At 40.9% G+C, this 110,044-nt stretch overlaps 6 protein-coding genes across 16 annotated transcripts; 3 read left to right on the top strand and 3 right to left on the bottom strand.

Annotated features, from left to right (window-relative positions):
- Positions 1-11,125: 11,125 nt before the first annotated feature.
- LOC104921057 (transmembrane protein 233) lies at positions 11,126-13,950 on the bottom strand. Its single transcript, XM_010733490.3, has 3 exons — positions 13,486-13,950; positions 12,806-12,940; positions 11,126-12,536 (listed from the first exon to the last, which is right to left on the bottom strand). Exons 1-3 carry the CDS (start codon positions 13,669-13,671, stop codon positions 12,525-12,527), a joined length of 333 nt encoding a protein of 110 aa, XP_010731792.1. The 5' UTR covers positions 13,672-13,950; the 3' UTR covers positions 11,126-12,524.
- Positions 13,951-14,589: 639 nt separating this feature from the next.
- On the bottom strand, positions 14,590-38,179 carry LOC104921056 (RNA-binding protein Musashi homolog 1). 2 transcript variants are annotated; one of them, XM_010733488.3, is made up of 14 exons: positions 38,002-38,179; positions 37,434-37,474; positions 36,593-36,674; positions 36,341-36,425; positions 27,895-27,936; positions 27,335-27,427; positions 21,656-21,704; positions 20,840-20,922; positions 20,607-20,724; positions 19,031-19,111; positions 18,494-18,550; positions 17,504-17,563; positions 17,116-17,270; positions 14,590-17,030 (listed from the first exon to the last, which is right to left on the bottom strand). In XM_010733488.3, exons 1-14 carry the CDS (start codon positions 38,064-38,066, stop codon positions 16,956-16,958), a joined length of 1,086 nt encoding a protein of 361 aa, XP_010731790.1. In that variant the 5' UTR covers positions 38,067-38,179; the 3' UTR covers positions 14,590-16,955. The 2 variants fall into 2 exon arrangements, with proteins under 2 accessions (XP_010731790.1, XP_010731791.1); XM_010733489.3 differs by having other exon boundaries at positions 14,590-16,997; positions 38,002-38,177.
- A 7,058-nt stretch (positions 38,180-45,237) lies between these two features.
- LOC104921055 (protein unc-119 homolog B) lies at positions 45,238-49,798 on the bottom strand. 3 transcript variants are annotated; one of them, XR_003462413.1, is made up of 6 exons: positions 49,227-49,798; positions 48,097-48,210; positions 47,778-47,877; positions 47,462-47,634; positions 46,388-46,478; positions 45,884-45,988 (listed from the first exon to the last, which is right to left on the bottom strand). XR_003462413.1 is itself a non-coding variant. In XM_027278834.1 (5 exons), exons 1-5 carry the CDS (start codon positions 49,456-49,458, stop codon positions 45,876-45,878), a joined length of 732 nt encoding a protein of 243 aa, XP_027134635.1. In that variant the 5' UTR covers positions 49,459-49,782; the 3' UTR covers positions 45,238-45,875. The 3 variants fall into 3 exon arrangements, 1 of the variants encoding a protein (XP_027134635.1); XR_003462414.1 differs by lacking the exon at positions 45,884-45,988 and adding an exon at positions 46,134-46,277; XM_027278834.1 differs by lacking the exon at positions 46,388-46,478 and having other exon boundaries at positions 45,238-45,988; positions 49,227-49,782.
- Positions 49,799-51,415: 1,617 nt separating this feature from the next.
- Positions 51,416-69,017, top strand: tnks1bp1 (tankyrase 1 binding protein 1). Of its 2 annotated transcripts, none has more exons than XM_027279375.1 (11): positions 51,416-51,692; positions 53,801-54,775; positions 55,776-57,234; positions 57,870-58,466; positions 65,292-65,404; positions 66,005-66,101; positions 66,294-66,438; positions 66,540-66,661; positions 66,753-66,949; positions 67,041-67,117; positions 68,088-69,017. In XM_027279375.1, the coding sequence occupies exons 2-10, from the start codon at positions 53,811-53,813 to the stop codon at positions 67,114-67,116; spliced, it is 3,771 nt and encodes a 1,256-aa protein (XP_027135176.1). In that variant the 5' UTR covers positions 51,416-51,692; positions 53,801-53,810; the 3' UTR covers position 67,117; positions 68,088-69,017. The 2 variants fall into 2 exon arrangements, with proteins under 2 accessions (XP_027135176.1, XP_027135177.1); XM_027279376.1 differs by having other exon boundaries at positions 68,085-69,017.
- A 475-nt stretch (positions 69,018-69,492) lies between these two features.
- On the top strand, positions 69,493-71,381 carry LOC104921054 (beta-crystallin B3). The gene is made up of 6 exons (XM_010733486.3): positions 69,493-69,630; positions 70,006-70,085; positions 70,177-70,292; positions 70,425-70,557; positions 70,634-70,776; positions 70,916-71,381. Exons 2-6 carry the CDS (start codon positions 70,011-70,013, stop codon positions 71,205-71,207), a joined length of 759 nt encoding a protein of 252 aa, XP_010731788.2. The 5' UTR covers positions 69,493-69,630; positions 70,006-70,010; the 3' UTR covers positions 71,208-71,381.
- A 1,373-nt stretch (positions 71,382-72,754) lies between these two features.
- Positions 72,755-109,548, top strand: cita (citron rho-interacting serine/threonine kinase a). 7 transcript variants are annotated; one of them, XM_027279277.1, is made up of 50 exons: positions 72,756-72,899; positions 73,141-73,263; positions 74,175-74,316; positions 74,814-74,989; positions 75,730-75,831; positions 78,219-78,361; positions 78,710-78,803; positions 78,886-79,092; positions 79,282-79,435; positions 80,791-80,980; positions 84,494-84,599; positions 85,141-85,284; positions 85,483-85,602; positions 87,048-87,218; positions 88,584-88,637; positions 88,734-88,787; positions 89,513-89,653; positions 89,787-89,912; positions 90,397-90,492; positions 90,827-90,943; positions 91,599-91,708; positions 92,360-92,534; positions 94,560-94,757; positions 94,975-95,028; positions 95,471-95,668; positions 95,929-96,122; positions 96,237-96,372; positions 96,469-96,573; positions 96,759-96,899; positions 97,124-97,231; positions 97,355-97,547; positions 97,954-98,115; positions 98,941-98,964; positions 99,462-99,599; positions 100,028-100,208; positions 100,316-100,407; positions 100,598-100,702; positions 100,904-101,073; positions 101,468-101,512; positions 103,601-103,681; positions 103,796-103,931; positions 104,183-104,322; positions 104,487-104,579; positions 104,702-104,810; positions 104,932-105,060; positions 105,151-105,231; positions 105,341-105,419; positions 105,665-105,847; positions 106,621-107,008; positions 107,479-109,548. In XM_027279277.1, the coding sequence occupies exons 2-50, from the start codon at positions 73,162-73,164 to the stop codon at positions 107,500-107,502; spliced, it is 6,411 nt and encodes a 2,136-aa protein (XP_027135078.1). In that variant the 5' UTR covers positions 72,756-72,899; positions 73,141-73,161; the 3' UTR covers positions 107,503-109,548. The 7 variants fall into 7 exon arrangements, with proteins under 7 accessions (XP_027135083.1, XP_027135078.1, XP_027135077.1 ...); XM_027279276.1 differs by having other exon boundaries at positions 89,784-89,912; XM_027279282.1 differs by lacking the exons at positions 106,621-107,008; positions 107,479-109,548 and adding an exon at positions 106,175-106,317 and having other exon boundaries at positions 72,755-72,899; positions 89,784-89,912.
- The last annotated feature ends 496 nt before the right edge of the window (positions 109,549-110,044 follow it).

Raw genomic sequence — 110,044 nt, 5'->3', positions numbered from 1 at the left:
TTTCATATGCTATTTGCAAGTTAAACATTAATACCATATATCAAATATATTTACCCCATAATATCACCAAAACTTACTTCACTTTATGTAGTACATGGGCTCAGATGTGTGGCTTCAGTAGTGCATGTAGGGGGTGTGGCCTCAAAAGCCCTGCAGTAAGCGGTGTGCTATGTGCATGTGATGGAGGAATATCAGAGATATTCAAATGTACTTGCATGAAATCTGTTTGTTTTAGTCAAAATAATGCTAAAATATATTTTCTCCAATTATATTTAATTTTGTAAAATTTCCAGTTTATTCCCATAAATTCCTATTAATTCCCACAGAAAGTTTCCAACTTTGAAAATTCCCAGAATTTTAATTTCAATTTTAATGAGTATTACTCTTATATCAGCTAAAAGCATGGAAGGAATTATACATTTTAAAATACACATCATAAACTCTTTTAACTCTACAACATGCCTTGTTGAGTCTTAAGTTGCAGCACAAGCGATACAGATCAAATGCATAAGCATTGATAATTCATGGTGGGAGCAGTTTATGTTTGCGACCTGTAGAGTTCCATGACACATCCCTCTGTACGTGAGCATCCTGTGATTTGGTCCAGGTTAAGTTGGCCATCATAGATGGCCACAAGCAGATGTCAGTATACAGGCCGTGTTGAAGAGGGTACAAATCTCGACTAAGCCTCTCTAGTCCTTATGTAACACCCTCAGCAAGGCGCAATGCCTCACAGATCGCTGGTATTCATGAGTGACAATGACACACGCTCTCCACACAGGCTCAAGTCCCTGTTCTCAGCAATAGATGTTTTGAAATAAGAGGATATATTTAGAAACCTCCAACTGCAGGCCAGCCGCTCTTTGTATAATGAACACTCCATTCTCCGTGGAACCTGCATCTATCCGTGTTGTCCTTTTTCTTGAGGCTGTGTGTGTTGGCATCCCTCCATGCGCTTTGTCAAACCAAGGACGAGCTCTGACAAATGATGTCTGCTTAAAAATAGTTTCATCACTCCACTGCTATTCATCCTTGCTATCTTTGTGAGGCACAGCTGTTTCTGCCATCAGATCGACAGCAGGCTTTAAAAACTACGAAGGGTGAGCCTGATTATTGCTTGCAGTCAGTCCCGGTGCTCGTTCAGTCCTCTCTCCCGTGGAGGAGCTCACCGAGGCCATCGCTCGTTGCTACATTTGACTCATCCTTCTGCAGTCAGGAGGTCAACAGGTACTTGTGCTCATTCATCTGCCGGATTTCTCCTTCACTCGGAGCCAGCACTGGCAGCCTCTCTGGGATAGAGGGGACCATGCAGGCTCGGTAGATGATTAAACAGAGAAGAAGGAGGAGGATGGCAACAAATGTGTTGCAGGCAATGGCCACCAATGCAGCTGTGGACAGTCCTGTCATGTTCTCCTCAGAATCCATGATGACGACTAGCCTGCAGTGTCCAGGGTTGGTCACCTCAAATATCAGATTTTAAGTTGGTTCCATGACGTCCTTATGTTCATTATTAGAGAATGTTTTGTCTTGACTTAACGCACAGTATTCTCATCATACAGCCTTAGGTATTGTGAGGTGAAAAAATGAATATGTATTATGACTGTAAAATGGGAGTGTTCCTTGGCGAGATGCACATTTTGTTTTGCTGAATGTTAAGATTCAACAACAGCAGGAAAGTGAGCCTGTACCTCTCACTGCAGAGATGAATGTTTACCCCTCAAGGCTCTGTTTTTTCTTTTTCGCTTCTTTAGGGTGACACACCACGACTCCACCATACATACATACAAGCCTCGCAGCCGTTCCTGGAGATGATTGTGACTGTGTTGATTTCACAGTAGTCTAGGTCAAAACACTGCTTGTGATTCCGGTAAATGCCTACCAGTGTCTGTAAGACAGAAACAAATAGAACAATTAGGAATAATTGAACACAATCATACTAGGAGATGGAACATAGGAACAAGCTTTGTGTCAGTCAGTGAACACATTAATCTTACATCCATAACTGCACTTATTTAAGTTGGTATTGTATTCACACGGTGCAAATTCCTAATAAAGTTGCGTTGAATCGAATAACCACAAACTAATGCAAATAAAACAATATTCCAGCGTAGGCTATATGAAGGATTTCCCTTTCAGTAGATTGATTATATAGCCATCTGAAGGCAGCAGATATTTGCTCCATCTGTAGTTTGTAACGGAAGTAATGTGCGTTTTCAAAGCAGATCACTACATCTCACACATCTGCCATTAGTTTGCTGTAAAAGAAGCACACAGCCTTCATAGCCTGCTGTATTTTCACACATACAACTGTCACACAGCCTTCCCCTTTTAAGATGCTGATCTGAACTCTCCACTCCATTACCACAACTGTCACTAGCACTGCATTTAAAGTGATAATATCGATGTTTGTGATTGTTACGAGCCTTAAACCAATTCCTAAGACACACCAGGTGTGATAATGGATTCCTCCTAATCTCATCTCCGTTTCCACCTGCACTGCTGGAGCCCTGCAAGCATTCAACTACTAAAACCTGATTCACCAAAATCAGCCCAAATTCTGCTCCAAACAGATGCTGCATGGCACCATCCCACTCTTCCACACACATCTACATACCCAGTGTGCGCATCTGTCTTCATAATGTTTCAAATTAACATCTGCAGTACAGACATACTACATGCTAATATAAATGCACAATATCAGAAACTAGATTGAAAATTCACTGCCATAGTTTCCCCATTTGGTAAATGAACATATTCATAAATTAACATTGGAATAGCACTCGTGTGAATAGTTACAACTTCAGAAAAAAGAACTGCTGATTACTCTGACTGGTTAGATTCAGTAGAAATGAAAGACTAAAAACTATCTCTATCTCTGAGAACTGATTAAATAAATTCTCAGGTGAATGATTTGAGATTTTGTTGCAATGCACTAAAGACACACAACAGCAAATCATGCTTGATGAAATTCAGTAAAATTAAGGATGTCATTTAGAAGAATTGATCATTTTAGCAAAGGCAGCAGTTTGTATTTAAGCAGCATTATATGAGAGGGTGTGAAGAAGCATCTCTGAAGTGATAATAATAAGCTTGATTGGGCTTTTGATGTGGAATCATAAAAACAACAGGGGTAAATCAAATCTGCAGCAGGGCAGTTGAGTATTAATTGGACTTCATGTGCGATAAGAAAAATCCTTAAAGCTCTCTCTCTCTCTCTCTCTTGTTCAGCGTTATGCACTGCTGTTACGCACAGCCATGTCTCGTGGAACTGTTCGGAAACTAAAAACAGTACTATCACACGTAGACTCCTAATCACCTGTGTTCAGTCAGTCTGATCGTGTTAATCTGATTCTTCTGCCTCAGTGAATTTCATATTAACACAGTGATGAGAAACCTGCCTGCCCACAGAGTGTGACAAGTGGATTTGATAAAGTGCTTGATCTGGCTTTGGTGCAGCCTTCACCCCTCAGGTGGAGTGGAGCCTCCTTTCTTTCACTCTTAAGAGTATTAAGGAGGGTTGTTATTCATTACAAACAATTTAAAACTTGGGATGCAGTAATCGCAACTAGAGATCTCATGATTTTATTTAGTGTCTAATTATGTCACACTTTAAGAGGTTGCCTCCCGTCCTGAGGTAAAACATCTTTCCTATTGTCTGGTAAGACTTCTGAATTGTGTGTGCTGTCACAAGCCAGAGCAAAGTCTTTAAGATTTATACTAGTTGCTCACTTACCCCACAGCCAACAGTTTGTCTTCTGAATAAATATCCCACTGTTTCATGGATAACAGTTCCCTCTTCAGCTGTCTGCCACACTCTTTTTCCCCTCCTCTCATCTCTGCCTCTGTCTCCCCCTCTTCCTTCCCTTCTCCATCTGCTCCGCTGCACCGCACACACAACTGAAGACGAGGCAGGACTGCACACTTGCTTGTGAGCGAGCTCCCCAGTAGCAGAGAGAGGGAGAGAGAGAGAGAGAGAGAGAGAGAGAGAGAGAGGGAGAGGAGGGGCCGTGCTAGTGGATGTCAGCAGTGATATCAAGCGTAGGGAAGAGAGAGGGGAACCGGTTGGATGTAATTACACAGGGCTGCTGCTACTGCTGCAGACAGGAGTGGTGGGGGGTTGTGGAGGTTGTTACGGAGAACAAGCAAAGCCGCCTGTCAGACAAAAACAATGACTCTGGCCTCACATCGCAGTGCAGAGTATGGCCAAACAAATTATTTCAGCTGTGAAACACAACAGAGGGAGGCATGCAGAGCTATTATGAGAGAGAGCCAAATTAAGCCTCAGTCAAGGGAGTTCTGTTTAATAAGAAAGGTACAAAGCAAGTTTATACAATTTCTAAAATTGGAACTTTTCCTTGTCTTCCATCCTGATGCTGCTCCCATTTCCTCCAGCCCCACCCTTCCTCCTTCTTCTGTTCTTCTAATGATGCACCCTTCATAGTGCTTCATGACTAGATAGTCCTGACACCCATGGGCAGTGTGTCAGAGTGTTTTATATGAGGTTTTAAGATGGTAATACATTTGCATTATTGCAGGCTCACAAATGGGAAATAAACTAGACTGCATGTTTAAACTCTGTAAAGTCACCACATACGCCTACCCTTAAGCTCTGATTGATGTAAGACATGTTTCATATCTAATATCACTGCAGAATCATCAGTGTGTCAGGGTTTCCAGTAAGTAATGTCCTCAAGACCGAAAAGCAGCTGACACAGCAGAGAGGGAAACAATTAGTACTGCAGCATTTGAGGAATGTACAGTATACCCACACAAACCCGTTCCACGGGGAGATCATGTTCTGTCACAAACGAAATAACTCGGGTTGTTTTCATCTGAGGTTTCTGCGGTAGATTGATGATCCTTCTTTGTCAGTCACAGGGATCTCTCTAGTGGGATCTTATTTTTGCTCTAGTTGCTCCGACTTATACGTTTTTTGAGAGAGAATATCTGACAAAACATGCTCTGTGTAAGGCCACAAAGATACATCTGGCTGGTGCACAAGAAGGAGGGCGGCGAAGAAATATTTGTTATGTAAATAAAAAAGTCAAAACTGTTCACATTTTTATCTACAGTTACTCTCTGTCAAGCCTGACACCAGCAAACATGAACAAGTTACTAAGTGAGGAACCTGAGAACTATTGCACTAAAATGCTTTCTTAATTTCCTCTTTCTATATCAGTTTATGAAGTTGTAATAAATTATTGGTGCGATGTAAATGTCTTAATACAACCTGCTTGTGTCTTTACACTCCATATAAATAGCTATGTATTCAATACAAACATAGTGCAGGTGTTGTATTTGTGCGTCTGATTTAACTTCTGATGACAGAAAACCATTAATATACAATCCGCTTATTTATACCCATAAATACATGTGTTTACTCTTAAACTCGGTGGAAAGCATCATCAGTACTAGGGCAAACATGGGACATTTAGTTTGAGGCCCCTCTACAGGCCAAAAATATTATTACTGGCAGGTGTAGACAGGTCCAGGCTCTAATTTTGAATTGACTTCGGAGAACAACTTTGTGGGCTAACAAGCGTCACAGGAAAAAAAACCACAAATATGCAGTTTTCCAGTGAGCCTTTGGGTGTGAAGCAAAGATAGAAATATCCATTGGTAATATACATCTCAAGGTCATCAATCGCATTACAAAGTGTTAATATAAACTGTGATTAATGACAAAACAACTTAATGTAATACCAGAAAAAAACACATAAGGCTATAATGTTGACATCCTGTGAAAGTGTCACCTTGGCTTTCTCTCACACACACAACTCAAAATGCCACGATATGGGATCAAACTCATTTATTACTTTGAGAGAGAGAATCTGTTATTGCTACCATGCCTGTGCGTCATACTGTGACTCTTTGTTAGCTCTCAAAATGTGACAGTGGACAGCTTCCCAGAAGCAAAGACAGAAGAAGAGAGAGAAAAAGAAACTGCACACGGCTGTAACAGAGCCGAAAATATGACTTTGATCTGTCATCTGGTAGCCATAAATCTAAATTCTGCACACCTGTGGAACGATTATTAAAATCACTGAAAATATGTGGGAGGGGAACTTGCCTTCACACTTATTTTGTTGCCAGATTTAGTCAGATGCTGAAACTTTAGTTTGCTGAGACTGCAGGAAACAACACACGCAGGGGTCTGTTTTGAAATATAAGCTCTTTATTCTTTTCTTCCAGTGCACCAGCGTCTTCATGTTTCTTTTAAAAATAACTTTCCAGGAGTAATTGACTGAATTCAAATCTGCTGAGGAATATTCTGCTCGCACATAAAGATTGACAATCTTAAATACCTCTATCCTTAAATTACATCTTTTCAGACTTTAGTCGTGTTGAGAGATGTGTCACTTATAGTTCAGCAACTGCAAATAAAATTCAAATGAGAACCCGGTGAAGCTCCATGTTTACCTGCACACAAAGAAATGTATTCCAGGTTCAAGCACAAGTCACTGTTTTATCTGTAGCCGTAATTGTTCCTAAAAACTCGACAAAATTGAATGTCTTTGCATAAACACATTTTGCAATCAATGTCATTGACCTCCCACCATGAACTGATGTGATCAAATATTCTCAAAAAATTGTATTTTGTTCATTATTGTGTAAAAGTTATCAGTCAACAAAACAGTAAAAAAATAAGTTCCAATATCAACTTGACCTTTATGAAATGAATTTAAAGATATCAGTCATGTTCATGTGGTTTCTCACCATCACATACTGTATATCAGTGGTTCTTAACCTGGGTTCGATCGAACCCTAGGGGTTCGGTGAGTCGGTCTCAGGGGTTCGGTGGAGCCTCCGCCCTGGAATTTTTTATACCATTTGTTACAACATATCTTTGTGAGCAATCGTTTTCGAGGATGCTGGACATAAAAACTAAGAAAAGGAACAGACTTTGCTGTGAAAATGACATGAGACTGGCACTTGCCAAGGTGAAGCCACGCATATCTGAACTGGTCTCTCAAAGGCAACAGCAGAAGTCACACTGAGGTAAGTTGTTGTGAGTTCATGCACTGTGTTGGTTTTGTTATTTGAACAAGGTGATGTTAATGCATGGTTCATTTTGTGCACCAGTAAAAAAAATCATATTTTATTTTTTACTAAAGAAGGGTTCGGTGAATGAGCATATGAAACTGGTGGGGTTCGGTACCTCTAACAAGGTTAAGAACCACTGCTGTATATGAATATACGCTGTACTTCCCATCGAACCCTTTAAAAAAATATTATTCACAGTCTTGACTATTTAAGTAAAGGGCTTTTTATCACTAAGTACAAAATTGTAACACGTAGGGATGTGCATATCAAACCTGTCTGCCCAATAATCCACTGCCTGACTAAATGTAAACATAAACCTTCACTAAGTATATCTGCCTTTTAAGAACAATTGTTGATTAATGTACAGCCAAAACAGCACACAGCACACAACTCAGTTATTTTGCACTCATCTCTCATTTCCTTTTACTTCCCACAGATAAGCCTGGTTGTCTTTACACTGCAGTGTTGGTAATCTCCCCCAGCACAGCACACACCACTGCAGATATCACCGGCTGTAGGGAACAACCCTTCCAACTGAATCACACCCACACAATTAAAGTTGATGAGAATAACGTCTCACCAAAGAACTGCAGGACATGTGATTCACAGGGGGAAAAAATCTGTTTCTAGAGTGGGTGCACTTTCAATAAAATCATTAAATTGAATTCAGTAAAGTCTCAGTAGAGCAGGAGTGTGTTGATGTTGGCATGTCCAGTCCATCTCATCTAGGTGTCCAGCATATACGAATTTAGCATATGATATCCAGTATAATACATCTCTGTACAGTATTAACAGCCATCATACTGCATGTGTGATGACTATATACTCTACAAGATGAATCATCCAGACTTTTCACATAATGTGTATATCATGACCCAGTTTGTGGAACAGATTTTTCTACCACGTTGTGTTTTCAAAGGTCATTTCTGTCATACAGAGGAGAAATTGCAGAACATGTCTCACAGTTTACACTTGATACAATGACTTCTAAATATAGACTGTGATTACAACAGGGTGAAACGTTTGAATTTAATGCAAAACCAACGAACAGGAAACACTGAGAAAAGAGAAAAATATGTGTATCTAATTAATTAAAGCTTTTCATTGTCTATTTGTTTTTTTATTAATCAGTGATTGAAAAGCTTGTTGGCCATGATTTATCACTGACTGGCTGTTCAGTGTGTGTACAGTAAATGCATGGCCCTTACTATAATTGTAAGCAGCAGTAAGTTATGTAATCAGTATAAAATCTTGTATTCCTCCTGACGTCAGGCCTAAAGACGAACCCAAAATACTTTGAAAAAGTTTAAAGGTTTAAGAATAATTCATTTGAACACAGCTAACTCCTCAGGTGTCCCTTTGTCTGGATGTAAAACCTCAATCAAAGGTCCATTGTGTTAGGAGTATTTATTGGCAGGAAGGGAATACAGAATTCATTAGCATGTTTTCATTAGTGTATAATCACCTGAATATAAGATGAGCCCTTTATGTATGTATGTACAGTGAGGGCGGGTCCACCATGTTGAACCACCATTTTTGTACAGTAGCTCAGAGGAGACTAACTAAAATCTAGATATGGCCTTTTGCTTTTTATGTGAATTTTGTCAGGCATAGTTTTTCCTACATGCTTGGAAGGAGAGGGTGAGGCATGGGGGAGTATTCATTTGGTTACAATCTGGAACTTCCCCGCTAGGTGACACTAAATCCTACACTCTGGACCTTAAAACTAAATCCATCTGATCGATAACATTTATTTGATTTATTAATCGTTTTAGTCCAAAAAATTCTGTTGGATCACACCAAAACTAATGAGATTCTTTTAAATAACATATCACATAAATCAGGTTTTTCTCGAACAGCTATTAGCATCCAAAACAATCAGTAGTGGGCATGACTTCAAGTGGATAAAGATGGGAGTTGACATAAGCAATAGACATCAGTGTCGAAATGCTGTGTTAAGACATTATGAATGCATGGAAAGAATCTCAACAGCAGACAGCTTCAAAATACATGATGACAGCCTATTAAATGACTGTCAGAGATATTCACTTACCCGCTGCAGCAACAAAAACAAACAGTGTCAGTATTCTTGAGAGTTTTCTTGGCCGTATTCATAGATGTCACACAGTATAACTGTAATGGCCATGTTGTACCTAGCACAACACTCCTAAGAAACTTAGTTGTTGGGTTTAAAGCTGCTATAATCAGTATTTTCATATCAACGATTGAGCACATAACTAAATTCATGTTAAGTAGATCACTTGCAGGGATGAGCCCATAGGTATTTGTCACCTAATTCTGCAATTCACACCAGCTCTTTGCTGTAATCGTTTTAGCATCTTTCAGCTTGTTGTTTTGGTTTTCAGGCCTGCCAAAGTCATTGTGTACTATCTGCTCCAGCACCAAGCAGCAAAGAAATTAAGCAGGGGTCTGTTTTGAAATATAAGCTCTTTATTCTTTTCTTCCATTGCACCAACGTCTTCATGTTTCTTTTAAAAACAACTTTCCAGGAGTAATTGACTGAATTCAAATCTGCTGAGGAATATTCTGCTCGCACATACAGATTGACCATCTTAAATACCTCTATCCTTAAATGACATCTTTTCAGACTTTAGTCGTGTTGAGAGATGTGTCACTTATAGTTTAGCAACTGCAAATAAAGTTCAAATGAGAACCCGGTGAAGCTCCATGTTTACCTGCACACAAAGAAATGTATTCCAGGTTCAAGCACAAGTCACTGTTTTTATCTGTAGCCGTAATTGTTCCTAAAAACTCGACAAAATTGAATGTCTTTGCATAAACACATTTTGCAATCAATGTCATTGACCTCTAGCTGGTGAACATTGTGGAGCATTCAGCTGCTAAACAGTCAGACATTTACCTCAGGAGGTGACCAAAAACAAGAGTAAATATTAGACTTTGTAAGATGGAGCCAAATACAACTCCAAATCAATGCTAATGCTAATGCAACAGCAATTCTATAAAGTAATATATCAATGTTTTGTCCACATCTTGTTCTAAATCAAGGGGCTAATTAATGTAGCTTGAATAAAACACAGTTTAGAAAAATAAAACGGGTCAAACAGAATGACATTAAAGAAAAGATGTTGTCACTATAGATAAGTGAATCCTTGGGGAGTCTTAATTTAATACCTCAATGCATGTGTGTGTTTCCTGCGTGCTCTCCATCATTCCCACAGTTATCCTCTTTCATTTATTCAAACTGGATCAACTGCGGCTCCCTGGGAGGAATGTGTCATGGGATATGTATGTATGGAGGCTCTATCTGGTGCTAATGAAAGCAGCTGGTTTGAGTGGCCTATTTATGAGCACTTCATGTGAGTCATGGAGTGCCCTGTGTATATATTGGCTACAGTGCAGCAAGCAACACAACAACACAGCTTCAGGTGAGTTAATGCTGTGAATGCAAGCTAGAAAAGAGCATTTATTATTCAGGTACAGAATTAAAAAAACAAATAAACCTAAAATCATTTCCTATAATGCAGCATGAATAACTTTAATTCATTTTGTTTGTGTGAATTTTCAATACAAAAGAGCTTCTTTATGTAGACGGAGGTAATCAGTCTCCTGTCATAAAGTCTCCTTGATCCCTCGATAATTTTACGAAGTGCTTTCAAGTCGCCTAATCCCTGCACTCATTTCATTTTTCATCTTGTTCTCTCAAGTTTTGCTTTGGTGTGACATCAAAGAGGTGGCACTACAAACACGCTGTATTTCTCTTTCAAGTAATGGGAAATAATAGTACAAGATTTTTGCCAAAGCTAATTTGTCCAAGTGCAATAGAATAACTGATTAAACTTGTCAGCAGGGCCTGTTACATCAGAGGCACTGCTTTGAATTACACCTGCATGCAGAAGACTGGTTTGACAGTACATTTTGTTTTATGTACAGCATGTATGTGTAATTTGTATGTCCTTAGGCTCTATGAAGCAGTTATAATATATATATATATATATATATATATATTATATATATATAATATATATATATATATATATATAATATATATATAGATATATATGTGTGTGTGAAAAACAGCATTGTTGAATAGCAACAATTTGAAAAGTGAGATGCCGCTTGAACCGGATCACTTTATTTCCTTCCACCTTTTATGACACTTTTTTCCATGTTTCGGTGAACTCACAACAGGGTCACGTCTGCATGACCATGTGACATGCTGGACAACCTGCAACAAGGAGGAGAAGTCTTCTATATTTAGCTGGGGGTATAGTATGACATATCAAACTCCAAGGAAATTTCCCAGCAAGCCGGGTTGTGATTCAGTGTTCAAAAAGGTTTCTGAGTCAACTCATTGAAAATATTTCAAATAAGCTGTCAGACAAGAGTCTGTTTCTGTAACTAATTGTAATAATTGTGCATTTAATCCTTGTGAACATTTAAAAAGAGTAGACAACAGGTGTCTTCTCAAAGGGTGCGTTTATGTCATAGCTTTGATGCCAGATTTGACAGTCTTCTGTGTCGTGACATGTTTAACCACACAGGAAACACTGTACTAGTCAGATAACATGACAGCAGGAATAACATATTTCTGACGGTAACAAGATAGAAATTGTGTGAACATGTTTAGCAGTTTGCAGTTTAAAAGACACTTCAACAATTTAGTTAGGAAGCTCACAAGAGACACATCTGAACAAAAAAGACTTAACAAAAACTAAATAACCATTAGAGGATGATACTAAATGATACTAAACTTTTGTAGCAACAGCACAAGTGGAGAAGAGTAACAATGTCAGTGAAAAGACTAATGCTGTACTCATGCACATTCAGGCAGACGGTAGACGGCAGATGGACAACATCTTCTGGTCGGCACAGGAAAAACAAAGGCTGACGTAATGCCCAGGACAGCCGAATGAAAACATGCATTATGATATGTTGCTATGGTGATATTATATTGCAAATAATATAATGAAATATACCAAATAGAATTATTTGTGTCTATTGTTTTATGTCATTAATGAATTAGAATTTTTTTTTTTTTTTGCACAGCAATCATCTACTGTACTGCGGTAGATGGCATTGCTGCTGCCATTGGTTTGCAATCCACCATCGAAGTTTGAGTTCTGATTAAGTTATAGGTCGTTTGTCGTTATGTTGGACTAGTAATGTTTTAAAGCTAAAATCGGGTTTATGTCCTAACAAAAAAACTTAGCTCTAAACCATGAATTCCCTGCACATTTGTAGAAAGCTGCCTTTTTTTTAGTGAAAGCATCATCGACATTAATCAGTGAAATGTACACATTCACAAGATTTTATAGTCCTTGATTGTTCATGTGAAGAAGACGAAGAGAAAGTGAAGTATTGACGTAAACATGAGTCAAACTGGAGTCCTTTCACTGGCAGATGGTGCAGTTTGAACCAACCACCTGAGCCCCCATCAGACATCATCACCCAGAGTTTTCTGTTCAAGTGTCTTATTTCACTCCTCCACTTTCACAGCACTAAAAATCCATCTGCAACACAAACAGACGTACATTAAACAAAAGACCTTCACTTAAAGAAAGTGGTTGATACCCACAAGAGAGAAATCTACCATAATCTCAAATTTACAATTTAAAGAAAAGAATGATACAATGTAATAATATATTTTGTTTTGTAAAATGATTCACTACAGATTATATATATGATTATACTTCCACACCGTGTATGTGTGCGTGTGTGTGTGTGTGTGTGTGTGTGTGTGTGTGTGTGTGTGTGTGTGTATCCTAGGTGTGTGTCTTACAGTAGTAAAATGAACGATGCAGGTGGTAGCGATGATGACAAGGCCAATGATGATGGAGGCAATAGCAACATAGAGAGCATTCCTGCCCAGCCGCCTCGATCCCTCGTAGTCACCTTGATAATAGCTGTTCCTGGACTGAGAATAAGAAATCACTGTTACACATCCATAAATTTGAGGATTATACTTTTAAAACTGTGACAGTTATAAACTCACTGAAAATACCTCCTTTGCTGTTAAGTGAGCTACTTAAACTCACCAAATTTTGGAAACTATCTCAGGTGTCACATGTAACTGTGTTCTTTAAAACTACACAGCAGGCCCGCATACAGATTACCAGTAGCTAAGTGGTAACACAATACAGTGTTTACAATCTGGTTTGAGGTCTGTTCACTAACTGAATGTTCAGATCATCAGTTTGCACCCTGGACATTTTGTTTCATTTTCCAAAATGGAACATGGGAAGTGGGTGTGTTTGATGGGCAGAGCAGGTGTTTGTGACTGGGTTACATCTTAGTGTCCAACACACTGACTCACAACGCAACATGTGAGGACACTGTGGCACTGAAAGACATCAAATACCCAGAAAAGAATGAATGATTCAAAGCAATACATCTGCATACTATAGGATGATATACATAGAAATATATATACATTATATTGCATGCTCAGTTCTTGCTTACCATGATAGTGAAGATCAGAGCCACAATGTTGACAGGGTATGCAGGACAAAAACAGGTAAAAATAGTCAAACAAAGGTAGCTACGGAGCGGAGGTGGAGTTCCCTGTTCCTCTATAGAACCGCGGTCAAAAAAAGCACTCCCACTGAGGGAACTTTTCACTTGTGGATTAAGCACTGCAAGAGCCATTGTACCTCACAGTAATGACACACAGTCAGGGGGTGAAAAACATCCAAATTAGAGAAGGTGAAAAGTTACAAGCAACATACAAATAAGCTTCAAAGAACAAAAGTCCAACTTTTAAGAAGTTCAAAAGAAAAGTCTGGTTGTAAGTTCTGATATGTTGTTGTGTTGGTTCTAGTCCTCTTTTCAAAGCCGGAAAAAATAAATATATGAGATTGTGAGGAGAGAGGGAGCAGGAGAGACGTCAGAGAGGATCACTGACCCTGCTGGCCTCCATCCAGGACCCTGCCCAGAGACTCTGTTTACAACCAGACACCTCACAGAAACACACAACATGCTGATGCACGTAAATTATCCTCAACAGTTCAGTGCTATGTAACGTGAATATTAACACAGTGAAGTATTCAAAGCATTCGAGGATCAGAGTCTGCGGTATCATCTCTTCTGGTCTCAAACTGTCACAGTTCAGATTAAAAGACACTTGAACCAGGGCAATTAGTTCCTCCTTGCACATCTATCTTGGTATATTTTGAATGTCTTGTCATTGTAGCTTTTCTCTACACTTGACAAAACCAGGGGCAACTGTACCTTTTTTTTCTGAAAGTCAAAGATTTATTCTATATGCTGGTGGCATGGACAATTTCAGAGCAGGTAAAACTAAATCATGGGCACCTCCCGAGTCTCAGAGTACAGTATTAACTCTGGGTATTCAGAGATTAATTAACTTTTACATTAGAATTGTCACTGCCTTCACTACTACCCCTGTCAGTGCTTGAATACTAATGCGTGTGTGTCTTTAATACTACCACTAACATATTGAGACGTTAAAATCCTTCACGTGGAGGCTTTAAGTTGGATTCATTTTGATAAAGACCATCTGTGAGAGAAATCATGTGATTAAAAAAAAAAGCAGTCAAAATCAAATGCTTTAGAATAATTTATTAGGATTTTAAAATTGAAATTATCAGAAAAATAAAACAAGGAAAACAGAAAAGCATTGCTGTAAAGCTTGGCGGGGGACAGCCCAAATCTTTAACTTTAACTCAGCTCATGTAGAGCTACAAGCTCCATCCAAAGCATTGGCCCTTTTCCTTACATCAATACAACAAAAGACATCATTAAAATCAATGTACAAGGGGAACAAGATCTCAAAACAGAAAAATAGAGTTTCTTTTTTTTTCTGAAAATAAGTCTTAATGCCGCAGAATTATCCACACGTCGTCTGCCATTACCAATAATAGTACTATTTTCATTTGTAAGGTAAAAAATAACTTATTGCTTTATTGTAAGTTAAAAAGTTACAGTGTTGGTGTCCAGCAGTAGTTTTATGTCGTGTCCCAGGCGGTCTGACAGAGGAACTACTGGCTGGATCAGGAAGTTTTCTGCTGTGCTGAACATCAAACAGGCTGCAGCAAGAAGGCTGAACAAACAGGCTTCTTGTTTTTGCAAAATGTTGAATTTGTTCCAGCTTTTTGACTTTTCCTGCCAGCCAGTGTCGTCTGTACTGAGGTCCCGCATCAGAGCCGACTGGGAGCGAGACCCTGTTCCATTTCTGGTTCCCTGCCCAAACCCCCTCTGTTCACTACACGGAGCAGCAACTGTATATAAACAATAATATGTCGGATCCAGAGGAGCACAAATTTATTCAAACTAAATATGCAATGGGAGGGAGGCAGGGGGGAGGAGCAGATGAGCCAAAATGGAACAGGGTGATCTTTTTTTTTCTTTTTTTTTCAGTACCAAAAAAAATGGCAATCGAAATGCTCCTTCGTTGCCAAAAGTAGTTCCATATTACACCTTGATGTATGCGCACAAACACTCACTCACACACACTCAGACGCAATCACATGCACCTTCAATAGTGATAAGAGGACAGAACATGATTGTGATGTTTTCTACAATTGCTTCTCTGAGAATGTCCTTCATTTTGTTTTTCACGGCGGAGAACACCGCATAAAAGAATTTTTAAAAAAGAAAACAATAAACAAAAAAAACATTAAGAAGTGAATCGCGCAAAAAAATATATATAACATTTTCAAAAAAGAGGAAGTCAAGTCAACCGCCGACCCCGTGAACCCCTGATTTCTCCTGTTTAAGGTTGTGAATCTTCCGTAGTCCATCATCTCAAATCTGTAGTAGTAGTTTTTCATGAAGATGCAAGAAATCTGGTTCATCGTGGTGTTAAAAATGATAGAGACAACGTTGCTTTTTCAAGAAGCAAAGCAAAAACAAAGTGATGACTTTGTAACAGAACTGTTGTTTGACTGAACGAATATGCCAAACAAACTCCTGGAAGTTTGATTTATTAACAGCTAATGACGACAGCGCTGCGCTGAAGCGCCGCTGGAGCGGACTGGCCAACAACGTACACATATACTATATGTGTACTGATAAAAGTAGTGAGATGACCGCACGTAGTAGTAGATGACATCCAGTCAAATTGCTGTTAACCCTTTCCAAACCAACCAATGACATGCCAGTCGGTTGAGTACCCCCCCTCCCCCCACCCCCGTTTACCCCAACATTTATGTACAATATCTTACAGGAAGACATAAAAACATTGCTTTAAAACCAATTACAGAATAAAATACCTTACAGATTATCATTATTATGTCAATATTAATAACAATATTACAAAGGTTTTGTTTTTAAAGACTACCAAAATATACATTTTAGTTGTTGTTTTTTTTTTTTCCATGTTTCCGTGATGCTCAAGTTAAAAAACAGACTTTGTTGAATTTGTTCTTCCTTTGTTAAAAATGGTTTTCAGACAAAGACCCAACTCGCACGCCTTTTCTCGCTCTGTTCACGTCGGTAACAGCTTTGAAGGATTTCATGATGAAATAACATATCACATTGAAATAAAATAATAATAAAAAAAAAAACTCAAAAGAGTCCTCTGTTTCTTTGTCAAAGATGACAAATGTTTCCTCAGAGTTGTTTTTTTTTTGTGGTTTTTTTTTTGTTTTGTTTTTTTTGCAGTTTTCTTTTCTCAGCTTCAAAAGAAAATAATGGATAACAGAGGGTGGGGAGGGGGGATCTAGTTATTAGACTACATGAGGACAAAAGAGGAGAGAGGGGGACGTTATGTTGAAGTGAGATTAGTACAGCAAAACAGAGTTCAGGATTTAAAAAGATATTCAGTCGGTGGGTGGAGCCACAGGGAGCCGGGAGAGCCCGGTAGAGCCTGTAGCGGGCCAATCAGGTTTGTGCCATCAGTGGGCAGCCAGCATTTTGATTGGCTCATCAGCAGAAGAGAAGCCCTCCCGTCTTCAGTGACCTGAGTCTTCTCAGTGGTAGCCATTAGTGAACGCAGTAGCAATCAGAGGGCCCTGAGGACACATAGACAACAGTGGATACGGACTCTATTAGGTTTGTGAGTAATGCATGCTTCCATGCATGTATTCAAATGTGTGTGTGTGTGTGTGTCAAAAGAAGGGTGTGACCTACCCCTAAACCATGGCCGAACCCTGTGCTGGGGGCGGGGCTAGCGGCGCTGATGTAGCTGCTGACTCCTGAGTCCTGATTGGCTGCAGCATACAGATCAGCCATTGGTCCAGGGCTGCTAGTTCCCAGGAAACCAGCTGTGCGTGAAGGGGTGGAGCCTGAGAGACAGAAGAGAGTCAGGATTCAGCACCAGAGGGCTTCACACACACACACACACACACACACACACACACACAGATCTAAAAATATTGCTTTATTTGTCCAAGCAGGACATTGTACACACACTGTACCTAAGGCAACCATACAAGTATACGCACAAGTACACACATTCTTTATCTAACGCACACACACACACACACACACACACACACACACACACACACACACATACCTCTAACTACTGCTGCTGCGGCGGCTGCTGCCATTGGTCCATATGCAGTCAGGGGAATGGCTGAAGGTTACAAAAAGACGACAGTTATTGTGAATCTCATTTCAGATCATGTGCGACAATCTACAGCTCAGTGTCGGCTGACTTGACATCAGCTCAAACACATCCAACTATTGGACAAATCCATGAAACACACCGCCTCCGATAAAAACAGGGTCATGCTCTTTAAATGTGAAACAAAATGATGCTCATGGCAAAAACAAGGAGGACGACGATTCCAGGTAAAGAGCCAAGTACAACAAGAGCCACTAGATGGCAGTGCAAAGAGCTGCAGGAGCTGCTTGTAGATGCAGGGGCCGCATTCACAAAACATCCTAAGGGTTAGTAGTGCTAACTAGTGGCTCCTTACTGCGGTCAGTTAACAGCTTTAGTAGAAACTCTTAAAAAAAAGTGTCAGTCCAAACTAAATCAGAGTTTTAGCACCAAAAGTCTCTGAGAGAAGTTACAGGCAGTTCAATAGACTCAGAATTAGCTGCTAATTTAACTTCTAATTTAATTACATTTTTAGTCTAGACTATTAATCTTAAAATTTAATTGCATTTTTCATTTCATTTTTAGCTCTCCCCTTCTTGTATCTTAGTTCTCCCAGTAAAAGTTTGTCTAGGAACTTTTAGCGCCATGCAGGAGGATTCCTAGTGACACTATGTGAATACAGCCACAGGATTCAGACAGAAAGATTATTGTAAAGGACCACACACTCCACAACAGCTGAAAAAACATTTGACTGGAAGAATTGCAGGAAGCTATGAAGCGTCTTGTAATATTTGCAAAATGGTTCATTGTTCTAGTAAACAACCTGACTATTCTCATCAAAGGAATAGTCCGGTTATGTCAAACTTAAAGGACAAGTTTGACACTTGGGGAAACTTTTCAGTTTCACTCGACTCTGCTGCTGAACAGCTTTTATTTTTCTCTCGGTGAGAAGCCACTGACCTGCCAGCTCAGGGGGATGGGATGATGTCAGGAGGGGGGTCCTCTCTAAATGGAATTCTAGAAACAGAGAAGGTCAAGAGAGAGAGAGAGAGAGCGCTTTGTAAATACAGTCACCAAACTACAAAGCCACATACACAGAGACATTTAGCCACGGCAGAAGGCCAACATGGACGCAGAAAGGACTGGCAGGAAGGTCGGAGCAACGGAAAAGGAGGGGCGATACAGCCAAATGAAAGGGGGTTACATAAGCAGATAAAATAAACAGAATATAAAGGGCAAAACAGGCAAATGATGTACAGGGCGTAAAGAGGTTTTGGAAATATAATTTCAAAGTCAAACTCTCTACAGGCAGCAACTCTGCTGAATTTGTTGTACAATATATGTGGATGTGATTAAAAGAAAGAGATCCATCCATATGGCTCTTGTAGTTTGTACATTTCATGACTCCAGGCATGTCACAGCTGAATCGACTACATGATACAGCCTCCTTTAACCTTTCTTCCTTTCCCTCTAAGACCTAGATATATAAGGACCTACCTGGGAATTGATAAGTGTAACCAGGAGCAATTCCAGAGTAACTGCGGCTGGTGTAAGTAGTAGTCTGGAAGCCCGGGTATCCTGTTAGGAAAAGAAAATAATCGTAAGTTTAATTAACTCGGCTAACTTAAAAGACATACACACACAAATCTTATATAACCCATAGAGACACCAAAAACATCAGAATGTAGAGCAATACATTCGGTGCTCAATAAGAAACTGCTCGCTTTTCAGCATATGCTCTGGTTATTGATACGCAGGCATTCATTTTGATTCAATACATCTGATGTGTGATGCCTAACTAACCAGTCTCCTATCAGCTATTTCCCCAAATATTCAATGACATATAATCATCCTTATATTTTATAAACATTTGACCAATTTCATGAAAAAACTACCAAGCATAGTCATTATTAAGTACATATTACTGCTTGGGTGTATTGGTCCTCTTTGTCTCTTTAAGGGTGTAGCATCTAGTGATGTAGTTGCTGACTGCCACCCTCTTCCTTCACCTTCTTCTTCCTTGTATAAAGGAGAATTTACGGTGGTTGCAAAATGAGCCTTATCTCTAACCGTGTTTAGCTGGTCCATTCTTAAATACTATAGACACATAGCAGTGCTACATGGTGTTCTTTGTGCAAGAGGACCTACTGTGTCTGCAGATATGAAAGGCACATTTAAGGTAACAGTGCCATAATGATTCTTTAGGTAATTACGCATTAGTGAAAACATAGTTATGCATATTATATTCCATTTCTACCGTTTTGCAACATTATCAGAGATGAAGGTCATCAAAGAGGACTTACAAGCAAGCCAGACCTAATGAGTAATCTACAGACACCACAGTGCAGTACAAAGTGTCCAGCAGAGGGAACCAAACAACCACATATGTAGCTCTCAGATTGTTTTGTTTTTTTCTCAATGAGGACACTTTCAAACGAGATTTTACTCGAGTGTGTGTGGAGCGTTATTGCCCTTCAGCCTGTGACCTCTAAATTTCTGACACATCATCGTTTTAATTACCGGAGATGTGCACGTGACAATCAGCTCAGTGGAAAGATGTCAACCACAGAACGATGCCAGTTTCAGTTTGAGTCAACTGGATTTTCTTTTCTTCAGCATTTCATGGGTGAAATCAGGAAAAATGGCATGAAGGGAGCTATTGAGGAGTGATTTCATATCGCAGCATAAAGAGCTCTAAACGAGTCTAGACTAAGACTCATATTAAATTCAAAAGGTTTAAATGGTGACAGGTGTGAGAATCGTGTCTGGTTCAGCGAGTTGCTACATTCAAACCGACATTAAACGGCAATAACTCAAACTCTTCGATTATATGTGTGAAATGTCCTTTTAATGTATATGGCTAAATATGTTACTAAAGATATATTTGATAAAACTGTTATTAAAATGTCAGTGTTTATGTTGTCTTAAGCTTCTGCTCTAAACCACTGCTTATATACTAAGCCTTTTAGGAGGCTTCTCAGTGATTGGTAGATTTTCTATGTGTATATGTACATACACTGTATTTGATTTTGGTACAATGTATGTTACGGGTATATTTGATTTTGGATCTTACCCAGCATGCCGATTCCCAGCATGAAGGCGTCCATCCCATAGGGCATCACTCTGGAGCGGCCTCTGGCTGAGCCCGTCGGCGTCATGACCTCCTTGGGCTGGGCTTTCTTACACTCGACCTAAGGCACAGGAAACCAGCGTTCATTAATAAATTCAGTTAAAATAGTAACATAATGACACAACTGCACAGCTGAACATTAGACACCTGAAATATGTTACTGCTGACATGCATACCATTTTGTTGTTGATCTCATGGAAGTGGATCTCGCACACTTTTTCCACGACATCTTCGTTCTCAAAGGTAACAAAGCCAAAGCCTGGAAGACACAAACACAGACACTTATTCCAACACTTGACCCCCACGATTGCTCGTGTTTGCGCTATCCTGTGGAAGATGTGTGTAGCGGAAACCCCACGACCCTAGATCTCAGCAATTATCCGGATTAAAACATTTTAAAGCACTTTCCTTTGCAAAAGTTCTCCACAAAGAGTATATTTCCATAAACATTTGACCAGATTCAATAAAAACAAGTAACCTATGAGTGGATATAATACAACAAGGAGCTGACGCAGCAGAACAACCCTCTTGTGGCTTGTCTGTCAATCAGCTGTTGGCATCATGGTGGGGCAGCTTCGGGGCGTGGTTCACCAAAAACTGCACCCAGATTTACTGTCTTCTACTAATTATCGCACCCAGTCTCTCCACCTCCACCCTGCTCTTTTCTCTTCTCCCCCTTCCCTCACTTGTCTCATTAAGCTACATCCCGGGCTGTAACCATCCTGACCCTGTATCACGACCCTCAGCGGGTGCTGCACTTCTGACTCGTTACAAGAGGACAGAGATAAATGAAACGAGGTGAGGCGAGAGAGCAGTTGGATCTGGAAAAAAATTCAGCTTTTTTCCCCCTGTGGACACTCACCCAGTGACTCTATCACGCTGTTATCCCTTTCATTTACGAGGACATGTTTGTAGGTGTCCTCACTTAGTGTGTCGACACCTATTAACATAATGTGTGTGTGTGTGTGTGTATCATAACTGTCCGGACGTACCTCTGTGTCTGTTGGTTGTTTTGTCAAACATAAGCATGGCATCATCGACCTGTAAGAACAAAGCAAAGAATAGATGAGCTTTGACATATTAACACACACCCACACACACACACACACCCACACACCCACACACACACACATCATTACACAGCATGGGGTGCCATTGTCCCTCTTTAGCACTGGAGTAAGAGGGGAAAACAGATGGAGAGGGTGGAGGGGAGAGAGAGGGAGGGGTGACAGGTGACAAAGGAGAAAAGAAAAAGAAAGAATGAGAGGGAGAGAAAGGAAGAGAGCAATGGGGAAATGAGGGAGGGAGGGAGGGAGGAGGAGGGAGGGTGCTGTATAAAAATAAAATGAAACACAATCTATCAAGGTGAAAAAGAAGTGAACGCTCTCCGTTCACGAGGCGCTGGAGGAAATTCTTTCCCATTCTTTGCTCTGCCTGTCTTTCTCCTGAGTTCTCACAAACGGCTCTCTCTCTCTCTCCCTCTCTCTCTCTCTGCCTCTTTTTTTCTTCCCTCCTTTCATTCGTTCACCCTCGCTGTCTTTCTTTCCCCTTCTCCACAAAGTTTACTATTCCCATGGAGATCCTGTAAAGAATTTCAATTAGAAGAACTGCCCCCCACCCCAACTAATTTCAATGAATAGAATGGAGAGACGAGAGAAAAAAAGAGAATCGGCGCAAGCATGTGACAGAAATGGAGAAAAAGGGTGACAAATAATGGGGAGGGGGTGGGTGGTGGTGGTGGTGAGAGAAAAACATAAAGTTTTGATGGAGGACAGAAAATCTGTCAACTAACATTTCGGATCAGAGAGTGTAGAACAAAGTGAACCGGGGTCTTTGTCAACACACTCTCCTTTTATTCTCCTTCTCCCTCCACTTTCCTTTTTGCACTCACTCCACTGCCCTATTCATATTCCTCCTCCTCCTCCTCCTCCTCCCCCCTTTTCACCCTCTATCCTCCCTCCCTCTCTCACTTGTCCTTCACTGGCAGGAAAGTTAGCAGCTTCTGCTCGAGCTCTGACGGCATGAGCAGGGAGAGAGAGAGAGAGAGAAAAGGGAAGCCGAGGCCTGGGATGGCTGTGTTTGTGTTCTCTGACGTTAAACCGAGAAAAAAAATATGTATTTATATGTAATGCGACAACAGTCACAAAAATCTGCAACGCAGCGTGCTTACGACACATGGAGACACATGTGGGAGTATGACTACACGGCTATTTTCATTAGGCAGCAAGCACTGAAACTCAAACCAGTGTAACATGAGTGGCAGAGGCCTCTGGATGACTAGGCCATCCGATTTCTAACCTTTACTTCAGATGAAAAACACATCCATGTCTTCTGGTGTGATTGAGATTGTGTCTGTGCCTATAAAAGTGAGAGATTTGGGGATTTTCCTTGCTAAATGATGAATATGGACAGGATCAAGGTTGCTTCTACAAACCCCCCCCCTGACCTTTTCAACTCCCATCCTTGACATATAGCTTGGACACACACAGAGAGTTACCCCTCCTCTTTCTGTCCTTCATTCACTTTTTATCCCCACCACCCTCCCCACCTCCCCTCTTCTCCTCCTCTTGCCTTCTTCCACCCTTTCCGGTCATCCAAACTCAATGACACAGCAGAGAGCCCGGGGAACAGGACAGTAAGTAGACAGCTGCAAGCCAACATGTTATCATAAGAGTAGAGTTACATGCACAGCTAGCCCTCCTGTTAGCATTAGCAACATCTATTCTGGAAGAGATGACCGATGGTTAGCATTACCAGTGTGAGGAGCCTTTAAGCTGTGCAGGGCCAAATTTGAAGCCAGGAAAGAGATAATATGCCGTGCAGTCATGATAATATGGCTCATCTAATTGTCCTCTATTGGAATATAATGGTGTGATGACTTGAGAACTATTCTATCACGTGTGTGAACTTATGCTGTGGTCACACACCAGCCCCTTGCCCTTGCCAAAACCAATAAGAAGATGATCTCCGATGTCCACTGCCCAGGGTGCTGTAAGACAATCTGATTGGATAGCTGTGGGGGTCTGAGATTGGCTTAGCGGCGGCTCAGTCGCTAACTAGTCAGCATGCATGCAGAGAGTGAAGAAAAGTTAAAGGTCATATTCTCATGAAGTTCTGACACTCTCAGATGTACGGAAACAAGGGTCGACTGTGATCAAGCGCAGTGCAGCATTGAAAATATCCAGTTTTTAGTGAAGCGTGCAGCTATTGTCTGAAGAACAAGCGTTTGCTGACAAGTCCATTACACTATTTGCGAGATTATGAAAGGTGGCATTCACATTTTTTCCCCTTCTGTCTCCTCACATCTCCCTCTTTCATTCTCTCCTCTCTCCCTCTCTCTCCCTCTCCAGCCATCTCTCTCTAAACAGGCCAGCAGACAAAGTGTTCAGTCAAGCCTCCTAATCGCCAGCTCACATGGGTGAGTGGAGTCCCAACTTTTCCCGTCTGCCCTGTCCATGCTGCATTTTTCATCTTATCCACTCCTTCCTTTGCTTACTGCTGTGTGCTATTCGCTCATTTGATTTCAGAAGAGTTTCAAAAAAAAAAGGGGGGTTGGGATGGTTTAACGGTAGTTTTCCATGTAAGGTATTTTCAGGAATGCAGTGCAGAGAGGCTGGATGGAAAGCATGAAAACAGGGATTTCCCTTGGATTAAACATAATTGACTGTATGGCCAAAATCCCTGAAATGCTAATCATCAAATCACCTAACTGCAACACACAGGCTCTGCGTTCAGCCTTCGCCAAAAAAGAAAGGAGGTGTTCTCAACTCTCCACCAGGTTGTGTGGGGGGGGGGTTACAAGACCTTCGCCTCAGGATTCAGACTTATTTCTCACACAAACATGACTGCTGTAGTCTTATTAGCCTAGAGGACATTCAGCAACAGGAGCTCAGAATTGTTCAGTTGGGAAACCACACATTAACATGCACCTTAGACTCTTCGGTTTGGTCCAAAACGCCGTGTCAACTGAGCAGTCCAGTCTAATAAAGTTTGTGTAGGTGTGCTTTCAGAAGCATACTCCAAAAAAATAAGCGGCGGCACGTATCAAAGAGTTGCAGAAAATGCATAGTGCATTCTGTGTTTTCCTTTGCGAGGCGGTGCCACAGTATGAAAATAAACAGGACACTGAGTTCTGCTCCATCCTAACCTGCACCTTGTAACCAGGCTCAGATAATAAACAAGAAATACCTCCCGCTCAGCAGGAATGCACTGTGGGATTGGCGCTATCCTTGATGCAGCTTTGGTCTCACGTGTCCAAACAGTCCAAATATTCCCTCATCCTGCGGAGGGAGTGTTGTCTTAGATATGAGTGTCTGTGATCACCAGGGAGAAGTGATTCGGCACAGAGCTGCCATTTTATAGAACACGGTGAAGAAGCATGACACATGTCACAATGTGCACCTTACAATGAGTTAAACTATGTGACAGTCTCACATGTAATCCAGGTCGACCAGGATCCGCGAGCCGGAATTAAATGACATTTAAATTTGAACTAGCACCTGAAATATGCTAATACCCCAAACATGAGTCAGAGGCCAACTGAGAGAAAACACAGCCAGACACAAGGCAGAAGGAGATTCGTGCTGTTAATTTCTTCCAAGCCATTAGGTCTACATCCTGAAGCGATGTTCATTTTCAGACTCCTTCCTGATCACCAACAGCAGAACCACACGCTTAATGTGTGTGACGACTGGATCACTGGCTTGTGAGTCTTACAGTCTGTGCAAATGTATGCAAGCTCGCCTCCCTCCTTGGCGACAGTGATGCCACTGTCACACTCATGCACGCACACACACACACGCACACACCCCTCTTTCCATTCATGCAAATACACACTTCTTACACATTTTTTAAAGGAAACAAAACACTGGATTACAACAGGACAATGGGTGAAAGCAGGTCACCACGGCAACAAGCTGAGAGGGACTGAAGCAGGGTGTGTGTATGTGGAATGGGAGGGGAGGTGGTGTCTGAGGTACTGATTTTGGGTAAGGTGGGGGGGGGTTTACAGGAGCAGCTGTTGCATGTGATTAGTTAATAGTGAAGAACCTGAACTCTACTCAATCACACTCCGAAACCACCCAAAGTAGTAGTTACCTTAAAAAGTGAGCCAACATTTCAAACATGATGGATACTTTGATACTTTGGCCCATCAGATGCTGTTTTTCCCTTTCACAGTCACTTTTCCTCCTCACTATCTCAACATTCCTCCTTTTCTCTGCCCTTCAACCCCTTCCGAGTTCCCCTCACTCTCTCTCCATGGGGGGTTGCTCCTTCCCTTTCAGTCCCCCGCCATCTCCCTCTCCTCTTCCCCCCTCCTCTCTGCTGCTTTTTTTTTCTTCCTCCCTCTCCCCGGCCACTCATCTGTCTCCACAGCATGTGTTTGCCTTTCACCAAATTTCATTCAAAGGAGCTGAGCAGGACAAATGTAGAAGCCAAAAACACTAAGATGTGATCGGAAAAGAGCAAAACAGCTAACAAAAGAGATAAACTAACAAACTAACTAATACTGTGGCTGACAGAGCAAACCATCAATGACTGCACAGCATCTTCCTTTTTTCTTTCTTCTAGATCTTTCTCTCTTTCAGTCCTCCCTTTCCCCTTAAACATCTGCTGTTTTTCTCACTACTTCTTTTCTGACATCAGGCCCCCTTTTTTTGCAGTTTTTTGTTGTGCCTTGACTCAAATGAAAAGGGGAAAAGTTGTAAAACAAGAGGAGAAACACAAGTTAAAGCTGAAAGATGTCAAAGGGAGAGGGCCAAAAGATTAATATAATCTATCAAATGTGAACAGTCCATTAGAGCTGCAATTACCAACAAGGGGTAGGCTACTACCTCAGGGGGGTACCTCATGCAGTTGCCCGGGGGTACGTGGAAAGATTGCGAAGTAGCTCAACTAATTTGATCAAACGGAAATCTTGATTCGATTTTAAAAGTGTCCACATATTGAGTCAGCTTTCTCAGCTGAACACCACGAGTTGTGTTAAGAGTGTCTGATCACTACTGTAGTTAGCACGCATGCAGAAAAAACATGAAATGCTTAAAATTAGCTACAAGTTACAGATAATATGATAGATATATATATTTGGTAAATGAAAAATAATGGTTAAATGAGTGAAACAGGTTATGGTAATGGACAAAGAATTGGAATGGTTCATAGTTAAAGAGGAAGGTGGCTGAAATAGGGAATACAAGCTAAAACTAACAGAAAAAATTGGACAGCTAAAAATAAATGATGACTAGTGGAAAAGGTTAACTTATAGTAATGGACAAATAATTGAAAAAGCGAACAATAATGGATAAACAATTTATATTGTTAGCTAAACAGGATTAATAAAGTGTAAATAGTTAACTAATGGACAAATGATTCAAGCTAATAGTGTAAGATGCCCCGCTTCTGTCACACCAGGTGGTAGTACACACACAAACTTCACCAAATTGATCTAATTAATAGATCAGTTATATGAAAACATATTGTTCATGCACCAATGTATCCACCTATATAGAATTATTAGTTAAATAATATCCCATTCAAACTAATTTCACTCGGTAACATGATGTGGGGGGTTGGTGATGAAGGGGTACAGTCAGGAGGGGGAAGAATCTGGAAGACAGGAGCTTATTACAGAGTGTGATGGCTACAAATAGATGCCAGATTTGTGTATAGTTTACCTTTCCGAACTGGTCAAAGTAATGCTTCACATCTTCGATGGTGGTATTGACTGACAGTCCCCCGACAAAGATCTTCTTTGTCCTGGTCACCAGCTAGCAACACAGAAGAAAAAGGCATCGTTTACCACTAATCACATTAGGCAGGGGGTAGATGTTTGTGATAAAGAGACCTGTGTTTGTTGGTGTTTATCTTATCTCAGAGGTTTCTGAAAGCGGAGCATTCAACCTATTTCCTTTCAGTTTAATGTCTGTGACATTCAGGGCTATTTAGGTGTGGGTACAGGTGAATACTGTGTGTAAGAACTCGCTGATGTGTGTGCCAGGACACAGATGAGTGTGTGTGTGTGTGTGTCTGTGTAAGATGTTGGCTTCTGATGGTCGGGGGTTGGGAAGGGTCAGGGTATGAGGTCACGGTGTCAGGATGGACAAGTGGATTGCTGCTTCTCTTTGGTCACTGCCTCTGATTCTAATCCCGGCCAACCAAGTGGTGAGTGATGAGGGGTGACAGATGACATCATCACTGCTCCTCCTGCTTGTTAACCCCTTCAGGGTGCACTCACCTTAGGCTGAGCCCGGCGTGGAAACGCCACCTTTGGGTCGATCTGTAGGAGAGAGATGAGTAAAGATGAGATATAAAGCGGTAACATCAGTGGGGGAAAAAAAACACACTTTTCTAATCTACTGTGGATTTGATTAACTGCGATAGGCCGGCACTACTTTATTACAGATATTTAAAAGGATTCTATTATAAGCAAATGATTGTCGACATTTGCTATAACCATTTGGAGATGCACAGAACCCTCTGCTGTAAGTGTAAACATAATAATTGCATATGGTTTTCCATATTAAAAAGGCACAGTGTGTAACATTTAGTGGCATCTATTGGTAAACTGAATACCACTTGCCCTACCCACCCGTTCCAAGCATGAAAGATAAACTACAGTGGGCGTGAAAATTGCAAAAAACAAGAGTCCGTTCGTAGAAACATGGCGTTTCAACATGGCGGACTGGACAGAGGAGGAGGACCCACTCCCTCTGAAGATATAAAATCCTCATAGCTAAGGTAATAATAATAATATTTCCAAGTTAATATATACAGTTATCATATTTTATTTCTGACAGTAGATCCCCTTGAATGTTACACACTGGACATTTAAAATCCAACATGTGGGATATATCTCTATCTTTACCTTGGCCACAGCATTGTGCCAGCATTGAAAGGCATTCTGATTAAATCAAATAAGCAAATAATTCAGATTTTATATGTTATATTTTATATTTATAGATTTATTTGGTTTACAACAAATTTACAGGATGGTATGGAGCATCTGTTATGTTTCTCAGCTGGGGTTTCTGAGTCCCCAAATAAGAAATTCTTATAAAATTAGGAAACGGTCATGTAGTATTTATGTGTTAAAACAAAGTTAAACATGTTTTTGAGCTGTAAAGGAGGGTTCAGGGTTTCCAGGAACCCAAAAATATATTAAGGTGTTATATTTTTTTAAAAAAAGAAAAAAGAGAACAAATATTTTCCTGTCTCCTCAGAGACTGGGAGGTAGACATCTTCTTACCCAGAACACCAGCTGCTCCTGTTCTTGTTTAAACTTGTGAATTTCGCTCTGGGCCTCAATGACTTATCAAACTGTTAACTAACTAGAATTAGTTACAACACAGAGCCTCTAAGTCAGAACCCATGTGAAGGCCTGCAAGTCCAAAAATAGACCGTATGTTAATCTGCGAGTATGTATAGTAGACCCTTGTTTATGCAAGCCCCAAAAAATCCAAACACACCGGCCAAACAAACAGGCGTAGGGAACAAAATACACAGTGAGACGTGAATATGTACATTTACGAATTGACACAACCAAATGCATCTTAGCCACAAAACTAGAAGGAGCGGGGGCAGTCTGGAATCTAAAATGAGCATTTAATATTCTGAATACATTTCAGATGGATATATATTTTTTAAATCTCACAAATCCAGACAACCTCCATTTTGGATTAGCCAGATTTGACTGCATCCATATTTCTCCCAAGTGGAATGTCTCAGCAGTGGTCAAGGTTACAGATAAAATTAGAAGCAAATGAGTTTTGAATGAGCTGGCCTTTAATAATGCTAAATATGCAAAGCCTGGCCTGGCATTTTAAATTTGTGAGGAATCTCATGTTATTCTCACTCAAGCCAACGAGAGAGATGATTTTAGGTCACAGGACGTTGTAGTGTATTATGGTCTTAGAGTTCCATCTTTGTTCTAATAATTGGATGTGTGAAGCAAAACCCCTTGTGCCTCACGCAGCCGCTATCAGAGGTATTGAATTGATATTGGCAACTAAAAGGAGCCTATCAAATGGCTAGAAATAAGTACTTATGATGTGAATAATACACACAATACAGGGGGAGGGTGTTCATTCAATATTCAGGCAATCCTTTCATCTCTTTCCTGTGATAATGCCCTGCTTCTGATGACAAATCTACAGACAAAAATATCCCACAAGGACCTTTAAGAACCTCAGATTTAACACTGCTTTCGAGAGCACGGCGCTGTGTAACTCAGATGCAGCTGCAGCGTCCTTGGGTGAGATCGCAGAAGGACTTTGCACCTTGAAGTGGGACACAAAGACGAGGAGAGTCATGTCACCTCCAGCTGGTCTGAGCACAAAGACAAAGGTGACAAGGACACGCAAAGCCACCGGCGACTATCGGCAGTGCACCAACAGAGAGCACTCACAAACAATGACAACATTCCTGCATTTCTTACACGATCTGTGCTTAGCGGGCCAAATGTTACATAGATGTGTGTCTTTATGCTGTAGTATTGCCAACACAGTGACTTTTGTACCACCTGCTTTTCATTTGTATAAAAGAGGAGTGCAAAAGACACAAATAATGAAAATGACAAGCACGTATGTAGCCATTTCTGAACACTACATGCCTCAGTGTTTACTCTATGCAGTACTAGCGCTACTGAAAACAACTGTACTTAGGCTGTCTGTGTATATTAAGGGAAAAAAATAAAACAAGCAAAGAATATTAAAGAAAGGAGAGGCTGCAGTGACCTCTGAGGTATAACACGATGACAGAATCACACCAGAAGGCTACGACAACAGGCTGCAATGTACACAGTCATTATGACATACTATACTGTCCTACATTTTCTTGTGAATATATATTTCTCTAACTCAACATAACAGTTCTGGTGTTGTGGAAATTCAGGTAACGTGTCCAGTGTTTCCTCCAAACCGAAAGTGCCTCTGGCGTCCAGGTCTGCCCACTTGCCTTTAACTGTTTTAACAAGACTAGAGGGCAGGTGCTGCCCTGAGGCGATTATGTGGCAGGGAGACAGATCATGAGCAGACAATGACAGCGGTCAAAAAAACACCGCAAACATCTGACACCAAGGCTTCAGTCACGTACAGTGTATACAGTATGTGAGGACGGTACCAACACAAACATCCAACGGCCTCTTTCACTGATTTAACAGCGTGCAGTGATTTTGAAAATCAGTCTCCTCTCTGTGTGTCTTTGTAAGATCCATGTCTTCTTCGGTTCTGCTTGGAAATACTGACATTTTTACATTAGCAGTGGGCAATCACAAAAATCGACATATTTTCTGATATTTTTCTTGAAACTCAATTGGAAAACTAGGACACAATTTTTTTGGCTTATCCAATAAATTGAGGACCATACAAGTCAAGATCGTCGTCACATCGATGCTACAGTCATACAATGTAATTAGAGACATTAAAGAAGACAGTTCCCATGGCACAAACAGTATGGAAAAAAGCAACTAATATATATGTCTTTTGGTATATCTGATCATATTTTCCACCCATATTTAATGTTAAAACACCAATATTTAATAGCTTTTAAATGATCAAGAATTCTTAAAGAACAGCCTAAAATACAGGAGGTTACCAACTAGACTAGGTTAGGCCTAATGCAATATCTGTAGTAGTGCTACTACGGCTACAGTCATGCCATGCTGTTAAAAAAAATCATTCCACTTCAGCAGAATAACAAGAATATATCTAACATGTAATTTCTACATCTGGCTGTACTCAGAGGAAGGCTGTAATAAATGAAAACTAAAGCATCTATCAGACTGGCGGATTAGCCTCGAGGAAGACAGATAGGCCACAAAGCAAAAAGTAAAATGACTTAGCCAGGTCACTGCTAGCAACACTCAGAAATAGCTCTTCAGTGAAAAGTGGCTCCGCCATGTAACCGTCCCAATCAGCAGTGAAAACGTAACCGCTCAAGAATAAGGTTAAAAACCTTTTTAGGAAGAAGAAAAAAAAGGTTGATCTTTCCAGACTGACAAAGAAGAGTTATGACTGAGTGTTCGTGAAATGGTCTGACTAACATCCTGCTTCATGACATCCAACCTCCGCTCAATCTAGGTAGCAAAGTGACGGCAGAGCCTACAATATGATTTAGGTGATTTTGCTTTTTTAAAAAAGACTAGACTAATCTACGACCAATAGTCACCTCACGTGGCCCAGCGCATCCACCAGTGTTACAAACTGGAAAACAAAAATAAAAAATAGAACGTCAAATCAAGGGGGAGAGAGAGAGAGAGAGAGAGAGAGAGAGAGAGAGAGAGAAAATGAGTGTGAAAATGAGAAAGCACAGGGAGAAAGGGAAGGCATTCATTTGGAAAACAGAGTCAGCCCATGAGAAAGTGGGCCTGTCCAGTGTAGCGGTGCAGCGGGGCCGTCCCAGCAGGCAGCCCCTCTGATTTCATTAATTAACAGGACAAAGAGTACAAAACAGATGGGCCCGTAGAGGAACTGGGGCTCCCGTGCTACCCCCACAGGCACACATACACTCATGAGCATCCACATAATGTAGCACAAACATAAACACCAACACATGTACGCAAAGTGACACATACGTGTGATCAAACAGGCAAGAGAACATGAAAAACACTCATACACACACACACACACACACACACACACTAATCCACCTCTTCCAGACTACTGACAACAAGTGTACTGCCATAATGCATATAGACATTATAGCTCTGACACATTTGCCCACCTGCCAAGACTTTCTTGCAACAAAATGGCCATCACCCACACTGATAAAAAGACACCACAGGCTGCCCCATTATGGCAATATAATCAATATAAATTAAACAAAAAGCTATAAACAGAAGAGGAGACAAAAGGAGTTGGCATGTCAATGCATGCACACAGAGTGAGAGGGAGACTTGGTTTGGGCTTAGGCCAGCAGGGTCAATCTGCACAGCTGAACAATGGCACAGTAATTAGTTAACGAAGCTCACTAATGAGGACCCCCCAGCCCAACGCCACCCCTGCCCCTGTAACCCTGGTAAGGCACCTCGCCAGGGTGGTGGTGGTGGTGGTGGGGGTGTGGGGTTGTGCACATGTAGCATGTAGAGAGAGAACTCTGGTTCCACCTTCAGAGCAGGTACAGGCTTCATCCCTGGATCCCAGGCCACGCATGGACCTCGGAAGCCCAATCCAGTTTGTTTCCTTCAATCCGATTAGTTGCTTTTCAGATCTATACTAATTACAGCACGGGAGCTGGGCCTCCTCCCTCTCCCTCTCTCTCTCTCTCTCTTCTCTCGTACACCTTCTCCATCCCCCCCCTTTACCAGTTTTGTCCATGTCAGCATTAACAGTTAATCTCCAGTCAGGAGCGAGGAGCTAGTGCTAGCATCTCCACTCTCCAACAACCAGGTGTTAGACCAGTAGCTGTGGCAGAATGTGGTCCACAGAGGCTGGAGCTAAAATGTGCTCTTAAGCACACGGCTTGTGTTTAATTGGTGTAAAAAAAAATGAAACGAAAACAAAAATATTCTTTATATTTCTTATTTTTGCCATTTCCTTCAATAAAACATGCTTTTCTTTCAAGTAATGTTAGTTCAGGGTTACACTATTGGGGGTTATTTGGGGCAATTACTAACATATCTCTAACGCATCACAGCTGAATACATAATTCACCATCTACCGCGTTACGTATATAGCTTAAGAAATATGTTTTTTATTATAAGAACGACAAAAAAGCACAATAATCCATGGCTCGTTCATGTGCTAACAAATCTGGTGTCACATAGATGACCCTTTGTCTCATCTGAAAACTCTTACGACTGCACCACAAATAATAACACGCCAAAATCTAAAAATCACCCCGCACTAATCCGAGCGAGGAGTGGCAGCATTTCAGAGAATATCTGGCCTCGTCTTTTTTTTTCCCCCTCCGTAACTGGTTCCAGTAAAGTATCTCTCAGAGAAAACAAATAACAGTTGTGTCCTTCTTCTCTGTCCAGGGAAATACAACAGCACACCACAGCCCTAGGGCCATACTCTGCCCCTCAACAGGAAATCTAACCTCCAACCAAAACAACAACCTCTACAGACCTCACTCTAAAAACAACAGACAACCACTGATTTGTTGGGTTTGTATTTTTAGCCACACAGGTATTGACAGTAACTATGGTCTTTCTACGGTATTGGGTCTTTGCTTTCGAAGTGTGGCTAAAAGAATACTGGATGTAACAGGACTGTAAATGTTTAATACCGCACATAACCAGTGGCATGGACCTTGCACCAGTTAGTCTACTTCTCACCCTGTGTGTCCTTACACAGCACCCTGTTGCTCTGTTACATCTCCTTTCATTCACCTTCCTTGTCTTTCTCCTTCCTGCTTCAGGCCTTGCAGTGTCTTTTCTCATAAACCAAAGGCTCAGCATAAAAAGACGAGGAAAAAAAAAAATCAGAGCATCAAATATTCTTCCTCATTCCAGGGAGGAATGTCTTTCTCACACCTCATGCTGATCAAACAATAGTTTTTTTCCCCTCTAACTGTGGAGAGAGAGAGAGAAGGAGGAGGAGAAGAGTCCAGGTGTGAGAAAATATTGGAATCAATAAATATAGAAAATGTTTCAAACGGGACAGGTGTTGGGAATGTAGGAGAGAGGCTGTGCCATAAAGGTACAGTAGTCTCAAAGTGTGTTATAACAAAATAAATTAACCCTTCAAACCCAATCATAATTATTTATAGCCGAAAAATGTGGTAACGGTGTTACCTATCTCTAGAAATTAACCATTTTGCTGCTGCACAACGTTCGCTCATTCTGCACCAGCGTTATTTTATGTCTTCTCGTAGAATTAGGTCGTAAGCAACCAAAAAAAAAAAAAAAAACACAGTCTAAGTCATTGTTGTCTTTAACGATATAGCCCTTGCAAATCTGAGAGATTTGCAAACACACGGAAGAAGAAGAAGAAGGGGAAAATAACCTGGGCTCTTATTTCCAAAATGGAACGACAAAATGGCAACCATACCCCTGTTTAAAACGCCTGGTTGGATAAATGGTACCACGGCATGCTTCCCCCGCAGACTGCTGCCACAACAACCTGAGCAACCAAAGCTGCATTTGAGTGGGGCACATTATTATTGTTTAGCCTTGTGCTGTATTTTGGTTTATAATAGGGCAACGCCTAACCCCACCAGTGGCCTGCCAAGCTGAGCTTCTAAAAATCCTCTGCCTCTAAACTAATGTTCACATCACACACACACACACACGGTCTGGCTCTCAAAGACTGTACCTACTTTTAATAGGTAATATGACTCACTGAGTAACACTTTACAGTTGCTTGGAACTTACTTCCAAGCCAACTGAAAAACAAGGGCAGATTACCAGAAGCAACACTCATTTTGTAATAAAAAAAAATTAAAGCGACTGTACAGAAACATCCAGCTGTGCAATTCAATTCAAATATTTAAAAACTGTGCCTAAGATACAAACACGTGCACAAAATAAGTGTAAAGGTCTGTCATGGCATAGCGTTATCTATGTGTGTGTGTCAGAGCTCTGCTACCCAACCGAGCAGGGTGTCTTAAGTTAATGCAAAATAGCAGAGAAGTTGTTATGGAGACATAAATCCCATCAGGCTGTGCAGTTACAGCACTGTCTCCTGTGGCTGGCGTCACCCCCGGCAACAGGCTTGCTCCAACAACTAACCAACTCTACCTTTCTCCACCCCTTGGGCTCCGCTGCCTTTCTGTGCCACCAATTTTCACTCTCAAGTGATCATATTGTGTGTGTGTGTGTGTGTGTGTGTGTGTGTGTGTGTGTGTGTGTGTGGTTAGAAAAGGCAACAAACTGACAAAGACACACCCAGTCACTCAACTTACATGACCAAGACAGCAACATTCACACCTTCATAGATATTTAAATCTGAGTCAGCAGTCACCAAACTACAAACCGCAGGGATTCACCCACAATTCATGCAGCTGTCCTCTGTAAAGACATGATGTAACTGAACACAAACATATTGTGTGCCCTGAACTCTACACTATGACTGATTTGTCCCATTTACCCACATTTGAATCTTCATGTGCCTGTAGCGTAGGAGGGGAAATCACAGAGAAACTCCTTCATGTGCCTGTAGCGTAGGAGGGGAAATCACAGAGAAACTCCCAATCACAGCGGTTATTTAACCTCAGCACCAATATATAAATTTATAAAAACTCACAAGACTTCTCCACTCTGACATCAAGTTTGGGAGCCACAACTTGTTCACAACATCCCCTTAAAACTTTTTCTTCTTAAAAAAAAAAAAAAAAAAAAAAAAAAAAAAAAAAGAGGGGGGTGGGGGGGCTGTTATTTTCTATGAAGAAAAAAAAAAACTTGTAAGCTCCCTGCATAAACCCTCTCAGGGTTTTGCAAGGGGCTCCTACCCCATTCAGGTCCCCAGGTAACCATGGCAATGAAGACCAAGAAAGAACGCTTTCATGTTGGCGCCCTGAACCGGGATTTGGAGGGGGAAATGAGCAGAGAGAGGAGGAGGAGGAGAAGGAGGAGGGTGGGTAGAGGGGCTACTCCAAAAACGTACTCCTCAACTTTACAAGCCATACGGTGCGAGGCAAAAAGCACTGAGGAAAGGGGTGGAAGAAAACATACTACACAAACTCCGAAAAGTTATCCAGGACAGTCACTGGAAGCATCCAGATCCACGAAGGCACAAACTCACCGTTTTGGAATCCAACTCGTGTCTGTTTTGCGCCAAAACCTTTTCCACACCGGCTTGTTCTGCGTATGTTACGAACCCAAACCCCCTGCAAGCAAATGGGAAAACACACAGAAATAAAAATAAAAAAAATAAAATAAAATAAGATGCAAATGCAAAACTCACGTCACTTTAAAAACAAGTCTCATGGAAAAGCATGGAAGAGCATGAGGCATCCAGTGATAGGACGGCGGAGCGCACACGCCTCCTTCTTACCTCGACCGCTTGGTAACGGGATCCCGCATCACCATACACTCCTTCACCTCGCCAAATTTACAGAAGTACTCCTTTAAGCCCTCTGCAAAGACAGCAAAGGACGAACACACAGTTAAGAAAAAAAACAAAAACAAAAACAAAACACGCATCAACACACCAGACATGACTTTCCCCTACAGGCCACCGTTGGGGTGATGTGCAAAGTGGCTGGAGAGAGACAATGGGGGTCGGGCGGACCACGTTGTGTTTGTGTCCCTCCAGTCATCCAGAGATTGCACACGGGGGCTATATAGCCATTCAGCATAATAGCCCATTAGGCCCTGCGGACCACAAACAAAGCTACACTTGGTGACGATCGCTGTTTTGACACAGCAGCAGCGGCGGCGGCGGCGGCAGCAGCGGGATAATAACACGGGCCATCGCAACAAGAATAAACTGTATTCACGCACCAGCCTGCGCTCACGGCTCTTAAAATAAATGAATGGATGCAACCATACGGAAAGAGTGGCCGTCGACGTGAGCCCAACTTGTGCTTTAACGCGCAATAATCGATCTACTCTTACTATAAATGACCTTCTGCGCAGGAGGAGAGAGGAAAAAAAAAAAGAGGCAAAGACAAAGTCGTTCAATGTGCATGCATTTCCCGTGTTAATCTCCCTGCGCCTCGGCAAGTCTAAATCCTAAGAGCTGATCCTTGTTGAACAGGAGGCTTTGATTGAACAATTTGCAGCATTTCTCCTTAACTCCAGGAAGCCCATCGCTGTGTGGATGTGTTGGACCTAATTGTGTAAACAAGAGGCTTTCATTGAGACTTATTAAAGTAGCGTGCGGGACAGCTCACCTTGTGTTGTCTGCCAACTCAGACCCCCGATGAACATTTTGCTGAATGAGAGAAATACAAAGCCGTAAGTCACAGAGAATAACACGCGTCTTTCACAGCACATTTGTTTTGTTTTTGGAAACTGCTATGAATTATGTGAATATAGCATCAATAAAGTAAAGAAGAAAAGCATCGGCCATGTTGCGAAGTCACCAATCGGCCAGTCAGGGCCGTTATAATCCCCTAGAGGAGGAGGAGGAGGAGAAAAAAAAAAAAGGAGAGGATTTTCCAGATGATGGAGGAGAAGTTGCAAATGTGGCCTTGTGGAGGAAAAGAGGAATAAACAAACAAGAAGAGAAAGAGAGGAAAACAGGCGGAAAGCAGCGGCGCGTCTGTGTCTCCTCCGCTGAGTGGATCCATCCCACACACACACACACACACACACACACACACGCACGCACACAGCGTGCTTGTCTTTTGTCTCGGCGCGGCTCCACTCCCGCACTGAACTCAACTAAAGTCCAAGGTGAACTCAAACCGGGGCCGAGAGGCGAGCAAAAAGGCAAAGCGGGCGGGCTGAGGCTGTTACCAGGGGTCGTGGGGGGAGTTGTCCGTGCTGGAGGACAGGCTGCTCTGGCTCCCTTCCGTATCCATTCTGCTCTCCGCTGGTATATTCCCGCACTGTGAGGCGAGGAGAGGCAGTGAAGCTCCACTGCTGCTGCTGCTCCAGACTCAGGGGCGGGCAACCGAGGGAGGGAGGGAGGAGAGAGAGAGAGAGAGAGAGAGAGAGAGAGAGAGAGAGGGTGAAGGGAGGGGGGGCGGCAGGAGAGGTGGGGGTGGGGTGGTTAAAAGGAGGAGGGGTGACCGAGGAAACACACACACACACACACACACACACACATGCATACACGCTCAGAGAGAGAGGCTCCGCCTCCACCTCGTTTTCCCGTAGCCTACCCCGGCCTCGGACCTCCCTCCCTCCCTGCCTGCCTGCTGCACGTTGCTTGCCTCCAGTGGCGCTCTCTCTCTGTCGTGTTTCCCCGCCGTTCTTGTCATTGGTTGATCACAACAGTATGGCCCATTAAAGCGTTTTGATAGCTGGATGATGTGGAAGTATTACTGAAGGGAGATGTCTTCCTGTAGAGGTCAGGTTAGGTCTCAGGTGAAATAAGGCATCTGTAACCAGGATACCTGCTCCCAGCCTGTTTAACCAGATTACATAAAACAGCCGGTCTGAATGGAGTTTTAGGTTGCATAGAGGTCATTGAAGTTCACTTTTCCATGTTATGTTATGTTATGTTATGTTATGTTATGTTATGTTATGTTATGTGAGATGCCATAATATGCTTCTGTAAGTGTTACATGTTACATGTTACGAGATGTGATGTGATTCCATTTTATGTAATGTGACATGTAACTGTATGATGTAATATGAAGCAATGTGATCTTATGTGTGTGTTTATGTGATATTCTTGTAAATGATGTGAGTCGTGATTTCATATTATGTGAGCTTACGTGATGTAATGTGATCTTATCTGATCTAATATGATATAATGTGGTTTGATTTTATATATGTTCTTTTATCATGTTATGTGATCTTAAACGTGATTTAATACGATGTAATGTGATGTGTTTATGTATGATGTAATAAGAAGCAATGTGATCTTATATGACACGATGTGATTTTGTGTTCTTATCTGATGTAATGTATCATGAAGTGAATGTATATGATGTGATATGTGATCTTATATATGTTGTGATGTGTCGTATCACGTGAAGTCATACAAGTATGATGTTATGTTATGTGATATGATATGGATCTTATGTGATGTGATATGATCCTTATGTATCATGTACTATCACGTGATAGTATGCATATTTATTACCATTGCTCAGTCCAACTCTCACTGCACCTTTTGTCAGATCCACCTGTTATTTACCATGTGTTTTCTTTTAGTCATCATCAACATAAACAACACCACATCCGCAAAAACCTAAATCAACCCTCTCCATCTATCAATCATTTTTGTCTGGTCCACCTGTTCCTGTTGACCAGCTCTCATCCCTAATCCATCACATCCAAAACAGCTGTGGTCACCACTCGACATACTTCATCCATTTCTTGCCCAATCATAGTTCAACCCTCATCTAAACCTGATCTTACTCACTCCCTCTTTCTCTGGCTCTTTCAACCCACGTGACAGGCCGTCCTAACCAGCTAAGTGGAAGATTAGCAGCATTACCTCTAAGTCAGCCAGGGCAAAACCTGGTCAGCTGAGAAGTTTCATCACATACCTCTAACAAAAGTGTTCACTTGCTTTATTCATCAGACTTTGATACTTAGGAAAATCAAAATCTCAAAGCATACACATAACAGTCAAAAGTCTAAATATCTTAGACTAATGAAACAATGGATGTTTTTTGGGGGGGTCCAGATGAAACGTAACAAGCTGTGAATTTTATTTTTCTGTTGTTTGGATACTGTAATCTGATTAGCACAGAATAGCCTTTCAAATTAAACAATTGTGTGTGTGTGTGTGTGTGTGTGTGTGTGTGTGTGAAAAAACTAAGTAATACTGATTCCCTCTGCACCTGACTAAAGGTTTTTGGTACTGATGAGTTAACATTCCCAGCACCACATGATGAATCCGGGCATGTGCTGGTTCTGAGACGGGCCGCAGGGTGTTTGTGTGTGTATGGCAGTAGAGGGGGGAGAGTCAGTGAGGGAAGGCAGATCAGGGGGAGGGTGTGACTGTGGCCTGGTGGACCATAGCGAGAGAACAGTATGTAGGACAAGGCTTTGCACTAGCTAACCTATCCTGGCTAGAGCCATGGTTGGGCGTGCTGAATTTCTGCATGCATGATCAATGGCACTGAATAAAAAAGAGAGGAGAAAGAGAGCGGCGTGGGGGAGGGGACCTGAACAAGTTGGAGTGATGGGAAAAGATATGAATAGAATAAAGCAAAAACACCGGTGATTATAATACAAAAGTAAGTTGATTTTGTGAGTGTTCATTTAAAGTAAACAAGTGAAGAGGACAATTGAAGAGGCAGAGACGTCTAGTTTTTGAGCAACTTTGCCAACAGATTTTCAGATTTAAAATCTGGTACAGCATGTCTAAAAGCAAAATGTGTGTCTGTGTGTGAGACACAGAGAGAGAGAGAGGTCTTCGGTGAACTCACATTGCACTTTTTTAAATTTCTGCCTTTGCTCTATCCCATCTCCCTCCCTCTCTCTTGTTGTCACTCTGCCACCTCAAAACACTGTGTTAGTTTGTCCTTTCCAAGTCTTCATCGCTTTTGTTTCTTTGACCACAGCTGACCCTGAGTGGGAACCCATTGTGTGTGAGCAACCTTTGACCTGCCAGGGCCTGGGACCTGCTCTCTACCACCCTCGAGGCAGTTTAAAAGAAGGTTTAGAAGGGGATTTAAGAGAAAAGAGTTAGAAAGGCAACTTTTGGCCTTCTGAAAAGCTAGGAGCTGTGTCTGTGTCGACTGTGTGCTTCAGCAGAAACTATCATTTGCATGCAATGCAAAATGTAAACCAGCAACAAGTAGTTCCAGGAAGATCTCATTGAATGGAATGCAGACAATACATAACGAAAAAGGATATAAATGGAATGTTTGTCAATGGATAAAGACTAACAGAACAAGCAAAAAAAGTCTTTTAAAGCGGAAGCCAGGAGGCCATTTTAAAGAGCTCCAATTGCTGTGGGTGTTTTTTCCACCTGGCAGGTGGCGAGCCAAAAAAATCATTACATGAGAGAGGAGAAGGGAGGAAACAAGCACACCTGTGGTTGCGCCAGGAGCCCCACCTCCGTTCTCCGATCACAATCCCTCCATCCCCCAGGGGAAGGTGTGGCAAAGGGAGAGAGACAAAGGGAGGAGAGAAAGGGAGAGGAAGGAAGAGATTGTGGGGGAGATTTACAGGCCTCTTCAACAGTTGACTGAGGTTTGAGTTAACCTTTTATTAATCGTACGCACACAAAACAAACTGGACTGATGGAGTTAGAAGGCTCCGAGAGGCTTCCAAAGGCTTCCTGCGAGCGCAAACAGACCACAACCTATTTACTATGATGACACAGGACTATTTCTGTCTGTCGGCTGTATGAGCGTAAGCAGCAGCAGCAGCAGTGGAGATCTACAGTGTAATACCACACAGACGGTTGGGCGGACAAACACGGAAACACACACACGCGTAGAAAGCCGCACAAAGGCTTCTGGTTGCAAATCAGCAGAGACCTAACACTTAAAGACAGATTGTCAATACTGCACTTGCCACCATGGAAATTGGTATGGGAATCACAGTTTGTTAAAGGGCTGTCTATCCATCACTGCTGTACTGAGTGCATTATTAACTCCCAGATAACTAATTATCTGTTATCTGTTCTCACATCTCCAAAGCTTTGCATGCCATGACATTAAATTACAGCATCCATTTAATCCAAAATGAGATGTTCATTTAAAAGTGACACGCACATTTTTCTTGGAGTGTTTTAAAAGGTAGCAGTGATCACAAATGAGCTTTTTTGTACTTCTAAACTGATGCGTCATATTTACACTCCATGGCTGCTGGTTTACGTCTGCCCTGACCTTTTTTCAGGGGTGAGATGATGTCAGTAAGCAATTGCTGGAAATGACATCATGACAAATACAGATGGAGTCACGATCATCTTTGAGACCGTCGTCGTGCCGACCTAAAGGAGAGGGGCTGTGCCATGACTCATCATGTCTTTGTTGTACGATGTGCTGCGGGTAATGTAGTGTTAAAACGTGAGGGATTTCACACCAGGGCCTTGGAGCAGGATGGAAACATAGTAAGAAAAAAAAGGAAAGAAAGGGAGAGTGAGACAGAGTAAGAAAGGAAAGAGAGGATGACGAAGTGTGTATGTGTGTGAGAGAGAGAGAGTGGATGGGTTTTTTTAAGTAGGGGTGGTCCAAGAGAGAGATTTTTGTTGATAGCAAGAAATCCACACCACCTCTCTCCAAAGTATCTTAGACGCTCTCACACACGCAAACACTCTCACACACACACACGCACGAATGAGTGGAGTTGCACTGCGTCCGTGTATCTCTTTTAATCCTTTTTCCACTCCCCCCTCCATTTCTTTTCACAGGACCTATCAACGCCATTCCTAGCTGCTATTTATAGGAGACCACTGTCTCCCCTGTCCCCCTGCCTGAGTGCAGACCTGTGTGTGTGTGTGAGAGAGAGTGAGTGCGTGTGTGTTCCAGGGGAACCTCAGTAAACCAGTGCTTCACACTCCTAATCTCAATGTGGTGTGATTCACCGAACAGGATATATGGGAAAGCCTGTTACAAAGATAGGTGTGTGTATGTGTGTGTGTGTGTGAGTATGTAAGGGGGAGGGGGGAGAATGAGACTGATTTATCCCACCTGTCCAGTTGTTTCCGGTGCGTGCGTGTTGATGCACGACTGACTGCTGAAATGTATTCCACGAAGGCCTGGGAACACACAAATCATCCCTGGAAAGTTGGAAAGTGTGTGTATTTATTGCTGTGGGGTGTGTCTATGCACATGCATAATGCTAATTGTCAACTGGATACATTGAGATTTGTATGATACCAACATGTGGTTCAGGACGGTACAGCTGCTTTACTTGCATGCTGCAGTGTGCAGGCCCTACAGCCTGATGGAAGGTTGTGGACATTGATTTATGAGCTCACGAGCTGATGAGCGCCCTGCTTTTGCGCTCTAATCAGCAACGGACACATTAGATCTTCACACCATTAGGTTTTATGTGTTTTAAAGGGATATTTCACTATTTAGGAAAAACTGTGTGTGGAATTATGGATGTTTTTTTGAGCTTTTTGATGATACAGTGTATATACTGAACTTACATTTGTCTGGCGATCACAAACATGACTCCAAATAATTGCTAATGTTGGTCACCTACCGACCTAGATGTGTAAATAGACCTTTCTACTGTAATTCTACTGCTCCTTTGACCACTTCCTGTTTGCAGGGCCTCACCACAGGTGAAAAAAAAAAAAAGAATTCCCCCCAAATATTTTAACATTATTGTAAACGTCGCCAGGGTGTATTCTGTGTGGCCAATGATCTCAAAGCCCCTATCTGATGTAACCATGCAATTCAATTTTATGGTAATTAAATCAACAATGTAACAAAGAAAAGCTTTCTTAAGGGTGTATTGGTAAAGAGGAAGCGATAACATGACTGCATACAACTGAATGTGTCAGTGAGAGCATCAACATGTATAGGGAGACTGAACCGGGGTAAGCAGAAAGGATTTATACAAGGAAAGTAAAAACAAAACAAATGAAGAGGCAAACAGGAAAGAGTAAATAATAAGCAGACGGTGTATGTATTCTTATATAATTCAGCGTATGTTTCTGTGTCTGTATGTGTGTGTGTGTGCAGCTGTGCACTGACAGAGTGAGGGGAGGAGAGAGCAGAGGGGGTCCATTGTGGGTCTTTGTGTGGCTCAGATTGTCCTCTTCTCTGGGAAAGTGGAAACTCAACACTCCTCTCCAGAGGTCTGGTTACCAGGTGAGAGAGGAGTAAAGAAAAGGGAAAAACAGAGCAGGAGAGCGAGGGAGGGAGAGTTGCATAGGTGTGGAGAGAGAAACAGAAAAGGAAAGGCAAGGTGAGAGAGAAAAGACCATGAGATTTTGGACATGAGAACTGGAAACTGAGAGAGGCTAAGAGAGATCAAGAGATGAACACAGAGATAGGAAGAATCAGCCTGAGAAAGAATAAATAGAGAGAGAGGCTCAGATTTTGGTTTAAATCCCACAAGACACCAAAAAATGGATGATCAAAGTGTAACAATCCTGAACAAATTTCAAAATGTATTGCATGTTATGCTAGCTCATTACATGTGGTCTGTCGATGTGGAATTAAAATGATATCATCGCTGTTATGCCCCCTCTGCAGTGAAACCATAACCATAGACAAACATAAAGGGATCAGACTGTGGCCTCATCTGCAGCTTTAAGCAGATATCAGATATGAATGTCAACATGTCCCATCATTACAATAAAAACTGGAGTGAGCTTTTTCACAATCAAACATAAACTAATCTGAAAGCAGTGGTACTCATGTCTAACCTAGTTATAATATAACTCCTCCTAGTGGGCACTTTTGGGACTGTTCCTTCTACCACAATCAGCACCTTCAACTTCTCCTCAAAAATGAAACGTCACACACATTTTTATCTGAAAATGTACATTTATTTCATCACTTTTTACAAACTATATATATATTTATGTATATTTTTTACAAACACCACCTTTAAACCCCAAACACCAAAGTTTACAAAGTACAAAGAGAAAATACACTATCTAAGACCACTCAATTTCCAGACATACCAACTTGATTCTGATGTTTTAAAGATGCGCGTGACAAAGGAATGATTTAAAAAATACATGTAATTAAACTTAGATGAAAAAGAAGAATAACTGATGTGGCTATAAAATAAATAAGCCTAACATTTCCAGTGGACAAAATACACATCTTTTTCAATTATTTCCACACTGAATACCAGATCATTTCTTACACGTCTTTTTGTCACGTCCTTTTTTGTTTATATCATCACATGCACCATGATATCAGATCATTTCTGCTGCTCTCTAAACTTTTGATGACTTGAAATTTTCTTTTCAACCGATCATTATACAGATATTATAAAGATATCGTCTTTTGGTTGGTTGCAGTCAAAGGTTCCAGTTAACTGTTGCCTGTTATATTTCCAGAGAAAACTGTCAAACCGACAAAAAAAAAAAGGAATAATCTGAGAGATCTTTGCTCAAAATCTTATACAGTACTATTGTTGACGTGTCCCTGTGTGCGTGTAAGTGTGAGACAGGAGTGGGAGATTGGGGAGGGGATCGCAGGAGTGACCATGTGTGTTTGACAGGAGTGTTTTTGTGGATGGTTTCTCTCTTTCTCCCTCGATATTGTCTGGAGTGGATTGTGGAGGCGGTAGCTCCGAGAACAGCTGCTTCTGACAAACACTGCGTAAACACTATGTGTGTCACTTGGGGATTGAGTGTGTGTGCATGCGTGTGTTGAAGGGGTGTCAGGACACTTTTAAAATTGCTAAGAGGAGACTAAGCATCATTTAAAAAAACATTTGGTCTGTTTGAGACCCGTGTCACATGGACTCAAGAGTCCTCAAAACAGATTTGTCCATAATTAATAATAACAAATATATTCGCCTCTTTTTGTTTGGACATCAGAGCAGAGACTGCAATATCTAATACACCCCCAGAAAATGACGTCAGAGAACGACAATTCATCTTTACAAACATAAGAGGCAATTGTCTGTAGCTACTTGTGCACATGTATGTGTGAATGAACTGTATGTCTGTTCAGCCATGTGCATGCTTGTCTGTATATCTATAAATGTGAGTACGTGTGTGCATGCACATGTTTGTGTGTGTGTGTGTGTGTGAGTGTTTGCATGCGAGCAGGCAGACATCACTGTCCTCCGTTATAAGCATAGTCTGCCTTGTTGTGCATGACCAGTCTGTTCTCGACGAAATAGAAGCTGTCTGACCGGGTCTCATAAGGACACTCCACCATCTGACGGACTGAAAAACAGACAACACATGTACGTCAACAATCCAAACAAAGGCTTTTTTTACTATTTATATAATACTATAATATATATAATTGATATATATTATAATACTATACACTACTGGATTAGAACAGATGGTATAAAAGCTAAAAGTACCTGAAATAATTGGGTCAGTATTATTGATTAGGCTCTTGAAATACTTCTTAGGTGGCTCTGTTGCTCAGAGGGAAGAGCTTTGATTTGGACTTCTATTCCATCCCTCCAATAATAATAATAATGTCACGACACAGCTAATGGTGCTGGATATGCAATTATTGAGGCAAAGAATGCATTAGTAAGTGGTTTTATATGAAGTTTTTATGTGATGCAGGTCCAGATTTATTTATGTCTTCCTTAATACGATACTCACACGCACATTATGTACATGACAAGAGTTATGGCTTGCTGTAATCATTCCTCCTCTCCAGGCTGTACTGGCCGTGAATACAATCCCTACTACACTGCAAAATATAGATCACAGTCATTATTCTATGCAAAAACACTTCCGAAAGTTCAGCCTCAGCTGATGTGAGACTTCATTAGCCAAATCAAGTGATATTTCCTGGTGGTTTGCGCACTGGCAATAATGAAGGCACCTACCTCATTTGGTTAACTGCTCATATTATCTCCAGCTGAGCTTTAAAATGCATTTTTACACAGAACAAGGTATGTGGATTTTTATCCCCATTTTTTACAGTGTCGTCGCACGAGGAAGGGATCTCTTTACAGCCGGTATGCAGCAGAGAAACGATTGCAACGACCAATAACTCTTTGCACATATGGCATGTTGGTATTGTATTAAGATACACCTATACTTTCAGGAGTTTTCTCATTAAGATGCACATTTATGATGCAGGTAAAAGTAATCAGATCATCTAGACTGTAGTTGGGACTGGTGCTGTAACTGTCACTTGCTACGTTATTGTTTTTACCAAGTGTTATTGTGTACACAAGAACCTGCAGACAGACACACAGTCACCACCATGATGACACACTGTAACATCTCCCATCTATGAGGGTCATGAATTTCACAATGTGGGGCAATGTTTTGCATAAAGTGATCCAACACACCGCGTAATTGCTGCATGTGAAGTCCAACAGAATTATGAATGTCACATGGCTGGAGGCATATCCATCCATCAGATAAAGCCGATGAGCTCAACACCAAAACTCATGCTCAATTGTAATGTTTACTTTTGCTAAGTGCTCCACTGTGACACATGACAAGGAAAGAGTCACTAATCTCCTTTTACGGAAACGTCATTAGAAGTGCTGATCTGTCCTTTTGGTATTTGCTCTGTACACAGATAAAAAACAGTCTTCTCCATCAACATTTGTAGAGGGTGACACAATCTATCCTGAGCTTTGTGATATGATCCTAATGTGGATGTTTCTTTGTTTTTTTCCTGATCGTATTTGCCTCATAATGGAAAAGTTAACTCACCCAGGCTCTCAGACAGCTGTGGGAACTCATAGATGTGCTCACAAGTGTTTCGGCTGTTTGGGATACAGAAGCCAAAGTCAAAGTCAAAGCTCTTCAGCAGGTGATCGCGGAAATAGTGCCTCTCGATCATGCGGAAGTTGTTCAGAGGCCGGTTTCCAACAGTGAATTCCACCCTGATTGGATACAAAAAGAGAAAAGGGAGACTGAGATGTGTCTAGCTGAAGGAGATAATGGTGCAATTATTGTCATTGTTTGTGTGTGAAACAGGTGAGTGTGTCTCTGAGGTGTGTGTTGGTGTGGCGTGTGAGTCACTCACGTAGCTCCCACGGTCCTCAGTCTCAGGAAGGCTGGGGTGAACTGGTAGCGTACAAATCGGCCTGCGCTGGCGTCTCCCTCACGGTTCTCTTCATCGTCCTCTGAGACCAACAACGTGGGATCGAGACATTTGAAATAATTCACACAGATGACTATTTTTTAACAAAATTACCAGCTATGGTGTTTTCTGAACAAAACAACATGTTTAGAGACAATCATGACTGTCATCACAGTCAGTACGTTCATGTTTAAGTGCTCAGAAGATATGTCATAGTCAATATTTGCATCACAGAACACAAGAGTGGGCTAATGTATAATACCTGTGTGTGGGGGTTTGGCTATCTCAAACAGGACAGTGCTGGTCTCCAGGTCTCTGATCTTAAAGCGTACAAAGTCGATGTTGTAAATATTGTCCTCAGGTTTACAGAGGTACCCTGCAAACAACGACAGACAGGAGATACAAACACTGATTTTCAAGCCATTCTCACATGTCCACCCTTAAAGCACAGACGGGGTGCTACTTTGACAAGCACAAATAACATGCAAAGCACTGCGCTTGACTGAACGCTCACATATTTTGCTTGTACACAGACTTGTGCGACTTTGTATATATACAGACATGTACGTACGCACTCTAACCATAAAATAAGATAAGATGAGGCCTTTATGATTACTGTGGGGCTACTGTGGAACATACAGGAAACACACACATATAAAGCCAACAACAATAACACATTATGTGTGTTATTGGTTATGACTTCACAATTTAACAATGCCATAAACCCTTATAGTCCCTCCCACATAAGTGTTAAGCTTAAGATGTTGGTAACACTGATGAGAATCTACCATGTTGTTGTTGTTGTTGGGTTTTTTTTATTTAATTAAGCCGATTTCATCAGAATCAGAAATACTTTAATAATCCCAGGGAAAATTTTTGTTACAATACTCCAGTATACAAACAAACAAAAACAACATTTGTAAACAAGTAACCATCTATTAACAACAAAAAAAATATATAACTATATATATATATAATTATAATATATATTATATATAAATATATTATATATATATATATATATTAAAGGGGTCTTCCTGGTCAATTTTGTGATGTCACAGTGGTGTCTGTGATGTCATTTAACATTTTTTCAACTATATGATGTCACAGTAAGAGCTTAGAAAACCTTTACGTCACAAAAGCCTCCTTGTTATTAAATCCCCAGTGTCTATTGCGTCGTTTAATAATAGAAACAGCGAGTTTGTATTTTCTTATATGATTAAAAAAATGTATTAGTCAGTATTAGTCAAATGACAGCCAAAGCCTGCTCACTGGACGTCATTTGCTCTACTTTTATGTAATGTGTGCACGTCTTCTGGTTACATGGTGTTCAGATATACTTCATTCAGCACATTAATCATCGTAAACAGGAGACATTAGAGAGAGTCAAACCTCGCGTAGCCACCCGCAGTCCGAGCACATCCTCCGGTGTGATGTGCCCACTCTGTGTCCGCAGGTCTTCCTCCGTGACGGGCCTGCTGTCCACCTGGCTCCTCCGGGACTTGAGCCTCTTCAGAACCCCTCCGCCAGGCTTACGGTCCCGCGGAGGAGCCGCAGTGCTGTGCCCGCCGCCGGAGACATTTTCAGCAACAGGCGCGTCGCTGCGGGCTTTGGCTCCGCTCATCGTTGACTCTCTCCCGGATTCACCCTCTGCCTCTTCCCCGGTGTCTTCTGTCTTCCTCGCCGATAAATTTCTACAAGAAGAAGATGGCGTCGTGGACGTCGAGTGTCGAGAGAAGTGTCGGTGAACGGTCAAGCTCTTGTTTTTGTAAGCACATGCTGTACAGTTGCCATGACAACTCGTCCTGTGAGCCAGAGGAGGGTGTAAAGGGGTTTCTGTGAAACGCCCGCCAGGGGGCGATGGACAGCCACCAGCAGTATCCTCAGCTCTGCACAAATGAATTCAAAATAGAAATAAACACTAACTACTACTGCTGCTAATCACCATGATCATAATAAAACATAATAACCGTGGTAAAACCAGTAGATCATTGCTGTGGTTGGATTGTGATTAGACAAATAGTCTATGTAATTAGCTGTGGTGAAAGCTGTGGTGAGTTGGTGTTCTTGCATGACACTTGTTATAACAAAACTTATTGTATTGCATCAGATAAATGAATTGCAGCTGGCTCCGTGCTGCACAAATGCTTTCAGATGCTTTTCTTAAGTAAAAGTACTACACTGAAAAAATACTTTGTTACAAGAAAAAGTCCTGCGTTGAATAATATTAAGCAAAGGTATGTACGTATATTCAAGAAAATGTACTTAAAGTTGTGTAGGAATGTTTTTTTTTTTAAATTGTGGTTTAATCAGTTGATTATTTCCTCCATTAATTGATTGGGGATTGGTTTGTAATGCAAATTCTGAAAACTGTGAGGAAATGCAATCACTCAGAGCCCAAAGTGACATCTTTATCTCAAACAGTAGGCCACAACAATTCAGAATTATTATACTGTAAATCATTTTTAAATAGTTAGAAGAAAAAAGCAGCAGATCTCCACATTTTTAAGCAGAAAATATGATTGAAACACATTTTATAAGCCCTTCATATGTTTTGTATGCAAAAATCTTAAGTTGTAAAGTAACTAGTAAAACTGGAGATAATTGTAGTGAATTTAAAAATATGCAGTGTTTACTTCTGAAACGCGGAGGCAGGCCTGGAAATTACTCAAGTAAAATACCTCAGATTTGCAGATCAGAACATTGTCCATATTTTATCCACACAAATGAAATAGGGTTTATTTCTCATAATATTTTCTGTCAAAGATAACTTCACTTTCACTGTGTGGTGTTCCCTGCCCTCATGCGTATGCAACGCAAATGAACCCTGTAAAGGTCCAGGTGTTATGCAAATGAATGTTTAGTGTGTGGGAGCTGACGGGCACTTCTTGCTGTTTTAGGATGCCCCATGGAGCCTCGGCACTCTCCATCAAACAGTGAGAGCTGCACGGATCCAATTCCTTTTCAGTGTGTAAAGTGGCTTTTCGCTTTAGTCAGAACCTGTTTATCCAGTCACACAGACAACATACCGTCAAGCTGCAAGACATTTACTAATCATTTCCGGTCCAAACATTCAAAATAAAAACAAATACTGTTCTGCCGTCATCTTGAATTATGATGAATCACTACAGCTCACTACCTGAATTCATTTGTTATGTCTTACTGGCTATACCTAAACCCCACAGATAGTTTGATTGCTCACCCCAGATTAATCAGCAGGGTTAGTCCTAATCCTGATCATTCTTGTCATGCTTGTTCAGTTTTCAGTTACAGTGACTTAAGAAACCAGCAGTCAAGGTAGATGCACTAGATTCCCTGTAATTACAGGCCCTTTTTTTTCTTTAAAAACTGTAAAAACACCAGACTGAAGTAAGGCTACAATAATTATACTAAACGTCTTTCATTGATTGTCCTGATAACCCCATGTTTTCTTGGAGGAAAAAAAACAGCACCCTGTGATATGAAAACAGCATCCACTACTGTTGGGACCTCTCTTGTAGGACCATAATCAGCTCTCTTACCTGAGTGATAATGAGTTATTAATTAAACTTTGAACAACAAAATGTGTCGTGCTTTTAATTTTTAAGTAAACCGAGGGTACTTCCGGTCTGATCGCGTCTCTCCGTGTGTGACTTGACCGGGAGCAGCGTGGCTCGACCTGAGGCGGGCAGAGGGAGTGTCTGCTGGGCGTAGGAGCAGTCTGACGTCTCGTTAGTGTGAATGACTTGAAAAAAACACTCTGACAACAGCTCAGCAGGCGAGACGGTCGCGGAAAAACCGAGGAACAATTTTCTTTTGTAACTTCTTCCCGCTTCCTTCCTTCCGTCCCCCACCTGTATGACTGCGTGAAGACAAAAGGTAAAAAAACAAAAACAAAAAAAAACTTATGTGAATATATGCAACAGTGGAAAAGTTATGTATAAGCAGGTGCACCATGTTTATTACTGTTTATGTGACGTAAATATTTGGTTGTGTGTTGGTTGTGAGGATCCATGTATCCTCACAACAGGAATTAAACGTAAAGTTACTCACATTTATCCCAGTTTCCTTTGTCCAGCTGCAGAAGACACACCGCTGGTTCAACGACTGGCAGTTCATTGTTGACGCGTTTATGAGTGACTTATTAACAACCCGTAATTAAACATATGTGCTGATATAACGTTCATCGTCACCGTTTACAACTCACTATATGGCGATATTTGGCTCTCTCTGGTTAACTAGGCTGGTCATAAACTTAGTGGTGAGCTCACAGCATCACTCAAATAAGTAAATGAATAATATGGTAGACATCAAAAGGAGAGGCACCGTGTGTAACGTTAGCCTTGGCAGGGTAACAGGCAAACAAAGATAAAGAAAAAAAAAAGTGCTGCTGCAGAATGATTTTCACTCCTCAGTCCATGAATGTGTCCTAAATAAGCAGCAGAAAAACCCATCCGTCAGATACAGCTACATCTGCCAGACACTGTTTGTTTCTTAGGAATTCAGCTGTAAGAAAAACAAGGAGGGGGTGCAGATACAAACAGGACACAATTATTTAAACCTCACTGGGTGTTGTACACCGCTGGAGGAGTCTCTCTGATCCCATTACACAATATCATGCACACCCAGAGGTGTTGTCTTGTTTGAGCAATGCAGCAAAAAAAAGAAAAGAAAAAAGATTTAATTAATAAAGAAACACATCACATGCAGAAATACCTAAGTGCACACACTGAGAGAGTTGTCTGGCTTCAAAACTGTTTATGTTAACCAGCTGTGGATTAATACTCCGAGACTGTCACAGTGAACATTTTGCTGACATACTGAAATGAACAGTATTGAGCTGGCTGGGTGTGGAGTTACCGGTTTGTGCAAAAGTCTTACAGGTTGAACCAGATCACATGTTGCATACAATGCCTGTGGTATTTTGGTGTAGCAAATTTGGAAACATTACTGGTATCTCTCTTTTTCTTTCTTTTTTTACACAGTGTGTAAATTTGGCCTCTTGTTTGTGAACATTCGCTGTGCCCATTTGACAGTACTTAACGTGGTGTTTATCATCTACTGGTTTCACTTCAATTGGAGATCTGGTTTGGTGATTGTGTCCTCCCTGCAGACCCAATTTCTGATGCGTGCGATGAGTCATCAGGCCTGCTCCAATCTCTGTCAACATGTCAGCCTCCTATCGGCCTGTTTTAGTACATTTGTACACTGTATGGCAGCTCACTTTATTTCCACTTATTATAACAGAGTAATATGACACTTCATGTCTATAAATGTTATCATCTAGCAATGTATACGTTTACTTTCTAAGACTTAATGGTACATTTTCTATGTATAAAACAGCTCGTGTTGAAGAGAGTTGTGTCACCTAATCACATGACCACGGGCTGTTATTTGCTGGGTGAACTTTGAAGTAATGATAAAGTTATTAAACATCCACAGAAGAAGATTTATAAGTTATCTGACTGGTTAAAATTATAACCAGTCAGATAAGGTGAAGGGTCTGGTATTTTTATCTGATATATAATAAATAATAAATAATAAAATCTAATCCATGTTTTGATAAATAGTCTGACCATAATAATTGTGACTGGTTGGACAATACAGAGGCTCTTTGTACATTTTATGTACCCATCCTAATGTGATACCCCCTATTCATGTAGATTTGGACAAATTAAAAAGAGCCCTTAGGAATGACAATGACAGGTCAGATCATGACTGTGAGAAAGAAATTGTATTTAAACATACTTTTATCACTTTAAAAAATATGCTTAGGATGAAACCTAAGTAAGGAAATTATCTTGGCAGGTAGACGTTTCATAGTTTCTGGTATTTGTTGCGTGTGATTGATTTGTTTGTCTTTGCCGCTACAGAGATACTATGCTTTCAAAAATCTAGACCGACCAGACTGGCTAAGTCTCAGCTGAGAGTGTGTTTTTTCAATGGGAATATGTAGTTCATATTCACCTCCTCTCTCCTTCTTTCAGCGACTCAGCAATGGAGAGCTCCATTGGTGGCAAGCCAACTCTGGCTCCAAAACCTCGGCTCACTCCAAAACCCTTCTCGCTGCAGAAGAACACCACCTTCCGCTCCATTAATGCTCCCAAGACGGTCACTGCAACGTCCAAGACAACGCCACAGCAGGCTGGAAAATCTAAAGCCACAAGTGTCCCCAAACCGACTTTGCCCACCCCTGCTCAGCAATCCACCACCCCTGATTCCAAACCCAGCACTGTAAGTGTGCTCACCAAGGATCAACCAAAACCGACGAAAGAAAGCAAAGTGAGTCCACATGGAGAAGATACTCTTGATTCAAGTGTAGGAAAATCAGATCCAGCCCCACAAACCACTCCACTCAAAGAGACACCCAAGTCGATCCAGAGAGACGACGTCATCCAAACAAACCACAAAGCACCCACAGATATTGTAACTAACTCAGAACAGAAAGACGGAAAAAAGAAAGAAGATGAAATTTCTGTCGTCCAAAAGCCTGAAGAATCAGGAAGTGAAGTTTCCTCTTCACCCAATCCAACATATCGACGGGCCAGCACCAGGAATCGCCTCTCTGTGGAGCTCACCTCGAAGTTTGAATCAGGTGGTCTATCTCTGCCTCCACAGCCCAATATTAGCATCTCTACAACCAGCACCAAAGAGGAGGCAAACAAGCCAGAGTCTTCAGCTCCAGAGCGGAGCCTGACAACATCAGAGCCATCAAACAGAGAGAGTGATGAAGTTGGACTGAAGGAGGATTACGATGGAGGAGGCAGTATAAAACGCAGGATCAGTCTTCTGTTTGACTCATCATCGAAGCCAGAGGTCCCAACAAAGAGAGAGGAGCCAGAAATGATAAATGGTACAGGAGGTGTAAAGGCGAGAATCAAAAACTGGGCCACGGAAACGAGCTCTGAGGGTCCCAAGGTTGAGAAGAAGCCTCAGGTTGTACTACGAACTCGCTCTAAGAGGTGAGTGAGCCTTTCACCCATGCTATTTGTGTTTGGTAACATGTTAAGACACGAGTGAAGTAACTTTCAAGTGTAATCAAGGCAGTGTAAGTAAGTTTATTAAGGTTAAAGACATATGTTAGACTAAGTTTTATTGCCCAGTGGTATATTATCTGAGGTTCATCTCATGTGAACAGAAGTGTTTTCATGTAGACATTTATAACTTTTGATGTTCTGCTCAATAATAAAGTATTTCTGCTTCATCTGCCAAACAATCATGGGAAGATGAGTGCAAGTTTAGAAGTGTTGAGGCAGGAACAACACCAGCACTGTTTCATTTGCACCTTCTTGCTGCTTACACTGTGTGGACCTTAAGAGGCATGTGGTGAATGAATGACATTGCTTACAATATCAAGATTGTGGCCAGATTTGTGTCCTCAAATAACAATGTTTAGATAAGCATGCAAACCAGGCCACTTACTGCTGAAGTTAGATTTCACTGTCAGCAGTCGGAAGATCTTTATCCCGAAGAAATAGTTCATATAAAACCTGTTAGCAGTGTGATTTGTGGATTATTATTATTAGCTTAGCACAAAGGCTGGGAATATTAAGAAATGCTAGCCTGCCCAAAGTCTTTAAAACACATAATTAACACCTAGAGTTTTGCATCTTCACTGGAGTGAAAAGGTGGAAGTCACAGCAGGAAGTCACAGCATCAGGCCAAGAAATTGTTCCAGCATGTAACTACTCAAAAAATCACAATTTGTAATTTTTACATTCCATTTCTGCATAAATTAAATGAAAATGTTAATTACTGAGCTTTAGATGTGCTGGCAGGGAGATCTCTTAAACTTTGCACAGAGCCATGTAGCTTCGTATTTAACATGTCTTTAGCCTGGGTGTATTGAAATTGTAGGTCTGAGCACTGCTATCAATCTGTGGACAATTCTTTTAAAGCAAGTAGGATCATCAAACTGCCATTTTCCCCCTTGAATTACTGTTATCTCCTCCGCATTCACAGTGAGCCAGTGACTGCTGCAGCAGCAGAGAAAACACCCAAAACGCCACCTGTTAAACCTCCTGCAGCCGGGACATCATCCAGTCAGGCGGTGGGTGATCTTGTCTCAAAGGTCTCACCTGCTGAACAACGCACAGAGACCCCTCTGAAAACAACTAAAGATGCTCCTACTGGAGATAAGTCATCAGAAAGTCCAAGCAAGACGTCAGGAGAACATATACAGAACAAATCAACAGAGAGTGATGTCCAGCTACGCAAACGCAGCCTATCTGCAGGCCACACTGTCACTGATGAGGGAGACTCAGCGAGTGAGAGTGGTGAGCATGGTCTGAAGAGGGACAACGTGAAACGCCGCTCTGTTCGCTTTGGTGTCGTGGAGAGAGATGATGGTGGACCTCCAGTTGTCCTGGGCTCACCGTCTGATTCCAGCGAAGAAGAAGATGAAGAAGAAGAAGAAAAAGGAGAGGATGCTTCTGAGGATGGAGCTGAGGAAGATGCTGCCATTTCAGTGCCTGTCTACAGAAGAGTTCTTGAAAAGAAGGATGATGAGGTGCAAAGGCTCGAAGCAGAACAACTGAAACATTTGGAGTTTGAAAAAAAGCGGAGAGCGGAGGAGATTGAACTGGTGAGGCTTAAGTTAGAAGAGGAGCGGAAACTAAAAGAGGAAGAAGAGGAAAGGGAGAAACAAAAAAAGGCAAGGCAGAGGGAAGCGGAGGAAAAGGAAAGAGAGAGACTGAAGAAGGAGGAAATTAAGAGACAAAGGGAGGAGTGGGAGAGAGAAAGGCTGAAAGAAGATGAGAGGGAAAGGGAAAGGCAGAAAGAAGAAGAGATGGAGAGGGAAAGACAGATGGAGTTGATGTGGCAGAGACAGAGAGAAGAGGAAAGAGAGAGGGCAAGGCAGAAAGAGGAAAGACTTAAACAAGATCAGGAGGAGAGGGAAAAAGAGAGATTAAAGGAAGAGGAGAGGCTGAGGGAGGAAGGAGAAAGACAGAGGCTGAGAGAGGAGGAGGAGAGAGCAATTCACGAACACAAGGGACACAGAGTGGAGGCAAAATTGAGAGTTGAGGAACTGAATAAAGAGAAACAAAGAGAGAAAGAGTGGGAAAAAGAGTGGGTGAAGAAGGCAGGAAGGTTGGAAGGAGAAGATAGGGAAAGAGAAAAAGAGGTAGAGTTGATGTGGCAGAGACAGAAAGAGGAGGACAGAGAGAAGGCAAGGCAGAAAGAGGAGAGACTCAAACAAGAGGAAAGGGAGAAAGAAAGGATACGAGAGGAGGCAGAGGAAAGAGAGAGGCATAGGAAGCTGAGAGAGCAGCAGGAAAGAGAAGACGAGAGAATTAGGCAAATAGAAATGGAGAAACAGAGAGAAGAGAAGAGGAGGGAGGAGGAAAGGAAAGAAGAGGAAAGGAAGAGGCAGATAGAGAAAGAAAGAGTAGAGGAGATGGAGAGAATGAGACGTATAGAAATGGAAAAACGGAGAGAGGAGGAAAGGAAGGAAGAGGAAAGGAAGAAGCAGATAGAGAAAGAAAGTGTACAGGAGATGGAGAGAATGAGGCAAATAGAAATGGAGAAACAGAGAGAAGAGGAGAAGAGGGAGGAGGAAAGAAAGAGGCAGATAGAGAAAGAAAGAGTAGAGAAGATGGAGAGAATGAGGCAAATAGAAATGGAGAAACAGAGAGAAGAGGAAAGGAAGGAAGAGGACAGGAAGAGGCAGATAGAGAAAGAAAGAGTAGAGGAGATGGAGAGAATGAGGCAAATAGAAATGGAGAAACAGAGAGAAGAGGAGAAGAGGGAGGAGGAAAGGAAGAGGCAGATAGAGAAAGAAAGAGTAGAGGAGATGGAGAGAATGAGACGTATAGAAATGGATAAACGGAGAGAGGAGGAAAGGAAGGAAGAGGAAAGGAAGAAGCAGATAGAGAAAGAAAGAGTAGAGGAGATGGAGAGAATGAGGCAAATAGAAATGGAGAAACAGAGAGAAGAGGAAAGGAAGGAAGAGGAAAGGAAGAGGCAGATAGAGAAAGAAAGAGTAGAGATGGAGAGAATGAGGCATATAGAAATGGAAGAAAGGCTAAGAATGGAGGAAAAGAGAGGAAGGGAGAAATGGAAGAAAGGCTAAGAATGGAGGAAAAGAGAGGAAGGGATTTGTTGACCAACACGGAAGTAGAATCTTCGGTGGATGAGCCAAATTTAATCAGCTTTGACTCTGAAGATGTGCCTCCAGAGTCACCATCACCATATTCCCCCATAGCAAAAACCTACAAGCCTGAAGAGAGTCTGATTGAAGTTGTTTACGATGACTTCTCTGTTAAACCGCCTCTGATCAAGGTTGATTTTGACGACTTTTCAGTCAAACCAAAGAGATGGGGCTCACAGGCCAAAGTAGAAACCAGTCCAGTCATCGACAATTGGGCAGCTGAACCTGTGGATAAAGACGAATCAGAAGTTCTGGTGCCCCTGTATTTCAGCCCTTGGGAAAATAAAGTGCCAGAGCAGGTAGAAAAACCAGAGAGCCCAGAGCCTATATTATCCCAGGAAAGTCCAGAGGAAGAGAAGGAGAAGGAGGAGAAGGAGGAGCAGGAGCCAAAGGAGGAACAGCTCATCTTCATGGAGGTGGAGGAAGAAGAGAAGGAGACAGAGAGGGAGCAAGAGGATGAGACACAGGAAGAGGAAGTAAAAGAAGAAGATGACATGCAAGAGGTAAATGCAATTTTTGTATGGACATGGGGATAGATTTTCTTGTTGTGAACACAAACACGGTTTTATGAAAGGGTTAATTGTTCACTTACTCAGAAAGGGTGAGGTTAAGAACAGAGACAGGAGAGTACATGTAAATGTGGTTATTTCACCAGTGAATAATATCAGCCTGGCAGCCACACACACCTCACCTGCACCAGCACATTGTCATTCCTGTAGCACAAGGAAAAACATCCTGTCATACTTGCTTCACCCTGATTCAGTCACAGCTTACAAATGTGCATTTGTGTGTGTGTGTGTGTGTGTGTGTAGGTGTGACATTGAGTAATCAAAAAAGCGCGTCATGAAATCTACATCTACGTGCTCTGTCACTAGTTTTATCTGCCTTTTCTGACAGCGTGAGCGGCTTATTTTATACAATAAAGAAAGGGAGCACAGAGTGTTAGAGATAGGTGTTGACTTAGCAGGTGTGACGATAAAAAGATTATAATAGCTGTGAATGTGCATGGCTCTCAATGTGTGCTATCAAGAGTGAATTTCCTTTCCATCTTTCACGTACATTCAGGTTTTTTTTGCAAGGGTAGTTCAGTATTTTCATTTACTCCCAGTTCATAATGCATCTTTTGAAACTTTCAGGCAACTGTAATAGTACATCAAACAGTATGAGCTCTCTGTGCGGTGGTGTAGACGCATGGTTATGAAAATAAGAAATCTAACAGGAAATGAGGTTACGACTTCCTGTACATCAGCCCTACATATCACTTTCTTCTACTTTCGATTTTGTTCTTATTTTAGCGTAAACATTTATTTACAAAATCAAAGGCAGACATGGCATGGTTATATGAAGGCGGGATGAATTATTTCACATGGTCGTCTTGGACGGATTACTTTGAGGAGCTGTGGGTGAGTCTTTGCAGATAGGAGTAAGTGCTAGTGCTTGTCGTGGTTTTGCAGTAAATTTAACCAACCAACCACTTGAATAGAAAGCTGCAATGACTACCGTTTATTGAAGTAAATAAAGCAGCACATGTTTAGTACAAAGCTTATTGGTAATAGATCAGTCCAGTTTTGAGAGAACGCTCATACAGATAAAAAATATTTGAAAGGGTTTTTGTAAAATGCAAGGTCTGTGGGTCAGGTATTAAGTGTCAAGACTGATATGTATATTGTTAGGCTAACCATTTGATTCACTTCTTATATATTATATAACCCAAAAGTTTCTTAATGAATTTTCAATAGAATTTACTATATCAAGATATTAAATGATATTGTAATATAAAAAAATGCTCCTAAAAGCTTTATGTAATGTTTTGAAGCTTTACATTCTGTAAAGTAAAAAGTAAAAAAAATAAAATAAAAATATATTTTCCATTTTATAATTCATTAATTTGCTTGTGTCCAGTCGTAGGTCATTAAGATCTTTATTTTAGAATGAAGCCAGAGAGTGCTGGTGACTGAAGATGGTATAAAATATTCTAATATATTATATGATAAGAGTAATTTCATAATATCAAAAGGCTGTTTCTAATATAAAGTTTATTTTTTGCTTCAGCTGATTGCCATTTAAGGGTCCATTGAAGATGTAGTACAGCTGCAGTCAACAAACCATGTCACATAAAGTGAATTTCTCTGGCAACCGAAAAATAAACGCCAACGCTGTGCTGACTGAAAGAAATGGTCCTTATCAGTTCAGGATGTAATTGACAGCTAATGTTTCTGGGAAGTTTTAGTCATCTTAGCAATGTCAGTCTCATTAAAGGTAATAGAGAAACAATTTACAGACCAACAGCAGACCTAAAAGAGCATACACACTATTTCAAGTGCAAGGTCAAGCACATTATATAATAAAATGAAAAACAATAAAGAATCATATAATGACAAGGAAACTTGATCACAGTTTACTGTAAAAAGAGAGAAGGAAGCAAACACAAACAATTCAACTGGCCATGCCAGTCAAGACAGATCAGTTCACCACCTGTTTGAACATGCAACATTTTTTGCAGAGATAATGAAAACACTGAACTCTGAGCCATTAACTGCACGAGTGTATGTGTACGCCTTTGTAATATTGCGTTTCTGTTTGCTACGTGCATGATTAAGCAAACAAACCAGTGAGCTGCTTTAAAGGGGGCATTGTACATAACCACTTAGCTGCAGTAAGGCCATTGATATTGAAGCTTTTCCAGTTGGGATTGTGGGAGTACAGCCCTGTTTTCACCACTAAGAGGCGCTGCTGCTCTTAAAAACTGCACTTCCTTATTCAGCGCCACGGAAACCAACAAGTTTATCTCGTTCAGAGCACCTGACACTGCAATAATATGTCCAGATTAACACTAAACATGTAACCTTTTATGCTGCAAAACAACCCGCACAGCTAAGACACATTTGTTTGGCAGAGAAAATCTTTTTTCTTTGACAGAGAAGAATGAGGAAATTGTTTGCTGGGCAAACACAAGCTGTGCACCAATGTCCAGGCTACTGACTCAAAGACAGACAGATGGATGGATAGATCTTGTAATCAGAAGAAGCCTGGGTGTTATGTGGTCATCGTGTCCTCATTTGGATCTGGTCAACTGGGAAGCATGTCAGAATGTCCATACATGGTGCCTCTCTTTCTCTGTCTCTCTACTGAGTCTCTCCACCCCGTTTTGAGAGAGCCTGTCAATCCCTCTTCACACACACACACGCACACACTAACACACAAACATGCACACACACACTTGTGTGTAATGTACACACAAAAGAGGATGGGCTAAGCACGGACAAGAAACTTGTCCACTGTCCATTCTTTCAGTTGTCCTGTTGCTCAAACCGTCTCTCAGCTTTCCAAAAGTCTTGCTGTTTTCTGCTCTTCCCTGTGCCTTCTTCTCTCACAAAGACCCGGTTCATTCAGTTACCTGCATTTACCAACAAGAAGAGAGCAGTGGAGGGAGGATCTGAAAGCACCTTGGCCCAGCCTGCCGCACCTTCCTCCCCTCGGGATTTTCCACATCCGAACACAGACCTACGCTTTGTTTTGACGTCCTCTGAAAACATTCAGGTCTAGAGGAGATAAAGGGGTGATCTATCTCTCTCTACCTGGCTTTGGATGTTTAGAGTGGCACATATTTCCCACGCTGCTTTTCTTTTTTCTTTTTTTTTTCAATGGAAAATGGAGTCGCGTTGTGATCTAGGTACACAAGCAAACAGGCTTGACTGTGGCAGAACAAGTCTCAGCAAAAGAAAGACAGAGGGTGCACATGAAAAGAGGTAATTGTTAAAATTGTTGTGTGCGGGACGAGAAGCTTTTTTTCAACTTTTTTTGTACTTCTAAAGTTGATGCAGAAAAGAGGACATTTTTGATTCAGTCAGTCACTTTTAAAAGGATCTCAATGTAATGATGTTTTTCTTTGGGACGCTGCTGTTTAAGACGTCACATCCATCATAGTAAATGCTGCAGTGGGATAGTGTTGACACAGTGCAAACACATGGCTGGACAGACTATTTCCTTCTTTACTGTCATTAAATAATAGACTGTTCCAGGAAGTTTGAATGAATCGTACAAATATGGAAAGAGAGGATGGATCCTGAACAAATGAAATATGGACTATATCTTGTTTTGTATGACGTCAGAAACTTTTTCACAAAAGATCATTTGTGCTCTTTTTACATCCTGAAAGCGAAATTACAGACCTAGGTTTCTCACTCACCCACAAAATACCATCAAGGCTAAAACCTCAGTTTCTCCAGTGACCCAGTTTCCATGGTGACCCTGGTGCCTGGACAACCAGCTGTGTGAGCTTTTCAACCATGCAATACTTGGGAGGGAAACTGTCTGCCGCCCAGCTGCAGTTGACGGGCTGGGTGGGTAGCGTGCGCCGTTCGTTGCAAGGAGCCCTGGAGCTGGTGTGGGGTACCACAGAAGAGAAGCAGGAAGAAGAGGAGATTAAAGAGGAAGCAGAAGAAGGTGGAGGTGGAGGTGAAAGGTTTCAGAGAGCCATGTCACCGCTTCGTAGCTTCGCCAGACGTAGCAGGAGATCCCTGCGTCACTTCTCCATCAGGAGTCGACAGACTCTGCAGAGGAGAGCCAGTGAAAACTGCTCTGTAAGAGCTATTATAGTAACCCAGTAGATATCTTCTTTTATCACATCAAGTTCTAATGAATAGAAATGTTAAATGTCTAATATTTTTTTACATGAATGGCCTTTAAAGGTTTGGCTAATTCATTTCAGTTGACATTAATTAATTCATGAACAATGCAGCTTTATGGCCTGGGTTCATCAAATGAAGACTTGTGGGGATAGCTGCTCTTTACAGTTTGCACCAAAGCTCCAACTCTTTCTCTTGTCCAGGGTGGAAAATTAACTTTATAACTCACATCTAGCAGGCATTGACCGCCACTCAATAGTAAATTATTATTTTGTGTCTACCAGCTACCTGCATATTTTACCAGCATTCGGCTGGTGGCTGCTGCTAATTTCCCACCCTTCTCTAGTGTAATATTTCCATATTTCCACACCCATGTGTTAAAAGATAACCATGCAAATGTTAAAAAAAAGTGCAGCAGGCTTTGGCAGTTCGTTTCAGGAAGTACACAGTTATCTGATAAAGTTTTCCATGTGTATTGTTTTATCAGTGCACTTGCATGCCCTTTCCCTCTGTGTCAGCGGTGTGTGTCAGAGATAAAGCAGAGGGCTATAACAAAGTGTGACACAGTTAGACAGGGTTTATCCAAGTGTGGTTGTTTATGCCTGTGTCTGTGTCTGACTTTTGTTCAACAGAAAATATGAAGCCAGAAACAGCGTAGCAGATACATATAGCTGATATTGTGTGTTTTAATCCCTTGCTGTGATATTTTATCATTATCTGCTTCGAAGATAAAACCAATTTATTTCTGTTTGCCAACTGCAATACAGGAGGCACTGTTTGAGACATATGCATGCTGAAGTCTGTCTAGGTAGTTTAGAAGTGTTTACTGTGGCTGCTGCCTGCATGTGAGTGTAAATGTGTGTGTGTGTGTGTGTGTGTGTGTGTGTGTGTGTGTCTGTGTGTATATATGTGGGTAAATGTGCACAGGAGACACAAAAGCCTGAAAGACAACCTGCGGGCTATTTCCACTTTTGATCTGATGATCCATCACTTTCCTTTATTAGGGGTGATGTGTTGTTGTCAGTCCTTATCTATTTTTCTGGATTAGAATCTCAGTTATTTGTTTGTTATGATCTTATTATATCCACTACACTGATCTACAAGCTGTCTTACACATTCCACTGCCTGAAAAAATGCGATGGAGGTAAACTATAATCAAGCTGACTCTGTTTTGACTTGCACATCCTCTGCTTTCCTGAGCATACTGTACTGGCACACATAGGTTTAGGTGGTGAAGTCTCATAGTGTGTATGTATCTCTAAATCACAGTTTATCTTCAGCTTGATGAAGCCTTTAAGCTCATTTTTTTGCCCTTACGACCCTTCACCTTCATCCACTTTGTTTTCAGCCACAGCAGATAAAAAGCCAAATAAGTTAATGGAGGCCAAAGCAGAGACAAAAAGAGAGTGAATGATGGAATCTGTCAACTCCAAATTAATGCAAATGTTGTTTTCTATCTTCTAGAGATTTTGCAAATAAGCAACTTTATATGGTTAAAATATCTTTATGTTTAAAACTTCTTCTGCTGCCTCCAAATTGTCAAAAATCTATTTTCACTTCTTTAAGGAATAGTATTTTCATTCCACTTGTACTGGTACTTGAAGTGAAGTTGGCATTTTCTCTGTGCCTGTTGTTGTATTGTACTGCTGGCAAAAAAGGAAGTATTTACTTTATTGTTTTACTTTCTTTTTGAATTCTATAGAAGCTGTTTGGTATGAAAGTAAGATATTAGAGTCACACAATGCACTGACAAAATATGCGAGTTAACATTGGAGTTCTGTAATAAAGCTATACAGGATAAAAACATGATGGTAGAATTGTACCACTGTAGAGACTGTGTCTCTGTTAGAACATACTTTGTTTTTCTCTGCAACTAAACACTGTCTGTGGTTGTAGGAAAATTACCAGAAGCCTATTCATTCATGCTGCGATGTTGCCAGATAACATGCATCGTGCAAATGAAGCTGCTGTGTGAGTCCTGAGTAATAAATGGACTTTTGAAGGAGATGAGATGGTTATGAATTTATATGGAGGCCAGGAGTGTTTACTCGAATGTTGTTTTGTAGCTAGGTGACAATATCAGACACAAAAATAGGATGTGCCCTTTGATATAATGTGAAGTGAGTTTAAAGAAAGGTTTGTTAGGAAGTGCACAGTAGTTGTTTTTTCGTTTGTTTGTGTGTGTGTGTGTGTGCGTGCGTGCGTGCGTGCACCAATGAATTCCAGTCAGTATGGGGGCGTGACAACGTGAGTTTGTTTGGTGTGTCTATGTGTAGGCATATAGGTGTGTAAGCCAGCGTTTGTGCGTGCATACACATGCTCATGGTGTTTGTTGAGGACAGCCCAGCCTCTGTGACCGGCTCATTAAAAGATGCATGCTTGGCTGGTCCTTAGTCCTCTCTCCCTCTGTAGTTAGTGATCTTGGCTCAGCACACCGTCCATTTTCTCCCCTGCTTCAGCTGCACAATGTGCAGATTTACAGATCAAAAGAAACTTCACGTCACATTGATTTTATACAAGCAACAGTCAATCCAGCTGAGAGTTAGGTAGAGTAGAGTTGGTGGATATCTGCACATGTTTAACATGAAACTGGAGTTTATTTGAATATATCTCACAATATGAAATGTTTTATTTGGTTCTGTTTTATAATTGTCTTGTTCATTTCCCAATTAATTTATTGTCTGTCTTTTTGTCTCTCAGACGCAGGTTAACAACTATTGCAAAAACGGTGAAGACAAAGACACTGATGCTTTGTTAGACACCGAGCCAGACCAGCAGAATGAGGCCTGTGAACAGACACCTGAAATTGACAGGTACGTAAGAGGTCGCACTATAACACAATAAAAACCAAACAACACCCTGACGTCAACAGTGTTTCTTTACTCTGCTTCAATTCGTACATCTATTCTGATGGGGATAGACAGGATCGGACAGGTTTAAGTTCTTTGTGTCTTATGCTGAAGGTGTGACTTCACATTGAGGTGATTTGATTCAAACTGAGCACACCTACAAAATAGAAGCCCTATAGCTATCCCACATTCAAGTAATAAAGTAAATAGCCTGAAGGTGTAGGCCTAGTTTACCTGTTTCTTTGTCAGTGGAGTATTTAGTGCAGCAAATATTCCAATGTGAAACCAAAATGATTTTAAATCCATGAAAGTGTTCAACCTAATGAGACATGCAATTTGTGTTTCATAAACATAAATCCTGTGACGGCATAACCAAGTTAAATTACATTAAAATGTAATATAAACTAAGAGAGTTGAGCTCCAATGTGCCCCCTTGTGGTTAATAGAGCGTAACACAGAAAGCAGTCGAGCTTTGTGAAATGTAACTAAAATTACTTCTGAACCTTGATACAAAGCATGTAAAGAGCATGTTTTAGTGCTAACACAAGCTGACTTTCTCTTCAGTCCAAAGCCTGTCCCTGACCAAGTTACTGAAGTCTCCACTGAAGACTTAGACACCACTGATTTCCACATAGTGGCAGAGCTGTTTCCATTCCCTGAGGTTGGTGATTCTTTCTTACTTGTCCTCCCACCTTTGTGACATATGTATCATCTGGTATAAACATTACCATGTAGTTCGCTTGTTATTTTGCATACTTACCTGGGAAAATATACACCGTTGTTGCAGGTGATAATCTGTTAACACACACCTGTAAATTCAATGGTATTTAATTCTATGTGTGTCCGTGCACAGAGCTCCACTCCTCTGCTCGACAGCAGCATACAGAAGTCGAAGGCAGATCTGGGTAAGAGGCGAAGTCGATCGCGCCCGTCACGCTCACTCCGTGCAGGTTTGGGTCCGAGCACGAGCACAGACTGGAGGACTTGTGACTCCACAGGTTATTATAGCATCTTTTTTTAAATGCATCCATTACAGGAGAAAGGCAGTCTGGAAATGTTAATTTGTTGCATGTTTTAACTGATCTTTTTTATGTTTTAGATGAAAAGCAAAGGGAGTCAGACTCTGAGGAGGAGCAGCCTAAATCAAAGATTGTCTGTTCTCCTCCTCCCACCTCTCAGAAAGTCCCTATATTCCCTGGTTTGAGCCCCACAGCCTTAATTGTAAGTGCTCTCAGTATTCCAGTTGTTTTAATATATAATGTTATAAAAACAGGCAGTATTTAAAGTTAAGCATTTAAACTTGCTTCCCAAGGCTCAGTTAAAAAAGAGGACAGGTGGAGGAGGAACTGGTGGAGCAGGGGAAAGTGAGAAACACAAGCGGAGAGAAGAGAACGAAAGTCGTGAGGAAGTAGCACCATCTCCCTCGCAACCATCCCGCTCTCCTCGCTCTGCCCCTCATCTTGCTGGGGCTGCACGAGTGTTGCCACCCATAGGCGGCTCGGATGGAGGGTAAGAAAAGAACACGACTGTACAGAATTTTAAAATCCAAGAAATGATGATTAATCATTAAACACTGGGTACATCTCTGTATATTATTCAGTGCTGCCTCCTCTCCCGCTTGGCTGAAAGAATTGAAGTCAAAGAAGCGTCTGAGTCAATATGATGCTGAGACTTGAGGTGAGTGACAAGATGATAATTAAAATACATTTTGTAGACATTTTATAAGTGTCATCTACATAATATTGTATACATTTAAATAACTTAAAATCATAAGTTCTTGCTATACTGTATTTATAAAAGATGAGTTCCGTTGTTGCCTTGTGATAGACTTCAAAAGGGGGGCAAGTACCTGTTCTTTACATTTTATAATCAGTATCAACATATCAGTCAAAGGTTCCACTCACAGATGGTATTTTTTTCAGTATGTATGAAAAAAGTAAATATCTTTTGGAATCTAATGATTTTTTTCTATTTAGCAAGAATTTTACAGTTTTATATAATTTTTAGCAAGCATATAAGAGCTTATAGAACCTAAATTGCTTGTCATATGCATTTTAGGACGTAAAAGTTTAAACATTTTTGACATTTGGCTTATTCCATGAATTACTGTAAGAGTGAAGTGATTATTTAAAAGGAATAATTTGCTTGTGAGTCATAAAACAAGACAGCTTAATAGGTCTGCGATAAAGGCAAATTGTTTAAACTTTCTGTTACATAATGTAGACTCAGACTAAACTGACAGCAATGACAAAAACAGGAAGTGGGCCACATCTCCATAAAGCTTTCTCTTATCATTATTAAAATTGTACAGCAGGTACAAACATCCTCATTACACCTGACTGCAGTTTGCTTTGCTTCATGCTTATCTGTGGAACTGTGGTCACAGCTATATTTTGCTCTTACCTTTACATACAGCTGAGTGATAAGGACATGTTGATGTAACAGGGTTATGGATTTGAGTGCTAGTTGGGCCATACATGCTAAAAATGAATGTGCTCATGGTAGTGTAGAGTACTTGCAGATAAACTTATCCAACAAATGACATGTGATAAATGTTCAATATATTATATAAAGTCTGTGATTTGTAATTTCTCTTTCTTTCTTTCTTTCTTTCTTTCTTTCTTTCTTTCTTTCTTTCCTTTAGCAGACATTGTTCCCTAGCTGTTCAGCACGAATCAATCCAGCTCAGCTGCTGCTGCTGATGAACACCTCGCCATGATTGCCCCGTTTTGAACCTGGAGAGCCTTATTGTGGGTCTTACCTAAAATGTTCAGGAGGGGAAATCAGGCTTTTGCTGAACATCATCAAAAACTTTTGTATCTTGTAAATAAAAAAAGGTGCCAAGAATGTGATATGTTAAGTACGTGTTTTATCCACTGTTATACAGAGGCTCAATGGAGGGGGAATACCCCAGTGTAATCTAGAGAAAAAGCCATGGATTGATCTTATTGTTTGAATGTGTCTGTCATATACTGACAGGGACTGATGACACTAGGCCTTCAACAGGGTATGTACAGAGAATACTGAATATAAATAATGGATTGCACCTTATGTGTGTTTAGTTTAAATTGTAAAAAAAAGAAAGAAAAAAAAAAGCCTTTTACGTTCTCTTTTCCAATCACATGATGATCTCAAGTAAACCTTTAAGCACTTTAAGAAAAATCATAACAAACTAAAATTACCATCCATACAAGACATCTAAGCAATAGAATCATCAAGTACCTAACTGTAGTAACATGGTCATGGGAACTTTTCTATCCATTTCACCACCAAATGTCTGTCTTCTCTTTAAAGTAAGTTTCCACAAAACGTATGATTTTATTAAAACACCCCATCACTGACCTGAACATCAACAGGGAGCCGGGAGGAAACTGGACATGTTGTAACAGAATCAGGAAGGGTGTTTTGTAAAGTCTTTAACTGAGAAAAATGCATTCATCTGCTCTACATTCCTTTCTGTGCCTGTGTGCCTAATGTTGAAGAAATCACATGTCGTCAATGCTGTAATCATTTATGATCAACATACTGTATGATAAGAGGAAATTGAGGGAATTTTATTAAAAGATTTTCTATGAAATGCAAACGAGTGTGTGTTTTTTATGGGGAAAAAGGTAGGCGGCAGTGGAACAGGACAAAGCATATGCCTGCATGTAAGTTTAAAGACACAATTTTGCAAATATTTGCATAGTCTCATTCATGTTTTATAAGCAACAAAGTTGGATGCAGCTTTTTGGAGGCTTTGGATGAAGAGAAAGGTAAAGAAACAGGTAGAAGACAGGAAGCTGGAGCGCAAGATAGCTGGGTGGGGCCAATACTGCTGAGTGAGACTGATCTCTGTTCATTCTCTTGGCAGGCAGTCAGTGTGTGTACCCACTGTAGCATCATGGTCAGGATGGCAGCATGGGCAGAGTTGGGCAACGTTTGCCAGTGTGCCAGGGACAGAGGGGCAAGTCTATTGAGAAGCAGTGTGATGGACACAATGGGTGCGACAGACTTGCTGCATCAACAGGCTTTTTGCTGCTGTGGCCAGAAATAAACCATAAATACCCCCACTGGACTCCACCAAATGCTCACCAGGCCTCCACATCCACACACACCCTCACACTGAGAAAGACAGGAGAGAGAGAAAAGAAAGAGGAAAGACGGAGAGCGTGGCTGGTACGTGGTGCAGTGAGGCACAAGCCATCCAGGTAAAAAAAATTTTTAAGATCATCCCTCTTTCTGTCAGGTGAGATAGATGATCCTCTTCTAACTGCATCTGAATGCTTGCTTCTTAAGTAGCATTTTGTGCACTATATGTTACTTTAGCAAATAATACAAATAAAAGTGTGCAAATGTCTTGCTGATATATTACATTTGTGAACAACAAAATTATAACCAAGCAGTTGTGATAAAACGGAAACATCTGTGCTGTGTCTGCAGCTTTTTGAAGACCTACCTGTGACCATGTTTTTAAGTTTAATAATGTTTCTTCTATGAATTTAACAACTTTAGAGTAAAAAAAAAAATGTATCTAATGTCACCAAGTATGGCTCTGAACAATATAATTCCTCTGCTTTGTAAAGGGACAATGACAGACCAACAAGTAACCCCAGAGCAACTGCCAGCAGACAAGGGCCAAGGAGGTGCTGGAGCCACATATAAGGTACCGAAATGAACAAGAACTTTGCATGTGTTGAAATAAGAATAAGTCAGAAACATGAACAGCATGAATTGGAACTTTTGCTGTCTTGCAGTTGGCCTTTTTTGAGTATGAGAACTTCCGTGGAAAAAAAGTGGAGTTGTCTGGAGAGTGTACAGATGCATTTGAAAAGACAGAGAGAATTGGTTCAATCATTGTGGAGTCAGGACCGTGAGTAATCCATTCTCCCCTTCATCAAGTCCATTCAATTTTTACTGGATCTGTATCCTGTTTTCTAGTTGTTTCCCTTGCTTAGGACGTAGGTGTGCATCTATATATAATGCGTTTTCTTTGTATTGTCAGATGGGTGGGGTTTGAGCGTCCAGGTTTTGCAGGAGAGCAGTTTGTGCTGGAGAAAGGAGAGTATCCTCGGTGGAGCACCTGGACCAACAGCCAGAGTAGCTACAGCCTGAGCTCATTCAAGCCTCTGAAAGTGGTCAGTATTATCAGTGTAACTTCAGCAGATGTTACTTCCTGTCAGACATGCTCAAACCTGTTGTTTCTCTCTCCAGGACAGTGAAGATCATAAGCTGCACCTGTTTGAGAATGCAGGCTTTGAGGGTAGAAAGATGGAGATTGTTGATGAAGACGTCCCCAGTCTGTGGGCTCATGGTTTCCAGGACCGCGTGGCCAGTGTTAAGGCTATCAATGGAACGTAAGCTGCAACCTTCCCAGTGATAGATATTTGTTATAGTATATGTAGAATAGAGTATTTAATGAATGTGTATTTTTAGAAGCATGCCATTATTATGTAACCCTGTTCCCACGTTTTCCTACTTATCTTCCCTCTGAAGGTGGGTGGGATACATGTATCCAGGCTACAGAGGGCGTCAGTATGTGTTTGAGAATGGAGAATTCAAGCACTGGAACGACTGGGGAGCCACTGCACCTCATATCCAGTCCGTCCGACGTATACGAGACATGCAGTGGCACAAGAGAGGGTGCTATGTTCCCCCTGCCCCTACACCTACACCTACACCTCCCAACCCCACTCCCGCTCCTACTCCCGCCACCAATCCTATCCCTAAACCCGTCCCTAATCCTACTGCCAACACCAATTTAGCCCAAACTCAAACCCAACCTTAAAACAGCAACTCCAGCACCTCCTACACCAACTGGGCAGGCTAAAGGCAGTCAGCCAGTCCTCAGTCTCTTCACTACGCCCCGTGTTAGCCTAGAATATCTGAACATGCAATTTTGGAAAACTGGAGCTGACAATAAAATATGTAAATCTGTTGGAAATAAAGGTTTTGGTCCTGATTTTGTCTTATCTTATATTCATTTTTTTAAATATATTTTCACAGTAATGATAGACACTATGGGCGACACTGGTTAGCTTAGTTGGTAGAGTGTGCGCCCCATGCACAGAAGCTCAGTCCACAGTGGCCCAGGGTTTGAATCCGACCTCTGGCCATTTGCTTCATGTCATTCTTCTTTTTTCTCTTCCCAATTTCCTGTCACCCTTCAGCTGCCACTACACAACAAAGGTTTAGAAAGCCCAAAAAAATAGATAAAATAATAATGATAGAAACTATGTCAGTGCCTCTTAGTCCAGTTGACTCTGGCACAAATTGGCAACAGACTCACAGCCCTCAGAACAGTGATGACAAAAAAATAAAAAAGAGAAAAGGCACAATACCCAAGGAATCTTTCTCAAAGCTTCCTGAAATAACAGAGGTTTGACACAGTAATTTCATGGAGCAGACCATAATTTCTTGGCCACAAATTTGTTGATAAATTCAATTTAAAGTAGATTTGCATTACAGTACTGACTGGGAGCATTGCCCACATAGCATTATCAGCTATGAGATACAATTTGCACAAATCCTTTCACCAAATTTGAATATTTAAAAAAAAAAAAAAACATATATATATAATTATTTTAAGTTGGTCCAATTTAATTCATTCAATGTAATTTACCGTTGCCTTAAAATGTGAGTAGTTGAGTCCTATTTTTTTTTAATAAAAAGTAAAATCAAGTTAAACGGACTTAACAAGTTCAATAAACTTGACTTATTAAGCTGAATCAACAAGTGTCAAAGATTAGCTGAACCCACTAATAACTAATAAAATCTGCATGTAAGCAACTGGGAGACCTTAGTAACAAGTTTGAGGGTGAGGAGGAAAACAATAAATGCAAATGCACCTTTATGACCAGCACGTCATGCCTGACATGACAACCATCTTTTTTTAATGTCTTTTAATAGTTTTTATTTGGTTTGTTTTTATATATAATAAATCTTGCAACAAAAGGCTAAAGAAAAACAGTAAGGTCCTCCTCTGCTGTCTAAACATTACCCCAAAAATAGAAAGTACAGTACCCTCCCCTTTTCTCCTGTGGTTACAGATGGTATTTTAGATAATCAGCAGCTGCCTCTGTCAGATGAAACATTGTTTATTGTTACTCTACGATACTAACTGGCTCACCGCCGTTTATTAGTTGATATATGTTCACATATTCTTTTGGTTTCTTTTCTCCTCTATGAATAAAAAGAAATCTCTTTTTACGAGAGGCTTTCAATGGAGTCTCTCCTTGTTGTGGTGGTGGGTGAAAACATCAGTGATTGGTTTAAAACAACAACAGGACCCGCCCCGTAGAATTCCCGTGATCCAATCAGACGCCGCCGTCATTCAGCAGGCTCGCGAGGTGGGCGGCAAACGCGCAAAATTTGAAAGTTGACCGGAAGCAACGTTGACCGAGAGCAGTGTGCTCACCACCACGTCAATGCCTCTGTGTGTGTAATAAAACTAAATTATAGCTATCTGAATGGCAGTCCGGTGAGTAGGCTCACTCCGTGTTGTTTTTGTTTATGAAATATAACTGAAGAATGCTCGTGCGCGTCGTTTTAACGTTCATGTGTGCTCGTTAGCTAACGCTAGCCGACGTTAACGTACAGCACGCGTTGTTGACAGTTTGTAACCTCACAATGACGTCGGAGAAATCATCAATCCGCTAACGCGTTACATTTAACCACATTACTTCATTTCACCTCCACCTACTGTGTGTTCATTCGCTCAGGTCATCTGTTGTCAAGAAGCCATGTTGAAGTTCAAATACGTGAGTCAGGGAAGCCTGAAAACGCTGCCGTCCTCTGCGGACCCCATCACCAGCCGCAGCTCCAGGCTCAACCAGCTGTTCCAGGTAAAGTCTTAAAGCTTATTAATATGCTTTAGATACTTTATACAGTACATTAACCACAGATCACTAACGTTAAAATTAGTAACACCATCATCTAACGTCGGGTATATTTTGCCCGATATAATATCAGAATCAGAAATACTTTAATAATCCCAGGGGGAAATTATTTTTTGTTACAATACTCCAGTATACAAACAAACAAAAACAACATATGTAAACAAGTCACCATCTATTATGAACAAAAAAAACAACAACAACTATATATATATATAAACTATATATATTAAAGGTGTATATAAAAGATCAAATTTACAGTTAAATAATGTGCAAAAAGTAATGAAATGAATAAAATGCAGTTTTCATCAATTTATGTAAAAGTACAACACTGTATGCCAAATTGTAGTACTCTTCTTTAATTTCCCAATATACAATATCACATAAAATTTTAAAAAAGGTACCATTGGGGACCCTTTAAAATGGCAGCAAAATTATTGAAAAATCAGGTAATCCTTAATGAGAAATTTCCTAACAAAAAAAATGGAGCTGGGAACTTGTTCTTTGGTCCACCCATTCATGCGACATGTGAGCCTTGTCTGGTAAAGGCACAGTCTTTCTGCATCAAATTGTAGACGGACAAAAAATGGCACTCTCTATCACTAACGTTGGGTGAAAATCACCCAAACGCATGCCTCTTAGATGGGAGGAGGGAAACAAACATACCATTAATGACATCAGTGAGCAGCCTGAAGCTACCCAAGGACCCATGCAACTCAGACAGCAGCAACACAATGAAAATCACATGACAAGAATTGTGTGGGTGAAATTCACCCAAGGTTAGTGTTCTAGGGTTAAAACCAGCGACAGTAACTTCCAGTAGCTGACTTCCTTTTCCTGTGTTTATGTGTTGTCTCCAGGGTCGACTCAGCCTGTGTGGGCCGCAGGGAGGATGCACTATAGGTCGGGAAGAGTTTCTGGAGGCCCTGCTGCTACTGTACCAAGAGTGCAACTCCCCAGACCTTATGAAGATACATCATGTGGCAAACTTTGTCAATAAGTGTAAGCATACATTTTACACTTGTAAAATTTCTTTGTTTGTTGTTTTTGTTTTTGTGTGTGTGTGGCTAATCCAGTATTTTTCCCTCTGTACGCATTAGTTGATACACTTTGTATCAATTGATATAATTAGTTCAGCTTTTAAAAACATGCTTTCTTTTGAGCTGTGGTTTTTGAAAACCATAAAACCTTTATCCTGTTTCTAGTTAACAGTCTTTGCAGCATAAAGTGCCATCATCCTAAAATTCAGATTCCACAATTAGCAAATATAGATTATCCAAATTATACTAATGTGTTTCATGTATGTATTTCCCATGATTGTAAAATAATTTTTAAAATACTGATACCATTAGTATGATCATGTAACTGCATATCTCTAACAGACTATGACCTATTTATTTGTGTATATTTACAATTTTACATCCTAGTTGTTTCGCTTAATTTCTCAGAAACAATAAGTGTAAAACCTCTGTGTGTTTTGTGTGTGTCTTGTCAAACAGTTTCGGAAATGGTCTCAGAGCTACAGGCCCTGCAGCCTTGTCTTCATGACTTTGAAGTGCGCGCAGTGGTGGGTCGTGGTCGCTTTGCTGAAGTCCAAGTAGTCCGGGAGAAGGCCACTGGGGATGTTTGTGCGCTGAAAGTCATGAACAAGACAGTTTTACGCACTCAAGAAAATGTAAGATTCATCTAGTTTGTAAGTTAAAACAGGCTAGTAAAATATTGAATAGATATGTTGTTGATGTTTAGATTTTTGTTTTTACAACATAATAGGCCTTTTATAGAGATGACATTTTTATTTGTCATAGTTGGAAAATAATAAATTGAATGACTAAATGCTAAATGCCTCTTAGCTGTTACAGTTTCAGGGTCCTAGATGCCGGCTCATTGTCACACTGTCATGACTTACTGGGGCACATAGCCATTGCTAATATTATAAATCACATCTGTGCTTTTCCTGCTGTGACAAATCAAAATGTCTGCAGTGAAGAGCTTTTTCTGGGGATTTTCTTTTAACCTACTTCTGTGTTTCAAAGTTGCTGTCTAAAAAAGGCCCACTGGAGGGTGCTGTAGGGTTGAATACAACAAAACAAAATTTGGGTACATTATTTCACAGCTGTGTACTCTGGCATGTGACTAATGGAACAGATCTGAGTCACCAATGGTACATGAGCTGCGACAAGGGTCTGAAGTGAGCAACACTGTGAACAAGAAATGATTTGTTCATGCCACCTGTGATTACTTTACAGAATTTTAAATTACACTCATAAAACGTAAAAAAGTAAAAATACAAAAGTTTAAGATTACATTTAAACCCCAGTGAAGCTATGTGGTTCTCAGTATTTTAGACAGATGTGGCTAATAGCCTACACTACTCACAGTAACAATTTGTTCATAATTTTCCCAATTCTTCTCCAGGTGGTTTTTCATGAAGAGGAGCGAAGGATCCTGGCTCTGAACAGCAGTCCCTGGATCCCACAGCTTCTCTATGCCTTCCAGGATAAAGAACATGTCTATCTGGTGAGGCTGCAGGGTTTTTTGATGTTGAGGATGGACTGACATGGCTATGTTACATAAATTTCTCCTTGTCGAAGGAATGTTGGGAAAATCTTGGCAATTTCCATAAGTTAAAGGAGTGCAACGGGGTAGTAAACATGCCATACTTGTTGGGTATAACATATATATTTTAAAACTAGGGTCGTAGTACAGGCTTTTTTGTTGGAGGTGTCGGGGTAGTGTTTTGAAATATACCAAATGAAAAAAAATGCATGTCACCTGGTTCCAACTCAACCACAAGTGTGTGAGTGTTTGAAAGATCTGGAGTTATTCAATTTATCCAAAGTACCGACCATTATGGATTATCAGTGATTGTAGTAGTAGATTAAATTAATATTCTTGTGGTGTCTTTACACAGAGTGTAACATTATAAAGAAGTTTTTTTTTAAAGTAAACTGTTGTTTGAGTCATTGGTGACTCATTAACATTTTGAAACAACCTGTATAGTGCAGTGGCATAAAACGATCCAGTCTTCCAGTCGTGAAATGTAATTTGGTATATTCTTTATGTTGGTTGATAGTTGTTTCAGTTTAAATGATTTTTCTTAATGTTGCTTTTAAAATAAATATATATATAGATATATATATATATATATATATATATATATATATAGATATATATAATATTATCCTACAATTTTGGGAAAATATCCAGTCAGTTGAATAGAAGACAATAGTCAGGATGTGTTTACCTAGCTGTACTAAAAAAAATAGAAGCGAGGGCTGATCTCCATCAAAAGTTAAAAAAAATCAAAATCCATCAAAACTGCTGTCACTGGGCTCAGCTTTGGTTTCTGCTGGCTTATTTGTATAAATCAGTGTACAAGACAGCTGTATTGGAAGGTGTTTTTTCATTTTCTTTCACAGCTGTGGTTTCCAGAATGTGACTAATAAAACACTCGGATCAGTCAGAATACTACATGAGTTTCCACAGGAAGGGATCCGTCAAGAGCAATGCAAAGAACAACTTCTATAGAGGAAATTCTTTGAAGTAAGGGGAATAGTTAGCCTTTAGCCACAAGATAAAAAAGCAAACAAACAACAACAAAAAGTCCAGCAACTTCACAGTTTTGTTTTGTCATCATATTAGCTTGCTATCTATCCACCAGTACAGCCAAAAATCACCAGGGTTTTGTTCAGATTATTCGGTGCTGGTGAGTCATCTGAGCAGGACCTCTGAGTGGTTCTGTGCAGTCTTTGAGCATAGCTGTGATTTAGTAGCTAATTTATTTAGTAACTAAAATCATGCCATGTTCCAGAAACTACGACTGTGATAAAACCGTGTTCCACCTACAAGTGAAACACCATCTGGATCTCTGTACTTAATGTGGATTAGTAGATTATGCTCTAGTTATTTTTTTTTAAATGTTGGTGTCCCTCTAATCTTGATTAACTAATCTTCAGCCATGAAGCACAGTGTCAGTTTCGTCCACAGACAACGTCCAAGTGTAATCATGGTGAAGGCCAGTAACCTCACAAAGAATCAACATTTTGACCTGTTAGCATACTGTTAGCTGCCCTTTGTTTATTTCTTTCACTCTCCTTATAACCCCCCATCATGCCCCCTGCATGTATGTCTCCATTCTTCCTCCTCCTCTCTTTTCACTCCCCCTCTGTCTCACCCTGCTCTCTAACTGAGCATGGAGGAAAATACAAAGCATCCATCTTTATCCGTGTGTCAGAGAGGCACCCAGTCTCCCTGTTGCTAGGTAACACTGGAGAATGCTCCCGTTCATTCAGACTCGCCGACCATTCATGCAGCAGGGGCTCTCGAGTGTTATGGCTGTATTGCAGCCACCATAAAGCTCAAATCAGCCTGACCAATGCGTTTCATCTCAGGATGCAGACAGCAGAAAAGAGAACTTGAGTCAGACATGACCAAAGTGGATTTGTTTTTCCAAACTAATAAGATGCTTATTGATTTATCTTTTTTATTTTCTTGTTGTGGCATGTTGCTTTGACTGTAAATGTCTTGATTTAGCCTGTGGTCACAGATACACAAGACAATTGCAGTTATTCTTGGTATATTTTTAGCTATTGAAGACGAATCCTTTGACTGCAGTATCATAGATAAATCTGCAATGCTATACTGTGTTGCATAACTGAATCTATAATGAGGCGAGCCACCCTATAATCTTAAGCTGAATAGAGCTTTGATGTACACTCAAGCACTTGTGCTCATACACTTGTTGCTTTGTTTTTCTTTTTGAATACAGGACTATTTATAGGCATGCATAAATGTTTCAACAGCGTGTGACCCTCCTGTTCATTTTAATCATATTCATTCAAATTCAAAGCGCTGGCCATAGTTTTATACTGTCAGTTTCTGACTGCATACAAATGTGTCTCCAGGCGATGGAGTACTTGCCAGGAGGTGACCTGATGTCCCTACTAAACAGATACGAGGATCAGTTTGATGAGTCCATGGCTCAGTTCTACTTGGCTGAGCTGGTAGAGGCTATTCATGCTGTCCACCAGCTGGGTTATGTCCACAGGTAAGACACCACCTACTAAAGCCAACCTATCAATGGTAAAGGACATTTCAGGAATAACACAATTAAAGAAGTAATGCCAGAAATCCCAAGATGGTATTTGTAGTCTTGCATCTTCACTAAATGTCATAATTTGTTTACTTTTAGTTTTTACCTGAAGGAAACATTAACTGGGCATAGCATTGTAATTTAACCTGGGGCACGGAGTGTGATGTTACGTAACACAAAAACATTGCTGGAGTTTACAAATGTATTCCATTATCATCAGAGCGGCAGACATATTACAGTAATCAAGCAACAAACAGCTCTGTAAAAGCAGTATCAAATCCCCTCTAAACTATCCACTTGCAGAGATGTCAAACCAGAGAATGTTCTCATCGATCGGACTGGTCACATTAAGCTGGCAGACTTTGGATCAGCTGCCAGGCTGACTTCTAACAGAACAGTAAGTAGATTATAGAGTTTGCTCTGTGCATTAACTTCAGTATGATTTGCAGTGACATTGTGTTTTATTGACGTGTTTTCAGGTGGCATCTCCCACAGTGCCTGTTGGGACCCAGGACTTCCTCTCCCCTGAGGTCCTGGCCGCCATGAATGGGGGCTCTCAGAGCACCTATGGGGTTGAGTGTGACTGGTGGTCCCTTGGTGTCATAGCCTATGAGATGATTTATGCCAGGTCGCCTTTTGCTGAAGGCACTTCTACCAAGACAATCCATAACATCCTCAACTACAAGGTACATAGATGGTCACTTTGACATTGGCCACTAGTTGTACTTGATCTGTGACAATCTGTTACTTAGAAATGCAGATGGATGAAGTAACCTGTCGACTTGATGGAAATATGCCATCTAATTTACTTAAAGTAATATCTGATCAGTCAAGGCATTATGTAATGAGTCCTTGTCCATGTTGTTTGCCCCCAGCGTTTTCTTAAGTTTCCGGAGGAGCCGCGGGCCAGTAAGCAGTTTGTAGACCTGCTGCAGAGATTGCTGTGTGGAGCCAAAGAGCGACTGGGTTTCCAGGGACTCCGCTGTCATTCTTTCTTCTCCAGCGTAGACTGGAACAATTTAAGACAAGGTGAGGAGATTCCTCTCCCTTGAGACTCTGTTCTTCTGTCTTTCCAGTAAAAAAAAATGCTCAATTTAGTTTGCAATGACACATTGTCACTGTAATCGCGTTACTGGACAGATGATGTATGACTAGTTGTCAAGTATTAATGTTGTTCAAAATATACATAAATGTATTGTGTGCTTGTGGTGGCACATGCACAACAAACAGCAATTGCACTCGCCCGTGGTGTTATCGGTAGTAAAATAATTAGATTCTGTGTGCCGTTGGCAGTAGGCCAGCTCTTTCCTGAGGAGGAGAATGGGAGGGAGGCAGAGACAAGAAGCGAGGCAGACAGAGCAAAGATCTGCAACTCATCTGCTTCTCAACAGACGCAGCACAAATCTTTTTTACGCTAGCGACACCAGGCACGCTCTCTGTGGCGGAAATACATGTGCTCGAACGTCATTGTCGCTATCAAATCTGAGTGTGAATGACAAAGAGTATGAGATTTTCACCTGATCATCTGAGGGAAAACACACCCATAACATTCACATTAATGGTCATTTTCAGTGAAGCATGGTCACATTAAAGAACCGCAGCCATACAGTGGCTCTATAATTCAAAACGTACAGCTGCAGGGGTGATGAGTGTTTATTTTGCTGTGCAGAACCCCTCATGCCTTTTTGTGATTCTGAAGCGATTATTAAATATTGCTATGCCGGTCAGTTCCTCTGAGCTGTTTTCCAGTTTATAATATTGCTATCAACGCTGAATATTAATTAATCTAGTTGTTTGTTCAAAATCCTCTTGATTATCAGCAGACAGTTTGAAATGCAGAAGCTTTTTAATCCCTGTGTGCTGAAGAGAAGATCTATTGATTTTTTATTTTTTTTTAACTTCTTTTTTCCCCCTGAATGTTAATTGTATTAATTGATTCTCTTTGAGTGATAAATATAAATACAGTATAAAAAAGAGAATCCCATACGTAGATGTTTATATTATAAAGAAGAATTGGTATATTGATAAGTAGACACAGATAGAGCTTTATGCTTCAGCTCTGGCTCCAGCTGATTAGCTTGCTCTGCTGCAGTGAGGGAGAGCGAGTGAGCATGTGTGTATGAGAGAGAGGGAGAGGGCGAAGGAGGGAGGGAGGGACAGAGAGGCAGCATGTGCATCAACGCGCGACTTACCGCACTCTAGGCTCCCACCGTTCTCCACCGTTCCTCCTCCCTTCCTTTCTCTCCCCTTTCTCCTTGTTGTGTTTTTTTTTATTTTGTCCGTTTTTTTTTTATTTATTTATTTTTTGTTTCACTACTTTGCTCGTCGCCGATTCCTTTCTCCTTGCCTTCTCTTACTTCCTCCTCTCATCCTTTCCCCTGCAGTTCTCCCGCCTTTTGTTCCTGCGTTGCACGCTGAAGATGACACCTCTAATTTTGAGGAGCCGGAGCAGGCAGCCCCCCGGCCAGCCTCAGCAGCCCAGCGAGGAGCTCTGCCAGTGGGCTTCCGGGGCCAGGATCTGCCCTTTCTAGGCTGGTTCTTCAGCAGAGCGTTGACAACATTGGCCAAAACTGAGTAAGTGTTATCTGTTTACTACGCATTCTCTGGATTTATTTCAGACGACCCTTCTTTTTCCTGTAACGCAGAGACCTCCTGAATACACCTCTCAACACACCTTTGTCGTCTCTCAAGACCCCCATGCTACCATTGGCTGTTGTTCTACCATTATACTCTCCATTACCACGGCAACAAATTCCAGGTATCCCTGTTTTGGGTGACCTGGTGTGGTGCCCTGGGCAGTTGGTGTTGTATTCCTGTCATTAGTGTTGTGCCTGATGAGACCAAAATGGGTTTGGCCATATGCTGTGTCAGACAAGGAATGAGGGAGGGGAGGGATCTCCCTGTTTTCTGGTGCTCTCTTCTTCTGATTCCTGATTTTGTGCTTTGGGATCACACATAGTTGATCCAACGCATAGATACATCAAATGAATGGACCAGAGGGTGTGAGCTGGCATTATGTTGCCACTGGCGCTGATTGGTATGCGGCTGAGTGTGTCAATGAGGTTTACTGAGAGGTGGAACCCCAGACACAGACACACTCCCACCCTTGCTGCTGTTATTGTGCTTTCTCTGTTCCTGTGCAGTATAATGGGCTTCTGACTTTTATAGCATGGGTTTTGGGACTTTAATTATCCCTAATGGTGTTTGGCTTCTTAACCTCTGATAATAATGCAAGAGGATGGGTTTCATTTTTGTAGCCCCATGGCAGTGCTTTAGCAGGTTAATGGTCCTGGAGACTGCGGATCATGACAGCAGCAGCAACAGAAAGGGAAGGAAAAGCGTTAGCAGATTAGACAGGGAAAAGGATGAGAGCTCAGATTGGGGAAGAGAATCTATTTCTATGGTTACTACCGTGATGTTTTTTTTTTTTTCCTCCCAGTCCCCACCCCCATCTTTACCCGTCTCATCTCCTCCTCTCTTTTTTTCCTCCCTCTTCTAATGTCTCTGTCTCTTGCTGTTACACCATCAGTCATTTGCTCATGGTTTTTAACTGAAGCAGCAACTGAAGTCATTTTCTTTGCTGCGTTTTGATTAAGAGGAGCTCAGAGCTCATAAAATCTGTCAAATCTGTGTGTGGGTGAATGCATATGCGTGTTCATTACATCCCCAAAAGAGGGGCTGAGAGAGAACTGAATAAACCCAGAATCAGACATAATGAATTGCTAATCATGTGTTTTGGGGGTTCCTGACATCCTTTTTTTTTATTCTGTGTGAACTGTCTGATTCCTCATTAGTAAAATTCAATAACAAAAAACAAAATACTCAAAGAAAAAAAAAATCTATCTGTGATTTACTGTCAAAAAGTCATTAAATTTGAGATAACACAGGACAGTTACAAATTGTGACAGATGTCAGATGGTCTGTTTTGTCAGTCATCTAGCACTTCAGTCGAGAGCAGAGATATCCCGTCATGACCGGATTCCCATGAATGGATACGGCCAGATGGCCACAGTATGGATATTCATAGTCCCTAGAGGATGATTCCTATTAATTGACTTTTCATCTGGTCAGAATTTTGCCTTGGCATGGTAACACAGCAATTAATGTCCCAATTTTCAGGTAATCTGTTGAAGACTTTCATATTTTTTGGAGGATGATAAAGAAATATAAATGCAAGAATACGTTTCAGTCTAAGATGGTAATGATTAATAAAACAGTGTGTGTTTTAGAGGTACCTTTGGACTAAAGCAGGCTTGAGCAAAAAGTTGCAACGTTTCACCGAATGATCTGGTGTTCAGCTTTTCCCATCTTCAGTTTGAATGGAGCCGTTTATTTGGTTTTGACCAGTTACAGTCATTTTTTGGTCATTTACAAAAATGACTGCAGCTTCTTTGTGTTACCCTGCTTGTGTGTATTCTGATCTGTTGTGTCTAGGATTGTGTGTTTTGATCATGTGTTCTTCAGCGTGTGCATGCTTTTGTGAATGTATGCTTTCTGTTTACCTGATCAGTGTCGCAAAGCCTTTAACTTGCATACTTTCCCTAAGCCCCCGTCTCTCTTTGATTCTTCAATAATGCGGTCTGCGCTGGCTACTCATTTATTTTCCTCTCCACAGTACAAAGACGTGACTACCACATTCCTCAGTTAGGAAACAAGTAGCCTGGCAATTTCTCTCATGTGAAAACATTTTATTTTATATTTTTGAGATTTAGTTTTTTTAGAACATTTAACGTACAACCCATGGTTCCTTCAAAACATTATTCATAATCGCTCCAGTTTTTTTAAATTATAGATATAAAAAGATGTGAATGGAGAGAAATCAGCAGAAGGTGATGAAGAAATTCATCCATGTCTATGCCTGCCTAAGGTTCAAATGGACCACCATTTTTGACAGTTTTAAGAAAGATACAGATAAAAAAAACATGCATCTTAATGCATTCCAACCCCACATGAGGATATTTAAATTGTCATGTTTTCTGTACTGTGGCCCCCAAAACTGTTCAACTAGGCTCTGGAGAACTTGATGAATTTTGATGTCTAACATAAATTTTTAATTGGCATCAGATTCAGCTAGCTGGAACGCTTCTTCATTTAAAATCTTGTGGAAAAAAAATGGCTATTGCTGTGTGTATGACTGTTTGGAGACTGCCTGTATTATGTTTGTATATACATACACACATATAAAGATATGAAAACCTATATATCTACTGTCTATATATGTGTGTGCACATTTCAGGGGGATGTTTTCGATGCAGAGAGACGAAGGGAGCAGTGCTTGCTTTCGTGATTATTTTTAACACTGTGACTCAGTCTGAGTCAATTTTATTAAAGATCCCTCTGCAGTATTTGTGAACTCATTCATACAGACCCATTCATTCATTTAGGAGACTTGTGTTTCGGTCTTTTCTCTGGTCAAGAGAAAGGTGAAAATTCACTTTTGCTCTAAATCTAAAAAGAACAAGAAACAAAATAGGACATGAGCTTAGATAAACAAGAAAAAATAGTGTGTTGCTCTCACTACAGAGCTCTGTGCAGACCAACCCCAAGCAAAAGCATAGCCCAAATTCTCCTGTCACATTATTTTGTCAGGCAAACAGCAAATTTTCCCAGGTCTACATGGCTCGTTTGTTCATGTAGTTTGTTTCGTCCTGAATATACCACGGCGAAAATATACTCGGCTGTTTCTCACTTGAAAAATGCCCTGTTGAATGTTGTAATCCTAATTGTTGTCAGTATCCTTGTTATGACTAGATGTTCTTTAGAGTGTTTTTCTGTAAAAAGGAAACTGTAGTCAACGCACATTTTTATGCTGCCAGTGTCTGCTGCTCATTTATGATGTGTGGGTGTTGTGTCTGCATTTCAGCCAGCTTAATTACAGCTACGATACTTAAGACTTGCCGATACATGATGCGGCTCTATTTCAGGATTAGACTTTAAGTTATCCTCTTTTTGGTTAGCTGATATGATACTTTGCTAATTGATTTCTCTTGACCGTGACATGTGCGCCATGTTTATTTTGATGTGTGCTACCGCAGGCATGTAGTACTTGTGTTGGGCTCCAATGGAACTATATATGTTGTCCTTTAGGTCAGTGTCCGCGGGCCTCAACTCTCCTGCTAAGACCAACTCCATGGAAAAGAAACTGCACCTTAAAAGCAGAGAACTACAGGAAACTCAAGACAAATGTCACAAGGTGAAGGTAGACCTTTTGCTTTTTATATGTTTTACTTTTTCATATTTCATCACCAGTCTATATGGCAAACAAGTCATTCACAGCTCTGTCAAGAGATGGCTAGAAGAAGGCTGCTGATGGCTGACTGAAAACTGTATTTCCATATTGTGGAATTTAGTTTTAAGCAACAAAAATGATGCCATCATGGGCTTTATAACCAGACGTTCTTGGTTTATTCTGGCTGACTGTCTTTAATACAGATCAAGTGGGCTTCTGGTGCTTCGGTAGAAAGCCAAGTTAATTTTGTCGTGTGTACATCATTATTACTACATTTGTCTTGAAGCATTCAGAGTTGGGTGAAAATAGAGTGGAATAAGTCAGCTGTCATCACAGTCCGTTGATGAACAATTCTCACCCTTTTTAAATGAGCATTTTGAGTTATTTTCATTTCTATTGCATTTAAGGCACAAAAAGTAATACAAAAAACAACCTCTGTATACCACCGTAAGTTAACAACTAATCGTTGTTCAACTAATTGTGCTGTTTTCTCTGGTGGATCCAGATGGAGCAGGAGATCTCCAGGTTCCAGCGTAAAATGACTGACCTGGAGTCAGTACTCCACCAGAAGGATGTGGAGCTGAAGGCGTCTGAGACGCAGAGGAGCATTCTGGAGCAAGACCTCGCCACCTACATTACCGAGTGCAGCGTGAGTCATAATAACAACTGTGTCGGTGTGTGTGCAGAATTTTAAAAAATGTTTAAACATAGTAATGTTGTTAGGTAAGTTTGTGTTTTTTGTTTTTGTTGTGTACTTGGTGTATCGCTTTTCTCGACATCTCCAAAAAATCAGTATTGATTTGAATGAGCTGCAGCCTTGAGTTTGTGTGCACATATGTGTTTGCAGAGCCTAAAGCGAAGCCTGGAAGAGGCACGTGTGGAGGTCTCCAGAGAGGATGACAAGGCCATGCAGCTGCTGCATGACATCCGCGAACAGAGCAACAAGCTGCAGGAAATTAAAGAGCAAGTATGTAATTCTCCTCATTCAAGCGATCCTCTGTCTCCTCCTTCTCATCACAATAATGATGCGGTTGATTTGGAGAATTTTCTCTAAACACTTTAAGAGGTATTTACTGTATACTAAAAAAAAATGTGCAGTGAAAATGGATTCCTACTGCATCCACAGAGCCATCTTATCAGTTATATTTGAGGAGGTTCTTTCCATAGTGGCCATCATAACTGATAAAGGTGTAATAAAGGAGCAGTGAGATTATACTCTTCTCAGTGTGTCCCTGTTACACAGGCAGGGCTTCCCCTCTGAGGACTCCCTTGTCTTCAGCACTTATAAAGGTCATCTCTGCAGATGGCATCCCTGCAATGTACAAAAGTGCAGGAGGCTTTGATCATTAGTCAAGAGATTGGCGTACGCTCCTCCCAGGGGAACGACACACAGCATTCATATTTTTTTTAAATGAATATTTATGATTCAAATGAAGTTAAGGATGTTATTTCACTGATTTAAAAACACAAGACAAGACACATCATCCCTCATGATCATCCCTCAATCGAGTGGCCTCATGCAGCATTGTTTTCAGTGGTTGAAAATCTTGGTGCACAGGAAGTGACGAATGAAAGCATGAGTTTACTAAATCAGTGTAACTTGTCTTGCAAAGATTTTTATAGTCGTAAGCAGTTATTTTTCCTTTTACTTGTCATCCGTGTAGTGCAAAGTTGCCAACTACAGCTCTAAAGTGGTAATCCTTGAGTTGTTATCTTTTGATTTTGACACATTTGGTGATAAATGGTCATTGCTGCAGTGCACTGCAGTTTCTATAGAACTCTGCACAATGAACCAGTGTCAGCAGATCTGGGAAGTATATCTTTGTCTGTATAGCATTGGCAGCAATTGTTGCCAGTGCTAAGAGCTCAGTTCCTCTGTTCAGGCGGTGCCAAACAATCTCCTGCTGCTGTTGTATCTTGTCAAAATGTGCACATTAAGACCTGTTTTTTTTTTTTTTTAAGAAATACATTTTTTAAATAAAATAATTGTATTTAGTTTATTTTATTTTAGTAATTTTATGTAAGAAACACACACTGCATGTACCAAGTCTATTGCTGAGTTAAATAATTTTGTAACACAATGGAAATTTGAAAATGTCATGGTGTATTGTTTTCAAACTAAACTAAGTTTTTCTTTGCTGAGAAAGAAAAATGTGTTTTTCAAGAAAATAAAAACTCATTTTCTCACTTACATGACAACAGTGATTTGTCTCCAGCTTGTACAGAATGAGCGTGATCACAGCCTGAAGTCCTTGGGCAGGTTTCAAACTATTATAAGGGACATACTATCTGTAAGATGATCATTGTGCTGGTGAACTTAACTAAACGTGTTAATTGATATACAGTCGGTGTTCAGCGGGCAGTTTTTTCTTTTCCATATCGATGACCACTGTGTGCTATCTATGGACTCAGGAATACCATGCCCAGCTGGAGGAGATGCAGGTGACCATCAGGCAGCTGGAAGAGGACCTGTCAGCTGCCCGACGCCGCAGTGACCTCTACGAAGCTGAACTTCGAGACTCCAGGCAGACAAGTGAGGAACTGAAAAGGAAAGCTGTGGAATACCAGCAGAGAATCCAGAAGGTATGTTTGCACCACAGATACTCACACAATATAAATGTGTGTCAAGTAAGAGGCGGTGGATTCACTTTTGGTCCCTGAAGCAGAATCCAGGCAGAAAATTCACTATGTGAAAGGGGGGCAAGAAACCCTGGCAGTGCTCCAGGTGCCAAGGAACACGGTTCACAAACATTAATCAAATCTTTGAAAAACAAACCCAAAGTAAAAATAATTGTGTTTGTTTCTCTACTGTATGCTTTGGGTAGCTGTAACATTGTGTTATCTTCTTACTCAAAACATTAAAAACCAGCCAGATAAAACAGCAGTGTTTTCTATAAATGAAGGCCACACTGTGCATTATACTACACTACTTCACATGTACTATAGTTTTACATCACTCTAGGCTATTTGCTAAAGTCACAGCTTAGAAGAGACAAACAGACAATCTGCAAAGAACACTGTCCTTTCCTGTTTGATTTGTTGTGTAGTGTCTGATAAAATCTGATACCATCCATCCAGCATTACTGATTATAAAATTGCAGACCACTCATTTAATCTGACAGACTTCAGATGGACTGAAATGCCAAATGTTTCTTTGTAAAATACATTACATTTGATGCTACACTATAATTGTGCTTGATGGTGCCTTAAAGCAGGCTTTTGATTTTCAATGATCCTTTACAGAGAATAAAGAGTATTATATTATTCTCCTTATAGAATAATATGAGGACCCCTCATAAGCATCAATTTGAATAAATAACCGTGGTCTAGTTTTTACACATCTATAATCTTAGTTATGTGAAAGAAGAAGACAAAAGGAATGTATTAGAAATATATTGGACATATATTAAAAATATTTACCCTGTCTAGACACAGAATAAATGATGCATACTTGTATTTTTTAAGTGTAATTCTTTCGAATACCTTTGTCAATGATAATTTAAAGGAATAAATTGAATAAATCACAAACTGTATTTGAGAAGTACTCCCTTCGACTGACCCTTAAATATAATAACATGTGATATTCATTTTCATCTTAAAAACAAAAACATCTCTTGATGTGCAATTAATCAAAGTCCAAATATAGTTCCAAGTAAACTCGAAGATAATATATTTAATAGCATTGTGACATTCACAAATAAGCTGAAATGGTTGGGTCACATGGTTTGGAAGCCCTCTAGATGCTGCCTTTTTAGAAGTGGCCTGGACACTCTGATTGGGAGGAGACCCCAATAGCAGACTCTCTTGGCCTGGAAGCACTTTGGGATTCTTCAGGAGAAAGACAAGACCAAACTCATGGGAGCTGCTTTGCTTTGCCAGTTTTTTTGCCACTGCAAAGCACTAGAAAGTAGATGGATTGTACTTTATTGATCAGTCTCTACTTTTCAGGCTAAAGAGCAGGGCAAAGCTGAGGTGGAGGAACTTCTCTCCAAACTAGAGAAGGTAACAGATCAAGCTTGTCAGATTAATCTACTTGCTTAGTCTTAAAGGTTCCTGACTGAGTTCAATGTGTGTTGTTTTTTGTTTTGTTTTTTTCAGACCAATTCAGAGCAGCAGGTGAAAATCCAGGAGCTCCAGGACAAATTGTCCAAGGTAAATTAATTGTTGTCTTTGTTGCAGTTATTACTTTAAGAAAAGTAAAAACTGCAACAAGTTAGTTAATAGTTATTATTTTAAGAAAACATTTATTCAAATATTATTTACATATTCATTCGTTTTTTATTCAACACATCTCTATTGACTTAATGCTGGATCAATGAGACCACAGCATATAAAGGACGCCACACACAAAAAAAAAAGGATTCTGTGGGCACCCTGCACTTCCCCACTAACTAGGGAAAAACAGGCCTAACTTAACACAAAACGACAAACAAGACTACCGGTGGTGTCCAACTCAAACTAAAATAAGAAAAGAAGGTTCGGTTCAGCTCAAAAGAAAGAAAAGCAAAGCTTTCCCTGCTGCTGCTGCTGCTGCTGCTGCCCCAGAATCCGAGAACACATCCTCCCTCCTCCTCCTCTTTAACCCCTCCCTGACTGCCAAATTGACTGCCGCCTGTGGAGGAAGGAACAACGAGGGAAGACAGGAGGGAGAACAGCAGCCCCAAAAAGAAAAGAAAACACACTCCCAGGTGTGGAACACCCCCACTACCTGGCCACACATAACAATATACAAAATCTAGCAGATTTTCCAATTCCTGCTGCCTGCTGTAGTTTTTTCCATTTGAATCAATGTCTCTGTGGGTTGGAGTTGCGGAAGCATATCAAGAGGTTTTGTCTTGAGATTCACTAACAATCTCTGACCCCCTGACCTCCCCCAGGCAGTCAAAGCGAGCACAGAAGCCACTGAGCTTCTGCAGAATGTGCGGCAGGCCAAAGAGCGGTTGGAGCGAGACCTCGAGCGCCTGCGAGGCAAAACCGACTCTAGTGACACTTTAAAACGCCGCCTGAGAGAGACAGAGGTACCAGAGTAAACCCACAATGCTAAATCAAGTGTTTTGAATAATACTGGCTTGTTTTTGAACGCAGTATCCCAGCACAACCATTCTTGTCTTTGTGGTTAGTCTTATTTTATTGTTTCTGTTGTGTAAGCAGGAGGGCAGGAAGACCCTTGAAAACCAGGTAAAGAGGCTCGAGATGGTTGAGCGGCGGGAGAATAAGCTGAAAGATGACATTCAGACCAAATCCCAGCAGATCCAGCAGATGGCTGAAAAGATCCTGGTGAGAGAGCAACAGATAAGGCTTGTTAATATTCTGACCCACTCAACCCCTAATTTCACCCCCCCTGCCTACCTCTCCCAGTCTAGCCTCATCAGTTATCTCAGATAACATATGTACGCACTGCACACACTTCTGTTTAGAGAGCTCCTTGCTAGCATTTTACGGAGTCAATTAGTGTCATAACATACATAGATTTACATAAATTTTGACATACACATAATTTTAGTTGTGCTAACATGACCAGGCACCACGACAACCGCCTTGCGAATTTCCAGCTTTTAAATACATGTATTTATTTCCTTAATTTAAAAAAAAGAGGAAAAAATACCTTACGGCAGAATTATTTGAGTTTGCAGGCTGTTTTTCAACAGTCATATCTTATTTGATTCCAGGGTTTTAGGCTACTTGAACTAACCATCAAGATGACATTTGGATTTATGTTTATGATGTGTCCAGTTATAGTTGTGATGTTAACCCCCTCCAGGAACTGGAGGAGAACCTGAGGGATGCCCAGTCGACAGCTCAGAGGATGGAAACCCAACTGGTTCAAAAGGAGAGGCTTTATGAAGACAAGATCAAGGTGGGCCAGCTCTACATGATCCATGCTACTGAAAATTGTATACTGTATATGTGAGAATGTCCATATATATATGTAGTCATTCCTTGTCAGCCCTGCCATTTTAAATAAGTGTTGGGGTGTTATAAAAGTCAGAGCTGTCATGTTTTACAGTGATTTTTGACACCACACTAATTACTGTTTCCACATCAGGTTGTACATTTACAACAATGTCACTATATGATTTTTCTTTCCTTTTTCTTTTTTTTAAATGATTGCATTATTATGTAGCAAATTACAGACTTCAACCTAATGTGAATTTAATGTAATGCTTTATACTGCTTTATGTGTGATCAAGGTTCTGGAGGCTCAGATGAAGGTAGACCTGGCTGACAAAGAGAGCCTTGAGGCCAGAAGGGCCCAGCAGGAGGAAGAATCCAGGGAGAACTGCAAACTCATCAGCGAACAGAAAGCAGTAAGGAAACACAACAAGCTTTTTAAAAAGTGATCTACCTACATTCAAAGTGTGTCAAGTTGCCTGTGCCAAACAATTTATTTTAGTGAAACATTTTACAACATTAGAAACAGCTGCAATGCTAGGAATTCTCTGATTTTAAATGGTTTCACCTCTCAGTTATATTATGCAAGGCCAGTGTCTAAATCTCAGTGGGTTAAAACATTTGATACCTTTCACTCTCCTTTTCATTTGTTGGCAGAATTTGACAACTAGACTCCATCGATGTTTTTTTGTTTCTTTACACAGTAATTTGTTATAGTGGTTCAGATGTATTGGAATGTACACTTGGATGAAATTGCAGTATATTTCATGTTGCAATATAAAGCTTTCGCTCAAGTCCTAATCTGGTTAAAGTGGTACAATTGAGGCAGTTTAAGAAGCTTTTAGAGGCAGTCATCTGACATTGACAGTAGAAGATTCAAGCAACACCCTAATGGACTTAAATAGGATTTCACCGCAGCACAAAATACAGTTTTCTATTTAATAAAGAATTGCGCTCAGGTGCACCATGACTTTCGGAGGATTTGGCTATCAGTCAAAGGCGAATATATCCTTGCATTTGAGACTGTTTGTTGGGATGTCATTTCTACCATGTTATATTTTTTTCCTACAGACTATTAACGCTATGGATTCCAAGATGAAGAACTTGGAGCAGCGCATTGCTGAGCTGTCAGAGGCTAATAAGCTGGCCGCAAACAGCAGCATCTACACCCAGAAGAATATGTGAGTTAACTAGACATTCTCCCACACTATGCTTTTATGAGTGCCCCCGCCCACACTCTCTCCTGAGCCTCCAATACCTTCATTAGTGCGAACTTACATCTTTGTGCACCATGGCTGATCTGTCTCCCCTGTATGTAAACTGTGTACCATCCCTTAGGTTAAATCATCTATAATCAATATTTAATATTAATCATATAACAACTAAATCTGCAACTCCCCTTGGCTTTATGGAGATTTAATTTGATTTTTAGCCGTCTGGACTGTAACTTTACAGTTCTGGTTCGATCTCACAACCTCGTTTCTAGGTGCAGCAGGGAATTCTTTTGCTTTTCACAAAAAGCACTTTAAGAGCTTACTGTTCACTTCGTACAAAAAAGGAGACTGAGACACAGTAAGCAACAAGCGAACTATAGTTGCTTAGATTTGTTTCTCAGGATTTGGTTAAGAAACCAAAAATAGAGCTCAAAGAGCTTAAATGTTATTATAGGTGTAAATACAGGTGACATCAGGTGACTTGCTCTCTCCCATTACTAATTTGTATTCTGCATAAATATCTAATTTATATGTTGAATAAAGGTTATGTGTGAAAACTGCAACTGTTTTTTTCTAAATAGGAAATGTAATAGGCATTGGTGTGTGTATTTCTGTCAGGAAAGCCCAGGAGGAGATGATCTCAGAGCTTCGGCAGCAAAAGTTCTATTTGGAGTCTCAGGCAGGCAAGCTAGAGGCCCAAAATGCCAAACTGGAGGAGCACCTGGAGAAGATGAGTCAACAGGAGCAGACCAAGAGGACCCGGCTGCTGGAACTGGAGAGTAGGCTGCGGGAGGTGAGGCAACAGGAAGCAGAGACACAGCTCAAAAGCTGTTAGCTCAAGATTAAGTAATTCACTTTAACTAGCACTCAGTGTAACCTTTCGTTATTACTACCCACAAAAGGCATTAAGGCAGCTGATCTGTTGAGATCCCTTTCAGATAAACAGCTAATTAAATGCTGTAGGTCTGTAATGGCATCGCTACAGAATTGCTATTAGGCTTGTACACGACCTGTATCTACAGATCCAGTAGAGCCAACAGCCTTCATTTGTTATCTCTAGAACAATGTATTTGCATTGGCTGACAACAGGTGAGAATATGTTTAACTATATGAACATAAAGTAAGACATTAATGGCTAAACAGAGAATACTTTTAAAGCGCTCATGTTGTCTGGAATCTAGTCTAGTCTTTTATCGAGGTACTAGTCGTCTATCAGCTCTGCTCTAAAGTCTGACATCCCTCTGAAAGCTTTATGATCGAGAAGAACTCTTTTCTACAATATTCAGTGAAGTGAACGTTGATAGCATTAAAAGAGCAGTTTGTAGAGTTTAATGGCAACTAACTGTTTTTGTTGTTGTTGTTGTAGTTGCTGATTGCAATCCTTTGCCTCAGCCACTCCTAGCTAGCAGGAAGGAGAAACTACAGTGGCTACAAAGAAATGCACAAGGACACTTCTGAAAGCATTGTTTAGTTTCTCTGTTCCGGGCTACTATACATACTATACTATATATACGAACATAAACACTCCAGACAGACTCTATGCAGGCAGAGGACCTGTCTTTGGATATAAAAGGCTCATTCTAAGATTATTTTCAGCTGATTATACACTAATAAAATCATAGTACATGATGACAAGCATATTATATTCAAACATATTCTGTAAATAGAGCCTCCTAAATCTTACATACTGGATCTTTTTTAAATTTAACCAAAGAAAATTTTAACCATTTTACATTGGCCTTGTTTCCATCAGTGAATATTTCACAATGCATTAAACCAGGCAGGAGTTTTTAAAGTACAAAATGTCACTCCATCTCACTGACAAAGGCACCACAAAATCCATTAGCTGTATGTGTATCCAATGTGAACCTATTCTATAAAAAGATGTTTTTGACATAATTGAGAACCACAATGCCCCAACCCCCCCTCTGCTGTTTGAGAGTTCACACACCCCTGATGTGCTGTCTACAGATGTTAGTGTTGGACATCCTGCTGACTGGATGTCATATCTCTACCCCCACACGCTATTCCCCACTGAGACCTGATACACAGATTGGCACTAATTGCTGGCCTTTCTACACACAGACACGCACACACATTCCTCTCACATAGAATTAGGTACTTTCAGATATTCCAACTCTTTCATAGTCAGAAACCTATGGAGAAGCTAAATAAACTCTATTGTGTCTCAAGTCTACATTGTTTCAGGACTCTTTACCAGAGTGTACTTGTTTCATCTTAAAAAGCTTGAATTTTTTTTCTTTTTTTAAGTATGACAGTTTAAATCCAGTTACCAGAGGTTTTATTTTTCACTGTGCGCTTTTAGCTTTCTTTGTGCTGTCTAATTTTTGCACTTAGTCGTAGAATTTGTTTCTAAATTTCTATATTTGCTGGTTGTCGCTTGACATCCTTCAATTATTCTGCTTTTGTCCCCTTTCTTATGCTGCCCATTCAGCCTGAATAACTTTAAGTAATTTGATACTTTTTCAGGTTTATCGCAGCTGCTTGAAATTGGCTGTTACGTACTAAAAGCATGTAGTCATGTTTCAAATTCATATCAGTCTGTGTCAGAAAATGTTAGCCCAGCAGAGAGATGTGGGTCAGATGGTTTCAAGCCGTCCTCTATGTTGATTTTTAACCAGTTTTTAGATTCCGTCCAATTTCTGAATCACCCCGATGTCCTAAAATGCCTGCCATCTGGTCCTCTGGGCAGGTTGAAAAAAAAATGCAGAAAATTATATGCAAATACAATCTGCTGCAGGTCTGATATGCTCTGTCATATGCACACAGCCTTCACCCTAGTCCTGTTTCCTTGTAGATGGGCCTAGAACATGAGGAAGAGAAGTTGGAGATCAAGCGACAGGTGTCAGAGTTGACCCTCTCCTTGCAGGAGCGCGAATCCCAGATAAGCAGCCTGCAGGCTGCGCGTCTCGCCCTGGAGAGCCAGCTGCAGCAAGCAAAGACTGAGCTGGAGGAGACCACCGCTGAGGCTGAGGAGGAGATCACCGCGCTCAGGGTAAGACAAACATGTGCAAGCACATATGTGTGCAACTCATTAAAATACAGGTGTACATACGTTCAAAACAAATACATTCAGATGTAGGCAGACTGTACTATGCACCCAGTATGTAGGAAAGCTATTTTAAATAATGGTGTCAGCATTACATCATTCTGTAACGAAGCAGTGAGATGTGTTTTTATTTTTGTTTTTCATTTTCTCCTGTTTCTAACAGAATCACAGAGATGAAATTCAGCGCAAGTTTGATGCCTTGAGAGACAGCTGCTCAGTAAGTGCTGCCACAGCCTTATGTCTCTGCTTTCAGCTGCAGAATTTTCAAAATGTTTCACAAGGCCTTTGAATGTATAGTGATTCATTTTCAGCTCTAGAAGTTCACAATGTTTTAGTCTAGTGAATGATGTCCTTGACAAAGAAACCCAGTTTGGATGATGTGAATAACACACAGCTGGATAACATTACTGCACTACAGTCAACACACCACAGACATGTTCTTTGATATTTTCCTAATTTCTTCATGGCAGACATAATTCTGTTACAGGTGGGATTTTGTAGGTGTAGTGTACTCATTATTAGTGTCATTGTAACTTTCAGTAGCCCTGTTGCTTGATATGATTCTTTCACCCCTGGCTTTTGTGTCCAAAACCTAAAAATATCTGTTCACTTCCGTAAATAAGGCCAACACCTCTCTCTTCCTGTCTGTGTCGCCTCAGGTAATCACTGACCTGGAGGAGCAGCTAACACAGCTGAGTCAGGAAAATGCTGAGTTGAACCGCCAGAACTTCTACCTGTCCAAACAGCTTGATGAAGCGTCAGATGAGAGGGAGGACCAACTGCAGCTCAGCCAGGAAGTGGACAGGCTGAGGAGGGAGGTGGCTGACCGTGAGATGCACCTCAACAACCAGAAACAGGTAACACACACACATATAGAAATGCTTGAAAGCTCTTGAACATAATTAATTGTATGCTTACAATACGTCCAGACCAGATTGTGACGGTGAAGTTGTGTTTTTAACCTTTTTTATCCTCATCCAGACAAAAATTGTGATGAGTGCTTAAGTCTCATAAATCGGAGACTGCGTGCTGTCACCGAAAATACAGGAGAGACGTGTTTTCTCCCAAAAGCTGTGAAAGATGTCCTCTTCAGTCTGCTGTTTCATTTATCCTCCAGAACATTGAGACACTGAAGACCACATGCAGCATGCTGGAGGAGCAGGTGGTGGAGCTGGAGTCCCTCAATGACGAGTTACTGGAGAAGGAGAGGCAGTGGGAGGCTTGGAGAGGCGCCCTGGAGGATGAAAAAAGCCAAGCTGAAAGACGCACCAGAGACTTGCAGAGGCTGTTGGACAATGAGAAGCAGAACAGGTAACATACAAGCATCAACACTTTTAAATTACACTGTTAATATATGAGAATGACTGTACTATATAAACATGAAAATATATACTATTGTTTGACTTGTTATTGTGCTGGTCAAAGGCTGCGTGCAGACCAGCGCAGCTCTGAATCTCGCCAGGCAGTAGAACTGGCAGTCAAAGAGCACAAAGCTGAGATACTGGCCTTACAGCAGGCCTTGAAGGAGCAGAGACTGAAGGCTGAAAGTCTGTCTGATACTGTGAGTCACAAGTATTTATGTTATTTATGGTCTAACTTTAATCCCTTTACTTGAAACAACAAATATTAATACTTTTAATTGTGGTGATGTTAACAGCTCAATGATCTGGAGAAGAAACACGCCATGCTAGAGATGAACGCCCGCAGCTTACAGCAGAAACTGGAGACGGAGAGAGAACTAAAACAGAGGCTGATGGAAGAGGTAGAACGCAGAAAGCACACACCTGTATTCAAACATTTGACAAAAAATGGTCTCCAGTTTGAGACAGAAGTTTGCGTACAGCTTGTCTTAATTGAATTCATTACATATGCTGCTGTTCTGAAAAGTGACCGATTTTTAAATCATATTTCCTCAGTTTAAATATCTGTGTGCTGATGTCCCCACAGCAGGGGAAGCTGCAGCAGCAGATGGACCTTCAGAAGAGCCACATATTCCGTCTGACCCAAGGCCTGCAGGATGCCCTGGACCAGACCGACATGCTCAAGACTGAGAGGACCGATCTGGAGTACCAGCTGGAGAATATACAGGTGCTAAATGCAATATCTCTGGAATTTGATGAAATACAGCGGTCTCCGGGGAGAAAAAGAGTCCTAGTTAGATATTAGAATGGAGCGAATGATGTTGGCAGGTAACAAGGTATCTCAGGGGGACCAAGAGGATATAGCAGTCCTAGTTCATATGTTCTCGAAGGGAATTCCTTTTAAAGTTGAGAGGTATTTCCTTCTCTGAAGATCTCCTTTCCTTCCTGCAGGCTGTATATTCTCATGAGAAGGTGAAGATGGAGGGGACCATCTCCCAGCAGACCAAACTCATTGATTTCCTTCAGGCCAAAATGGATCAGCCCACCAAGAAAAAGAAGGTCTGGAAAAATGTATTATGACAACTTAAGCCAAATTAGATTGATAAATAACTTCTAGCTAAAACATTGTAGATATTGTATTGTTCTTGAATAGTATCATTAGCATCTTCCTTTTCTTTACAGGGTATATTCGGGCGGCGGCGGGAGGATGTAGGCACCACAACTAATGGGGCACTGGCTCCCCAGGCCCAGCCGGCCGTTCCCCTGCAATACGGTGACATGAAAATGGCTTTGGAGAAGGAGCGCTCAAGGTGTGCAGAGCTGGAGGAGGCTCTGCAGAAGATGAGAATAGAGCTACGATCCCTTAGAGAAGAGGGTAGGTCCTAGTGTTAGGCAGCACAATTGCGGGACAGTCTTTATACGGTAGCTTATGGCATTCCTTGATGGCAAGGCATGAGCTGATACTCTGTAGCTGACCCTGGATTATCATCCTCCCAGAAGAAGAACAAGCTGAGTTTTTAAGGGTCAGGGGTGTTGATTTAACACATAATAATCATATTTTTCTTGAGATGATGAATGAGAACCTAAGTCAGCTCAGGAAATCCAGTTTTATGTCTTCCCAGACATTTTAACAGTGTTGCCATGGCAGCATCCTGCTCCATTACCTATACCTGCCATGAGACTCATTTCAGAATCTGTTTGCTAATGGAGCCAACAATTTCCATCTTAATAGCCATTACTCATCTAACACGAGGTTGTTTTATTTGTTTATGGTGATACAGCAGCTCATTTCAAAGCCCAGGAACACGTGGCTCCTTCCACGCCGGCCCAGGCTCGTCATCAAATCCTCATGTCAGCTATTGTCAAATCCCCAGAACATCAACCCAATCCTAGCAGCCTGCTCAACCCCTCCACCCGCTGCAAGGAGACCTCCACACCTGAAGGTTAGTCACATATTCATATACTAATAAACAAACACACAGGTGAACTTACTGCTGCCCCGAGCCCATCAGCCTGGATTTGAACCTAGGATCTCAGGTTTTCAAGCTGCACTGTTTCCCCTACAAGAACTATTCACCCTTATGCTGTCAGTGTCGACATAAAATGGCCCTCTGTTCACCTATTTTGTTTATGTGGTGTGGTTATGTGTGTGTTCTTTATATGGTCTCCATAAAGCAGGATTATGATGTTAAATAAAGCAGGATAATTGTGCTCAGTACATGTTAAACCTGGAGCTCCCTCCAACCCAGGGACATGGACTGAAAAAATACTGTTATTCAGCTAACATTGTAATCCTGTTTGGGCCTGTGTCACAAAGTGAAAGTAATGGATTAGCCAGGTAACATTGGTTTTAATCCAGGCTTTCTTCTATCGCAAAGCTAAATGACCTTTTCTATGGGGTCGATCACCATGGAAACTGAATCATAGCTGCATTAGGGTGGGGAATTAACTTTTTAATATTGGAACATCTAAATTCACCAGCCACTCTGTAAATCATTATTTTGTATGTAAAAATCTATGAGCTGCTTTCACCTTTTACTAGCATTTGGCTGGTGCTAATGTAGCCACTGTTGCTGTGTGCCAGGTTTGGTGAATCATATCAAAACGTGTGAGCTCATATCCTAATAAAACACTATTTTATCAGAGATGCGTGTTTGGGTAAGTTGCTTTGTGATTCAGGCTCCTGATTGTCCGTGTTCCCTTTACTTTCACTTAGCTATTGTTAGACTGCTCTCTCCTTTCTGTCTCTTTCCTCTTGCTCCTCACAGAAAAGAGGAGGGTCACCTTTGAAAGTAAGTTAGCAGTCACCACAATGTGTCTCCTCACATGCATGAGCTCATCTACATGCATGTTATATTGCACACACGTGCCACATACGCTCATATCTTACTTTACATCTGTCTTACTGTCCCGTTATCAAGTTAACTGAAACTTGATCAAAGACTTTATTCTGAAAGGTCAAGTTTGATGTGATGTCCTTCTTTCTTTTAGCATCGCTCCTGGAATCATAATTTCGATAGCATATAATTGGAACGGGAGGTTTTCACCCAGAAACATTTTGATGCATCCCATGGTCATTGGCATGCATAATCTGATTCTGACTGACTGTATACTTAAACATTGATATGCCTAATACTTGCTCTTAAAATAACTGAAAATAAACTGAAAATAAAAATAAACTGAATCTCACAGGCTTCTTGCTGACTTCTAAAGTGGTTTAACAAAATATTATGGTGTCATATTTCTCTTTCAGTAACCCCGCACCTCTTCTTCTCTTTTTGCATTGCAGAGTTTGGTCGACGTGTGAAAGAGAGAATGCACCACAACATTCCTCATCGCTTCACTGTGGGCCTCAACATGAGGGCTGCCAAGTGTGCCGTCTGCCTGGACACTGTGCATTTTGGACGACAGGCTGCCACTTGTCTAGGTTTGTATCCTGTACACTGTGGCCAAAGTGAAGAAATTTCAGACGACAAATTTATTGGCCAGACTCCATACATGCAAACATACTCGAAATATTTCTTGCAGCATTGTCATCACATTAGTCTCTGTAACAATATTTGATTTGTCTTCTTAAAATCCGAGTCCTAGAAAAGAGAAATGCAATTCTGTAATGCCAAACCAACAGTTTAGAGGAAGTGTAAAATCAGAAATTGTAATGGATTTCCAGTTATTTTGATAACAGCAATAAGAATGATGATATATATATTTGTATTTTCTTTTTTTTGATAACCCCTACTAGGTTATGCTCTTTGAAACTATCAACTACCTTATTTATGAGACTCTGCATATAAAGAACTGTTTAACCAACCGAAATGACCATTTTTCACCCTCCCTCTCTTTGTTGCATTATAGAGTGTCATACCCTGTGTCACCCTAAATGCTCACCATGTCTCCCAGCCACCTGCGGTCTGCCAGCTGAGTATGCCACCCACTTTTCAGAGGCCTTGTGCCGAGAAAAGGCAAACTCCCCTGCACTGCAGGTCAAAGAGGCCAGTGGGCATGTTCGTTTGGAGGGATGGATGAAGCAACCTAGGTAACCTCCACTCTCAATCGCTTACTACCACACTAACCTCGTATTAACTAACCTCATATTTTTTTCACAGCTTTTACAGTAGTGTGCATTTGTGTTTGTTCATACAGAAATGGCAAGCGTGGTCAGCAGGGCTGGGAGAGGAAATATGTGGTGCTGGATGGAACTAAAGTATCAATCTATGATACTGAGCCCAGAGAAGGTCAGCACTGCATTATTTAAATGGCTGTATTTTTAGTGGTAATAGAAAATATCATTTTAAACTTGACAAAAAGCATCACAAATCCATTCCTTAATGACACCATTTGTAATCATTTAAGTCGTTATATTACTGTGTAGATCAATGCATCAGTACCCATTAAAAGAAAATAATGTGGTGATTTTTCTTCCAGACTGTATAAAAGTTGAGGAGGAGTTTGAGCTCTGCCTGCCTGATGGAGAGGTGACTGTTCATGGAGCTGTTGGAGCCTCAGAGCTCATCAACACTGCCAAGTCAGGTACTGGCTCAATACCTCTAATCCTGCTGCACTCAGCTTTTTGTAGGGTTTTAAATGTATCATCCTCTCCCCAAATTTTAAATTAGATCCACATTATCCCATCTATACAAAATACAACGAATTGTTCTGCTCAGCTGTTAATTTAAACTGTTAGCAGTACAGCAAGAAAGCCAACCAATCCGTCTTCCTGTATTTATGCAGACATCCCGTATGTGCTGAAGCTCGAGTCACATCCCCACACCACCTGCTGGCCAGGACAGTCCCTCTACTTCATGGCTCCCAGCTTCCCTGACAAGCAGCGCTGGGTGGCTGTACTGGAGTCTGTGGTGGCTGGTAGTCGTGGATCTAGAGACAAAGTTGATGCTGATGCTGTAAGTATTGCCTGTGTGTGAGTGTGTGTGTTTATGTATATTGTACTCTTCTGCTCATGTCAGGGATGATTGAGTTTGCCTATCAGATGTGTAAGAGACAACCAGTGTCTCCTTTATTCAAGAAAAACATCACTTATTAAACACATTTCTAATGGTAACTTTATCCAGGGGTGGCTGTATTGTTTGGTGTGAAAATTGGGTAAAATATATTGACTGCCTCCATTAAACATCAGCCAGTGCCTTCACTTCTTTTTCTCTCCCTCCCTCTTCTTTCTCTCTTTGCATGTTCTCAACATCCACGTCTCCTATTTGTGTGTTGTCATCGTCTTTGTTGATGTGATTATACTGTGCGTTTGTATCTCCATTCAACTCGGTTGTGTGGATCATATTATAGGCAGGTGTTTCTAAAAGACAGAAGAACCTATCTCCTCTGGTTCAGGTACAGTAAGTAGCTGCACGAATGCTTGGGCTTCAGCCGACCGACCGGCTGAGCATGCAGTAGCTGTACACATCTACGCATACAATACTGATGCTGTTCAGTGCAGGTCAACACAGTTCCAGGCTCAGTTACTGAATATGTAAAATATGAATACCGCCCTGTAAAAAACAGCTGCATTCGGTAGATACATAATAATACATAATGCATAGATGTGGATAGGCACTGCTTGTGCACCTCTGGCCTGGTGTCATATGCTATGTCATGCATGCCCCTGCAAAAGCCATGCACTGCTGCAGCCCCCTATGCTAAAATATGACAGACACTCCTTTAGCAAACTGAGCTTAACTTCAGTCTGCAGGCTTCTGCTGTTGGTGTTTGTGTGTTTATCGATGTTTTAGAAGCAGTTTCCATTCCTCTTACATTCTGTGATAAATGAACCTTTGATATACATTTTGTCTGAACTGTATGCCAGCATTTAGAATAAGTTTTATTCATTTTATTACCTATTCAGATATGCATTTAAAGGTTCAGTACACCTCACGCTAGAATGCACTACATGTGGCCAAAATTATTTGCACCCACCTGAAGATTACACCCACATGTAATTGCTGAACATCAAATTTGAAACACGTATAGGAATTAATATGCTTCACTTTTCTAGGGAAGCATTTCACAAATTCAAAACATCCTAAATTTGGTTGATGTTGTTTCAGAGCTTTGTCCAAGCCAGTTAAGTAAAGTAAGTAAATGGGCAAACCATTCCTAAATGGACCTTGCTTTGAATTCAAGAAAATCTTTGTTACATGCATTAAAATGCCACAAGTTCATTTCCATACAATAAACCTGTGCTCTGTTTACTCTCCAATCGACATATTCAAAGTGTATGCAGTGGCTTATCACACATAGTTTCACACACTCTTTAGTGTTACAGTATTAACACCACAAAATAAAAGAAATAAATAGACTTGAAAAACAGAAAGCACCGTGGGTTGGTATCTGCCTGCCCCCGTGCCCAGCAGACCATTGAAAAGTCTTATTGCTTGAGGATAAAAGCTATCTTTAAAACAAGTACACCTTGATGCCACAATATCTCTTACTCAGTGGGAGCAATGAAAATAAATGATGGCCAGTTCTCCAAAACACTTTCTCCAAACTGTTGCCACAGTATTGGAATCACATTATGCTCTAAAATATCATCTGTAGCATCACTGTGAACCAAAAAAGATACAAGAAAAAAGTATGTAAGAGTTTGTGGATATTGGTGCCTACATACTTTTGGCCACAGAGTGTATGCATTTTCAGTCCCATACTTTTTTTTTTCTTTTTTAACCCAATTGGTCAATTTCACACTGCAGCACTTGCCCTTTATCATAATTAGCCATCTGGCATAAAATGATCAACCATACTGTATAACCTGAGGTGAACAGCATCCATGAAGCTTTGAACACTGATTAATTATAAAAGACACCTTATGAACTTCTTTCCGCGACTGCTGTTGTTGCTACTAAGTGGTTGTTTCTATGGCCAACCAGGAAACCGTTACACGGTTTTAAACAGGCTGACTGAATTTTATCTGCAGCACTGAGTGTTGGAAACTGTCGAGTATTAAAGTTTGCATCAAATGCTTGCTCAATTCCAAGTCTTTGTTTGTTAAAAATCATGATTTTGAGGTTTATTGTGTCTTGTACTATATCCAGGAAAGGTACTCTTAAATAAATAATTTTAATATCTCAAAAATATCTCAAAAATGAAATAAAATTGTTGAACTTTATGTTTATACTATGCAAAATAATAAAATAGTATCATTATTGTACTGAAATATATCAGACAATACCTCTTATAGTGAGTCATTTAACTGATGTAGCATCTTCGGCTTACGTGTCAGCTTATTTCATTTATTAATAGTGAAGGATGAGTTCACAAATTCATATCACAGAAATCTCTGTTTGAGTTAATAATGGCTCTTTGGCTGTCATCCCTGCTGGGTCAACTTTTCTTGCTCTAAAGCAGCTGATTTGTAGAAGCTCTGCCTAACCTGCCCCCTCCCTTTGCTCCATGTCTCTCTCTTTCTGCTTCTTGTCTCAACAGAAACTTCTCGGCAACTCTCTGCTGAAGCTGGAGGGTGATGACCGTTTGGACATCAACTGCACTATGCCTCTCACCGACCAGGTACAAGGGCACAAACCTGCACCTTCATCAGAATCATTATGACATTTGCTACACAATCTTTGTGACTGCTACACCATTCATGTTTTAAGCTCTTATGATCTACCTTGTCTTCAGATCGTGTTGGTTGGCTCTGAGGAGGGTTTGTATGCTCTAAACGTCATAAAGAACTCTTTGACCCACATCCCCGGGCTGACCTCCGTCTTCCAGATCCAGATCCTGAAGGAGCTTGATAAGCTGCTGATGATCACTGGTCAGTAAATGATATTAAATCAAGACTGTTATGCCCAATTATAAGCCAGTAATTTGAGTCTTTCTCTGTTAAAAAAAATAAAAAATACTATTCTAGACACACAAGTATGTTTTGTATTACTGTCCCAATAAATCAGATAATCCCTACATGCAAATGTAACATATAGGATTATATTACGGTTAATGATAATGTGTGTGAAGGCACTGAAGTAAACAAGAAATTTCTTTCCTTTTTTTATTTGTATCGTCCAGGAGAAGACAGGGCTTTGTGTCTGGTGGAGATCAAGAAGGTGAAACAATCCTTGTCGCAGTCCCATCTCCCAGCTCAGCCAGACCTCAACCCCTTCATCTTTGAGACAGTCAAGGGATGCCACCTCTTCTCCTCTGGAAAGGTGGGTTCAGTTGTTGTTATTACTTATACGGAGAAGAATCCCTGTAGTTAGACTGTTGTTTAGTCAGTTAATGAGCTTAATATCACAGTGATAGCATCGAAGTCTGCTGTCTGACTGCAGATAGTTACCGCTGTCCTGATTGCGGTGTTGATCTTTCTTTACAGATCGATAATGGGACCTGTATCTGTGCTGCTATGCCCAATAAGATTACAATTCTGCGACATAATGAAAGTCTGAACAAATTTTGCATCAGAAAGGTGAGTGCGCTTTAAAGGTTGATAGATAAAGACGGTGTTTTATTGCAGCGTGGATTATCTGTTTTGCTTCAGGGAGTGATGAGTCTGAAAAAAGGTATTGAACTTTTTGTTTGTACTTACAGGAGATTGAGACATCAGAGCCCTGCAGCTGTATTCACTTCACTGGCTACAGTATCATTATCGGCACCAACAAGTTCTATGAGATTGAGATGAAGCAGTATGTGCTGGAAGGTCGGTCTCCTCACAATGTGATTTGTCTGTACAAATCCTGTGTTGATTGTGTTTCTATCACTTTGAGATTTCACCATTCCCCACTGAACAAGCTGTCTGATAGGATTTACTCTTTTTACAGAGTTCCTGGATAAAAACGATGTGACACTAGCTTCAGCAGTCTTTGCCGCGTCCTCCCACAGCTTCCCCATCTCCATCATCCAGGTCACCACAGCTCCTCAGAAAGACGAATACCTGCTCTGTTTCCATGGTTAGACGGTTATTTTCTGTCTGTGTGGGCACGCATGTACATGTGGAGACAAATAGGCAGTTTTGATGATACCTGGAATTTGTCTTGCAGAGTTCGGCGTGTTTGTGGACGCTTATGGCCGCAGGAGTAGAAATGATGATATCAAATGGAGCCGCCTGCCTCTCTCGTTCGGTTAGTGGGAACCTGAACTTCTTCTATGTCACTTTCAAAATGTCTTTCTTTCTTTAATAGACAATATATGATTTATGATATGATGTTAAATGAGTTTTTGGTATTCCAGCCTACAGAGAACCCTACCTGTTTGTGACCTACTTCAACTCTCTGGATGTTATTGAAATTCTGGGACACGCTGCTCTGGGGTGAGATTGCCTTCTACTTTTTTGTCAGGACCAATGCATCAGTTCGGGTTTAGACTAATTAGTTTTTCCCCCCTAACTATAATCATCATTTTATGGATCTTTATGTGGCATCATTGGATATTGTAGTGATTGAATTGTTAATTTCCCATTACTGCCAGGGTTCAGTAACCACCTCGACAAGAATCATCCATTTCATTTACTGCTGTTCCAAAAACACAGTGTCTAAAATACTCCTCTCTTTCCAGGCCCCACTCATATGCACACCTGGATATTCCTAACCCACGCTACCTTGGCCCAGCCATCTCCTCTGGAGCCATCTACCTGGCCTCTTCCTACCAGAACAAATTACGGGTCATTTGCTGTAAGGGCAACCTGGTCCAGAGCCAGGAGGGCGTAGGAGACCTGCAGCGAAACGGCTCCGGACGCAGGTGAGGATACACACCATTTATTAAACCTGATTCAAGTCACACTTACAATTACTTACCCAAAATAATGCCTGTTGACGACCCTTTTATTTATTAAAGTTCATGTTGGTATCTTCAAAAAAATCTCCGGTTTGGTCTTCACTGTTGTGTCGATAGAGGCCTTGTACACTGGTGGTTTTGAAGGGTTATGGGACTAACTGGCACTGCTGGGCACGGGTTGGCATCCACAGGTGGTGATGGTTAAATTTTGTGGCATTTGTGTTTGATCTGTTTAAAATAAAAAAAAAATAAAAAAAACCCAGCATGACACCTTCGTTTTGCTCTTTACAGGAGGAAGAGTTCATTTTTTATCTGTAACAAATCCTGAGATATGTCTTTTGAAATTAAAATTGCCTCCTGTCAAATGTAGAAAGGAAATTGTTGAATAAAGACTGACTTCCTGCTTTTATGTGCTCAGACTGGTCTATTTCGATTTGAGGCTCACTAACAACTGAGCCTTTATTTCTCACTCTGCTGTTTTTTACATGCCAGTCAAAGCTTTGCTCTTTTGTTGTTGTTGTTGTCTATTGTCATTTAGAGAGCCAAATTGAGTAGGCGGGTTCAGTCTCTTCTAATTATGAACAAAATATGAGCTTGATTATGAGTCCATCATCCTCACCACATCTGTTGACCGACCTGGCGGTGCCAAACGAAGCCCATGACCCGAGACACAAAATACCTTTTCCTTTGACCGTTGCTCCCTGCCCCGTCCTTATGCCTCAATTCCTCCCCAACAGCCCTAACAAGCGTGGGCCTCCTTCCTACAATGAGCACATCTCTAAAAGGCTGGCAGCCAATCCCCTAGTTCACGGAGATCCCGGCACACCTCACCGCTACCGAGAGGCTCGCACAGAGTTTCGACGGGACAAGTCCCCCAGTCGTCCACTGGAGAGAGAGAAGTCTCCTGGCAGGATGCTGGAGAGTCGGATAGTGGGGTCTCCAGGCAGGGCCATGGCTGACCCACGCTTGGAGCGCTCCCCGGGCAGGGCCATGGCGGACCCTCGAATGGACCGATCTCCTGGCCGGATGATGGATGTTCGTAGGGAGAGGTCCCCCGGACGATTCGAAGAGCGCCAAAGGCTTCACACTGGCTCTGGTCGCACACCTATAAACCCTGTTAACAAGGTCTGTCAATCATTTTTGTAAATTTTTACTGTTTTGCAGCTCCTGAATGCAGATGATGCACTTAATTACAGTGATGGTAGATTTGTAGCCATTCTGGCGGCTCTAGAAATCAACCACTGTGGATGGACTGTTCTAAAATTTGCTACATATATTTATGAGGCCTTGAGGAGGAATCTGGATGACCTTTGTCTGTAGCGCCACCTGCAGGTTGACATTGCTAGTTTTGACTGAAATTGACAACCATTGGATGGATTACTGTGAAATTGAGATCCAGATGTTCAAGATCTTTGAGGATATATTTAATCAGCCCTGACTTTTTAAATGCCACAGTCACGTCAAAATGTCAATTAGTGCTCATGTCAACATGTCTAAAGTGAGCTGGCGTAAATATTACCTACTAAATATTTGCACGTTAGCACCGTTGTTCGTGTGTATTAACCTGACTTCATGTTTTTGACTTTGTGCTACAGGTATGGGACCAGTCATCAGTTTAAGAGTCAGCAGAGCCACATACCCAGCATGGACAGAGAAATTCATCTTTGGAAAGGAAAAGAAGGGAGCAGAGAACCAGTGAGAATGTCACCAACTCATGATGAAACACTGCCACACATCAGTTTTGCCTGACATATAAGCTGACAAACCCACAGAGGAAAACAACTGTAGCCGTTTGAATTCAGAGAGAACAAGAGAAATAAATAGATGTCATTAGAATCAGGTTATTTTTTTCTCAATGAACTGACCCGAGTCAATAAAGGTCAACAAAATGCCATATTTACCAACTTTTTGAGCAGGGTTTTTTGAGATATATTTGAGTGTGTGACCTGTATTCTGAGAAGGGATTAGTAATTGGATTTGATTTCTTCTTCAAAAACAAAATCTTGGTTATAGTTCTCAATTTTAAACCTGGCTCGGTGGGATTTGCTAGTTTAAATAAACTCATAGTGACTCTGATAGATAAGCACAGCCGTAGCAACTTTATCTTACAAGTCAATTATTTACAGTTAAGTCAGTCACTAGTGAAAATGGCAGAGGCTCACTCAAAATAGTATTGATGCAACTGACTCCTTTCCACACCCAGCTCTGTCCACAGTAGCTACAGACCAGGGCAGGAGAGTACTGTACATCCGATAGCATGTCTGCTCCACCCCTGCGCTGATGTGTTAACACACAATCATTATCAGCTAATTACAATCATTCTTCACTAACCTCAGTCTTCTAGTGAGGCTGTGGTTAGTTACGGTGACAGGACTTGGCTGGAGCACAAACAAATTTAAATAAGATTTAAATAAAGGAACCACCCCTGCCCTGTAGAACCACACACCATATGACTGTCTACCCTCAGATAGGTCGACACTAAAACTGCACTACCCACAATCCTCAGCAGGACTTTCTAATCCTTCAGAACGCTATCTGACTGTAAATAGACGAGACATAATTTTATATATATTGAGAAGGAATTTCGAGGCTGGATAAGCCATGTCTATTTTTGTTAAAGAAAAAAGTGATTACGTGTCCTCTTGAATGTCCAATGAGTATTCTTTTAATATGTCCAAACATCAAGTGAGTGATTGTATCTGGATCCAACTCGTGTATGCACTTCCATCTGTCAAAGGCAAAACCTCAGTGCTGAACTATATGACAGGAGGCGAAAAAAAAGATCATGTTTGAAGCTTACAACATAGTACTTGAGCATTTCTTTTTGTATAATGTCCCTTATGTTGTATATAACCTAAAATTGTTCAAGGTGAAGATGAAAATATTCTGTTTTTCTTCCCCCCCCCGATTCGTAAATGGCATGGATATGTATATCTGAAATGAAACGGAGTGTTGTCTTCTGCTTCTGCCTCATTTGGATTATATTTTTACTCCACGATTTAAAGATGAAGCACGTGAATAACATCTCCTTTCTTTTAACTATTTACCTATTTGCACAGTAAATCTCTCTTTATTTTATTAAGGCACTCTTGGCAAGTTAAACAAAAAGTCCAACCATTAAAAAACAAATATTCTAAAATTCTAAATATTTTGGCTCTCATTGTCAAGTACACTTACACTTGACTTAGCTGATTCTATTTCTGTATATCATAACTTGATTTATGGAAATAGAATATTTTTGTGTATTTTTAGTAATGTTTTTAGAAAACTACACATGAGATGCCAGACTTTAACTTGCCCAGTGTGTCTGTAACACAGTAGGGCGCTCAATAGGAAGATGTTCAACTTTCTGAATCTACCATTTTTAAACATAAAAATCTTCCTGAATGTATTAAAGCCAAGAAGATAGAACTGATTTAATGGTCACAAGAAGCACCCGATGCTACAGATTGCACAAGTTTTCCACTGGTTACTACCCACAACAAGTGTTTCCCGTCCTGTTTTATTTTTCTATTCTTTTTAAATTTGTCTTTCTTTTCACATGATCCCGATTCATTATGCCGTAACGCTGGATATGATATTGATGTCTGCTAACAAATGTTTTATTAGCGTTCCCTGTAGAGATTTTGTCACAGAATATTAAATATTATAACCATTGTCTTTCACTTCTACTTTACTAACTTTACGTTATGTTCGTGTGCCTTTTTGAGCAAGTTCCGTAATTATAAATTACATACACAGAAGAAAAAACCTTTTGCCTAATGCTTACTTACTCACACTTGAGGCTGTCTGTGAAATGACCATTTGTCCACGTCCATTGTGTTAGACGAGGTTAGTCTATTTATAGGCGTCTGATCCCAGCGCTCCGCCAATGCGACGATGGCCTGCCATTCCTGTCACAGTAGCAGCAGCAGCGGCTGCTCGGATCAGAAACTGAGAAGAGCTGAAGGAGAAACGTTTTCAACAATAGCATCTGCTCTATCGGTTAACAATAACTCTGCTAATTCTGACCTCCGTGTACACAGTACGCTGTGAGACGACACCACTGACATCTGCCGTTAGTTCATCAACAGCATTTTATGTGACAGTGAGTAGACTAAGTGCCAGGAGGATTTCAGGGCCTCTCTTTATATAGTTCACCCACATGTGGCCTCACCTTCT

Source organism: Larimichthys crocea, chromosome VI (assembly GCF_000972845.2).
Source record: "Larimichthys crocea isolate SSNF chromosome VI, L_crocea_2.0, whole genome shotgun sequence".
Lineage (NCBI taxonomy): Eukaryota > Metazoa > Chordata > Actinopteri > Sciaenidae > Larimichthys > Larimichthys crocea.
Note: the sequence above shows the minus strand (reverse complement) of the source record. Positions and strands in the feature narration are given on the sequence as shown.

Bases quoted from the DNA above. Each gene is read 5' to 3' on its own strand.
- LOC104921055 (XM_027278834.1), bottom strand. From the start codon at position 49,458: ATGAGCGGAGCCAAAGCCCGCAGCGACGCGCCTGTTGCTGAAAATGTC. The intron at 47,635-47,777 runs GTGAGTGACTCA...GTATCCAATCAG, and splicing joins CTGAGGACCGTGGGAGCTAC to GGTGGAATTCACTGTTGGAA. The intron at 45,989-47,461 runs GTGAGTTAACTT...TCTGTTTTTCAG, and splicing joins ACAGCTGTCTGAGAGCCTGG to TCCGTCAGATGGTGGAGTGT.
- tnks1bp1 (XM_027279375.1), top strand. From the start codon at position 53,811: ATGGAGAGCTCCATTGGTGGCAAGCCAACTCTGGCTCCAAAACCTCGG. The intron at 66,662-66,752 runs GTAAGTGCTCTC...TTGCTTCCCAAG, and splicing joins TGAGCCCCACAGCCTTAATT to GCTCAGTTAAAAAAGAGGAC. The intron at 66,950-67,040 runs GTAAGAAAAGAA...TATATTATTCAG, and splicing joins ATAGGCGGCTCGGATGGAGG to TGCTGCCTCCTCTCCCGCTT.
- LOC104921056 (XM_010733488.3), bottom strand. From the start codon at position 38,066: ATGGATACGGAAGGGAGCCAGAGCAGCCTGTCCTCCAGCACGGACAAC. The intron at 21,705-27,334 runs GTAAACTATACA...TTGTTCTTACAG, and splicing joins ACTTTGACCAGTTCGGAAAG to GTCGATGATGCCATGCTTAT. The intron at 20,725-20,839 runs GTATGCATGTCA...CCTGTGCCTTAG, and splicing joins ATGAGATCAACAACAAAATG to GTCGAGTGTAAGAAAGCCCA.
- cita (XM_027279276.1), top strand. From the start codon at position 73,162: ATGTTGAAGTTCAAATACGTGAGTCAGGGAAGCCTGAAAACGCTGCCG. The intron at 94,758-94,974 runs GTAAGACAAACA...TGTTTCTAACAG, and splicing joins AGGAGATCACCGCGCTCAGG to AATCACAGAGATGAAATTCA. The intron at 105,232-105,340 runs GTTAGTGGGAAC...TTGGTATTCCAG, and splicing joins CCGCCTGCCTCTCTCGTTCG to CCTACAGAGAACCCTACCTG.
- LOC104921057 (XM_010733490.3), bottom strand. From the start codon at position 13,671: ATGGCTCTTGCAGTGCTTAATCCACAAGTGAAAAGTTCCCTCAGTGGG. The intron at 12,941-13,485 runs GTAAGCAAGAAC...TCTTATTCTCAG, and splicing joins CTCTGATCTTCACTATCATG to TCCAGGAACAGCTATTATCA.
- LOC104921054 (XM_010733486.3), top strand. From the start codon at position 70,011: ATGACAGACCAACAAGTAACCCCAGAGCAACTGCCAGCAGACAAGGGC. The intron at 70,086-70,176 runs GTACCGAAATGA...GCTGTCTTGCAG, and splicing joins GTGCTGGAGCCACATATAAG to TTGGCCTTTTTTGAGTATGA. The intron at 70,777-70,915 runs GTAAGCTGCAAC...TTCCCTCTGAAG, and splicing joins GTTAAGGCTATCAATGGAAC to GTGGGTGGGATACATGTATC.